The 136344-nt window shown below is 46.6% G+C and overlaps 4 protein-coding genes and 1 long non-coding RNA gene across 20 annotated transcripts; 3 read left to right on the forward strand and 2 right to left on the reverse strand.

Annotated features, from left to right (window-relative positions):
• Positions 1-28924: 28924 nt before the first annotated feature.
• On the reverse strand, positions 28925-52584 carry tbc1d4 (TBC1 domain family, member 4). Of its 6 annotated transcripts, none has more exons than XM_034562192.1 (24): positions 51875-52273; positions 46415-46543; positions 46088-46316; positions 45635-45879; positions 44430-44519; positions 42593-42697; positions 42358-42490; positions 42153-42244; positions 41869-41979; positions 41047-41169; positions 40489-40548; positions 38285-38526; positions 37728-37880; positions 35657-35814; positions 35071-35268; positions 33894-33896; positions 33333-33494; positions 33080-33238; positions 32891-32991; positions 32631-32774; positions 31105-31264; positions 30803-30972; positions 29695-29871; positions 28925-29170 (listed from the first exon to the last, which is right to left on the reverse strand). In XM_034562192.1, exons 1-24 carry the CDS (start codon positions 52271-52273, stop codon positions 28940-28942), a joined length of 3774 nt encoding a protein of 1257 aa, XP_034418083.1. In that variant the 3' UTR covers positions 28925-28939. The 6 variants fall into 6 exon arrangements, with proteins under 6 accessions (XP_034418083.1, XP_034418087.1, XP_034418085.1 ...); XM_034562196.1 differs by lacking the exon at positions 51875-52273 and adding an exon at positions 50860-50958; XM_034562194.1 differs by lacking the exon at positions 37728-37880 and having other exon boundaries at positions 51875-52584.
• Positions 29083-37674, forward strand: LOC117750819. Its single transcript, XR_004611824.1, has 3 exons — positions 29083-29197; positions 29755-29925; positions 36829-37674. It is a non-coding gene; the product is annotated as an uncharacterized LOC117750819 (long non-coding RNA).
• An 884-nt stretch (positions 52585-53468) lies between the features above and the next one.
• commd6 (COMM domain containing 6) lies at positions 53469-58585 on the reverse strand. Its single transcript, XM_034562198.1, has 7 exons — positions 58368-58585; positions 56855-56913; positions 55492-55557; positions 55309-55385; positions 54877-55045; positions 54559-54711; positions 53469-54449 (listed from the first exon to the last, which is right to left on the reverse strand). Exons 1-7 carry the CDS (start codon positions 58390-58392, stop codon positions 54399-54401), a joined length of 600 nt encoding a protein of 199 aa, XP_034418089.1. The 5' UTR covers positions 58393-58585; the 3' UTR covers positions 53469-54398.
• Positions 58586-59996: 1411 nt separating this feature from the next.
• Positions 59997-64378, forward strand: uchl3 (ubiquitin carboxyl-terminal esterase L3 (ubiquitin thiolesterase)). The gene is made up of 9 exons (XM_034562453.1): positions 59997-60142; positions 60333-60344; positions 61157-61285; positions 61448-61604; positions 63069-63154; positions 63266-63313; positions 63424-63499; positions 63597-63655; positions 63741-64378. The coding sequence occupies exons 1-9, from the start codon at positions 60101-60103 to the stop codon at positions 63828-63830; spliced, it is 699 nt and encodes a 232-aa protein (XP_034418344.1). The 5' UTR covers positions 59997-60100; the 3' UTR covers positions 63831-64378.
• A 1288-nt stretch (positions 64379-65666) lies between these two features.
• On the forward strand, positions 65667-112390 carry lmo7a (LIM domain 7a). 11 transcript variants are annotated; one of them, XM_034561126.1, is made up of 30 exons: positions 65667-66149; positions 70846-70916; positions 73367-73436; positions 79075-79181; positions 87443-87473; positions 89032-89145; positions 90023-90227; positions 90913-91162; positions 95676-95705; positions 96449-96563; positions 97406-97542; positions 98007-98676; positions 99140-99442; positions 99788-99902; positions 101218-101379; positions 102371-102555; positions 102677-102740; positions 103007-103063; positions 104143-104168; positions 104416-104523; positions 105464-105550; positions 105969-106348; positions 107431-107478; positions 108798-108853; positions 109018-109176; positions 109548-109734; positions 109979-110308; positions 110895-111003; positions 111489-111591; positions 111671-112390. In XM_034561126.1, exons 1-30 carry the CDS (start codon positions 65880-65882, stop codon positions 111691-111693), a joined length of 4572 nt encoding a protein of 1523 aa, XP_034417017.1. In that variant the 5' UTR covers positions 65667-65879; the 3' UTR covers positions 111694-112390. The 11 variants fall into 11 exon arrangements, 9 of the variants coding, with proteins under 9 accessions (XP_034417017.1, XP_034417019.1, XP_034417023.1 ...); XM_034561128.1 differs by having other exon boundaries at positions 107440-107478; XM_034561132.1 differs by having other exon boundaries at positions 102455-102555.
• The last annotated feature ends 23954 nt before the right edge of the window (positions 112391-136344 follow it).

Here is a 136344-nt window from a genome sequence, read left to right on the forward strand (position 1 = left end):
AGATGGCTATGGTGTCAATTGTAATGGTATATCATTGTAGACTACAAAACATCAGCACTGCAGGGATGGTTACATATTTCTTTAAATGTGTTGTTTTTAGGCATTTTGATAAAGAGTTGTGCGAGTGTATTTTGAGTTTGTTGGACTATATGTTTGGACTATGTGTTTGAAAAGCTATATTTTACTAGTATAAATGTTTTTCAGTTCCATCCCTATTTCTATTTCTATTGTATTTGTATTATTCATTTCGGTGAAAAAAAGGCTTTTAAACAATTTCTATCAGTGTCAGTAAATCTTTTTGTATGTGTTTCCATGACACCCACTATACCCATAAGCGCAGCCACCTACCGGCCAATCACACCATAGGCACAAGCTCCTAGGGGGAAGACAGCACCATAACAGACGCACTTGCACAGAATTGAACTGCTGTTGAACACACTGCTAAATGCTGTTGTTGTTTTAGTCGGAGTGCTTCAATGGTCAGTGCACAAATCCTTTCACGGCAAGACGATACTCAGTCTTTCTCTCAGGCGTCAGCAGGAATGTGTTGCAGACAAGAGAGATGACCCATAAACATGGGGCGAATGTGTGGAGTGACAAAAAGCGACATTTTGCTGACTCACAGAAGGGCACTTGAAGCCAAAGCAACGTGCAGTTTCAGTTGCAAAACACCACCAAACTTCTCTTCTCTGCATAATCTGACATGTCGAATTACCCGTTGTTTCAAGCAGTCAGTGATACCACACAATGCTGCGCACTCTTCATTTTACCGACATGTGGTCACTCATCTCGTGGTCTTGAGTGCGCTGACACACGAGAGCGGTCAATTGCCGATTAATACGGCATTACCAATCTCGGAGTAACGTTTTGACTTGCGTGATGAGAGGCCTGGCCAGTTTGAAGGCCCTGTGTGTGATGGAACAGTAATGTAACATCAGCCGTAGGGCCCGGTGATGATCCTTATAATGACGTCCTGAGGAGCTCTTTCAAATGAAACCCTCGCTGTGTGACTGGTGCCCCAGGAGGCCTGAAGCAAGGCAGGCAGATTGGAGCACAAACAGGCGCTCCGAGGGAGGAGTGAGGAGCGGAAAAAGAGGGTTGGAAAGTGAGGGGGTGATGGGAGATTGTCTGAGGGACATCGGGGGGGGGGGAGGGATCCTAAAGGTGGCGTCACGGCACTGGAGTCCGAGCTTCCTCCTGGTGCACCTACTGGGGCTTACTAAAGACACAAGCGGCCGATGCCGAAGGCTACGCCCACCTCCGCGCAGAGGTTTGCCGATGCGTCACCCAGGGGTGGGAGCGGTTCAAAAACGGGCGTGGGTGTCTGGGGGCATCATTTTGTGGAGCGCCACGATAAGCCGCGAGACACCATCAAGAGCATTATCGTTGCACACTTCTCCCTTGCATCATCTGAATCCAATCTCATCAAATTATTGTAACACCGCTCATCGTTTGGTCACACGCTCCAACATTTTCGACACCGAGGGGGCGAGTATCCATACTGTGCAAAGGAAGCCTGTATTTGTCTGAGGAAAGATGGTAACAAATACTAGTGTGTGTGTGTGTGTGTGTGTGTGTGTGTGTGTGCGCGTGCGTGCATGTGTGTGTGTGTGTGCGTTGTGAGCGATGTGATGCTCCCTTCCTGTTGTCTCTGGCTGAACTTCAGAGTCCGGACAGAAAGAACAGACACACCAGACGAGGAAATAGGGAGCAGAGAAGCTAAACACAACCTGTTACTGCTTAGGCTGGGAGGAAGGGAGGGAGGGAGGGAGGGAGTGGGAACAGGGGGGGGGAGAGAAAGAGAGAAAAAAACATTCATGAAACGGAAGACATTCTTTTGAGTTCGAGGATGTCACAACAATCAATACATATCCAATAAAACACGTGCTTTCCTTTCCTTTCCTTTTTGAAGACGAGGACACCGCGTGGAATGGGATTCACAGCTCACTTTTAAATATTTTGCACACAGGCTTTGAATAGAGTAACGAAAGAGTAAGAAGATTGACAGGATGTGAGAAAAGAAGAAAAAAAAGGAGAGAAAAAAGGGAATTGTCTGTGAGAAAAACCTCGAGAAGAATCAACGTGAAACCTTGAAAGTAGCATAGAAAAGGATCTATTCACACTGCCAGAAAGCCCTGGGTTGTATGAAATGCTCACCTCTGGAGCTTCAGTTTCACACACACACACACACACACATACACACAAAAAGAAGTACAATGGATTGGCTCCGCTCGTCCGTCTGCCCACCTGTCTTGCGCAATACCTTTGTCGGTTTTTGACAAAACCTGGACTCATGATGCATGTCGTGACTCTCTTTCCGTGTGCTTAAAAAATGACACAGGTCTGCCAAAGGAGGGGACCGCTGCAGTACACATGACGCAACGTGTTTTATGGAAGGCTCCTTTCTGGCTCTTGACATTCGTCAAAATCACACATTTGTAACAAAGCCAATGCTGCATCTCGCGGCTGCGTATAAAATAAGTATTTCAACTTTTTGTTAATTTTTGCAAAGGCACAGGTCCCTCAGTATGAAAACATTTAAGTGTTCCACGTGCTACAGTGAGAGATGTTCAGCACCCTTTATAATAAGCATGTACGAAAGCTTGTATCAAAAATAATAATAAAAAGAATTTGGGAAAAAACACCTTAGTTTTGACTGGAGACAGTGTGATTGTTTGATTATCTCTAAAATATACAATAATTCCCTCTGGCAACTACTAAAAGTTAAAGTCAAGGGTAGAGTGAAATCTGAGATTTGTTTCTAAAGACATTACACGTGTCAGTGAGCAGGTGCTGAAAGCATGTGAAAAGACCTGTCACCATCTACCAGTGTTTAGGATTTAGCGTAACCCTTCGCCGTAACACTTTATACCAACTAGAGCGCATAGCGTCAGCCGTTCTGCAGTTGTAATGGTGAGTTACATCACTCCTCCACCCCGCGTGTCATTGACGGGCCTTCTCCGTGTGCCTGTCGCTCACATGGGAGCTCGCGGCGCGTTCCAGTTCAAACGCGGCCTGTCGTGGTTTGGCTGTTAAATGGTGGATGGTGTTACCACGTGTCTCCTAAACTCTTAGAGCACGTGCTGGCCTGAAGCGTTCATGTTTCCAAATCACATTTGTGTAAGTGGTATCGTGAACCACAAATGGCTTTCAAGTTGTGATGTCATGAAATCCACAAAAGTCTCTTTGAAACTCAGATTTAAGGGGCAGGCCGCCCCCAAAATGATCAAATATAATGGTGGAATATATGGCACGTTGTTGTGTTGGGTTGTGGTGTGAAAAGCGACAAAAAATACCCATACGAAAAACTCCACAGCAAAGGATGAACCTGTTTCACAAGATAATCCACAGACCTCAGCTCCATTACGTTGGAGAGAAGGCAGACATCCCTCCTGCACTCTCACCAAAACAATCTAGTTTGATAAATAGCACCACAGGTAAGAGGAAGAATATATATTTTCATACTACTCTTGTCTGACATGTCATTGCCGTGACTTTATATCAATTCATAATGTGTCTTCAAAGCTTTATTAACAGGAAATTAACTGTATAAACATGTGTATGCAGCATACTTTATATGATTGAGAATGATGTCCTTTTATTTACCGATGAAGTCGCACAATCCAAACATGTCTGGGTTTTATTCAGTCGCCTTCTTCCTTTTCTTCACGTTTCATGTCCGTTGAACCACTTTCCAAGCGATTGCAAAGTTTTCAGTGAGGGTTTTGGATGTGGAAGTGGATGCAGCGCATGCAGCATAACTCTCCTGTGCAACATCAGTGTGTGGCTCATCTTAAGTACATACCTCCACTGGTACCTCCACGCATCCACCTTCCCAGATGTATTGCTCTTTTAAGTCACGCAGTATTCTGAATTACTGATTCATATGTATATTTATACATCTATTTATTCATGTGCATCTGCCATCAACTGGATTCCGAGCACGCGGCGCTGTGTAATCTGTGACATTGGCTGCTTTGTTAAACTGACAGAAATGACAAACAGAAATAGCTGAAATGATGCGTAACGATAAAAACACACCAATAAAAGTGTGATTGAGCCACGTTTCTATTTCCATGGCGATTTTCCACCTTGTACCACGGCGGTGAGAAGCCAGTGAAACAGTAAGACAAACGAAAAGGAGATACATCACATTACATTACATTACATGTCATTTAGCTGACGCTTTTATCCAAAGCGACTTACAATAAGTGCATTAAACCATGAGTCCAAACTCAGAACAACAAGAATCGAGCAAGTACAATTTCTTCAATAACGTTAAACTACAGAGTACTATCCGTAAGTGCCATTTAAGTGCTACGAGATAGAAGGAGAGCCAGCCATGAGTGAAGCAATCAAACGGACAATGAAACGGAGGGATCTTGAGAAATCCAGAAGAAACGTAGAGAGAGAGAAATGGAGTGTTAGGACATCTGCTCACCCAAGGGGCCTCCCCTGGTCTAGTCTATGTGTGTGTGTGTGTGTGTGTGTGTGTGTGTGTGTGTGTGTGTGCGCGCGCCTGTGTTTGTCCAGGCGTCAGTACACCTGCACAGACTGAGTGGGTTGGCTCAGTGGGCTGGCGTGGAGCTCTGTGGATCCCCCTCCAGGCCAGCTCTCTCTCAGGCCCTGACAAGGTCAGCCTCCTACCGGGGGGGGGGGGGGGGGGGGGGGGGGAGGACTGTGTGAGGGCGACGCTTCAGCATGACCACCGGGGCCTTAGCTGCGGCTTGCACGCAAAAACACACACAATCGCGAGTGCAGACTCCCCAGAATGAACTTTAACACCGATACGTAATAAGTCGCTAACTAGCACGCGCTGATGGACACAGCATGTGTGTAGCAGGCCTTTACTCTGCAAAGAAGATAAGAAAACTAAAAAAATAGAGATGGAAATAGTTTGGATTAGCTGACAAAGAAACTTCAGCTCCCGGGCTTAAGAGGATGAAGGGCTAGCTCGGAAAGAAACAAGGAGACCTGTGTGCTTGTTTCAACTGCTAGCTCCGTAGGATGTCCACTCCGTAGCTATCCATGACCGGGGTCTGCTTACCCGGGTGGCGAGGCCCAGGGTGGAGAAAATACACGCGTCGCGCATGTGTACGCACGCGGGAAGCGCAGCAGGGAATACCGCTAAAAATAAATAAAATAAGGTTGCAAATGTAAATTTCAGCGCGAAAAAGAACAACAAAATAATGCAACACCTTGACAAGTGCAAAGGTGGCGGCCGCTTGAAGCGAAACCTGAGATGATGAGAATATCAATCTTCTGCTTCACTCTGAGTTTCTACAGGCAGACGCAGCGAGCAGTGGACGAGAGATAAGCCTGCACGCCCGGCAGTGGAGACACCTGAAATGTACTGGAGCAATTATCCACTGCCACTCCTCCGCCATTCCCCATCTCCACCCACTGCTGTCACGCCTGTCATCAACACTGGTGTGTGTGTGTGTGTGTGTGTGTGCGTGTGTGGAGCAGAGGCTGATCAGCCACCAGAGCCCACAGTGTTGCTCTTTTGTTGCTCTTTTCCAAGCCGGCAGCCCCTTTTGGTTTCCTCGCGACAAGACCTTGTGTTGCCCCCCCCCCCCCCCCCCCCCCCCCCCCCCCCAGCCTCTCCCCTCACCTCCTTTCTCCCTTCCACCTCCCTCCCTCCCAGGCGCTGGGTGGAGAGGGAACAGTCAGTGCTCTCCAAACACAAGGACAGAAGCTGCCAGCAGGTAGCCATGGCAACAGCTTCTCTCTCACCCGCCACTTCCCCGCTCGGTAAAAAAAAAGGAGAAAAAAAGGGAGTGTGGAAAATCGCAGGGCCCCTCTTCTCCTCTCGGCGCTCTCACACAGTCCAAATTAGACGGGTCACAGTGTTTTCCTGGCACCCGTTTAAATAATCACAGAGATGGATGTGCGCGCGGAGGGAGAGGGAGGAAGAAAGGGAGGTGAGGCGGGGGCACGGCGAGGAAGCAGAATGGGGGTGTTAATCAAAAAGAAGAAGAAAAAAGACTCACATCGCAGCACAACAAATGATTTCTTCTCCCAGACATAAGGCTGTGGTGGGTGGAGACGAGGATGCTTGAGATATACGCGAGCCTTATTCTGTGCACGACAACTTATCTCGCTCCTGTGGAGAGCTCGGAGGGAGGGCTCGGAATCATTTCGATTGCCACGAGGAGGCGAACGTCTGGGAGGCGAATCAATTCCTTGTTTCCGAGCTGAGGGTCCACTGCGGCTTGTCGCTGTGTGTCTGAACACATATCGGGGCAGAGGACACCAACAGTAGCGCTCCTCCAGACCTTTACAACTCTTGCACGCTCATACTTCGCAGCCGGCTGATCTACTGTACAGAACACTTCTTATGGTGCACATGTTTCCTAAATTTCGACAGCAAGCTGTTGCTAAGCTCTCGGTGTCCTCCCGATGGGTTATGTGTCTATGCAGAGGTGCTGATATTGAGAACAAGGAACTGTGAGATGGAAAACCCAGAAGTGTTTTCTTTTCGCGAGCCGTGCTTCCAAGGGCCCGCTCCGGCTTAATAAGCATGCTAGCTTTTGAAAATAATTCCAGCCCGCTTATTTTCTACTTGATTTAACCCGCGCAAGCCTTCCCCTCATCAGGCCAGGGTTTTTGATAGTGAGCCAAAGTAAATCAGTTTCCCTTTTTCTTTTGCAGCAGTATGTTGAGCCTGCACCGGCAGCAGAGAGACAACTTTAAAATACAGCCACGGGATTACATCACGGCCAAACAATGTCTATTTTTAACACTGGCTGAAGTTTTTCTTACTTCCAGGAATTTCCAAAACAGGAGAAATCTGAGCGGAATTAAAGTGCAGTCATACAAGCAGGGTCAAGGGATTAAATAGACCGTCCAGGGGTGTTTTGAATTGTGATCTACGGGGGTTAGGAGTCCATGTAAAGTTAACGAGTCCCTGGTTTAATCTTTTCTAATAATAATCAGATTTATGAATATACGTCATTGCCTTTTATAATGAACTGGCTTGAAATGCAGTTTAGTTTGGTCCCTTTGTAATATCCTTTCAGAGAACCCTCCTACATGTGCTCAGCGCATCGGAGTTGAACGGTGTCAATGGTGACACGGTGTCTCACTACTGGGACTCTCTGAATATGTGAGGGCCATGACACCATGTTCAGGTGCTCCCCCGAATCTCTTAGAGACACTAAATCATGTCGGCTGTGTGTGTGTGTGTGTGTTTGTGTGTTTGTGTGTGAATGTCTGTGCTCTCTCACAAGCTTGCTTGACTTCCCCACATTGATACCAGATGGCCCTTCCCATCACGGCCAATGGAGGAATTCAGCTGGCAGGACCCCTTCTTGTTCATGGTCAGTGTGTCCATGTGTGTGTGTGTGTGTGTGTGTGTGTGTGTGTGTGTGTGTGTCCTACCCCGTGCTCTTCCTCTCCCACCACACACTGACCTATTTGTATTCTGGGCACAGCAGATGAGGCTCCAGGCCCGCTGCCCTTGCTCCCCTCAAGCCCGTCCCCCTCGGGAGGGCATCTGTGGGTCTGCGCCGGGCAGATAGGGCAGACCCATCATGGCACCGCTTTAAAGACCACCTCAGTGGTCCGCGGAGAGAGAGAGGGAGGGAGAGAGAGATAGAGAACGTGCCTGGATTTGGAAGCACGGGACCTCTGTGTTGGCCCCGCCGAGATGTCCCTCCTTCCATTTCTTTGTCTCGAGCCGTGTTGTTTACTGTCCCGAACCGGTTGTCTGCAGACAAAAGAAATCACCTGATCCCGTTGCGAGTCCACCGAACCCACTGAAAGCCAGTGAGAGTTGTCGAGACTCTCCATCTCACACCGATTAGAACTTATCGCGTGGGCGTGGCCTCTCCAAGACCATGCGTGGTCAGTCCACATGTGAGGTGTGAGCGTATGTCAACTCAAACTGGGCCCATTTGGAAAGCACCCAAGCGTCTCTGATGGAGCCCTATTTCCAACCCCAGGCGCATCCATTCACCCTACAAACACTGTCGACTTGCACACACTCGCGCACTGCAAGAGTGTGCGTGTATGGAAGTCCAAGCACCCACCCACACACACACACACACACACACACAATATCGTGCACGCAGACAGAGGGTGCCGAGCCATAAAGGAATGCAGAGCGGTATAATCACAGCATCATCAGCTCTGTCCTCTGAGAGAGCGGGGCCAATAATGCCTCTCTAATTGAATAACTTATCCACAGCTATTTCCCAGGGGGCCGAGCTGCAAGGCTCAGTCGTGGAGAGAGAGAGAGAGAAAGAAAGAGAGAAAGGGAGGGGCTGGGGGGGCGAACGAAGCAGATCAGCATCCTTCAGAGCACCACAATGAAAGGTGGAGATAGACAAACACGCATAATATTCTCCCGCACGGGCGGCAACTTTTTGTTGTCCTCTTTAACCCTCATAACGCATTCCCAACAACTGAGAAATAAACCGACACAAAATACTTAAAGTCAGAACTGTCGTATCTGATGATTAACCGAACTTCACCTTCTATTAAAACTGAAAGCTCCGTCTTTGTTTCCCTTTTTTTTACAGCATTGTCGAATCTCTCTGTGTGTGTGTGTGTGTGTGTGTGTGTGTGTGTGTGTGTGTGTGTGTGTGTGTGTGTGTGTGTGTGTGTGTGGACGAAAGCCCCTTTCTTATGTGAGGCTGAAAAGCCTCCTGCTGCATTCCCGGGCCTGAGGGCTAGGATAATTCCCCTTAAGACTCACACACACACACACACACGCCTCCACACACACACACACACACTCACACACACACACACACACACACACACACACACACATTCTGGCTCCCAGTTCAGCCACCCTGGGGGTCACTCCGGGGGGGTAACTATACATTCTGTTTTCCTTTCCTCCCATCAGACGGCACACCCGCCCTGGGAGAGAACACACACATGCTGCACATGGATCACGACGTCTCCAGGCGGACGGGCAACGCGTCGGCCGATGCCGCAGCGCTGCAACCTCACAGTGTCCGCGTAGGTTGAGCTGAGCTCAGTGTTTGTTTGTTTGCAGGGCTAACCAGCCGAAGACCTCTCCCGGTGAGCTGCACCACCTCATCAGCACGCATGAAATCTACCCAGGTCGATACCTTTATGCCCACGAGCACAGTTGAAGTCAATGGAATTTTTATTAGGAAACAATAATGGGAGGAGGGGGCGCGAGGTGGAGAAAAAGGAGAGAGGAGGCAAGGTGTAGGGAGAGGTAGTACATTGATTTACCCTTCATAGTTCGTTGCACTACATTTACCCAGCAGAGTGCTCAAATTAGTGCCCTCCAGCTCTCTCCCAATTAGTTTCCACAGAGACGAGGTGTAAAGCCAGTCACTGGCCTCATTACCTCTCCTCTCGCTCCCTCTCTCTCTCTCTCTCTCTCTCTCTTTCGCTGAGTAAAACCACCCTCCAACTCTTCTTTCGTTTCCCTCGCGCTCTCTCTCTGTATCCACTTCAGAATCTCTCATGTCCTCCACTTTTTTTTTTTCCCATTTCACTCCTACCCAGCCTTTATTTGTGCTCTCTGTGTTGGTCTCTCCGGTTCAACATGTGTGTGTGTGTGTGTGTGTGTGTGTGTGTGTGTGTGTGTGTGTGTGTGTGTGTGTGTGCGTGTGTGTGTGTGTGTGTGTGTGTGTGTGTGTTGTTTTTCATCTTCTTTTCTTTCTCCCCCCCTCGTGTTTAAAGTGCGCAGCAGACTGAGCAGAGCAGCATTCATCTCCAGGCACATGAAGTGGGCTGCCAGAGACTCAACTATACCTGATGAAGAATAGATGATGTTTTCCTTTTGTCGCCGTGACTCTGACGTCTGCGGGGTTCTGTAGCTCGGCACATTGGAAGTGAAATGTTGTGGCTAATACAGTAGAGAAATCCTTTCAGTGTCTCCTTTTAATCATGTCCACTCCCTTTACTGGAAGCTGCTCTTCAGCATACAATGCCTGTTTGTGAGTCGCGATCAACAATGAAGCATGTAAAGGGATTCTTACAGTTTACATAGACGTGTTGCTTGTTTTGACAGCCTCTTTATGCATATGCCTTTTAAGAAGTTTTTTTTCCCCTGTGTTTTTTTAATATTCTGACGTGTTTAAATATACTGTATATAGTTGGCATTCTTCTTGTTGTCTCTGGCTGGAATATAAATGCAGACACTTTTCCTGGGGACTCAGACTTCCTCGAGTGCTGACAATCATGTTCGACTAATATGACCAATTTATTTTCTAATAAACCCCACTAACAAAACAATATTGACTGACGTTTTTTTTTTTTTTACACTCCGCATAATTGTCATTTTCTGTCATCACTGCCAGGAGTACAATCACACACCGGTGGGTTATTATGCGTCTATAAAATGCATTAAATTGATTGTTTTTCATAAAGTTTTTTTTCTTTAAGGCAACAAGACACACTCTATAAGGTACACAGAGACTATGTAGAACTTGGGAGCCAATAGGGGCTGCAGCTCATTCTTGCCCTGGAGCCCCCTTGAAGGTTACTCCAGCCCTGGTCTGTTCCAACATAAGGGCTATCGTTGTTTACTCCGGCTACTCAACCTCATACTTCCTGCATTTTTGGCCGTCGCCATCTTGTTTTTTGTGGCAGGTGAATGTCGGAGCCAAGTTCACTTGAATGCTCGACAAAATACAAGGCGACCAAAACGTTACGATTATACTTTCACAAACTGAAAACACACTGTGAAAGGGTCCTGTTGACCTGTCAATCACTTTGTAGCGCCGCCCTAAAGCATACTCTGCTTTATGGTCTGTTTGACTCTAAATCACCATAATCTACTAAATTAACATCATGCTGTATTGAAGAAGACTTGAAACTAGAGATTGAGACCATAAACTCATGTTTACAATGTTTACTGAGGGAATAAATCAGGCGAGAAGTAGAGTCATTTATATAGACTTCTATACAACCAGAGGAGTCGCCCCCTGATGGACATTAGAGAGAATGCAGGTTTGGCCTCCCTTTCTCACGTTTCAGTAGTTGATGATCTGACTCTTTGCCGAGCACCAACATAAAGGCTCACATTTGTAACACTGCAAACTAAGATTGTGAACTGGGCAAACACGATTCCAGCTAAACATCAGCACGTTAGCATCATTATTGTGAGCATGCTATCGTGCTTCCGTTAGCATGTAGCTCAAAGCACCGCCGTGCCTAAACTCAGCCTCAGAGCTGCTACGACATCATGGACAAAGAACATATAGATTCCTCTCTAAAAATAGAACCCAATTTCTTCCAAATACTACGGCTCGAGCACTCTATGCAAAATATACCCTTGGCCTCGGAGCAGGCAAATCTTGCCTGCAGAAAAGCAAACACCTTTACCCAACGATCGCACTCCCCCAGCAATTTCTCCTCCCTCTCCCTCCCCTCATGTATAAACCCAGAGTGAATCTGGGTGAGGTGTCAGCCCAATGCACTGACTGCAACAACAACAACAAAACACACACCCTGTCCACCCCAGACCCAGATGTTCCTTATTGATCCCCCTGTGGATTTGGCTGAATGTAACCGCTCTCTCTCTCTCTCTCTCTCTCTCTCTCTCTCTCTCTCTCTCTCTCTCTCTCTCTCTCTCTCTCTCTCTCTCTCTGCTCACGCTGTTTGCATATATGCATTGCTCTGTGCTTATATGCATGGTCATGCACGGTCATGTTTCCCCCTCTGGGGGTTTATAACGCAACAACCAGCAGCATTTCAGGACCAGTAAACCCCCCCGATTCTCCTCCTCTCTCACTCCCTCGCCCGTGTCCACACAACGCCAACCTCGACAGCCCCTCTTGGTTAATAATGTAGCGTGCCTCGCCGTCTGATGTTGCGTTGGGTTGCTGTGGCACCGCAGAGAGGCTGTCTACCTTTCCAGGAGACGCTGCAACTGGTTGCCAAGGAATTGGTTTCAAGGAGGAGGCGAGGGAGGAGGGGGAGTGTAAAGTAGAGGTCTGGCAGAGACGGAGCAAGAGAAAAACGGCAAAGACAAAGAGAGTGAGACGAAACAGACGGGGAGTGAGAGGGGGAGAAGAAAGAGAGTACAGAGCACAGGAGTTGAGTGAGCCAGCCCAGACTTAGCTCATACTAAACTGTTGCACATCATGCTCAAATCTTTATACATAACAATAACAAAAATACAACAACAAAACCAGACAAAGCAGGTGGGATACTTTGTAGAGCGCGAGAAATACAAGACTTTCTGGTGGTGTTTGTCAAATGTCCTTTGGTGGACTGTGGGTGTTACTGTGGAGTTGATAGGCTCACTGTGTGGATTACACAGACGGCAGAAGGGAACAAAAAAATGAAAACTGGGCACAGCTGAACCAGGAAGAATAAAATGCCCCTCGAATTCTCCAAAAGACATGTTCAGGTTCGTATATCAGCTTTTTTTGGCGAATCCTCATGTCCTCCCATAAGAAAAGACACACCATAAAGTATAAAAACACGCAGTCTGCAGACTGCATTGTGGGTGGATCGTGTCATTCACTGGCTTCACGGCGTGTATTTATGGCATTACAAGCGCAGACATGGTTCCTCAAGGAATTGATGGATTGAGCCGCTTGTCACTGTTTCACTTAACGGTCTTTGCCTACAAACACCAGGTTTATGGCCGCGCGCACACACACACACACACACACACACACACATATCCGCATGCACAGATCCACCATAACTGCTTGATATGTATGGAAGGAGCTGACTCTACGCCTTCGAGCCTCAGCACAATATTTTCTTTTGCGGTGGTTAATCTGATTCTGTAGCAAGGGTAACGCAAGCAGGGTTGTGTCAGAGATGTCTCTTTTTTAACCAGTGAGCTGCTCCTACATCAATGAGATTGTCTTTATCTGCCTGCTTGCAGCTTGGGCTCCGATTTCTGCCCTGTGTATACGGGCGCTGGGTCGTGGGAGGCATGTGGGCGAAGGTGCGTGGCATCCGGCCTAATGCACAGCCTGGAGAGAAATACTAACACTTCACATTCACTGTGACTTCGACACTGCCACAGTTGAGGCTCTCACATTTTGGATAAAGATTCTTTTTTTTCTTTTTTTCCTCAGTGAATGAGTCACAGGTTTGAAAGATATTGCACGGGACATGGTCTTCTAATTTAGTTGTGATGTGAAATGAAAAGAGTGGAATGAAAACCCGATTGCGAGGCATCCATGTGGCGCTGTCAAGCCGCACAATGGGTTGGTGTGCCGGGGTGTCATCTGTCTTAAAATACATTTGAAAAAAAAGAGGCTGTTTATGAAAGTCTTACCACAAAAAAATTTAGAAAAAACCCTGCTCCTCCTCAGACCCCAGGACTGCCTCGTGTTTGACTCAGGATATTCCCCGCTGCACCACATTCCACTCCTGTGCCGTTATTCTGGACCGGGTCCTACCCTCTTCCTGCCAAGAACGCTCCCATAAACACACATCCAACCCTCGAAGTCCTCGCTCTGCAGGGGGCATTCCAGAAGCGTTAGTCCTCTTGAGCCTTTTCTGCACATATAGAGACGCACATATACCGTGCATGCAGACACACTGTACTGGGCTGTTACATTTGCCCTAAAATACAAGAAGAAGAAGAAGAAGAAGAAGAAGAAGAAGAAGAAGAAGAAGAAGACGACCTCATATGTTTTCTCAAGCGCGTAGCCGACCATACAACAGGAATCATGGACTCTCCGGCTGCGTGGTGCCAATCAGTAACAGCGTGCGTTTCTTGCTTTAAGGGGTCACACGTGTCCGTTTTGTCAAATGGGGATCGACTATCAAAGTGTCCATGATCTTTTATAGCCCGCAAACTGTCGAAACAAAAAAACCAAAAAGTGACCGTTCACGTGTTCTTTGACATCACGTTTGCCCTTGACTTCGTAAATCAAGCGTGTTTCCTCGACTCAGTGCAGCACTTTTATGGAGAACATTTGTGAGACGGCTTTTGACTTCATAAAAAGGGGGAGAGACTGTGTTGAAGCCTTTATTCGCTTCATGTTGCTGCCTCATGTTACTTGGCTGTCGTACGCTGCCACCTCCCATTATCCGCGAGGTAATGGAAGGCGCCCCCAGCAACTTGTTGCCCCATTAGAGGAGCCCATTTGAGGCACTTGGCGTCTCTTCTCAGTCGGTGCGGCGTAATGATTTCACTCCCTAATTTGCTGTTTACATTTATTTACTGTATACTCTAATCTGATGCCTGTAGCAATTTGATATTTATTAACCAGTAACATTTTATAATGAACCGACCTCTGTTTCAATGTGCATATAAGGTACAGTAAATCTGGACATAAATGCCTATGGCACTTTCTTAACTCGTACCCCATTGTAGCATTTCTCTCCAGAAATCTGTAGTGCACATATACGGTGGTCAGTGTGTTCAGACAAACTCTTGAGGTGTTCCCGAGTGAACCCTGCACATCAATTATTCAGTTCGATCACCCAGCCGGCTCGCTTGTCTCCGTCTCAGTCTTCCTTCTCGCTGTAGAGGGACCTGCTCTGCCGTACAGGCAGGGAGCAGACGGGGAGGATGAGGGCAGCCCTGTAGATAGCTTGACTGGAGCCGGAAGAGGGCTGGAACAGGAGTGTTCATTAAAGTCGCCCCCAAGAGCACAGGACTAGGAGAAGGATAACAAGACCCTAGGGTGGCTGGCGTGGGCCCTCACTCCTCAAAAACCATAAATGTATTCCCCTTCATCCAGACAAATCCACAGCCTACTGTGTCAGCAAAAATATATATACACACACACACACACACACACGAGCGTATGTGTGTGTGTGTCCACATCCACCTTTGTTGGACTTCTCACTTTTACTTTTTTCCTTATACTTTAGTCATGACTTGAAATATAAGATAGGGAAATATTTTGCCGCAAGCCTGGTTGTTATTTTTTTTTGGGCTACCAATATGAAACGGCAACAATTTACTCTGGAACTATTTTACTCTGCCAAACTTTTGTAGGGCAACCAAGTAAGTAATCATACCAGAATATTATCCAAAACACGTATCACAAACCTTTATTTTAAACTTTATAAAAAAAGAACGTGGGGCACTGACCAACCGTCAGAGTTGGGACTGAGACCAGGTAGACTGGGCAGCATCTATTAAACTTACAAATACATTATATCTTTCTTGATTAGTGTAAAAATGACAACTCAGCTAAAGAAACAGGGCAGATTTGTTATAAATATGACCTTTGAACAGAGCCAGACTAGCTGTTTGCATTTCTTTGGGGCTCCGGCGGTTCAGTAGTAATCAACAGCAAATATGCAAAGCAGTGTTTCCCACACAGACTTTACTCTGGCAGAATGTTTCCATTCTTTATGCTAAGCTAAGCTACTTTAAACAGCTACTGGCTCCAGTTGCAAAGTTATTGTACGGAGTGCTTTCCGCATGGACACAAATAAGCATATTTTCAAATATGTTGAACTATTCCTTTAAGTTACTCTTTAATGCTGTAAGTGAAAAACACTGAATGTCACTTTTTACTTTCATTTTGTGTGGATTTTGGCGGCCCCTGAGGACAACAGTGATTTTGTGTGTTTTTTCTGAGAACCAGGATCCCTTTTCCTGCTGCAGGCGTGTGACACCGCTCGCAGTGCTGGTCCTGGTTCTCCCTGTGCCTCCCTTCCCTCCAGCTGGCCCAGCAATGCGGCCTTGGTCTCTAGCAGCGTGGTGCCGGTATCGGCTCCCAGCCGGGACCTGCAGAGCATTAATGAAAAGCTCTACTCCTGGCTGGAGGAGGAGACACTGTTGGGCATGGAGCTCTCCACCTCCCGCCGGAGCTTCCGACTGCAGGTTTCAGGCGGTAGGGAAGCCAGATCTGGGTCTGTCTGCCCGTCGCTGGCGGAGCCCCCACTAGAGTCTTAACTGGAGGGTTTTGATTTCCAATTTTTGCACTGAATCCGACCCAGGTGGCACCAGCGACAAGCATTTACAATAACTATATGGAAATAGCCAGTCTTCTCTCTGATGGTCTTTACTTGTGTGGGTCACATAGAGGCATCTGCTTTACACTGGGACTATTTCATAACCAGTGACAAGTTCCTTACAATATCTTGTAAACTTGCAAAGCTACTTCCTGATTTATCTTTGACCTTATAGTGAATTTTCAAGAAGTGAAACTACAATTTACTTGGAATGCAGCATGGGATTACGACAGATGTCTTCTGTGTAGTCACTTTCCTTTTTGATTCGACTTGGTTAAAAAAGAAGATTTCACTGCATCCCCGTGTCCCTGCAAAAAAATGTAATGACTAAAATGTAGATGATTGGAATGATGGCCATAGTTAAAACAGGAAGAGGAGGCGAGTGTTCCTTTCAGGTACATTACCTATAAGTCATTTTTAGCTGTAATACAGCAGAACAGGGCAACCAAAATGTGTCGTATGACAAAAGGTTATACACTCAATAGACTCCAAAGATATTTCATACTTTTTCATCCAGATGTTGACTATTGGCCTCCCAATAACTCTCTCCTCTGTGTATCAAGCAGAGGTCAAGCGCAGCATTTAAAAGAGCACAAACTAACCAAACGGCTCCTGAGGGAGGCCCCTCTGACTGACGTATGTGTCTCTGGGGTCCCTGAGATCTAACTGCACAGGGGCCATTGTTCTCCACCTCCCCTGCCTGCCTGCCTGGCCTGTCGGGCCCCTTTCCAGAAAGACCCCCAAGCGACGCCTCATTCGGCCAGGCTGAGCAGTAAGCTGAAATTAAAGCTGTTTCACTGCGGTTAGTTAAATAGTTGGACAGTGAGAGCATGAGGTGGCCCAGAGTCAAGGCTAAGGCTGTCTGGGCTAGTGAGTGGAAATCTCAAAAAAAAAAAAAAAAAGGGCTCAGGTTTGGGGAGGGGAGCGAGGGAAACATGAAAAGTAAAGGATTAGAAGGAACTCTCACAGTGACCTGGTTTGAAGGTTTTCTGAGGTTTTTGGTGTGGAAATGGATGTGGGTGTATTCTGCAAATCTACTAAATGTACTGTCACTGCTCCTTCGCCTGCTTGTACAGCAGCACGCTGGGGAAGGAATGCATTACATAAGATGCTAAGGTATTGGCTCAAGAGGACAAACAGAGAGTTAGCATGTTCAGGATTAAAAGGAAACAGCAGAGGCTGAATGTATTTGTTAATGTTGTACGAATAAATATATACCTTCTGTTCTATGCTCTCCAGCTGCCATACAAAAACATGTCATCCATCAATTCAATTCAATTAATTTCATTTTGTATAGCCCAAAATCACAAATAACAAATTAGCCTCAGAGGGCTTTACAATCTGTACACATACGACATCCCTGTCCCAGGACCTCACATCGAATCAGGAAAAACTCCCCAAAAATAACCTTTCACACGGAAAAAAGGGAAGAAACCTTCAGGAGAGCAACAGAGGAGGATCCCTCTCCCCGGATGGACAGAAGCAATAGATGTCATGTGTACAGAATGAACAGCATTAGAGAGTTACAACACATTCAATGAATATGACAGAAATGTATGAATAATTGTGGTTATCTGGATCGTGGTCCATGCCAGACCACGATCCAGATAACCACAATCCATGAAACAGAGGGAGTAGAGAGGAGGGGGGGGGGGGGGGGGGGGGGGGGGGGGGCACGGAGGTAGGAGTCCGGACCATTATGCAGGAGGCATCGCGAAGGAGCCAATGAGGCATGAGGTCAGGCCCTTGAGGCAGGAGGCACAACAAAGGAGGCAGGGCCAATGAGGAAGGAGGCCAGGCCCAGGCCAGGGGCAGGATGCAGAAAGCAGGGGCAAAGAGTCAGGGGGCAGGGCCCAGGAGCAAGGACCGGATCCAGACAGATAGATAGATATAATTGAGTATCATCTGCATAACAATGAAAGTTTATGGAGTGTTTCCTGATAATGTTGCCCAAAGGAAGCATATATAAGGTAAATAAAAATGGTCCAAGCACAGAACCTTGTGGAACTCCGTGATTAACGTTGGTGGTCATTGAAGCTTCATGGTTTACAAATACAAATTGAGATCGATCTGATAAATAGGATTTAAACCAACTTAGTGCGGTACCTGAAATGCCAATTGACTGATCCAGTCTCTGTAATAGGATGTCATGGTCAATGGTGTCGAACGCAGCACTAAGGTCTAACAAGACCAGTACGGAGATGAGTCCTTTATCCGATGCAATTAGGAGGTCATTTGTAATTTTCACCAGTGCTGTCTCTGTGCTGTGGTGTTTTCTAAATCCTGACTGAAACTCCTCAAATAAACTATTCTGATGTAGAAAGTCGCACAACTGATTTGCGACTACTTTCTCAAGGATCTTAGAGAGGAAGGGAAGGTTAGAGATCGGTCTGTAGTTAGCCAACACCTCTGGATTAAGAGTGGGCTTCTTCAGGAGAGGTTTAATGACAGCTACTTTGAAGGAATGTGGTACATAGCAAAGACACATTAATATTATCCCACAGAGAGGTCATCACCCAACATGTAATAATTGCTGGGTTGTTGTTGTTTTTGTTCAATAATTAGTTGGTAAAAAAAATCTTGAAATGCTGATCATGTTGTCTGAGGGTGAGGTGGCTTGTGGCTGGACTTCAGCCGCAGGGTCGGCAGTGTTTATTGAATTATATAACTGCTTGGTATAAATCTGGGCTAAGGAGCAAGGGGTGGATCCACAAGGTCCCTCGATGCCCCCCATCACGACTAGCTGGGGTTTTGACCACAAGTCCGGCCCACATTCTTTAGCCTCCGCTGGCTGCGTTTGGAAGGGGTTCTGTGCACTTTTCACGGGGGCCGGGCTCTGAAAGGGGGCACAGCACAGTCAAAAAATTATAAAAAACTGAATATAACCACATCAAATTTGTCAGCAGCACGTTTCCCTCACAGATGATTTCATCTCCCTGGGCCCCCGTTGCCTCATCCAAGAGCGCACACTGCAAGCATCATGCATGATTGTAATCCCAGCATCGCTTTTATTTCTCTCTTTTTATGCACACTGGCCGCCGTACAAGAGAAACATTTACCTTAATGTTTCCAGGCCACAGTTACTTGGCCACACGCTACCGAGTGGAATGGAGGAGAGAGAATTCCCAAGCTGAGGTTCCTTTAAATCCATAAGGGGTTCACGCAACGTATATATGGCTCAGTCTTGGGAGAGGAATAGGAGCCAAGACATCTGTGTGACTAGCAAGGACTGCCCCCCCCCCCATCCCTCCCTTTTCCAGAACACTGGGAATGGGGAAACCGAGGATTATCTGGTCACATTGCATATCACGGGCATATATTCTCTGCACAATAGCACATGCCCCTCCTCTCTCCCCCACCCCATTAAGTGCTCTGTGTCAAATGTATTTGGAATAACACATCCCAGTTAGCATGTACTGCTAAATGTGCGCACATATTTGGGAGGTGGAAATCTTGCGTGGACAAGCATTTATAATCGTATCTGGGAATTGTGTAGCAGAGAGAGAAACACTGAGTGAGGGTGTATCTCTCCCCCTACACTAATCTCCTGTGTGTGGATGGGTTTTTCTCTTTTTTTCATTATCAACTATCCACTGTGTTCCTGTTCAGTGGGGTTCTCTGTGCCCAGTTAAGAGTCCCACTAGCCCCAGGGTGAAAGGATGGTAATGGGGATGACAGTGGGTGGGGGAGCGGGGCTTACCCATTTCCTTGCATTATGTTTCGGCACTTGCAATAATGCAGTAAAAGTACAAGATTATTTCATCACCAATTGTGATTTTCACCATGCTTGAAATTTTGACTTTGCAGGGTGAGTAAAAGCAGAGGGATATTTTTGCGGGGGGGGGGGGGTTGCAACGGTGGATTGGGAGATACAGTGAATTCAGCCTGCAACTATGACATCAAGCAGCGCTGCGCTATTGATTTAGAGCCTCGCAGAGATGTGGTCGGTGGACACGAAGGCTTCATCTGATGTTTTCAGAGCATCCATTGTGAAGTGCACGTGCACGCGACAAGAGTCTCTGCTTCTTTTTGCACGCGCACATGGAGCGTACAGGAATGGAAGCTTGTGTTCTCACAATATGTGACCTCCTGTGTCCTAGAATGTTGCCTCCACCCAGCCACACCCCCCTGGTGCACCCACGCACCCACACACACACACACACACACACACACACACACACACACACACGCGTATTCCGCCCTAGACAGGCCAGGTTGCCAGAGCTACACAAACTCCCACCCATTAGCGGCAGGATTCCAGGATAACCATGGCAACCAGTCTCTCACCCCCGGGGAGACGAGCAGTAGAACTGAAAGGCTCCATTCAATTTCCACATCCCAGTACAGCACACACAAAAGGACACACACGCACGCTTTTTTTTTTTTTCTCACGCACACACGCCCCAACACACACTCACTGGACAAGCACACCCGCGCTCACCACACAGACACGGACACGTCCAACGCAAACCCACTTGCTCTAACAGCCTCGCAGTCACTCCAGCCTTCCCTTCGCCTGCCTCCACCGGGGTGAGTGGGAGCTTGTTAGAGAGAGACCGCACACACTACATCCTCTCACCCACGGTACTGGACAAGCACACACACACACACACACACACACAGCGCTACAACCAGCGAAGCATTAATTACACCTCACTCATTGTGATGAGACACACTTTCAGAGCAAAGTCGACAGGCTCTTTATTCCGTGCACAAAGATTTACCTTTTAGTTTTATTTTTCCTCCCTCGTCGAGGCTCTGCACTCGTAAGGGTCACGACTGCGTCCACGGTGGCGGATATATGTGCATGTGCATTCATGTCTTGCAAGGGGTGTTATGTCACATGCAGAGACAAGGGAGGGGAGATTGCTATCAGGTATGGTGTGACACCTCTAGATACACCAACATCATGCAACATCGGTGGCGGGTAAGGATGGTGAAAGCCCACATCCCACTCGAGTGAACGCAGCATGCTCCCTGAGTCTCCTGTGTCTCGACCAGCCGAAAGTGTTCTCCAAGACGAGAGACAGAGAGAGAGAGAGAGAGAGAGAGAGAGAAAGGTTAATGACGCACAGTGGCATATCAACCTCTGGGTATCACAGATGAGTATCACAAGGAATGTGATGGAGAGGTGTATAAAGGGTGTGGGTGAGAATAGAAGTCGGGTCTTGTTGAAAAAAGGATGCAGGTGATGAGATCCTGAGAGGCAATACGCAGGTACGGGCAGAAAGAAAAAGTCATGGAGATACAAAGTGATTGACAAACAGAGCTCAGAAGCGCCATGGCTGTTTTATCATCTGCTGTTCACATCAGAGCCCACACAGGCCATTAGACGCGAGCCCGGCATGAATCAATTTGGAGATGATCTATTCAAGAAAAATCTTGAGAGGGCGAGCGCACAGCACTCAGCCTTTTACCAGCAGTGAATGCTGTTTTTGCCTTGTGTTCTTTTTGTGTGTGTGTGTGTGTCACCTTGGTGGCAGATAGCACGGGGGGGGGGGGGGGGGGGGCGCAGTGTCTTGTTGAGATGGAGGGGGGGGGGGGGTGGGTACTGGGCATGAATTGGGTCAGAGAATAGCGCAAAAGGGTGCGGTGCTGATTGGGCAACAATGTGTGGAGGAGGAAAGGCAGAGAGTGAGAGAGATCTGGAACGAGTGAGGGGATGGAGGAAGAGTGGAGTGAGGCTGGCACTAATGACGGGTGCGCCCAGGGCCGCGCAAGTACAGCTGTCTCCCCTCCTCCCCCCTTCCCCATCCCAGAGTCAAACACAGTCAAACCCAGTGTGTCGGTCCGCGCTCACAGGAACAGCTGGGTGGCTCTGGGTGGAAAGAAAAACAAAGTATAGGAGGACTGCGCATCGCCAAATCGTCATCTCATGCCCAGCAGCTCGGAGAGTTTCTCAAGCACGACCCGGGGATGCTCCGGGGAGACTGGCGGTTCAGAAGAGGAGCCGGAGAGGGTGGCGGACACTTGAACCCTCGGCTCAGACAAATCCCTTTACTTTTCATCGAGTTTTCCAGAGGCTGACGTCAGACTGCGACCAGAGCGCGCCTGAGTCACACCACACACACACACACACACACACACACACACACCACTGCTTCTTTGTGCCCCTTGGTGGCCTCGTGGAAAAAAGATGTGTGTATACACACACACACACATGCTACATGATGTCAGAAGTACTTCTCCAACCTCACCTCACACCCAGAGTCCCTTATCGCTGACATCATACACCCAGGTCTGACGGGGCTTAACCCCGAGCACACAAACAGATAAAGTCAGCTCAAAGACATGTCATTTGCACTTTTATTGGATGGGCCTCCATGTATGAGGATATCTGCCCGTCTGACTCACTCCTTGTCTGTCTGACCACCCCCTCCTTCCAGCCTGCCAGCACTCCTTGTGTCTCTCGCCGTCTCTTTCTCCTCCTTCTCTTCTCGCCTGTGTTTGTCTTTGAATCATTGCTGGGACGTCGTGGTCCAGGCCCAGGCCAGAGATAATGTGATTATAAGGGGTCCCCGGGTGCAAAGTCTCCACTCAGATCCCCAAAGTCCGGGGGACTTTGATCACCACTTCACCGGGGATCTCCAGGTTGGAGAAGGGGGAAAGATCTTCTTGTTACTTGTTTGGGCATTACCTCACATTTTTATTTTAAAGCGTCAGAATGTGTGCACCGGCCCCGCCACGAGATGACTGTGAGCAACGCTCAGGGAGCATTATAGGCCAGGGGGGAATAGAGGATATAGGGCTGTGGCGGTTTAAAGAGCGTGTGTGTGTGTGTGAGACACACATGTACATCAGTAATCCCCACATGTGTGCGTCTAAGGATGCTGTGTATTTTCCCAGGCCTCCAGAGGCCACACAGATGAATGAAGCGTCAGATCTGGTAAGCCGGGCGATGCTACCCAACATGTGCTGCAGCAGCATGGCCCCCATAAAGATTTATTTTTTTATTTTTTTGGAGCGGTATGTCTGCCAGACCGCTGGGAAGTGTATCGGGGGTGTCGGGTGTGTGTGGGGTGAGGAGAGGAAGTGTGTCTCTCGTCAGGAAAAAAAAAAGATGAAGAGGGTTCAGACATGACAAGCGTGTCATTAATCACAAGATCCTCCAGGCGGTGTTCGTGGATCTACCTGCTCTCGATGGAGGGGGAACCCAAAGGACCGGACTGGATGAGAACAGGAAGAGTGTGTGTGTGTGCACGTGTGTGTGTGTTTAGTTTTGTGTTTCTTCCCGCGGATTCATTACTGCAAAATCCTCTATTCCTTCAGCCTTGTGCTCATGGTCATTTACCATGAGTCCTCTGGCAGCTCCATTCATGACAGGTACAGAGAGAGAAAAGCACTCTGTAGGAAGCAAATCGGTCACCATGCGAACTAAAACATGTCAGTGTGGCAGTGCCGTTTGTGTGTGTGTGTGTGTGTGTGTGTGTGTGTGTGTCTGTGTGTGTGTGTGTGTGTGTGTGTGTGTGTGTATGTGTGTGTTCCTGGCCTCTGGGGAGCCAGCTCCTCTCTCTGTATGAGCCCGAGCCCACCTGAGTCCTCCCCCTCTCCAGCTGTGTCCCCTCTCCATCTCCAAACTCCCGCCCGCCCCATCACCCTTATTTCCATACTCCAAATTCAGTAATTCACAAATGTCTGTCTGCAAACCCACAAACCTCCGGTGCCACTCAGATGGGGCCCTGCTCACTGCACAGGACTGTGTGCTCGTGTAAACTTCTTGCGTTTTTTGTTGCTTTTCTCCTTAACACCACACTATCAATTTGAACCTGAAAAGTGGAGCCGTTGCCTGTAGATATTCTGCGACCTGTGATACTTTGTACTGACGGCTGTAGCCCAGCGTTCTCCACTGAAGCAACTCCAGCTTTTAGACTGCGCCACAGCAGCATGAATTCCCATATAAGGCAGGAGGACCCTTTCTAACCTTCTCCCCCCTCCTCCTCCTCCTCCTCCTCCTCCTCCTACTCCTTTACCCCTTCACTCCAGCAACTCACACTCACTCTTCCCTTTCTGCTAACACCGTGCTCTAATGCCCTTAAGACACACACACACACACACACACACACACACACACACACACATAATATCTAATACAGGGCTGCCTGACAGCAACAGTCCTGTGTCAAACACTGGCGGTTTTATCACTTTGAGTGCTGATATTTGTCATTTTGCGTTCTCAAGTCTGTCATTCATACCTGTCTTCTTGCGATGCTACATTTTCTTCCATAGGGTACACAATACAGCAAATATCACAGCTAAGCCTCAGATCAAGCCTCACAATTCCAATGGGAGGGATGAGGAGAGCGGGGAGCAGAGTGGGAGGTTGGGATGGATTGAAAGACGGAGAGAAAGAGAAAGAAAAACACAAACAGAGCTGATAAGACCTTCGGCGGAGGAAGTGTCATTCTCAGCGAATCCCCAGTGGACTCCCATGTATCCTACTCCCCCCCCCCCCTGCAGGATGTGTCCTCGTGTGGGAATACGCAAGGAATGTGGCCCCTTTTGTTTAGTGCGCGATAGGCTCCTGGTTGGCGGCCGCTTGTGTGCGTCTTTACTGTATGCGTGATGAGCTCCAGGCCTGGCAGAGGCTGATCGGAGAGCAACACTCAACAGACCTTTCTGGGCAAGGCCCCCCTTAGGAAAAACAATGACTGGTCTTACGTCTGCTATCTTTCAAAGCTCCTCCTTGGCTGGCAGAGCTGTTGCTGGGCTCTCGCCGTGGTTCATATTCAGAGACTACAGGTTAGACAAAGGGCTAAGGATGCAACAGTGGTTCCCAACCATTTGTATCTGATGTACTCCTAAAGCCCTGTCAGATGAAACTTGCTATTTTAAGCATTTCTTTCATTAGTTTCAGATTTTTTCAACATATTTCCATCAGGCTATCATTCTCATGTTACTATTTCAACTGTTTATTGACAGCCCTAGCTTTTTCACCATTTATCCAGTAGTTTCAACTGTTTATCCAGTAGCCAACTCATCCATTTTAACCATATATCCATTAGGCTACTGTAAACTCTTTCACCATTTATCCAGTAGAAAAGACATTTGTACACTTCCCTTCATAACGGACAGACTACTTGAAATACACTAGTCATCTTTGGATATGAGAGACATATACAGTATGTTATAATACACTTGATACATATGTTCACTAAGGACAAGTAAATCTGTGTTAATATTTGTGAGGCAACTCATTGTATCTTAAATGTAAAAAAGCACATAATCATTTTATATATATATATAAATACATATATGTATATATGTACAATTCTGATGTGTTGTATAATTTGTGTACAGTATATATATATATATATATATATATATATATATATATATATATATATATATAATATTATTGATGAGCTGCTATATTCAAACATTAAAATTTAGTTAACTTCATAGACTGAATAAGAAGTGGACTTAGTCATCATGACGTCACCCGTTTGTTGACTGCTGTTTTGAACCCTTGAGTTTGCCATTTTTGCCGTCGCCATCTTGAATTACGGCCGTGGCCAATAATTTACTAAATTAACATCATGCTGTATTGAAGAAGACTTGCAACTAGAGAGATTGATAAACTCATGTTTACTGAGGGAATAAATACCGGGGGTTTATGTTGATCTGTAACCAATGATCTAGAGATAAAACTGATTGTTTAATTTTGCAGTCATCTAAGCTTCAGACAGCAGAGAGAGGATCCGACTTGAGCATGTGCAGTTAGTCGCCAAGCTAGCTTATTTGCGATTTTTGGAATCGAGTGTGTCACAATTGTCGCCGTTCTCCCCCTACTTTGAGCCTTTTCACATTACTAAATCTAGTAGGGGACACTTTTAAGGGTAGCTAGCGGTTTAACTGTTTATCAATTACTCATACTGTACATTTTAAGAATTCCCCTATTACAATTGCTTACCTATTTCAACAGTTGCTGCGATTTCATCCATATACGGTTAACTACTGTTGTCAACCATTTGTTAATTCATTTAGCTAACTTTCAACTAGCTAACTCCCTCGCTAGCTCATTTTCACGACACTCTCAAAAGCACAACTGGTTGGGAACCACAACATCAAACATACTCCTTCAGTGAACTCAGGAGTATTCATTCCATTCACAATGTGGCTAATTCAGAAATGTACAGTCGGTTGAATGTTTCAGACGCTCTGTAAAAAAGGTACAATTTCACAGAAGATTTTTTAATAATTATTTTTCCCCCAATGGAGACCTGTAGTTCTCTTCGCTCGAGGCGTTAACAAAAATAAAACTCTTGAAAAAAGGTCTTTATATAGACTCATACTGTCGAAGCACACCTTGGCCTTTTTCTTTTTTTTAAACGCAATACTACGTCACTACACGGATACCATTTCAGCTTGAGGCTACGTCCTACACTTGAAGTGCTACCTTGTAGAGCAGGAAAGGAACATGATTTCTTTATGAGAGCTTTTTCTGAGCAGGGAAGCCATTCATACATGAGTAGACAGAAAACAAGACAAGGTGAAGTTTATTGAAGAATTCATGACATTGTCTTTGTTTTTTGCGTAGCCCTCGTGTTGACAGAAAAAAATAAAATAAAAATGGAATCCATCTATTATTAAGTGTCTTTCCTTACAACACAGCGATACTTAGTAGTCAGGATCGGCGCACCTGATGTAAAATAAACACACCCTTCGCTGACCACATTGGATATTGATGAAATGGTCTCATATCTCCGATTAATGGAGATTAAAGGCCATCATTTATTTTGGCACAAAGGAATACAGTGAGGAAACAAGTCGGCCAACTGTCTTATTTTTTTCCTTTTCAAGTTTTTACTGATAATATTTGGAATCTTTTCAAGATTTTGTCTTAATACATACCAGAAGAAAGCTGCAACAGTGTAGTGAAATAGAAAAGAAAAAAAAAGAGGATTACAAATAAACATACATAATGCACCACAGCATTTAGGATGAAATCATACATTTTTCATTCATTCATTTTTTTTTTTTTTTAAAGCAACCACATCTTTGGTTCAAAGGGTCAAGTTATATTCTCAAACAGACACGGTGAAGGGTAGCCGTGTCGGGCTGCGTCCTACGTATCCCTCCCACAGATTTAAAAACTAGTTGTTTGACTGTTCAGAGGTGACTGTTTCTCTATTATTTATTGGTGCGGACCTCAACTGCGTCACCTCGATCCCCAGAAGAAACATTTCACCGTGACGGAGAACGTCAGGGGGACTCTATCACCACGTCAAGCTTTTCATGTGAGTCACTGCAGCTCGGCATCAGATGTATAGGCAAGTGCTCTGGGGGCACACACACACACACACACACACACACACACACACACACACACACACACACACACACACACACACACACACACACACACACACACACACACACACACACACACACACACACACACACACACACACACACGATTGCTCAACACAAAGTTTGCCAATAAAAACTTTACACGGACACTAAAATGCGTCACCACGACATGCCACCCAGGACAGGAAGACTGATGGACCCCGTTGGTAAGTGCTTTTTCCCCACGATAATAAGACATCACCTTGGTTGTTAATGTAAGGGTGTTATTGTTATTTTTTTATGAAAGCGGAGTGAAGCCCAGGCCTGTTTTGCTTTCAATCAGAACCAGTGATGGTGAGTCAGACGTGGAGGTGGGATGAAAACTAAACTGAGGCGGGAGCCCGAGGACGGGCTTTGAACTCATCTGAACCGTATGCCCATGTAGTCAGACAGTGCATATGTGTGTGTGTGTGTGTGTGTGTGTGCTGTATACATTACCCATCATCGAGAGAGACTGGACCACATTTAAAAAGAGGAACTGAATTGAAGTTCCTCTTGTTTCCTTTGCGGTCTCTCTACTCAAAACACTTGAGTTTGGCTGCAAACATCAAATCGTCTGTGACCAAAAATGCAAAAGCAACTGCAATCTAGCAGCCCCACCTTCAAGAACTACAGGAAGAGAGGGCGTGGCCAGTGTTGTCAGACTTCGTAGGACAAAATAAAAAAGTAATTTGTGTGTGATGTACATTCAGATCATTCCTCCACCTCAGTCTGTGTTCTTTTTCTTCGCCTCCTGGAGGAGCGTGAGCCTCCGGCCCTCGGCATCTGAACAGCAGCGCTAAAACGAGGCGACACCGCGGTCACTCACACAGGAAACAGGCGGCCTCACATCCTGCCCTTGAGATTTGGAGGAAAACATTTTCTCCTCCTCGCAAAGTGCACGTATTAAAAAGATCTCTTGCTTCACGTGAAGGCAGTGGTTCGGTGCCGAGCACCCAGATAGATACACGTATGTGTGTCGGATGTTAAAACGCCTAATATGGCGAAAAGTGTGCACTCAGGTGTGTGGGAAAACAATAACAACAACAACAACAACTGAACTAAATTGAGATCTTTGGAGGGAAATTACACTGACAAGGAAATGACAACAAAGCACTCTGAGGCAGGGTTTCCATCACAGACACAAGTTAAAAAACAATGGCTCACACACACACACACACACACACACACACACACAATGGCTATAGGCTGAACCTGAGGTCCAAAGGAGTGTTTGCCAACAGGCAACTTCTTTTAACTGCTTTTGTGGTGCTACAGAGAGCGACTGCAAGTACATGAAGGTGGCGCTCACAAAAGGTTCGCAGAGGCAGACACGTTCCTCATTTCTGTCAAACTAGAACCCCCCCCCCCCCTCCCGCTCCCCCTCCCCCCGTGATTAATACAAAAAAAAACTGAATAGGGAGGATGTTGCGCAGCTTGATTTCACCTTTCAAACTGGCAGTGAAACGGACGAGAGAGGCAGCGCTTGACGCACCCGATTGGAACAGTGTGTTGCGCTAACGTACGCCCGAAACCGTCCTCCTACTGCTGCTGACGGATGCGCGCAGAGACTTTCCCGTACAAAGTCCACGCGTCACACGCTTACAAGAGCCTGCTACTATTGTGCAGCTGTACAACAAATATAGCCTCGGTGCTCGCCGGCTTCGCCGTCTCCGTTGTGTTCACTTCACCTCACTCCCCCCACCCTGCCTCCCCACCCTGGTCGCCATCAGGGCTTTTTGGCTGCAGTTTTGGCTTTCCCGTTGGGTCCCGTCTTGATCTGGGTCATCTCCACATCTGTCAGGGCGTCCGGGGGTAGGCACGAGCGCATGCGTTCGATGGTCTTCTGGTGAGCTGCCCTCTCCTGCTCCAGAGTGCGAATCATGTGCTTCATTTTGCTCTCCTGAGACAGGAAGCGCTCCACGCTCGTCTCCAGCGTCTGGATCTTATGCCGCGCAGCCTGGAGGAACAGAGATGTCGCGCCTCAGTGAGTACAGGGGTGCGGTACAAAGACAGAGGAGGGGGCTAAACAAACAACAAGCACAGAAACTACGGAGCCTGAGAACTCCCGCTAGAAGTCGGCATGTAGTTCATGCAGAATCCAGCCTTATAGCATAATTCAGCAAGAGCCCACTATTTGTTCTTAGTCACAGCAGATACGAGAGCAGCTTAATACCTCTTTGACCCTCATTGACATGAGGAACACCTGGTGTGAGCTCACCGGTCCCTCTGCAAAGATTCACAAACAACTCATAGAGAATGTCAGCAGCATTCAAGTGTTTGAGCTCTTTGTCTTGCCATCAATTTCATAGTTTTTAAACTTGTGTTTTAGTGCCATCTACTGGCAGTCTGAGGCATTACCAGCGGCATCAGTGTGGCTCAATGATCAGTCATTAAACCTAACAATATGCTTACAAATTATACAGCCAGCATTTGCTGCCGCTTCCCAAACAAACACCTTCCAACTCCTCCGCTTTTCCCGACCTGAAGTTTCTCCAGCAGTTCCATGTTCTGTTTCTTCAGCTGCACGTTGGTCTTTTCCAGTTTGTCGAGCCGGTCGGAGTCATCGGGCAGCGGCCCGGCTTCCAACATCTCATCCTGCAGGACGTGGTACTCCACCTCGTAAGCGTGCAGCTGCTTGGAGATGTCCATCTCCACCACCTGGCAAACACCGGGTCACAACAGTCATCGGTCTGTCGACACGGTTAACAAGAGGTAACTGGAAGGAGTCTACATAGAGAGTTTAGAAAGGGTGGTCGGTGACTGGTAAGCTTTACATCTTCAGTAGGAACAAATGGACGTGGGGTTGAGACACACTTCGTCTGGGACGGGATAGCACATTGTTGGTTAAAATAGACTAAAATAGAAATATACAATACTGGTAACCTCTACTGTTATTCTGCAGGACCATAATGGCACAGTTTACTCAGTCAGTGAGTTCTTCAAAAAGTAAACTATTGTGTTAGGACTTTGCACATGACGAACAGCAGCCAGGAGATATGTAACAGAACACGTGCATCCCCAACTAAGAATCTACATAGTCGTATCTGATTGGTCAATGATTTCCTCCTATTTAAAAAGGGACAGTTCACCCCAAAACCAAAAACACATACTTCTCATACCTTTAGTGCCATTTATCAATCTAGATTGTTTTGGGGACATATCTCTCTTTTGAAAAGCTCAACAGCAATGTCTCTGTCCAGACATCATGACCATTACTCCAGATGATCCACAGACCTCGTTGTGAACAGTTTCATGGAGGATTTACGGTTGAAAGAAAAATAAGTCTGTGGCTCATGATCAAGAAGTTGCGTTAGAGTTGTTGTTTTTTGTGGCATATTGTGCCCTTATGTTGGAGAGAAGGCAGACGTCTCTACGGCCGATACCTCAAACACTGGGCAGCTCACATCAAAACAATCCAGATGGATAAATAGCACTACAGGTAAGATGACAGTTATGTATTTTGGGGTATATGGGGTACTGTCGCTTTAAGATATATGTATATATGGGCGGGGGGAAGATGTGGCCACTCGTGCAGAAGTAGTATCACAATCGCATGCGTCATTGTGCCAGTCATCTTCCCACTCTGTACCTTGGCAATGGTCTGCTCCATCTGGGCCTGAGTGAGGGTGGGAAGTGTAGTTTTCAGATAGTCCACGATGCTCTCGAAGCTGTCACACTCCACTATCGCCCCCTCATGGCTGCTCAGCAGACAGAGAGCCACTTTGAAGATCACCCCGGTCCCTTCGACAAATACGAAATCTGAAAAACACGCACACAAATAAAAACACCAAAACGTTTAACACACTTATCCCCGCTGCCATTTCTCACGGGGCTGGACGAGGCATTTGTGTGCGAGCGAAACCCAGAGAGCCGTTATTCCCGGGAACACACCGAAGACGCGGGACACGAAGTTGAGCGGGAACTGTGAGGCGAAGAGGGTGAGGAACCACGGCGCCGCGTACAGGCTGGGCCCGATCTCGTGCTCCTCCAAGTGATTGTACAGGTCGCGGTGGTAGTCGTGCAGCAGTCTGGAGAGCTGGTACATCTGAACCTGGGAGAAGACGCAGAGGCAAGTGTGAAATTACTGGAACATCTGGATCTGCGTCCGGAGAAGGATTAGCTCATCATTCAGCCTGGCTGGGAGCTGCTTCAGCATCACCGGTCACATCAAGGCCGAGCATGAGAGGGGCTGCGCTAGCTCTCCGACAATGTGCTACACTGATCCTGCGTGCAACGCCACAGGCGACCGGAAGAGAGAAGCAGAAGTTAGCCCGGGCTAAAATTAGACCGTTATCAGTCTTACAATCTCCTGACGGTTACAAAGAAGACAAGTCACACTTTTACCTCCCCGGAACTCAGCCCGCTGCACAAACGGGTTGCTCCTCGCTTTGGGCAAACCTCTGGAATTAGTCCTCAGGAGAGCAGAGCCGCTCGGCCGAACGCTTACCTGAGAGATTACACATTACCACGCCCCGCGGTCGAGGTCAGCTGATGTTTAACAGAAGCCAACAGAGCAGGTGTGGTTTGAATAAGAGGTGGAGACACTGGCTGCTGTTTGCTGTTGCTAACTAACTGCCTTTTACAGCGGGCCGATGAACATTAAAGTCCAGTGGGGTTGTCACTCCCGTGCACTAGAACATTTAAAGTTAAAGTTTTTATTGGATTAGGGCTCTTTTATTATTACGAAAATGAAATGCTCATATTATTCGATATCTTTTATTGAGTGAAAACTAAAGCATTCTTCTCCGTTTGCGTCCCTTCTATTCAAAGTGGCTTTAATGTTGGGAGCAGTTCCCTTTCTGCTGAGTGGGCACCGCTTTATTATTCAACAGTCCAGTTGAAGCTGTGATTTCTTTACGCAGCACAGGAGCTGGATTCTCATGACCACATATTACACGAGCATCCATCTGGTCAGGCTCCAAGTGCGTTTGTTATGATTATGCATATTTCAATGTGTCTGGGCAGTTTGTTCTAAACAACGATGGCGGCTGCTACAGAAGCTAGCGTAGATGCTGCAGTAGAATCCCTTCTATTAGAACTGGAGAGTATTTCTCCATTGAAAGAAGAGCAATGAACGCCACTGGAGGATTTTATTCCCCTGATGGAAAATATGGTTTTCTCTCTTCTCCAAACTGGCCTTGGGAAGAGTTTGATTGACGGATGGTTCATCCAATCACCTGCAACGTACCTTTTGAAAAGTGCCTGTCCTTTTCCAAACAGTTTCCATGGACACAGATGGTTCTTCGTAACAAACTATCTGGAGGGTCGAGCTAGTAATTTGGCTCGAATTTGACCCTTTTGACTAGTATTCACGTCTGATGCCCATCCCTAAATGATCTCACAGACGACTCTGGAGCTGAAAATGATCCCTTATAGTCGCACAGTCCAGCGGACCGGCCCTCCGTTCGGGTACCCACCTGCAGGGAGACCATGTCGGGTCTGAACTGCTGCCGGATGCCGAGGTCGTACATGAGGAACTTCAGCATGTCAAAGGCCTGGTCCTCGCTCATGTGCAGCAGCAGCACTCCGGCCAGGAAGCTGATGCCCTGGCAGTAGCCGACCTGACACACACACACACACACACACACACACACACACACACAATGTACTTCTACAACAAATGTCATAATATTCACCACACTACGGCAGGGAAAATAAACCGGATTACAGTGTGTACCTCTGTATCCAGCAGAGAATAGGCTTTCAGGAGGTTGTAGAGGGAGAGCTGCCCTGCGCCCAGCTGGGCCGAGAAGTACTGGATGGTGGGAAAGGTCCGGCCTGAGCGAGGAGGACAAAGATAACATTTACATCTGAACATTTACACAAATAGATGGAGGAGGACCTGTTTATACAACCGTGTGCCCACCTAGATCCACCAGAATGGAATGCTGCTGCGCGGTGAGCTGCTTCAGCAGGTCTTGGTAGGGGGTGTCCGGGGCTTGCTGGCGCTGGGGCAGCCTGTGACGCAGCCGGTGCTGGTGGGAAAGGAGGAGCCAGACCTCCCCGCGCCTGCTCTTGGGAACGCCTGCACACCAACCACTCAGTCAATATTCACAGACGCACCAAATGCACGAGCACGTGTCCACGAGCGCTCTTAAAAACAAACGTCCGTCTCTCACCCTGGCTGAGAGCGCGATACACCTCCTCTTTGTCCTGCGGGACCGTCGTTCTGCCCGGGGCCGTCAGCTTTCTCTCCCACAATGCTTGCACCTCTTTGGAGCACTGACCCACTTCCAGGTAGTGCAGCTTCATCTTGCGGGTGTGCAGCTCATCCCTGCTCGCTGCAACACAATAGCCGGCGCAAGAAGAAAAAGGTTGTGTCAATTAAGGGTCTCTTGATCGCAGCGGAAGATCAAGACCAGAGGGTACACAAAAGGAGGGCTGTGCCTAGGGAACTTTTGTAAAACGGGCTGGTTAAAAGACGGCAGATTTGAGAGAGTGCCTCGCACGGTTTGTCACCAGTTGCCATGGAAAGCCTGCCGTGTAAACACAAAAGCCACAATAACACCAAAGGCTACATCAAGGTAGTGGGATAGAGGTACAACAAACCATGAACGCACCATCGGCCCTCACATGCAAACAGAGGAAGCCGGAATTGAAGGAATATAATAAACTAACACCCGAAACCATGCAAAACATCCATCTGCCGTGATCCCAAGGGCTGCTTTTATATCGCTTACCTTCTATTGAAAAGGGTTATTCTCAGTTAGGTCCTCAGACCAGCATTGGTGTCATGATAACAAACAAAAGGAAAGAGATGTGTTGGTATAGAATAGAATATCGTATATTCTAATATAGTATATTGTAGTAATATAATATAAAATAGTATAGTAATATAAAATAAATTATAGTAATATAATCTAAAATATTATAGTAATATAATATAAAATAGTATAGTAATATAAAATAAATTATTATAGTAATATAAAATAGTATGGTAATATAATATTGTGTGGTAATATAAAACAACATAGTTTAATAATTTAATATAAAAGGCCATGTACTCCTTCTCTGAGAGCAAGGCTTTAATGCATAAATCTGACACCCATTATGGTCTGAGACTTTATGCCACATTTACAATGTGTGCTTTCCTTCACTTCACATTGAAGATGAATGTTTTGATAATGCAGTAGCTAATGAAGTGTCCCAAATGGCCTCTGCTTCCTCTCCTCCTCTCCTCTTGCACACTAACTTCCTGTTTATAGACGAGTGCTTGTGAGGGGAAAAAAAACGAAAAAAACAGTGCTAAAATTCCTTTTGGGAAACTCCCTTAATAACTCGGGCCATTAAAGGGCAATATTTACAAATGCTTTTTCAACTATCACTGTAGTTTTGTCTTCATACGCGCCCTAAAACCCACTGAGCGCTCGCGTGCGATTGCATATCTGCATGTGTTCATAACTGCGTGCATATGCAACAGTGAAACTAAATATAGCCCCCGCTGCAGAATCTCCGACCGAGATGGCAACATTCGACCTCTCAAAATAAACAGAGACGACAGCGCGAGGAGGAGCAACAGACCGCGGGTGTGAGAGCGTGCGGTGAGGGCTGAGTGTAAAACTTTCATGATGGGGGGGGGGGGGGGGGGGGAGAGAGAGAATAGGACGGGAGTGGAGGTTACCCACTGTAATAAATATCTTAACAATAAGGCCCAGTGTGAGGTTTCAACATGAACGGCCCTGTGACATTTCTTAAGTACCACCAGTGTTTGCAGAGAAACAAATGCACTGAAGATTCCTCATATGTTCTTCATATTTGGGAGATATTTGTCCCTCATGTGACCAAAGGAAGGATTCGTCCCGGTGGGTTGGGGCTCATCATACTTCATGCGCACAGCAGCAACAATCAACAACTCACCCTCCAGTCTCTGGTTCTCCTTCTCCATGCGCAGCAGCAGGATCTGCTGGTGGATAGCGGTCTTCCAGAGGGCCCGGTAGTCGGGCCCTGTCATCTTAGGCTTCTCCCCAGAAAAGGGGTCGCCTGCCGGGGGCAGCAGACGCCCCAGAGGATCCAGGCAAGGGGAGAGGGGCAACAGCTCCCTGCCGTCAGGGTGGTCTGAAACAGAAAGCACGTGGAGAAAATATATATCTCCCTTTTCTTGTCGCAATATTTTCATGTGAATCCAATGACGACGTGTGCTCTCCGACTTTGTGAGGCTAAGATGTTGTTAACGCCCTGGATCTGGAGATAATGGGCCGGCTACGTGTTTCAGCTCCATGAGAACAGGTAGGAGGCTCACGAGCTCCGTTATCACCGCTTATCTGACCAGGAGCACGGAGTGGGCAAATGCCTCTTTCCTCTCGGCCCTTACCGCTTTCCCCAGAGACGCTTGTAAATGTCAGAGGTGTCCGAATCTTTCCACAACAATCAAATGTCCTCATTTTCTATGCGCGTGTGGATTACTCAGAAGCCGGGAGTGCGTGGAGGGATTGTGTTACCGGACCTGGACGCTGCATCGAGGCGGGCGGCTTGTTCATGGGCGAGGCGACCCTCAGGAAGATCTTCTGTCTCCAGGAGACCCTGCGTGGGGTCGCAGGGGGGCCCCCGCTCACAGAGTCGCCGCTGCAGACGGACTGGGTCCTCTTCCTGCCTTCCCCATTGCTACGAGAGAGGAGAGAGGAGAACGTCACGGACGCCCGGTGAACGAGTCAGGTGTCGCCTTGCACCGACACTCTTTCAGCAACTTCTTATAAACATGTGGACACACACACACACACGCACACACACACACACACACACACACACACACACACACACACAAACACACACACACGCACGCCTTTCAGCACACATCTAACCTTACACAAGGTTCCCATCAGGAAACTCTGAGCTGATGATAAATGGTCAAACATACTAATGGAAAACATGCACGGGGCATCGACTGAGTCCCAAAGTCCATGTTATTGGGGCAGAAGGTAGTGCTGTTAGGTGCGATGGCATCAGCCACACAGGCGGCCCACAGCTGAGGCGCATGCGTTGCCCGTCGGGGGTTTTCTGGAAAAATACTGTTTGTTAGTGGAGAAGAACGAACAGCTGGTTACTGAGCTGCTGAACAGCTTCACGTTGGCCGTTTCAAGTTATTTATGTTTCACATTTATCGGAGACGTAAATTCCTGCCTGCCAACAACCAGACAAAAGAGGACTTTGTCTGCACGGGGAACTTGGCAGGTTACAAAAAAGAAAGAAAAAGAAGGTCCCATTCAATGGCGTTATTGCGTAACAACTCAAATAAAGTGCATACTCGTATGCGGAAAGTTCACTTTCGAGCATGGAATGTGCATAAAAGAAGTGGGCGGCATCATGATACATGATGCAATTACCCACACAACAGGTTTAGTCCAACAGCAGCAGAATGGAAGAAAATGTCTACATTAGTTTGGGTTGTTTTACCGCTTTCAACTGCTATACACACACACACACACACACACACGTCACATTAATGTGAAATAAAGGAATATTGTGCGTCGCAGTTTCTGAGCACCGGCGAAATGACATGTTACACATTTAATAGAGTGGGTTTTTTTTGCGAGTGGACGTTCAGATTGAAGGTGTATAGTTGAAATTAAAAAACGTGAAAAAACTGAAGCAACAAATGGCATTTCTCCTCCGTTACAGCGCCAGGCTTTTCCCGTCACTCGGAAGGAGCGCTCCACAGCTCCAGCAGATAATACGCATGGTCAGCACGGCGGGCGCCCGGCTCATCACAGCGGAAAAACAGGAAGTGCCCTTTGCTGGGGAAAATGTCACCGAGACCATGTTGTTTACTCTCACAGCTGTTCTGCACATACGGGGTTATAATCCCTCACTTGACACCTCTTATTACGTTTCCCTGCTCGTGAAAAAGTCGTGAAGTAAAAGAGAAGGCTCTGGGGTTAAGTCATTCGGACGGAGCAACCTGGGACTATGTCGGCATATTCACATGGAAATACTCTGCAGGTCGAGGCTTTTTTTCCAAAAAGGTGTGTTAACGAAAAAGCTCAGAGGGTTGGACGGTCGGTCGGAGGAAAAACATCCTGTGAAAATGCCATTTTACAATGGCCGCTCCACTGGATCTCATTCAGAATGCAAATGTTGACCTTTACATTCTGCCGTGCAGACACCTGGTAGACCGTGTCAGACCTTTCAAAGTAAACACATTGCCGAACTGAGTCGGGCAATGATGCTTCGGAGTTCCCGAGGCATTATGGGTAGCGCTGGTCAGGAAAAAAGGTGACGTGCGGTTAAATACAGGTTAAATTCAGGTTAAATACAGTTTTGCCGTGCAAAAGAAAGCCTAAAATACACATGCAAATACAACAAGAGGTGTATCAGCATCCCCTTGTCTTTCTGAGAGAAACAGGAAGAGGGCCGGAATAAAGAGAAATAAAAAAGGTTGATGTGGATAAAAAAAAGAACCAAGATACAGGGACAGAAAAAGCGGTGTGTTAAAAGGTTTGTGACAGCCAACATTTACACGGCTGTTTACACGGGGGGGGGGGGGGGGGGGGTCTGGTCTGGTGCACCCCCTCTCTCACCTCTTGAGGCTCCCACTGTCTGCCAGGGAGCTCAGGGAGCCCAGCGAGCCCTGGTAAATGCTTTTCAGGAAAGTGGGGGCGGAGAAGGAGGAGGGAAGGCCGAAGGTGGACTCGCTCTCCGAGACGCTGCGCGTTCTCGAGTAGGCCGCGGGACTGGGCCCACAAATACAGAAACAGAACAAACATTACACAAAAAGGACTGAGCCTCTGGTGGGAGCAGAGAAACACGCGGGGGAACACATGTGGGGATCAAAACAGTGGCAGGAAACCCCGCGACGCCAGAGACGGAGCACTGCAAATAGATTACATTGTCTGCGCGTACATAACAAGGTTAACTCAATATTTAGTCGCCGCTGAACTGATTCAAAGAAAAGCAATGGGTTCAAATTTCTCTGGGGCGGGGTGGAACGTTAGCATTAGACGCAAAGAAGCTCTTATTTATTTGTAGTACAATTCAAAACTTCCACTCCTGCAACATCACTAAGGGATGCCCATCGTCCACCGATCGCTCCTCTCTCCCAAACTGTCAAGGCCGTGACTGACGAGTGTGAAGCTACCTGCTCTGCAGCAGCTCGGGGTTGACAGACTGCTGTCTGCGCAGCGGAGCCTGTCTGCTCTGGCCGGCCGGCTGGCCCTCGAAGGAGATGCGCTTCTTCACAGGTGGATGGCTGAAGGTGTGGGCGCGGCGGCGGAACTGCAGGCCGGCTTCCGGGTTGCCGCCGCCGCCGTCGCCGTCGTCGTCGTCGGGGAAAGCGGGAGGGGAGCCCGGAGGGGAGTGACCGGGAGACTCCTCATCCTGCTGAAAGGGGGACAGAATGCAAAAGGGATGTCAGCGCACCGCTGAAAAGCTTTCACAGTAATGTACATGATGAGACTTTCTATCTCTGAAGCATGGTTGGACGGCTGGATGACAGAGTCAAACTGTGACACGATGGTGCGTGATAACAAATCCCTCTAAGATATTCTGCATAGCTACGCAGCTCAATAACCTAGGCTGAAGCAGCAACGTGTAATAAATCACATTCAATACCTTTGGAAGTCAAACCACACACGGCTCGTAACCCTTTTCCATATAAAAACACCACCTAAATTACTCAGGTTACAAGCACTCACCGAAAGCCAGACAGCGTTCCAGGTTGAACTCTCCACTCAACACTCGTGGACTCAGAGTTGCCTCCCGCCTGGCAGCGCAACACCCGTATCTATTGTATTCTAATGGGCAGCGTCCCGTGACTCACGGCATCACACGCCGATTGGTGGGGAGGAGCCGACGGGCTCAAACTCCACATTAAAAACCCTCCAACCTCCCTCCCTGCTCTTACGGACCTCCCCCTCTAAGATCTGACACGGCAGGAGATATTCATAGAAAACAAACTGCAGGGCCGTACAGAGATACTGCCCCTGTCTCCAAGGTCTCTGGATGGAAAAGGTCCGTCAGGCCAGCTGAACGCGTGCAAATCGTGGTCAGCTGGCTACTTTTTTATTTGTAGATAAGATGAAGTGACTCAGCAGTTCAGGCTAAAGAGAGGGGTTGTGGGGGGGAAGCAGAAGCACAACTGGACATCCTGACTTGAGTTTCCTGCCCGACGTCGGAATACCGACACGATCCCCGAATCGCAGGGCAAACCTCACTCTTCTGACCGCCAATGTCACACAGAGGGGCGCAGACGCCAGGTTCTCCTTGCACATGCAGGATATGCACGTCATTTAGCAAAACAAACAACACACAACTCATAAGAAGGGCCGTCTGTGTCGTTGGGAGCACAACCGATTGAACAGCCGGTATTGGTGGATTTGGTCGCATGCGGAAGGTCTATATTTACAGTTCTTGTTGAGTACTGATTGAAATGTGAAAAAAAAGTGGTGTAAAGCCTGTTGTGGCTTCAGTAAGTTTAAGAATGAAATTTAAAAAATTTAGGGATGTGGAATAACCCCGCCCTGAAGCATACTCTTTATGGTTTATTTACTAAATGAACATCACGCTGTACTGGAAACTAGATATTTACACCATAAACTCATGATTACTGAGGGAATAAATCAAGAGAGTAGAGTCATTTTCTCATAGACTTCTATACAATCAGAGGAGTCGACCCCCTGGTGGTCAGGAGAGAGAATGCAGGCTTCAGGGACTTCCGCATTGGCTTCACTCTTCAGAACCGGAGATGGCCACTGGTTGTCAACCAGTAAAGTAATTTACATCCATGTCTGTCCAAAATGTCTAGCACGAGTTATGCCTAAAGTAACCTTGACCTTTGACCTCCAACTTCTAATCAGTTCATCCTTGAGTCCGGGTGCCAAACAAGAAGAAATTCCCGACACTCGTTCCTGAGATATCGCCTTCAGGAGAATGGGACGGACGGATGCGTTGTCTCTCATTCTGTCCACTGTGAGTCTGACAAGGTCCCAGGTGTGCGACGCTAACATCGATGGAGTAACCCCGTCACGACTGATGGGGAGTCAGAGGGACTACATCGCACACGCGCTCTACATTCTGCACAGTGGAGCCGACGGCCCCCCGAGTGGTCCGCCGACAGCTCTGCAGAATAATGAGGCACAGAATCATGTTCTCCACGTGAGAGAAGCAATGCTGGCCGCCTTCAGCTACGCACACTGACGAAAGTGAAAGCCTATCATGCAGGACGGAGATGGAATATGACGAGCTTATCAAATTAAATAAAATCCCCTGGGTCAAAAGTGAGAATTCCCAGAGGCCCTCAAGTGAGGTTCTGGGAATTCTCGTGTTAACCCCTTGAGGACTTACCCTTTCAAAACTGCTGATGCTTCCCATGCTTCCCAAACGGCCCCGCATCCGGCTGGCACCCTGGGGACAGAGGATGGTTGCACAAAGTTAAACTGGATGGATGAAAATGTGTTCAATCCTTTTTCAAAAGTTGGCAGTTGGTATCACTAGAAGGTAGTAAAACGTTGATTCATCCCAAAAAAAAAATGTGCATAGAGAACTAACATTTCCAGAATTGACTACATTAACATGTCACTGCTGAGCCAAGACTGAGTCAATAACAGATGGCAGCAGAGGTCTTAGATCGCCTGGATCCGTCTACTAAGGAATTATTGGGCTGTGTGCCAGATATGGGTCAATCCAAATCCCCTGGATGACAATGACACAGAAACTGGTACAAAGAGGGAGAGAGAACAGGGGCTACGTTCTGTCTGGAGCAGGGAATTAAGATTCAGAGATTAAACCCAAAAACCACGATGCCTCAAGGCCACGGCTATTGCCGGCGAGGAGGCATAACAAAATTATAGATGAAATAATTAAAAAAGGTGGAGGCAGGGCCGTGTCCAGGCTGTGACCCACCCTCGCGAAGATGTTCTCCAGGGAGCTGGTGAGCGAGGAGCGAGCCTTGTTCTTGAGGATGTCGAGTTTGAAGCGACTGCTGGTGGCCGCGCCGTCTCCTGCCGACGAGCTGTTGGCTGCGTTCTGTGGCAGGAAACACAGAAATAAAACCAATGAAAACATGGGACTGTCACGACTCTGTGAGACGGACCGTAGCAAAACCACAATACTGGATCTGATGCTGGTGGTCTGCCATTTGAATGGTCCCATTACACATACAGGCCCTCAGCCTACATCATGCTAAAGTAATAATCCACTAACCTTTCATACTCCAATGGCAACGCTTTCATCGCAGAAACTTACTGAATGTAACCGCCAGTCAATTGATAACCAGCTTAGTTCTTTGGAGGCTCATTATACTGCGGTGACCTTAACGTTTAAGGTGGAGGCCGAGAGCTGAGCCTTTGGACTCAAAAGCAGCCATCGGAAGTATCCGAACACTTACTATCACTCACAGATAGAAAACCCAGTTGGCCTTCTGTGTTGGAATTAAAGGACTCAAACTGTCTCGTACAATCTTTTCTGTGGCCTTCCATTTAAAACTGCAGCTATATCCACACAAAAAAAGAAAACCGTAGCATAATAACTACTTCCAGAGGGCTGAGGGACTTGACATTCTTCGCTATTCTGCAAATAAAACCAACTCATTTTCATTAAACTGACTTTTCGCAAATTTCAAGGCTGTTAAAAGGCCCTTGGACTACTACATCATGTTGTATCTTCAGTTCTCTAGCAAAGTTGAAGAAATCAAATGTCTCAGCGGGTGCAGGGTTAGGCCTCTACCTGCGGGGCCTCTCCGATGTGGAGGTGGGACTTCTGCTTGCTTCCACAGAGCTGCCTCAGATGGAGAACCACCAGCTCGTTCTCCTCTTGGTCCGACCCGGGCTTCAGTCTCTGCAGACATGGATACACAAACACTCAAAACACAAGATTGAGAAGAAAAAAAACGAAAAAACACCGCTTTGAAGCAGATGCAAAAAAACGAATTAATTTAATTAAAAATCACAAAAATACTGTCAATATGTCACACAGTCTTCAGATAATAAAGCGGGCAGAGATAACCTTACCTGAACTCGCTCAAAAATGTCAGCCTGCTCATTGTCCATCAGCTGGGAGAGATATTTTTGGATCGCCAGCTTTGCTCTGGGTGGGTAGAGACCTGGAAACGGAAGAGGAACTGAGGATCAGACCCCCTTTCATGTGGTGTGAAGTCGCACTCCGACACCGTCATGAGTCAGGCCGGAGGGGGCGCCTGAGCTCACGGGGGCTCACCTTCGATCCGCTCGCAGAGCTTGTGCAGGTCGTGCATGGGGCAGGCTTCGCAGAGCTGGATCTGGGTCTTGTTGCTCTGCAAGGCCGCCGCTGTCGTGAAGGCCTGCTTCAGGGTCAGCATCACCTCGTCCACCTGAAGGGACGAGGCGGCACGGATTAAAAACACAAGTGTCGGGTTTTGTTTTTTGGGGAGGGGGGGGGGGGGGGGGAGAGAGTAATGCTCTGCGTGACTCACCAGCGACTCGCTGGCACACTGGAAAACGTAGCAGCCGTACTGGCTGGGGCCGTCCTCGGCTCGGTCGCGGCAGATGAACCCAAAATGGTCGGACTGCTTGACACCCTGAGTCACATGATGAATCACAGTAAGGGGAGACCATACTTTTCAGAACTGAATGAACACACTATGTCACCGACAACCATAATGGCTCTTTACAGCCTCCGTTTCCATTAAGTTAGTGAAATGACCACTTTGCACAGGCGAAATAGTGCATTATCTTTATGCCGGATGTCTATTTAAAGAAATGAGCTCACATTGCGCAGTAAAAAAAACAATCGCTGATAAAGACGCCAGAATCAAATGAAAATAAAAAGGCCTGCTCTGCTGCAGTAATGCATTAAGTTTTAATTCTTTTAGACCTTAGTGCAGCTTTTGATACTGTAGATGACGCCATTTTAATAGATCGCCTCAAAACCTGGGTTGGCATCAAGGACACTGCACTTGGCTGGTTTTATTTTTACCTTTTATAAAGATCGTACTCGGTCACCATAAGTAATCACTCGTCTTCCACGACTCACATTACCTGTGGTGTACCACAAGGTTCAATTTTAGGTCCACTTTTATTTTCTATCTACATGCTTCCACTTGGCCAAATCCTCCAGCGACACAACGTATCTTTTCATTGCTATGCAGACGACACACAGATATACCTTCCACTGAGACCTGGTGACCCAGAGAGCCTGGCTGCTGTCTTAGATTGTCTCTCTGACGTTAACTGCTGGATGGCTCAAAATCAGAAGTCATATTATTCAGTTCCCCAAACAATAACACCAGTCTCATCAAGAGTCAACTTGGTCCCCTGGCTGCTTATTTAAAACCTGTTGCCAGAAATGTGGGTGTAATGTTTGACTCAATTAAATTTTGAATCACAGATCAAAAAAATTGTCCAGTCCTGCTTCTTTCAATTAAGAATAATCTCAAAAATCAAACCCATATTGTCACGCTCAGATGCACTCATTTTCTCCCGACTCGACTACTGCAACTCCCTCCTTTCCGGCATAAATCAAAAATCCATCTCCCGCCTCCAACTAGTCCAGAATGCAGCAGCTCGGCTTCTGACTGGTTCTAACAGACGGCATCACATGACTCCAGTCCTGGACTCTCTCCACGGGCTCCCTGTTAGTTTTAGAATTGATTTGAAGATTTTGCTGCTCACTTTTAAAGCACGCCTGGGTCTGGCCCCAAGCTACATCATTGAAATGTTAGCCCCATATGAGCCAGCTCGCAGCCTTAGATCCTCCGGTGGGGCCCTTTAAGGCCTTTCAAGGGCCTTCAAGACCCTTCAAGGCCCTTCTGGCCGTTCCAAAGTCAAGGCTTAAATCAAAGGGTGACCGTACTTTTGCCATCAGAGCCCCTCGACTTTGGAACGACCTACCTCAGGGGATAAGACTAGCAGAATCAGTAACTTCTTTTAAATCACTTCTTAAAACCCATTTTTATAGAACTGCTTTTAAGTGATGTCGTCCTTTTATGCAGTTTCCCCTTGTTTCCCCTATTTTAGTTTGTCTGTTCTGCTTTATTTTGTATTTGTAATTTTCTATTCCTCTATTGTGTTCATTGCCTCATGTATTTTCTGAAAATGTTTACTTGTATTGATGTTATGTTTTTACCTTGCTTATATGTAGAGCACTTTGTAAACTCTGTTTTTAAAAGGTGCTATATAAATAAATGTATTATTATATTATTATCAAATATCCAGAGGAAAGACATGCTTAAAATCAGCCCGAGCTTATCTTACTGCGAGGACGGCAGCAGAGACGTTTAGTGTAAACACAGAGAGTAAAAATAAACCAACCTGACAGCACGACGAGATGTCTTTGAAGGTCTTCTCCAGCACCACTGTTTTACTGTCCGGACTTATGAGATTCACTTCAAAACGCCCGACCTGCGAAAAACACAAAATTATATCAGGGTCAGACGTTCATGAGAGACCACATACGGACACATTAATAGAGCACGGACACCAAACAATAACTGGTTCTACTTAAGGCAAACTATTCAGAGACCCGTTCAATGACACGCATAAAAGCGCGCTGTCAAAATCCAGGTCAACAAGTCTGCGCCAACGATTTCCCCCCACAATTGACTGATATGTGGAGTATCATATTGAACCTGTGCTCTACTTTTTTTTCTTTTTTTTTTTTTAAATTAGCAAAAGGACATGGCGTGTGAGGAATGGCAGCTGGCTCGCTCCGCGGGCCCCTCACAAAGCGGGGGCCTCGCGTTCACCAGAGCCGCACCGGAGGGCCACGTGCACAGATACAATTACTCGCAGCTGCTCAGAGCTCAGAACTAACTGCATAGAGGGTTTCAAAAGCAACGGTGGCATTAGGGAGGCGGGCATTAGGGTTTACTGGTGTCACAGATAGAATGACACAAATTAGAATTAAAACAGCCAAGATGCCGTTCACATCCACGTCTGTCCAAAAAGCCATCCCTTCATCATCTTATCATGTTAGCGGTTGTGTGAAATTGTCATAATTAGCATATGAATTCTTTGACAGTTGTGGACAAATACGTGTGTTTTGGGAGGTCACGGTGTTCCTGAGATGACGGACATCCTGAAAACATTATTATTTCCATTCACGGCACGGAGGCATAAAAAAACCTCCATCCATCTCATTGACGAAGGGAGTATCTTTAGAGTCCAATAAACCTAACGTCCACTGCAATTTTGGAGTGAATCCAAAGAGTATGAAATATTACTACAGCTCAGTACTAATGTCCATCTATACTGTAATTCAAATATAATAGACCCCTGGGTCCTGGCCAGGCACTCATGTGCAAACTAGGCACTCAACAACAAAGCTGCTCTCTTATAATGAGAGTACATTGCCGTTAGGATAACGCTCCTCAGTGCTGAGTTCTACCAGCCCCAGATATCTGGACTCAGAGATAAGAACCGCCCCCCCCCCCCTCCCCCCATCCCATGCACCCAACCTGAAACCAAGACATCTTAAGAGCAGCGCATCATTACTTCTCCTGGAGGCCCCCCTCTACCTGGAAGAGCATGGTGCGGTTCTTGTCCGAGTCAGAGGGCTGAACGTGGTTCGGGGCGCTGGAGTGTCTGCGGCGCGCGGGGGCCAGGAGGACGCCCTCCCCCGGCTTCCTCTGCAGGCTCCCGGCCAGGCTGCTGCAGCGCGTGCGGAACTCCTGAGGCTCCTCGAAGCCGGAGTCCTCCAGGATGCACTCGGGGAACGCTCCTCGCAGGCTGCTCTGACTGGCGCTGTTGGACAGGCTTTTACCTGAAAACACACATGGCCGTTTATTTACATTTACAATATTTTGGTTGCCATTCTTATTGGAAGGGAATACATCAACAGAGAAGCAGAGGTATTTTCTCATAGACTTCAATACAACCAGAGGAGTCGCCCCCTGCTGGTCATCAGACATTAGACATGACAGGCGTAGCTACTTTGACCGATTGAACAGCCCCAATGCTAATCCCCTCACCTCCAGTCATGACCTCCACTCCGGGGCCTTCTGTGTCTTCGCTCTTGTTCAGAGCAGAGGAGAGGGGGTCTCCTTCTGCCCCAATGAGGAACTCCACAGGGGCACTCTCTGTGGACCCCCGCTGGCCGCTGAGCAGTCGCAGGCGCTTGCGCTCGACCTCATGCAGACGGAACTTGTCGATGCAGTCATCGATGAGGGTGGCTGGGGCCTTTTTGAGCAGAACTGTCACCTGGATTTTTTTGGGGGGGGAAATTCAGATGCATTAATACAAGTTGCCGAAATCAAATGAAAAAACACTTCATACGTAAGGAGCACTTTCACTTCTACCTTGCCACAGTAAAGCACTTCAAACTTCTGGGAGTTGTAGAAGGCCTCGTCGGCTTCCTGTTTGGGCTTGGCGTCATCCTTTAAGGCTGATTTGGACACTTGGCGAATGCTGCTGATGACCTCGGGGACCTGGAATAAAAGAGAGGGCACCGAGAGGGGATATGACAAAGAGGAAGACATTAACGAGGGAAAAACGTAACGAAGGAGGAAAGGGAAGCAAACTGGGAGGCGTTTCTCTGCAGCGCTTCCTACACAACTCCACAGAGGAGAATAACACAACTCAACACTACTGAGACACGGACACAATAACAGCTTTTGCAAAAACCCTGTTCACTCAAAAGAGCAGTCAAAACAGAACAAGCAAAACTATGTTTGGATGACACGAGCAGTTCACACGAGAACTTGTTTTGATCAAGAAATACCATGTCACGGCTTCATGTTGCGACTTTAAATACCTCAAGGCTAGAAAATAGAAGTGGCATAATATTTTAATTAACTACGGATAGTCAACAGACAGACCAAACACTACGCCAGTAACAGAAGTGGGTTAGGAGACAGGAAACACCCGCACTCTATTAGACAGAGGACACAACTAAGAGCTGGAAGGCATCAGAGACCTGAAGGTCTGTGTGTGTGTGTGTGTGTGTGTGTGTGTGTGTGTGTGTGTGTGTGTGTGCATCTAGGGAAGAACGGCCAAACAAGTCACGACAGAAAGTGCACGTCTTTCAAAGCGCACTCTTAAGCAATACTTGGGAATGTAAAAAGGCAGTCCGTCGTTCAGTCATGAGGCCCTTTCAGTCGACTGTTCCTTCATTTTGGAGACACAATGGGACCGACAGTCCCCGAGCTCCGGCTCGCTGAAAAGTGAGAACAAGGGCCCCGGTCAAGGTCGGTCAAATACCCTGGTTAAGACAACAATGAGTGCTAAAACAAACAGCGGCTATCTGACAAGGGTTGCCAACTGACTGTTGAGCAAATATATTTATTATGTGGACTGAGGGAAGTTATGTAACAAAATCAGTCCTACTGCAGAGGTGTGACCAGAACAACAGGATAGAAGCGCGAGGGCAGGCAGGAACAGGAAAGGACCGATTGTAAATAAAATACACACATCCTGCTTTTTAATGGGGGCCAGTTTGAGACACTAGAGGGATGAAATATGCCGCACTGCTGCTGTGGATGCACGAGCTATTTTAGAAGTCCTGTTCTTTCCAAGTGCCTGCCTTCCCAAGGGGAAGAAATGTGACAGAGGGCTGCATTGAGATGAGGAAGACGGGCAGGTGGCGGGTGGTTGTTCATACACACTCTGCCATCTGTTCACTCGAACAAAACTGACCCGTGTAATTGTCATCATACCCGTGAGTGTGAGTGAGTGAGTGAGTGTGCACCTCTGTGTCCGTCCACGGCTAATCTGGCATTCTGCTGCAGCGAACCGCTAAATATTTTTGAGTGCCCAGTTATGGCTGCGATCAAGGACCTCTCCTTGTTGCAGAGCAGCGACTCAAAGTTTCACCTTTTTACTGCCAGTTTTTTTACAATGCGGTTGACTGCCTGCCGACTCCTCACTCGCTCTCCTTATTATCGCTATAACAGGGCCGTGCAACGAGATGCATTAAAAAAATAATAAAAATACGCACAACAATTCAATTTCTAAAAATATATTGCATACTGGAGGGTGGGGGGTGGGGGGTGGGTGGGGTGGGGGGGGGGGGGGATGAATTTGAAAGATGCTGCTCTGGAGTCTGGTCTCCAAAAACACATCTGACACTACGAGGTCATGGTAATGCAGAGGCCTTGGTCACTGGGAATCACAGTTGCAGGGAAAACAAATTAACGGCAGCATTTTAACTTTTTAGGGCACTGCTGGATTATACATGAGTGTAAGATGACGCCACAGCACCATTAGATATGATGAATTATTTGTAGTCAACCTAATACAGAGCCAGTAAAGGTGCTCAATGCTTGGGTGGAAACAGGCACAGGCACGCAAAGAGCTGTCCGGAATTAGAGGAAAGCCATGTTTTTTTTCTCTCTCTCTCTCTCCTCTCTCCTCTCTCCTCCCCCCCCCACACACACACACACACACACACACACACACACACACACACACACACACACACACACACACACACACACACACACACACACACACACACACAGGAAATCTATTCAAACATAGCCTCCCACTCCAACGCTTCTTTAAACTGTTTTTTACATCCAACCTTCACCCATCATTGCCCGGCTTTATCAAATATGAGCTGTGATCCAAAGCTATGCAAACAGCAGCCGCTTTAGAGCTTTGGAGAAAACCAACACGAGGATCGTCCCCTCTGAACTGGTGGAGTCCTCGGGCACTCTCACTGCATGGCGTCAAACCAACAATCGGTCTTAATAATATCTTGTCAAACAGTAGCTGGCCACATAGTTCCGTTGCCCTCAATGGCACCATTAGACCAAACCACGCTGGTGGCCCCAACACACTCGCACACACCATCCGCCATTAAGCCTACTTAGACTTCTCTTAGAGACACACGGGTTATCATTGTGTCTATATAGGATACGGATGGAAGCAGGCGGAGACCTGGGAGGTGCATGTCAGAAATTAAGCAATTCCAAGATGACGTGCGTTTCTCTTTTTACATTAAAAGTAATAATTGTTCTTGCAAAGTTACTCCAAAATTTTAAAAAAAAAAAAAAAAAAAAAAAAACGAACAAGAAAATCCAATTACAGCTATTTGTCCAAACTCCAAATGTAAACTTTTAACTGCTCAAACAAGCCAAAAAGAAATATAGGCATCTACTGTTCAAACATAGCAGCCTTTGTGTGGCTGGAGCTCTCCAAGGATTGGTTCCAAAAAGGCACCTTACTGTTTTCAACATAGCCATGACGTCCTCCTCCCAGCGCTTTTCCATCGGCCTAAACACAAACTGGGCACTGTAGTGTAATAAAGTTCATGTCCCAACTCAACACAAAGCAACACGAAGGCCCTTATGCCACCTTGACAAACATTAATATTTCAATGTTTCAAGACAGCAGAGAAATTAACTGTACAACACACTCGTTGTTTTTTTTTCTCTAGTCAGAACCAGACCAATTATATTTGAGTTATTAAATGATCTGGGCCCCCACATTGTGCATACAATCAAACAGTTGCATCATGTGATTTGTAAACCAAAGTATTTTACAGCTAAAAATGTACTGCACCGAAATGAACATAATGCATCCTCACTTTGATGGAACTTTTGTTCCATCCAATGAATAAAGTAAATTACACTTTCTCATCAATCATGACAACCACATAAGAAAATAATGTCTTATTGCGTCAGAAACGTGACCATGATTGTGGCAACCTGAGCCGCCCTGGCTAACCAAAGCGAGTACAGGTGTGACTCAACAAGTTTATCAACACCTCTCAACAGCAAAGAATGGGGAATTCTTATTATTTAAACAAGCAGATGAAAATACAGAAGGAAAGTTTCCTTATGCTGATTTAGACTTCTATAGGGAAGTCCTGTAAGTCCCTCTTGTGTCCCTCCAGCGCACTGTGTCGCTGAATGACGACCAGCCCCCACCAGATCACAGTGAGAGATTTCCCCTTTGGTCCAGGTCCAAGTGGGAGCAGATCTGGAAAACACACGGTGGTTTACACCGAGCAGGCTCTGGCTGTCTGTTGCTGCCTCGAGTTGAGAGTTAAATGTGAGCACGCTGTCATGATCGTCTCACTCGGGACGTAGAGCAGTGTTCCAACCGCTGAGCCGAGTAAAATGCTGCACTCAAGCTCTGACTGCAAAATGTTTACGTGGAGCCTGTTGTCATGAATCAAGAGTCTGGAGATGACCGAGCGGTGCCTTAAATGCCAGAACGACTGCACCTTGTGCTTAACCGCTTACGACGGGATGAAGCACATTTATAAAACAGACGAGGACCGAAGTTGTATTTCAAGCCGAGGACGTTTTCAGACAAAAAGGAAAGCGTACAATGAGACATTCCATGTGTATCTATAGAGAGACTGGGCTTTGTCTGCAATTGTTCTTGTTAAAACTTAAATTTCTTTCTCCCAACCAAGCGTCGCTCCTCTTCATTTTTAACCTTTCACCTCATATTGCTAGATGCCAGGGGTCTTTCCTCAGGCCTCATGCTACGAATAGATATTACAAATAAAGAAACATGCCTGCCACTCGGAAACAAGGCAAAGAGTAAGAATGTCTTCAAACTCTGTTGGGACACACAGAAAATCCAACAACTCCCAATGAGAACTAGTATATGTATTCTAAAAGATAATAATAACACCTGGGAAATAATCAAATCATTATGAGTGCAACAGGGTGTTGCACGTGGCGGTGCATTCCACATGGTCCACCTTGCACATTCGCCAGCTGCCAAACCAGTTTTGTTGTTGTTGCGTAATAATAATGCCGACTGAGGTATGTTCAAGGCGCCTCACCCTGGGAACTGCTGCAAGCATTCGGCTGGCAGCGCAGAGTGTGTCTGCCTCTGAACGCGCGTCCTCTTCCGCTCTCGGCTTTCACCAGCAAAACCCAACGGCCTGCACATACCACAGGAAACGTGATACAGCGCAGGCGGATTGGAGATCGATGCAGAACGTGAGCATCCCTGGAGGTCGGCGAGGGGACGTCGTCTTGGTTCGGGGAGACAGGACTAACGTGGACGGGGATGTAAGACTCCAGCTTATTTTACAGCAGGTGAATGAAAGGTGGCACAAACTCCAGACCCCTACGATTCATGCATTAAAAACATGCAAACTCACACCACAGACCTTTCAGCAAAGACCACAACAACAAGAAACATGACTGCACGCTTATTATTATTTTTTTTTTTTAAAGCACCGACTCCCACGTTCTTGATTTGTTTTTTTTGGGGCTGCTTACCACATTTCGTTCATTACTCGAGTGGCATGCTGTAAATGTGCTGACTCGATATTGTGCCTGTACAGTTGATGTCACACTACAGCCACCAGAAGGATGTCTGATCCTCCTAAAAAGAGGAGAAATGGATTAACTTTGCCAACAACAACAACAAAATCCAGGGTTGCTCCGTTTATCATTCCCACCGACTGACCGGTGGCCTAAATACTTAATGCCAAAGCAAACATGGTTGGACCCATTGACTAATCTACTATGTGTTTGAGATTAAATGACATAGCTGTCACCTAGAAGGAGATTTCTTTTCAGGCCTTTCCAGGACACGGGCTTTAGTCTTGTGTTTACACTTGGAGCTCGATTCAGTCCATAAGAACATATAAACAGGTGGACCTCACTGCAAATCATGACATCACATTTACAGACAAGGACCCTTAGGACTTGTTTGGAATATCAGGAAAAGATTGGTATTGTTTGAGCTGTAGTTTTAAGCAGTAGGATGTCACAAAAAACGAAATTCTTAAGTGCAATAATCCAGACGTTACATAGCCTACTGGGGAGGGGGGGGGGGGGGGCTACCTGGTTGGGGTCGCAGGCCCTGAAGACGTGACAGGACATCTCGGACTCGGGGTTGTCGGGCTGGCACCGCGTGAGATAGGCGAAGTAGGTGAGGTCGTTGCTGTTGTGGATGAAGCGCGAGACGAGCTGCGCCTTGTGCTCGAATATGAACACCGACGAGCTGCTGCTGTTGGACGGGACGCACCGGACGAACGGCGGGTTGAGCACCAGCTGGACCTCCCTCGGCTGCACCGCCGGGCCGCAGTCGCCCCTCTCGCTCCTCCTGCGGATCTCCGCCACCAGCCACGGCAGCATGGGCAGGGTGGTCCGCCTGTCGAGCGAGGACCAGCCGACGTAGGTCAGGGCGAACCTCCTCTCCGACTTCGGGGGACTGGTCTCCCTCTCATCCGGACTCTCCATGTCGACGTTGACGACTTTAAAAACGATACAAATACAACAAATAAAAAAGATCCAGGCTTATTAGCATCCCTCGCAACGGAGGCCGGACGGAATTAGTTTGCAACAGTTTCCATGTCCGCGTCCCAGGGCGAAAAAAGTTGCACACAACCGAGCGATCTGCTACACGTGCTCGCCCCGTCGCTCAGCTGCATGTCATCCAAGTACCACGGCGCTGGTTTCCACGTAAACTCACTGATACGGCCGGGTGTCTCTCTCTCTCTCTCTCTCTGATCCTCCGCAGCGTTCATGGGCAACGACCCAAAAGCTCTAAAAACAGCCCCCGCACCGTCCCGGCCGAGCTGGCCTCCTGAACGTGGTCCGGACGGCTCCTGTAAACACAAGTCTCCCGGACGAATCGCGTTGCACGGACCCAACCCCGGAATCCTATTACACCGAAACGCTCAGCCGGCGTGCTCGCTATTTATTTGTGTATGTTTTTTTTATTTTTATTGATGCATCTTCTAAAATACATGCATACATCGCATTGCCTCCAGACTGTGATCCTTTCTTCCACAAGTAAGGCGGAGCGGCTGTGTGCGCGTGGACGACCCGCCCAACCATCCCATGTGCTGCGGGGAGTGGGCAGGTTCAGAGCCGCCGTGTGAAACGTGACAAGCGAGAGGCTCCACCTTCTCCATGCACAACAAACTGGAACGCCTCGTCCCCGGCGGCGTGGATTTGGGTTTGCGGGGGAGCCCCCCTCATGGCTCTGGTCCTGCGGGCACATGCACATCTTTCACCGACCGACTTCACCTGGTTTAAAGAGACCGGACTCGGCTTCACAATATGCAAGAGTTCACAACCAAGTGTTTACAAGTAGGCGGCGCTGGTTCATGGTCTCGACTAGTTGTAATCTAATCTGATGCATTAGAGGGGTTCCCGTCTAATTCCGAGCACTCCTAACACCCCCACCCAAGTATAAATAGTATCCGTGCCATATTTAACCTCATCATTGAGGCGCTCTGCACTAAACCCCACTCTACTGGTGAGATTTATACTACCAGCTGGCCCCAGACCCCCCATTTAATGAAATAACATGGTTCTAGTTTTGTTCTTTTTTAAAAAAATGTGTGTGCGTGTGTGTGCATAATCTACACATGGAAGTGTTTTTACTTTGCTCCGAGTTGGGATGAAATAACCATGCACCACTGCAAGGTTTACATTGAAATCATAGTTTATTGCATCATTGTTGGGAAGGCATCAAAGCGACGACGGCACAAAGAGTAACAAACAAGAAAACCTCTCTGTATAATGTGATGCAGTTTAACAGCACCTATAGAGCAGGTTGTTTGTTTGTAACAAAATTAATAAAAAGGGTACAATATGTGTTCAGACACAAAAATAATTCCTCTCAAATCACTATAGGCTATGACCCGCTGTCGTCTGCCTGGATTTTCTCTTTCCTTCTGCTTTTGCTGTGTTCAAAGGCCAATAAGAGCACGGAGGGTGTGCCGCATGTCCGGTCATCAAACACCAACGTTTTTCCACGCCGCTCGCCATCTGATGCCGAGGCACCAGTCCCCTTTAGCTCTGTCAGATATACACAGCGGCCGTAGTTCACCGGTGTGGATGAGAACAGGTTGTTACATGGTTGTGTCTGTGTCCTGTGTCTGTCCCCCCCCCCCCCAGCTGTGTGCAGTGTGAATGCATGTGTGTGATCCCATGTGCACACGCCCCCTGGCAGCATTGGTTGCCAAATCAGGAAACGTCTTCCCACAGGCTTGTGTTCGAGGTGTGGGGGTGTTGTATTTGTGCCTTGGACCGTAAGCGGCGTGAAACAATCAGAACATATTGTTGCGTTTCTTCAATTCTTGCTTTTGTTCTCACTAATGCATCAGGAGGAATCTGGTGCTCTGGAACACTACCACTTTTGTCCACAGGGACCGCCAAAATCAACACAAAATTCCCTTGTCGTAACTTGATATTTATAGCTTAATTACACTGACGCAATCTGGAAAAATGGAAGTGCAAAGCAGACAGCTGACATGTGCAGTAATTTGTTTCCACATTCTGAGACAGACAGACAGACAGACAGACATGTGTCAAGCTGTTCTTCTGTTGGTTACATGTAAACTGAGGTGGATTTTCACACAGTCTCCATGACAGCTGCCATCTCCTTGAACTGCTTGTGAAAGTTCTGCAGGGGACCAAAAAAGAAATGTTTACAAATAAAAGAAATCACAAAAATCCATCCATGATAACAAAATTGCACCAAGAACATTACATTCACATCAACAAACACAGACCTGGAACTGTGGAATGGTCATCTCAAAAGACCTGTGACGAATCTGCCCAGAGGGCTCGACGACCTTCAGCAGCAGAGACACATATGGGGAGTTGAGCGATCGGCAGGTGTCGGAGCTCACCGCCATGCCGAGCTTCCACTGCATGTCCACTAACTAGGAAGCAAACAAACAAAGTCCCATCAGCCTCGAATAGAGTCTAGCTTTGTGTACAGGGCATCAAGAAATATATATATATATATATATATATATATATATTTATAAATAAATAAATAAATATATATATATTTATTTATATATTGTCCTCAGATTTGAGCATACCTGGCCGATGCTGAGCGTGGCCTGGACCTCTTGCTGAGCGTGGACCGATGCGCCGTGTTCACTCCACAGCCTGTGCATCACCTGAAGGGAACCCTTTGGCCACTTGCGGTGGCCTTCTTCCAGCCTCGACACGAGGCCATCCCCAGAGAGGCTGCTCTTCCCAGCGGACCTGATGATACAAATGTAACCGTATACTGCAATAAAGTACATGCAAAGATTTTGCCCTTTTTGCCAGGCGCATAAGCCAGAGTAAAAGCTGTTTAAAGCTCCATTACGCAGTTGGAGCCAATGCTACAGGCATGTTCTTATGAAGGGGAGGTGGAATCAACACATCAATAATATACGGAACAAACGTGGGCTGACGCATTCACTAGCGATCACATTTTTAAAACACATTCAGAGGCGGAAAAAAAAAAAAAGGACTCAAGATACCTGAATGTTAACAGGAGAAGTCTGATCATGTTCTGCAGAGCTTCATGGTCAAGTCTGACTCCAGCTCTCTGAAATCTCTGTCCAGAACAGCAGAAGAAAAGAACAAAACAAGTAATGAAAGAGGAACTTGGAAAGATGGGTTACTAGAAGTTAAAAAGATATTCTCTGGAAATATTGACTCACGTCAGAAATTTCAGCTGAATCAACTCCTCTAGTTTGCCCTTGAAGATAAATCAGAATGTGCTGACACTGTGGAGATTAGAAGATTAGTTACCAGAACTGCAGCATAACCTCCATGGCAACGACGCCACATCCTGTGCAACTCGTGCGGAGCGTTGGCTGCCAATAGCCCGACAATGGACACCATTACAATTATATTGTATTCAACATCCCATTGTTAATCCCACTGAGAGGTTTGCTCCACTACAACTGCACACTGTGGCAAATCTCATGAGATGAACTGTAAAGTAGGGCTGCAACGAACGATTATTTTAATAAATCGATCAATCTGTCGATTATTTTTTCGATGAATCAGATAATTTTTTTAAAATGATTAATTTCTAATCCTTTATTCAAAAACAGAACTGACAGTGCTTTACTCGCCGGACTATTTGTGGTTTATTCACATCATTCTCGCCTTACAGGGGGCGTGGCTTATCTCCGTGGCTTTACTCTGTGGAAACAGTTCATTTCCATCATCCACCAGGGAAGAAATAACCACTAGTTCTGCTTTATACTTGTTGGGGACATCCCACAAACGTCGGAACATCTAACGCCCTGGCGTTTGGGTTCATAACATCAACAGTGGGCTCCACACAGCTCGGTGAATTTCACCGACTACGTCTGAATGACTTCGGCTTCAAGCGCTGCTAGAGTAGTAGCAGCAGCCAGTTAGATTCACCAAAAGCACGATCTCAGTGATGACTGGCGGAGCGTCTCCACGCTGATTGGCTTTCGCAACTCAGCGTTGGGCACGTCATTCGCGCCTGCGCATTGACTTTGCATGGCATCTACTCGCGCAAAACATTCGCAGCGCTTTTAGTGTGAACGCAGCATGAGGTCTGATTTCTCAGCCTCCGCCATGTGTTTCAGAACAACTTTACGGGTCTCTCCGATGGGCTCTCCTCTACTTCTGCTCTGCTTTTTTTTTTTTTGTTGCTCCGCTCTGCGCTCAACTCAACTTTTATTTTATATACTCAAACATCTCCGCGACTTATTGAGTGGCGTAATAATCGCGCGACACAACAAATCGATAATGAAATGTGTTGCCAACTCTTTTAATAATCGAATGTTATCGATTCGTTGTTGGAGCCCTAGTGTAAAGGGAGATATTGGTTTACATTTTTTTGTCAAAGCATATTTATTTGGTGGCAGGACCAACAACAACAACAACAACACGATGTGTGACGTCCCTCTTCTTAGCACTTCTATATATCGCTCACTTAAGGACTATGCTGTACAGTATGCCTAGTTCTTATCTTCTTTTTAATTCACCCGTTTCAAGCCTGCATGGGAAAATGCACAAAGAAAGATCAAATATACTCACTGCTTCAGTCAACAGATCTGGAGAAAGCTGACAGATGTTGTCCACAACTTTATTGACACCTGAGGTACAGAAGGGAAACAAGTCACAGTGTCATTAGTCTGTTAATCATGGTAACTGCTGCCTTTTAAAAGGCACACAAGCAAATTCAACTACAAAAGCATCATGCAAATTATTCACCCATGATGAAACTATTGCAAATATGTCAGTGGGACGTTAATGGTCTTTGACCAAGAAAATCTCAGTCAATTCAATTCAAGGTATTGCAATACAAATGTTACATTACAAAATAGACAATACTCTGAAATAATGTTACATTATTGCTCAGTTATGCAGAATCCGTCCCAAAAAGTGTCTACTGGCAAAGAGCTTTTATTTGAAAATGGGTGGTATGGATCTGGTCCAGTTCTCTTTATACATCCATGGTGTGGACCGGTCCGGTTCTCTTCATACATCCATGGTATGGTCCGGTTCTCTTCATACATCCATGGTATGGACCAGTCCGGTTCTCTTCATACATCCATGGTGTGGTCCTGTCCAGTTCTCTTCATACATCCATGGTGTGGTCCTGTCCAGTTCTCTTCATACATCCATGGTATGGTCCTGTCCAGTTCTCTTCATACATCCATGGTATGGTCCGGTCCGGTTCTCTTTATACATCCATGGTGTGGTCCTGTCCGGTTCTCTTCATACATCCATGGTATGGACCAGTCCGGTTCTCTTCATACATCCATGGTATGGACCGGTCCGGTTCTCTTCATCCATGGTATGGACCAGTCCGATTCTCTTCATACATCCATGGTATGGTCCGGTCCGGTTCTCTTCATCCATGGTGTTGTCCTGTCCGGTTCTCTTCATACATCCATGGTATGGACCGGTCCGGTTCTCTTCATCCATGGTATGGACCGGTCCGGTTCTCTTCATCCATGGTGTTGTCCTGTCCGGTTCTCTTCATACATCCATGGTATGGTCCGGTCCGGTTCTCTTCATACATCCATGGTGTTGTCCTGTCCGGTTCTCTTCATACATCCATGGTATGGACCGGTCCGGTTCTCTTCATACATCCATGGTATGGACCGGTCCGGTTCTCTTCATACATCCATGGTATGGACCGGTCCGGCCAAGATGTGCCTCTCAAAATCAAGACAAAGATGGCTGCCCGCTGAATACCTGAATGGGATATCGAGCCGCGATTTGGGAAACGGATTAAAAACTTTTTTTTTTACATAGCGCAGCTCCAAAAATATATATTCCATGTAGGGGGTTATAGAAAGTCAGACCAGCGGCAAGTGTCATAGTTAAGCGTGGCATTGGTCCCGTTGTACCGGTGAGGGTACAGTCGGGTACAGTTGGGTTCAGCTACTGATGCTACGGGTAGCCAGAGGAAACAAACTAGCCACCGAGTGGAGCTAACGCGACTAACCCTAACCCACGGGTGAGAGACGCAGACACGTCTCTCCGGGCCAACTGCATTCTACTGAAAACACCAAGTAACACGATAGAAATGGAAACTCACCAGACGAGTCCTCTGCTGCTGGCATCCTCTCTCTCGCTGACGAGCTCCACGTATCACCGCCGTGTATGTTGACAACTTTGCGACTTTCTCGCTTAAGATAAGTATCCTTAAAAAACCAGCAGACAGAGCAGAGCTACTTTTAGTGCAGAGAAAAGTCCTCTCATTCAAGATAATCGGTAATACTGCTCCTCTTCTTCCTACTCGGCGTTTATGGCAAAGAGTGCATACCGCCACCTAGCGCATTGGAGTGTCATCGTCTACTTTGAGGTTTGGGTTTTTACACTTACAGAAGCTTTTTTCTTCATGGAGGAGACCAGCTGATCGGCTCTGAAGCTCCGAGCTATGAGAACCAAAGAGACGGCCGGATAAAGAGCGAGAGTAATTAGTAGAGGAAGAGAATGGAAAGTGAGACTAAGAAACAGACATAGCTGCTCTATCTCTGCATGCACAAACTAGACTTTGTTAACTGACTGAATCTCTCTGTTTCCTGAAACAGAAACTCTCCTCTGGTCTGGAAACATTATTTGGGATATTGTATGATCCATGTGGGGGGCTTTGTATTCCTATTTGTGGTACTGCTTATTAATGTTTAGGAAAGTGTTTTGTCTCTGAAATTAATGTGAATCACACACAGACATATTGTTGTTGATGTCATTATTATGTTATTATTATGTCTCCATGCAATATTTGTGTCTTTTTTAAAAAAAAGTGTACAAACAGTTATTAGCCAATAAGTACAGCATGTGCCTTAAAGGTAATACAAGTTTTATTTTAAATTGTACTTTGGTAAATAGCCATCAGAAAGACAAGATGGATAAGCAAAGATGGAGTAAACCAAGGAAAACAAGCTTAACAATAAAGATATTGTTTTAAATTGGATGTGACGCAACCACATGCCGGTTGATGACCAACCACTACATTTATTGTCTTACTGCGGAGGGTTTGCAAGACAACTACAAGAGGTCTTGGTGAAACATAGCCATTGTGGGCATGGTGTTGCTCTTCACACACTGAACCTCATAGTGAGTATACTGACAAATGAAAGTCTCTTTTTGAATAATAAACATGACAATCCCTCTGAAATCCACTCACAAAAGCCATATATCTGACTTGAAGTTTCTATATTGGAGACAGTTTGAATGAAGAATATTCAGGGAATAATCTGAAGGATGTTTAGAGCAGTATAATGGGTGACTAAACTAATGCAGCATAACAGCGCCACCAAGAGGCGACGGCGATATGTACAGCTACACACTTTGAATCAAACCGGTACCCTCATTTAGGAGATTTTTTTTAATGGCAAAAGTATCAGTAAAAACGATGAGGAACACGGCCATCGTCCATAAAGCGGAAGAAATGTTGCACTGTGTCAAAAAGAACGCGAGTGGGCAACCACGACCACTGGGAAGTGGAACGATCCACTGCTGGGCGGGACGGGAAGCACAGTCAAACATGCTTTTTTATTGCAGACAAAGAACTATGACACAGTTATCCACGGTACAAGAACATAACATAACTAGGCCTAAAACACATGTAACGTGTTGTTACATGTGTTTTAAATATTGGGTGGGAATGTATTTACGGTTTACGAAGAAACAAATACCCCTGCATATTATATAAATGCCAGGGTGCACTCTCCTGACGCGGAAGCGAATTTGAGCTGTCAAACAGATTCTGGTCAATCACTTTCAGCTCTCGGTAGACAGGAAAGTAGCAGTCGACGTTACTTTAAGATGGACAGTCCACGCTGGTTGCCCCTGGAGTCAAATCCAGAAGTATGTGTCGTTGATACTTTTTCAAACTTTATTGTTTTTATCGAAGCCATTCATTCACAAGCATGTGAGGGCTAGCTAACTTGTTTAGCTAGCAGTTAGAACAAAAGCGGAAAGCCGGTGCGGTGCGGCTGCTTCGCCAAATCCAAAAGCAATTCGCTTAATCGTTTGTGTTTGTGTGGTTCCATTTCAGGTCATGACCAAGGTGAGAATCTTCTTCAGATTTAAATGTAACACCAGGTGGGTCTCAATAATCGGCGACATATGGTACTTGCAGAGGGACAAGGCCTACCCGCAACGATGCTACATCCCAAAGTAACGTGATAAGTAAAGAGTTAAGTTTAGTAACATCTACCGAAAAAATGTACCCTCTGGCCTGCGGGAGAGATTTCAAAACCCGCTGAGTAAAGTTGTCGACGTTCCCCCGGATTAATCACACAGTCCACGTTTAACAAGGGGACGCGGCTGGACGTCCCAGTGTGTGCCAGTTCATCAGGGTCACGTGGTAAAGATCATACCTCACAGTTTAACGAGGACCGATGGTGTATTCACGAGGGGAGACGGAGACTGTTACATTGGTACATTTCCAGTTGATTCATTGCAAGCGTAACCAGTCGACACGCATCATGTCGGCCGTACATGGTAAAGGAGATCTTTAGCCCCACTTTCAATTGCGCATATGGCAATTAAGTTTCCAATAAAAGATGGGTTTGATTACAAACGTGTCTTTTTTGGTCAATTGGTATTTTTCCCTATAATTGGTACCAGAAATGCATTATTTATAGAAAACAATCTAACACAACTTTAACATGCTGTCATGCAGTGAATATTACTTTTGAGTGTAATTGACTTTTTTATTTTATTATATTCCAGACAGTACAAGAATATGTATATCCCGAGCCATCTATTACATACAACCTATCTTTTGAGTTCAACTCGTCTACCTTGCTGAGATATCATCAGGTTAGCTGTAGTCTCTGTATGCGTACAAATGAACTCTCAGCTTTTTTTTGGTAGTTCGTCAACTGCTTGGGAATGAGACCAACCTGGCAATTTGGAGATGTCTACGGATTGGATCCAGAGCTTCTCGGTATGGTGCCAAGACCAGTGTGTGCCGTGCTGCTTCTTTTCCCAATGACGGATAAGGTACTTAAATATGTTAACCGCATGGTCACATCGGCCATATTGGAGGTCACCACATTACGCATGCATGCTGTGGCTTAACAATTTCTACACATGTTGTGAAGGATCATGTCCATGTAATAAAAATCAATGTTCAGAGTTTTGGCTTCTCATCCTCCTGTCCAGTATGAGGCTTTCAAGCAAGAAGAGGAAGAGAAACTCAAGGGAGAGCGACAGGAGGTCTCTCCTGACGTCTACTTCATAAAGCAAACTATTGGAAACGCCTGTGGAACGATAGGATTAATTCATGCCGTGGCGAACAACCAGGCCCGCCTGGAATTCGGTGAGTGTTTATTCTGCCTGCGTCATGTTCGATAGTCGAGATGAGAAAGAATCCAAAATTGAAATGGGTTGACATTACTGTAAATTGATGATGTAAGCTATTACATTTTGATTTTATTACATTTTGAGAAAAGTGTTTCTAAAAGCAAAACAATGATATCATTTTTCTCAGCTCACCGCTTTGTATTACTTTGCAAATACCAGGAACGGATTTATTTATCTACCTTACAAATACCTAATCTCACATTACAATATAATTTGTTGAAACTAGATGTCGATTGATAGGGAATTTCTATACCCCTTGTTAGGTTGTAGTGGATTTTATATATATTTGCACATGTAGATAAGAGAAGTTTATGTTTTAAATTAATACATAAAGAAAGATATGATAATTAATTTGGGATATTATGAGGAATATTCTGGAGGAATGTATTATGAAACATAAGAGAGGATCACTGTTTTATTATTCTGTTTTAATGACAAATGTAATGATTAACTGTATGATGCATGAGAATGAATGAATGTTTTATTGTTTAGACAATAGTTAAAATGGATGCCGATTGAAACCTAATGTGTTGCTTTTATTCGGAAGGCAGGATAATAGGGTTTTATTGTGAAGGGGAACTTCCTGTCCTTGACCGGAAGAGTGAGCTTTGACCTCGCCTGTTTACTAATTGGCGTAGCGAGTAGAACTGCGGCATCCTTTGAACTGACCAATGGAACTAACCTTTAGGTGTGAATTCATTTGCATGACCAGACTAATAGCCGAGCATTTGTTCTGGGGACATGGTTCTACTGGACTGGAGACTCGAGACAGCCCCGGTCTGTGGCTCCTTGGGAGCTGCACTCCGTCTGTGGAGAGTTCCTCCTTTCTGGCCCCACGATCGTGAACGCTACATGAGTATTATCTTTGCCATTAAATATTGTTAAACTTTAACTCGAATCCTGAATTTCCTGCGGCCACGGGACCCGGAGCTTTGAACACGAATCTTACACCCTACACATTTTAGGAGTGTTTATGTCCTGGAGTACTGCTTTCTGAAAGAAGAAAAAAAAAAAAAAAAGTCTACATGGAAAGAATTTAGTCTGTCAGGCATTTCTATCTGGAGCCCCCTGAGTGACGCTCCACCCGGCTCTAGGCCTGCCACTAACAACTGATTAGTCCATCGACAATTTTACAAATTAATAAACGATCAGTTTCACTTCAAAGAATCTAATTCAACATTCCATTTAAGTTTCTTTCATTTTGGAAAAACTGAAGGTGACGTCATTGTATAAGATGTGCTGCAAACAGCAGGCAGATGACGTTATGGATTTATGAATGTATACTAGCAGCTTCAAGTACAAAAGATTACAGATAAAACAATGCATACGTTTCTAATATTGATGAATATTATTATCAATGTTTTTTTAAAAGGGGGACGGTTTTCTATAGATCTTACTGCATGTTGTCCTTTTGTCGCAGAGCCCGATTCTCCTCTGCAGAAGTTCATTGAACAAAGCTCTAAAATGAGCTCAGAAGAAAAGGCAGCCTTCCTGGAAAAAGACGAGGTAAGGAAACGCAGGCGTGCTTTTGTAGGAGATTGGTCAAATTACCATAATTACAATAGCATAACACCACCGCCTACGCTCATTGTCTCTTTTCCCTCCCGTCTGTTTCAGAGTATACGCGTTACACATGAATCCAGTGCACAGGAGGGACAAACGGAGGTTTGTTTTGACTTTTAGTAGAAGGACGATGCTTCAGACGGCAAGAATATCTTTTTAGTTTTCTGTTTCTTGAGAATGTGTTTAACTTGGAATCACTTTGTCTGTTTTAGGCCCCAAGTTTAGACGAGAAAGTGAACCTGCATTTTATAGCTTTTGTGAATGTCGGAGGACAGTTATATGAACTGGGTGAGTTGACCCCTGTTCCGTCCAAAATATTGAGCAGCATTTGTCTCATTGTTGATTACTCAAATCCGCTTTATTTGACATTTTTGTATAAATTTAGATGGCCGGAAGCCTTTCCCTATCGTCCACGGAAAAACCTCAGAAGATAATTTCCTGGAGGTAAGACGGCACAGAATAACACCCGACTAATAAAATATCGTCTCTGGTTGAGTTGCAAGTCACCGTGTGTTCTATTGCCCCGCAGGACGCTGCAAAGGTTTGTAAGGTCTTCATGGCCCGCGACCCTCAGGAGCTGCGCTTCACCATCATTGCCCTCTCCAAAGATTCCTATTGAGGAAGCTCCCTTGTAAGAAAAACATTACTGCCAAACATTCTCAAAGTGCTGACTTCATTGGAATCTTTTTTTTTTCTTCTCCAAAATACTTGCAGGGAAAAAAATAATCTAAAATATCAGGGGTATCCTTCTGAAGTAATGTTCCATTTTTTTGTTATGAATCGCTTGGAATTCTAAGGGAATCGGAGTGCCGCTCTAAGCAAAAAGTATTTCCTGTTGAGATTAAAATCTTCCAGCCCCTCCCCCCCCCCCGGCTAAACCCTCAAACTGTAAAACCGATATCGGCTGCACTATCGTGACGCTGCACTTAAGTGTGTTTCCATGGTGTTTTTGGCTTTCAATCAAGAAAGAAATTAACTCTGGGTTCAATGATACATGCTTTTTTCTTTTTTATCATGTGACCAAACACATGGTCCAAACCAACTGACGGCTAGCTCCTGTAAGTGAGGCTAGCTGAAAAATGCAGACTGTACATCCACGTGGAAGGTGCCTACATTTTCGTAATATGAATTACAAATTCTGTCTAAAAATAAAATTTATGAACACTACTCTTGTTCTTCTTTGTAACACAAACATCATAGTTATGTATCCATCCATCTGTTTTTCCATCCATCTTTTGAAAAATACAGATCAAATCTGTGTTTTCTCAGAATGTACATAAACACTGACATGTTATTGGGTCATGAATTACCAAGGAAGTTTGTGGGGTTATATTTAGGTGATCTGAAGATGGAAAGATGTTGAGATGACCCAATGCCTGGTTAAAGTTCTGTTTGAGGTGACAAAGAAGGCAATGGTGCAAAGAGGATCCTCCTACTTTGAGTCGCTGTCTGGAAGGAGGAGATGTATTAAATGCAGACGTGTGTGTATGTGTGTGTGTGTACACAGAGGATTTAACAATTGGATTATATTGTGAAATGGAACAATAGACATTTAAGACCCTCTACCGAGACACCAGTGAGCAAAGACGGGGACTTCCTGTGTTGTACCTATGGCACATATATCCTTGACATGACTTCTGCGGTCACTCAAATGGCAAAATGAGATACTCTAAAATAAATAGGAACATGGCACCTGCTCTAAAAGCTGCACATTCATCCTAATTTGACTGAATATCTCATTCTATAACATCAGCAGGTTGACATGTAAGCAGAACGTAATGTTGCTGGTCACTGGAGCTAATTTGAACCACTGTACACTGGGTGTTTTAATCTATACCATGTGTTGCATTGTCACATAATCAATGGTTTTGTAGCATTTTAGTCTGCACATTGTGTTCAAATAAATGTAGCAGGGTAAAACATGCATTCCCTTCTGAAACTTAGTGTAAATATGAAGTGCAGTTGGGTACCTCAAACGGCTTTCACTGCTGCAGTACCTGCTGATTTTCGGTTAAAGTTGCAGCAACTCACTTGTTTCTAGGTCTTGCATTGCACCCGAGCCGCCGCTGGGTGGCGCTGCCGGAGAGCAGTTTGTTTGAGGAGAACGAGCCGAACTCCAAGTGGAAGAGTCCAAGGACTTCACTTTTACTTTATTTGTTTTAACATGTTATGAATCTTTTGATCCTCTTCGGCCCACAGACTTCAACATGTATACGATGTTGAGCCGATGAACTTTAGTGTGTGTGTGTGTGTGTGTGTGTGCGCACTTCGCTGTGCTCCGGACTCTACACGGTCAGCAGTGGGTGAAAAAAAAAACCAAAACCTGGGATACAAATAATCTCCCCGAGAGGGAATTAACGGGCCAACTCAAGCGTGCGTCCACCTGGAAGCCGCTCAGCAGGAAGCCCACCCCGCCCCTCCACAGCTGAAACTTAAACCAGAAGTGAAACTCTCCGGTCGGGGACGAGGTGTAAGCCGCAGTCGGGCGGTGGAGATCCCGTTTGGTGGCTGTTAGCCGAACACAAAGAGACGCGCGCGCCACAGGTGTGCCGGATGAAAGGAGCCGACGAACCGCGGCGAAGGGAATGACGCGCTGCCGGTCCAACTGGCCTTCAGGCGAGCGGCGGCGGGCCGGGTGGAAACGAACAATGGGAGGCGTTCTTCATCAATGAGTCGTGTGATTTACACGTTTTACCGGCCGCGCTCTCGATTTAGTCCAATTTTCTTTTCTTTTTTTTCTCTTTTTTTTTTCTTTTTAAAGTGCGTGCGTGTTTTGTGTCTGCTGGTTTCGACCGGCCCACATTTGATGTCCTCGGACTTTACGTGTACGAACCCATTCGGTGCAGCTTCGGGAGAACACGTTGCGGTGATGGAGTGGCGCGAGCGGTCCGCGGTCAGCTGCGACGAAGCATACGCGGAGGCGCAGAGATGGGTTGAGGTGAGTGAGAACTTGTTTTAAACTCTCTGAACACCTTTTCTTTGAACTTACTGACGGCTTTGGGAAATCACAGACGGGCTGTGATCGAATTGCTGGTATATAAATATATATATTGTGTGGATTTCTTCAGTTTAAAGACGTTTTGAAGAAGCTGTGGCTTCTTCTGACTCCAGGTGCTGAGGTTTACTTCCCAATCTCAGCTGCGGAACCACTAAAGAGTCCGGGTAAAAGTAACCTGGAACAGTATAGCTTCATGGATCCACGCGTCACCTTTGACCTCTCTGTGGTATAATAGAGTCGAGGTGTATCAGCCACTTGAACCCACTTTAAGCTACTACCAGCCTTAGCCATGTCCTCTATCCCACCTGTTCTCAGAGGACAGGTGGATTTGAGCCCATTCATCATCATCAGCATCATCATCAGCATTGTTTGCATGCTGCTTCCTCTTTTTTGGTAAGATTTTGCCTCGAACCTGCTCATCGGTGTCTTTAATATTTCCCAGGGTTTCTTTCCTCTTTAAGGTCACAGTTTAAAGCATGTGATAAAATCAGCAGAGCAATTAAAGAAACCCGTCTATGAGTGATCGTCTGGTCTCACACACCTTCTGTAAGAACAGATCCACCCAGAGTGATGACTCTTGGTCATATTATATTATAAAGCATGACTCATACATAGATAACACTTACATTGCTGCTCCATGTGTCAGTGATGAATCAGAAAGGGGAAAAGAAAGCAGTCACACTTTATGGCCTGTGTGCTTTTTATGATAAGTTCTGTAAAACATGTCATGCATATAGAGTAGAGGTTATTACAAGTTATTCATTTTCTATAGACATGCTACTTATTATGGTCATAACGTTTCTTCTTTCCTAGTACATGAAATTAAAATGCAAAACCGCTACCAACACCCCTCCACCCCCAAAGCAGCCCTTTAAAAACAAGTCCCATTTAAAATGTCAAATCATTTAAAGTTTCCACTCAACCGCCCACCAGACTTTCTTTCTTTCTTTCTTTTCTTTTTTCTTTTTTCTTTTTTTTTTACTAGCGGGTGAAATTATGTTTTCCCAATTCTCTTCCCAGCAGGGTGGCGCGGAGCCGCTGGAGGGGCTGCAACTAAACAAATATTGTTCTAATTTCACAGGGGGGGGGGGGATCTGAATTCTTCCGATGTGACATCAGTGTGTCTCTAGCGCTCGCACACTGGCCCATTGTGGCAGCTTACCTCGTGCGCCGCGGAGGGGGGGGGGGGGGGGGGGAGGCATGATCTCAGGCAGGGGGCAGGAGGATTAGAGGGGGTTGGAGGGGTTGAGCAGGAAGCAAGTTGAAAAGGTAAAAGGTGCAGGTCGGGTGTATTAACGGTGTAGGTATGAGAGGTTTTTTTTGGGGTGGGGGGGGGGGCAGCGTAATGGAAACACACAGAGACCACGTTCTGGCACAGTTGACCCTCTGAGACGGAGGTTTGTGGCTCTTGGATTGTGCCACTGAATGATTAACAAACTGCTCTGGCTTCACAGCACTTTAAACAGAGGCATGTGTGCGCGGCGAGGTTGGTGGGATTGTTATATAAAAAGTAGACTAAATGGTCTGGAGCCAGTCACATGGACACATTCCTGCATTAGCCGCTGCCATGGCTGTGAACGGAGCCGGCGCAGTGCGTCGCGTACCCACAAGCACAGGGCCCGGCAGGAATAATGTAGGGCCTTGTTAATTGAATAGGGGAGGCCGTGTGTAAGTGTTGACGAGCACAGAACAAGTGGCAGTGTTCGTGCAACAGGTCAGAAGATCATGCAGAGCACAAACCATCTAGATGTTATTATTAATATACATGTCCCGCTGCAATAATAATAATAATAATAATAATGCATTTAATTTATATAGCGCTTTTCATAATACTCAAAGACACTTCACATAATTAAAGCATCCTAAAAGCTAAAAATAAATAAATAAGAATAGCTAAAATACAGGTAAAACAAATAAATAGGGACTTTTGAGTCGCTCGGACCCTGATAAGAAAGAAAACAAAAACAAACAATCACACATTAAAAGCAGTTCTGAACAGGTGGGTTTTGATTTGCGATTTGAATGAGGAAAGATCAGTGCAGTCTCGGATGAGTTTGGGGAGAAATGGAGTCAGGCACGTCATGCCAGCTTTTCTTTTATCCACAGAGATCCATCCAGTAAGGTGTCACCCCAAATAGTTCGACTGGCTCTTTTTAATAGCAGTTGTTATTATTATTTTAGTTTGGGCTTCAATACAGCCCCAGATTTAGTTTAAGGCCCTGTAATAACCCACAGCCTATAATCTGTGTGAAATTTTTTATGTATTTTTTGCTGCTTCGAAAAGTGCCAGATTGAGTTCCTCACATCCTCTGGCACAAAGCAGCCAATCAGAGGTCCACGATGCTGTGGACGTCGGGTTCCTCGTCCCGCTGCTGTCCCGATGACGGCTCCTGCACTGGTGGACGGCTCTCAAATTCGGATCCCCTGAAATATTGGGCTGGTGTACCAGTTGCCCTCCGGCGACCCACACGCCTGTCCTCTCTAGAACAATTAGTGGATGGGGGTGCATCCGCGCTAACCCCTGAGTACTGATTTGCCTCCCTGCCCTGCATGAATAGACAATAGTTGTGGTCACGGACGCAGAGAAAATCCTCAATTCCTCTGATTGTGTGTGTTCTACCGAGACCTTACTCTTGGGTTCTTTGCAATATTAGTGACAATAATTAATTTCACGCACGCATCGGAGCACCTGAAGAGCCCAAATGGAATTCTGAAGGCCCGCATTCTTGAGGGGAGCGACGGCAAGCTGGGTTTAAAAAAAAAGAAAGGCTGGATCTAAGGGCAGTTAATACCCCTAATGATGACGATCGGAGGGAAGAAAACTGCTCCGTTACAGCCGGCTTAGTGGGTGGGGGATAATATCTTGATTAGCACATTCACTCGCTTTCTTTTCCCATCAAACACCACAAGTGTGTGTGTGTGTGTGTGTGTGTGTAGGAGGAGCAGGTGACTGGCTTGATCGCGTTGTGCAAATACACGAGCGGCTGCAGCCAATGCGTCAGAACATTAATAGTCTCTCATCGATTACTGCATGGTCTAGTTCCACTGGACTGATGGGTATTTGAGGCCATTTCAGGATATCCAGTGTGTGGTCTGAGGTGTAGCAGAAGAATGTATAGTAGTAATAGTATCCTCCAGTCAGTCTGTATTGCTCCGGTTTCTCCTCGCCGCCACCAGATGACAGCCTGTGTTTAGCTGTGCCTGTAATCGTCCCAGCTTTTGTCCCTTTCCCCTTCAAAGGGAAAAATGTCATCTCACCAAATTGTTTGTGAGACCCGTTGGACTTGTTTTGTGTGTGTGTGTGTTCGCGTGCTGTCGGTGCTGTCGGTGCTGTCGGGAATGTAAATTTAAGACTCAAAGTCAAACACATGGCAGTGTGTATAAGCTCAGTAAAATGTGTTTCACCTTTCATCAGTAGTTGTTGGGCTGGTTTGTTTGACTGGGATCATTGAGCATATTATCTCAGGAACTGGTTTCAGTGCAACGTGTTTGAAAGCCAGGCCGTGGGCCAAGTGATTAGTGTTTGGGTCGGATCCAGATCTCCAAAAAAAGATTCCACACATTGCAAAGCGTTTATGAGCCTCCTACAACGCAAAAATTGCATGCACCCATGCATACATGTCTCTGGCTTTTTATTGTTTTCATGCACATCCAGATTATTTAAAATGATGAATGTTTTTTTGACAGAATAAAATATAGAGGATCGTGCAGAATTGATAGAAGCTGACACTCTAATTGTGTTGTGTTGGATTAAGCAGCTCAGGTGCTGATTGATCAAGGCGTTGATGGTGGAAACATTCCAACTAAACACAACAGGAAGTTTGGGTTAAGGAGGGGCCATCAGCGTGAATTTGATAACCCATAACAAAGCTGCAGTGGCATTAAAACTATGTCATTATTGCCTTTTAAGGAAATGCGGTTTGCATGAAGGAAAAGCTACACTTAGCAGATGCTGAAAACAACGACGACAGTAGAGCACACAGAGCGTGTGTGTGTGTGTGTGTGTGTGTGCGTGCGTGTGTGTGTGTGTGTGTGTGTGTGTGTGTGTGTGTGTGTGTGTGTGTGTGTGTGTGTGTGTGTGTGTGTGTGTGTGTGTGTGTGTGTGTGTGTGTGTGTGTGTGTGTGTGTGTGTGTGTGTGTGTGTGTGTGTGTGTGTGTGTGTGGCTGGACGCCATGCGTGGTGCAGCGCCTGCTTAAGGACTCTTGGCGTTCCAGTGGTGGTTTGAGTTTAGGGGAAAGGCACGGGGCCACAGCACCGTGTTCCTGCAGAGCTCCAGATGCCCATTGCGCTCTTTCGGGATGGCCTGGCTCAGCGACACCTCTCCGGTTTACCGGCGACTTTCAGCGGCCAAATGAAGCCCAGGGGGGGGGGGGGGGGGGGGGGGGGGGGGGGGCGAGCCTCCCAAGAATACCTGAAGGGCTCAATTCTGTCCCAGAGACACTGAAGGAGCTCAAAGGAAATACCTCTCACTTCCTCTGCTACTGTTCTCAACATCCTACCTTTCTTCTCCAACGTCCCCACCCCATTCACACACAAACACTCACACACTAACCCCCGCCTCCTCTCCTCACCCCAACCCCTCTCGCTATTTCGCTCATTGTTTTTGTATCACTTTTTTTTTTTCTTTCTTTCCAGGCAGTAACCAAGAAGAAATTCGGGAGCGAGGACTTCCGATCAGCGCTGGAGAATGGAGTTCTGCTGTGCGAGTAAGTACCTTCCCAAGGCGCCTCTCTCTCTCTCTCTCATTCATTCATTACCGTGGAAGCCCTCTTGCTCTCCTCTAGGTTCTGCACTCCGGCGTAAGTGTTGCTGATCTTTCCCAGGCAGAGCAACCCCCCCCCCCTATCTGCTGGGTCGCTGTTTGTTTGTCATCCACATGAAGTGAGCCACACAGTGTTTCCAGACAGCACAATGGGGCTCGTATCGTGCGCTCTTTGGGTGCCTCCGGTGTCGGATCTGCCCTCTGGCGACTTGTTTGAGGATGGGGAGCGTGCTCTGTTTCAAGAGGAGTTTGTGTTTGACAGATGTTCCAGATTTGTCGAGTGCCATCACTTACTTTAATGAGGAGTGAGGGCAGAGAGTTCTGAGTTCTGTATCTTTGCCATAGTCTGTATATCAGAAGTGGACGTAGTCACCCGTTTTGGCCGTCACCATCTTGGATTTTTGCAACCAGTGAACAGAAGTCACCACATTTTGACTGCGGAGGAGTGATGTAGAGACGCCGTGTACGGCTCTGGCAGCGACCTGTCCATCACAGTAAGCCCGCCCTAAAGCATACCCTGCTTTATGGTCTATTCGACTCTGAATGGACCATCATTTACTAAATGATCATCATGCTGGATTGAAAAAAGACTTGAAACTAGAGATTGAGACCATAAACGCATGTTTACAATGTTTACTGAGGTAATACATCAATTGAGAAGTAGAGTCATTTTCTCATAGACGTCTATACAATCTGACTTCTTCTTGCAACCAGGAGTCGCCCCCTGATGGCCAGTAGAGAGAATGCAAGTTTAAGACACTTGAACCAGCATTGGCTTCACTATTCAGAACCGGAGGTTGCTGCCCGATCGACGCAGAATTGTCTTTTGCATCGATTCCCCGACTGCTCTTCAAAGACTTGTGGCTTCTCTCAGATCAGCAATGTGTTTGTTGTGTGTGTGTGTGCACGTGATAGGGTTAGCATCACGTCCCTTTTTCATACATAAGCGTGTGTGTGTGTGTGTGTGGGCCGGTGGACGGACACAGCGATGTGATTTGCACGCATCAGCGGGAAGCTGTAATTACCAGCGGCCCGTGCAGAATCTTTCTAAACCTCAATCAGCATCGTTTCGTAGGAGACGGCCCTCATTCTGCTGAGCCGGGCCTGACTCCACTGATTGTCTCGCTTTGGCTCAGCTGTCCGCGTTCCCTCAGTGCGAGGAAGAGGTGGGCCGAGATTAACATCGCTTTCACCTAGATGCTCGGCCTCCGGTCCCATTGTGTTGTGGTTATCACAGCTGCTCGGGGAGGAATGCTTAGTGCGGGTCGCACACATGATTACATCCCTCTTGGCTTACAGTGTGTGTTATCTGATGACACATCGCCGCTTTCTATTGTTTCACCGCTAAACGGCTAACTTCCAATCACATCCCTGTTGCATTCTTTCTCTGCATCTATTGTCGAGCCATACAACATACATCCCCTCCTGTGCTGAGAGAGCCGAAGACACACTTTGACGTGTGTTTTCTTTCAAAACAAGAGCAGAAAGATCTTTTCACTCTCCAATATGCAGATTGAGACATTAGATAAAAAGCTAATGCTGACATATGAAACATGTTGCATGGATTAAACCCCCCCCCAACAAATACAAAGTTGTTAATATTAGTTAACAATCCTGTTTGTGCATCTGTAACGACGAGGCGATCAATTGGCAACCGATCGGTTGTTTGAGCTGCTTTTGAAAAACCTTTGAGGGCTCCATCCTCTGAAATGGGGAAATGTGCTCCCGTTTCTTGACTTGTGTTATAGAAAATGTAATATGTTTATGTTTCGGGCTGATGATTGGACAAATTAAGACATTTGATGGCGCTGCCTTGAGTTCTAATTGTGACAAGGTATTTTTCATATTCTATAGATCAAGCGATGATCATGCCGATAATCAGCAGATTAATCTGAGTAAGTTTGGCTGCTAATTCATCTGCAATTTAACTTGTGGATGCAACCTGTAAAATATTTACATTGTGGCATTGGTTCTTTTACTTTAGTCAAATATTACATTTTTTAAAACTTTTTAATTCTTTTATTTGAGGGATTTAGTGCGTTTTTTTTGGTTTGATTTTACCTCTTGGACTTAAGAATCCCTTTCAAATTTTTTTCAATTACACCATCACCTATGGAAACCAGTAACACTTTTTCCGAGCTGGTCTGTGGTGATTTCTGGGTACGTTTCAGGAGCCGTGGACCCAGTGTGTTTACATCACGCTGCCGCACTGGCCATTTACTAAACCGCAGCCAGGTGGCCGCCATTAAACAAAGTCGTAAACACACAACACAGAGACTTTGCAACACGTTTTGTTCACTCCTTGTTGATTGGACCAGACCAGCCAATGGCCAAGTGCTTTCACTTCCCCTCTGCCTTCCCCTGATGTTCTCCCTCTCTTTCTTTTGCTCTCAGTCTGATCAACAAGATCACGCCTGGTGTCATCCGGAGGGTTAACCGGCTGCCCACACCTATCGCTGGACTGGTGAGTCTCTTCTTATTTGGCTTAAATGTGAAGCATAGGACGTTGCATGTATATTACATTTAAGTGGAGGCACTAGTGAAAAGGGTTGAATATTTAACTCCTAGATATCTCCATTAAACTGCCTTAACTAATGACTAACGTCTGCTACTGTTTAAATATGCCACGGAGGCATTATTTTAACAAATATGAGCTCATTTGCACATTTCTAGAACAGAACTCTAAAAAAGTTATTTTTCACCTTGTTGCCATATGTGAATTTACAGAAGGAATTTGAGATATCTCTTCGTATCGCACCATAAATAAGAAAACACTGCCAACAGCCATAAAAAAAAGTTTGGCCATGCTTCTAGGATTAAAAACCTTCAGAATATAGATATTGAAACTGGAAAGTTTGATGTATAGTGCTACTGAAGTGGAGATTTCTGGCTTTCTGGATCTTACAAATGCTGCACAGCAAATTAAAAATGTCTGACTTCCTGTTGGGTTTGTGGTATGGCTCCAAGAGGCTTTTTTCATAGTATGAACATGTTACATATGCCTCCCAAATTTCATAAATTTACGTGAAATTTAAAAGATGGGGCTTTTACTTTGAAAAACAGTTACATATAGGAGAATAGGGTAATAGATATCGCCATTAAACTTCCCCGATTGATTACTTACATTAGGACATCAATTATTTTTTCTGAAATGTTTTTTGCGTCTCCCCTCAAAGGATACACACATCCACATATACACACATAAACACATACACATACACAGCCACACATACACAGCCACACATACACACATACACACATAAACACATACACATACACAGCTACACGTACACACATAAACACATACACATACACAGCCACATATACACACATAAACACATACACAGCCACATATATACATACACATAAACATATACACACATAAACACATACACAGCCACACATACACACTTACACATACACATACACATAAACATATACACACATAAACACATACACAGCCACACATACACACTTACACGTACACACATACACATACACATCCACACATACACACATCCACATACACATACACGTATACACACATACAAGTACACGCATACACAGCCACACATACACATACACACATACAAGTACACACATACACAGCCACACATACACAATGCCATTTACACGTGCACATATCCTCTTCCCAGTGTCCTCCGTACCCGGCTTCGCCTCCTGTTGCTACTGTTGCACCCATCCACAAGCAGCCGTTGAGCCGACTGGCGACAGGTCTGAGGCTACTTGCTGCCAGCGAGAGAGAGAGAGAGAGAGAGAGAGAGAGAGAGAGAGAGAGAGAGAGAGAGAGAGAGAGAGAGAGAGAGAGAGAGAGAGAGAGAGAGAGAGAGAGAGAGAGAGAGAGAGAGAGAGAGAGAGAGAGAGAGAGAGAGAGAGAGAGAGAGAGAGAGAGAGAGAGAGAGAGAGAGAGAGAGAGAGAGAGGTGTTTGCCTCACTGACTTGTCGCTGCTCATATCCGTCCGCATTAATAAGTTGGGCAAATGTGGAGCTGCTTGAAGGGCTACAGACCGCATTAAAGCGCGCCCTAAATATGACGTCTGCCATGCTTGAGGCTGCGTTCAATCAAAGTCATTCCAGACAGAAACGTCTTTGTGCCGGGGAGGTTAATTAAGTCTTTGATTGAGTGACAGGAGGTCAGACGAGGGCAGAGCCCGGCTCACGTAACAACAATTGAGGCGGTGCTTCCAAACCTTTTCACCTCTTCTGAGACCCGGCGATGTCTTCAGAGGCAGCTCGTGGCACAGGCCTTTCGGGCCACAGTGGGATAAATGTTTTGGGAGTGTCTGCACACAAGTGCTCGGGAAGTAGAGGGTTGAGAACCCTACCTTAAACCCATCCCTCACAAAGCTCTCTCTTGTGGGAGTAATTGAGTCCAGCTGTCTGGAGGAATTACAGAGAGCCCCAAACTTCACCCAGCCAGTCTGAGTGCACGGCGCTGGGCTCAGGAACGCTCACCATGTTGGGCAAGACACTGACGAGCCTGCAGCAGAGGAAACAGACGCAGGCGTTCAAGCTCGATGTCAACACGGCGCTCGCGGTAACAAACACTGAGCCGTCGTTTCTGTGTTGTGACGTAAATCAAATTCACAGCCTGTTTGTTTTGGCCCGTTGGTAGCACAACTGGCTGAACACCTGCTGAGGTAACGAGGTACAGTGTCTCCTCCATCGGCAGCGGCGCTGTGGTATTTCCGAGGACTTGGACCAAAACCCCAAACCACCTGATCATAAATTCTCGTGCGAATGGGAAGGCTCCCGGTTGGCCCGCGGCGGCCAATTCCTGCCAACCACATGGAGAATAGAGGAGAGCTCTCCAAAAAACAAACATTACTCACTCTCTCTCTCTCTCTCTCTCTCTCTATCATCACCAGGAAACATCCCCAGTTATTAACTAACATTAGGACAATGATTTTCTGCTATTTTCTAGCCAATTGTCTCCACATGGTGAGGATTATTGCGTAGGGTTTGTCTTTATGTACACTGTCCATCGCCACTGTTAGAGAAGAGGAACGTGGAATGTTCTCGCACACTCTCTAAATGGCACGGGGAAGAGTAATGCGTTTGTAATGCAGACACAATATAACTTGAATTGGCTCTTTGTGTCCCACCATTATGGTCATAACTGTGGATTTAGTTTTGCTATCTGAAAGATTCAGCGCTCAAATACACATCCGGCTTCAGCTGGAGCAGAATAAAAATCCCACGGAGGGAAAAGTGGGAGGAAAGAAACCCAAAACGGAAATCTCTGGTTTTGCGGAATATTTTGCAACATTGGCTCCAGACCCGAGCCGATACCTTGGCTCCGCTTGTGTCCAGGGAAATGTTTCCCATGTTGGCACACTTCTCCTGCCCGTTGCTGAGCAGTGAGCAGCAAGCTCTGGGTTTGGGCCACGACCCCCTGGGGACCCGTGCCTCCCCCCTAACCCCCATCACGATCCCACTTTGACCGGTGCTGAAGCAGGAAGCTGATTTTTGTTGCGGTTGGGACGGCCAGCTACGTGAGCGGGGGCCCCAGATCTGAGGCCCACTGGGCTGAGTCCGGAGAGGGACGGAGTCAAAGCGGACTCCACCGGCCTCTGCCCATGTTAAGCACGCTGTAATTAGCATGTTGCTGGATGTTCCCGCGCACACCAATTCCCTGGTGAGGTGGCAGTGGGAGGAGATAAACAGACGGTTCCAATGACCCCCCAAGGGGGCCTCTAAATGTCTGTGTAATCATCCGAGCAATGACAGGCGTCCTGACCGTGTTCGGTCACTGTGTTTGTGTTGTATGGGTGAGTGTTATGTCTGGATCCGACTGCTGAGCGAACATCAGGGGGCGGGGGTCTTCTATGGGGTTTGTTTCCGAAGAGGCAACATTTCCAGTATTCCATCTCTTCTGGGTTTATTGTCACAGGACTTGGAAATGCGTAGCCTGATATTTTAACCATCGCTTTTGCTCTGCGATTGAAGCGCCGCCAAAGGGCCAGCGGAGGGTAATTGTAGAGCATGGACCTCTCGGACAAAGAATGCAGTAGAAGAAACGGAGCGACCGCAACGGGACCGGGGGGGTAGGGTGGGGGGTGGGGGGGATCCGAATGGGACACCTTGCGAGTCGAGTCTTTCCGTCTCTCGGTGCGAAAGTGCTCCAAATCCAAGGGGTTGCTCGGTTCTGCATGAGAGGATTAGGAGGCTGCTGGGTGGGTGCAGCATATTTAGCAGGATTATGTGCAGGCACAAGTCAGCATAACATTCCTTCAACATCATTATCTCTGCATGTGCTGTTGCTGGTTGCTAGGGTGGGCTTTTCAAGTGTGTTCATAATGCCCTTTGAGGTGGAATGACATTCATACCTCAGTGATATTAATGATCCTTTTGCATAGGCCTTGATTACATTGGATTATGTTGAGTCCTGGCTTCACAAGAGGAACACCAGGGCCTGGCAGCGGGACGGGCTCACTGGTCCTTAATGGCCTGCATTCTTTCAGAAAATAAAAGTTGTATCCAGAGCCAGACCAATAAATCATCCGGGCCAATATATCGGTCGCTATTAGCGTTTTATTACTGTCTCTCCATACGTGTCGGTCGATAAGTGACAAGAAATGGCTGTGCAGAAACACCAGCCACTATGTCTGTGTGTCGCAGTTGCATATGTTGTCCACCAGAGAGCACTGACAAGTGTATTGTACTGTAATCTGTAAATATTGAGGTCAGAGTTCTTTGTCCTTGGTATATGTGTAGATTATGTGAAAGAAATATAGAGTATTGGGAAGTATTCATAGTGTTATTGAGTGTTATAAACTTTAAAAAATAAATCAATGGCGCTAGCAGTCTAAAGATCCAAGTATGAGTGGGGCGTGACGGTACCTGCACTTGAATGCGGCGATGTGTACTTTGCTGTTTCCGAATGTACACGGCGTACGCATCCCACGACGAGGTCGTAAATTAGGTGTCACTGAAAAACGCGCACACGAACGATGTTGCCGGGACGCACGGTGGGAGAGATGAAGGTCGCCGCGTGCGACAAAACTCGACAGGTCGTCAGCAGTTACTCGACTACATTCTGCACCTATCTGGAAATATGCCGTTATCATGTGTAGCCAGGAGAAAGCCGAGAGAGAACATCTCTTCTGGGTTATAATGAATGAAGGGTGACCTCAGATTAGGGGTTGATCCTTGACCTGTAGGGCCCGGCAAAGTGCCGCTAAGGGACAAGCAAAGCTGTTAGCGAGGGATTCCTGCGCAGAGAGGTCAACACTGGCCCTAGCATTTGCTAATAAGTATGTTTGCCATTTAAATATAGAACTAGCTACCCCTTAATTATGCCAGCCCATGTTGGGGCCATGTGTCATTTCATGAAACCCTCTCAGTGGAAGTGCCGATTTACGAACAGGACACTTGGGATTAGAAGTGGAGAAGTCGTAACCCCCCCGCATGTGTATTTATAGAACAAAATGTCTTTTTGCCATTGTGCATCACGCTCCCACATCTATTGAAATCATGTGCACACGTATTTACGATTGTACACAATATAAAGTGATTGACACGGTGTGGGACACGCCCATGTCCTCCCATGTCCTCCCATGTCGGTTTCTATCAACAAAATACTCAACCGCCCGGCGGATTCCGCAGGTATTCTCGGGCGAAGGGTTTGGCGGGGAGGGGAGGTTTCAGGGTGTGAGGAGAAAGAGTGTGTGTGTGTGTGTGTGTGTGTGTGTGTTTTTTACACTTGCACGGCCGGTTGGGTGGGATTTGTGCAACGCTCTGATGTCATCCTTCCTGGTTTGAGGGTGTGTCCCCACCCTAACCCAGCCCACAGGTAGCTTTGCTGCTGTCAGTCAGTTCCTGTCACGAAGGCCCTCCCCTCCTCCTCTCCCCTCCCCTCCGGCATGTGCGTGAGTGTTTGTGTGTGTGTGTGTGTTCTGCACTGGGTCACTTCTTATTTGCCACACACATGCTCCTCCCCGTCCTGTCTCTGCTCTCTGGCGATGTGAACTTTGGAAGCAGTGAGTTTAGGCTGCGTCCCCTGCCAGAGAATTCTTGTGTGATTATTCTTCGCCTCCTGGAGGAGGACAACACTCATCCGCACTTTGTTCTCTTTCCAGGACAACCTCAACGTCTTCCTCAAAGCCTGCAGGAAGCTCGGACTAAAGGAAGCGCAGCTCTTTCACCCGGGAGATCTCCAGGACTTATCCACGAGAGTCACAGTCAAGTAAGTTCTGCTCCGAGGAGCTTTGTTAACATGCTAGAGACCCGTTCTTGCCATCCACAGAGTTGAGGTCCAACTCGTGGTTTTGACTCTTCCTTGATTGGACCGGCTTCTATTTGTATTTCTATGAACGTGCACAGAAAGTACAGACATGTAAGTTTCCCACATACGGCATCGATGTCTCCTCGTGTGAGGAAGAATTCAAGCTGCAGTCAAATTCTTGTGTTGAGCACCCGTTTGAGCACAGCTCTATTCAATATTCAATATTCATTTGGTTTTGTATAGCCCAGAATCACAAATTACAAATGTGCCTCAGAGTGCTTTTACAATCTGTACACATACGACATCCCTGTCCCAGGACCTCACATCGGATCAGGAAAAACTGAAACAACCCTTTCAGGGGGAAAATCAGGAGAGCAACAGAGGAGGATCCCTCTCCCCGGATGGACAGAAGCAGTAGATGTCATGTGTACAGATGAACAGCGTTAGAGAGTTACACATTCACATCAATTATTCATATAATAAGGGGTAGTAAGCAGAATAATGATGGAAAAAGGATAGTAACAACAGCAGCAGTAGATATAGTCTAATAACAATGACAACACTTCTATGAGTTTCCTTTAAAATACCATGGATGAGACCTCACAGGCTTGAAGAAGGAAGCCTGTGCTGTCCAGCATGGCTGGTGTTCTTTCCTTTTCATGGAAGTTAAAGGGGCATCGAGGAATGTTTTGTCCTGACAGTGTGAAGAGAAAGAAGCTCAGCCGGAGCAACAGCTAGCAACTCTGTTGATACTTCTTTGTTTTTCTGCTGTCATTTGCGTGCCGGTCGGATATGCCTGCGGTATGTCGCACAACCTGTTGAGTTGTTGTTGTTTTTTGACACAGGTGTGCCTCCAGGAGGGAGTGAGGTAAGGCAGCGCTCCATGCAAAGTACGTCCACAGAGACACTCACTCTGGGGAATGTGCTTGGTTCTAGTTCATACTGCGGGTTGTTTAAAGTAGATACGCGTGCAATAGCCAACACATCACTTCAGGTGTATGTTCCTGCCGTTAAGCTGTTCCCCTGTGATGTCGCCACAATGTGGTGGAACATTTTTTTCCCATGATCCACCCAAGTCATTCATCAGTAGCGCTGACAATGGTGTCGAAACCACGGCGACCATAAAACACACACACACACACAGGTACACTGGAGTATGAACTCTGAATAAACAAATCCGCCTTCCCTTTTTTTTATTTTACTTTTTATTTTATTTTTTTATCAAGACACACCCTCTCTTTCCCCACAGCAGATGACACTCTGCCCTAAGACACAGCAGTGTCATGAATACAGAGAATTATTGTAATACTTTTATGGACCTGTTGCGTTATCGCTCATTTCTCCTCTCGCGTAATCTTTCTTTCCCATGAGAGAGGCACTAAATGAGCTTTGTTTCAAAATCACGTTCACTAAGTGGGAAATTGTGTGTTCTGCGTGGAACCCGTCGACAGTCCCGGCCCACAGTCCCCGTTGGAACCGGGCGTACTCCGCTCTGTTGCAACCATGTCTGCCTGCGTGCACAGGGGTTTGGTGGGAAGGAGGTTCTATTTTTAGGCCCTGTGGGTCACTTTGACAAGCGCTTTTTATAGCACCCCCCCTTTTCCAGTACATTCATTCTCCCCTCCATGTGGTCCCGAGAGTGCACCTGGGTTAGTGTGCAAGTCTGACAATGATGGTGTCTTTTCTTCACTTTATGAGAGGAAGAAACATTCATGGTTTCCTCGTCGTTGCTGCTGTCGCTCCCTTCAAACAGTTCCAGGTTCCCTGTTTTCAGATGAACCCGCATCTGCTCCGACCGGCAGTCCCTTCTTCAACTTGATTTTCCACCTCCGTTCTGAACTGCTGCATCGTTTCATCGGGGCCCAATATGTAGAGGTATATTCGGTGGGCTCAATGTTGTCGTCCCGTCCCCCCCCCCCCCCCCCCCCCCCCCCCGCCACACTGCAGTATTTAGAGAGATGGCACACACAGAGTAACATGAGGAGGTGATCCCAAACATGGCTGTGGACCAGCACAACCAATGGTTTTAATTCACTGGCTTATCGGAGCCCGTAGGCGAGAGAGAGAGAGAGAGAGAGAGGTCTCTATCAGCTGTCTTTGGCCCTGGTGTGTGTCCAACCTCCACTCCCTTAAACCCAGTCTGACAGGTGCTTCGCTCAGCCTCCCTGTTCCCTGTTTCAGCAGCACTGAGGTTGTTACCCTGTTGCTGCTCGAGGTTTCCTCTTCCTAGCAAACATGAAGCAAGCAGCTTGTGTTCCTCCTCTTTTCTGTTGTGAACTTTTATTCATTTTTAATGTTTACATCTATTCCCCTTTTCTTGCATATCTCATAGAGAAAGTTATAGTTGCAGGCACAGTGTAAATAGTATTATATTAAATTATGAATTCATTCATTTCAATAGTAATTTATGAATAATAACAGACAAATTCTGATGTCTCAAATGTTTTGTTCTATTTTTACTGCTTGGGCTAAACCAGACACTTGGTTTTCTTTATTTTATTTGTACACATTTATTTAAAGACCAAACAAGTAATGGATTTATTGAGGAAGTAATAAAGAATCACAGTCCTAATCTTCAGTGCTACGCAACAAAAATGTATTTTAATACATTTTCACTAAAACTCACATTGACTCAGGTGAGTCTCACGCAATCTAGTTATGTAGCGTTGGCCGATATCTTACTTTTGGCGTGAAGCTTGAGTCAGAAATTAGATTAAATATGAAAGCAAGGTGTGCCGAGAACACAGTTTAATTCATACCGGGCCGCGTTGTCACGACAGCCATAAAAGATTATTGTATGTCCTTGCTGACCTTTGAGCCCTGCGGTTGCTGTATCACCAGCCTTACTGCCTCCTGGAGCACATGCTGCTCTAGTGCCTCGCGTTGTGCAACCTGCTGTCTGATAAAGACGTGTTTCAGCTACAAACACATTTAACATCAAAATATAATCTTATATATATATATATATATATATATATATAACGTGACAAACTGTTGTAATAGGGGAACAGACTGATAAGACGCTGTGCTGCTGGGGGACGTGTTCTGGCAGATGTCCTCACATCTTCCCACGCATCTCTAAACTATAACCAAGTGCTGAAAACACCCAGCGGGGTAATTGGGACCAGACCAGAATCAGACTCATCCCATATGATTCACCGGCTGCTTTAGACCAACTCTGTCCGTTCGTTTGACAGCTGGCATTGGAGGGCTTCAGGTGAGCCGTGGCGTCTGAGCGTGCTCCGTTTAACCTCAGACACTTTCAGACACTTAAGCTGCCATTTGGACATGTCAGCAGCATGGAGTCGAGGTTGGACCGGGGCCCTCAACTCTGAGTTAACCTCAAGGAAAAGGCTAAAACACACCGGGCGCACAAAAGGTCAGCTGATTGCCGTACGCGTGACCTCTGTGGATGTCTGAACACGTGCCGCTTGTCATAGAGATACTGCAGGATATCTGCCGTAGATGTTGGATATCACTGGTTATTTGCAGCCATTAGACACTGTGCTGCTGTACCTGTTGTTGCTGAGGGACTCTCATGCTTATTCAGCTCATTTCAGTGAGTGAGCTGCATGAACCTCATGTTGTCCTCATGCCTACTTTGTATCAGAGTAAGTTATAAGATGAAAATGCAGCATATCTGATCTCATACGACGTAGATGTTGCGAAACTCCTCGGACAATAAGTTGGAAAGTAACTAAGTACATTAGCTCAAGTCAGAGGTATTGGCGCTTTTGTATCTCCATGTCATGCTTTATACCTCCCAGCATCTAAGTGTGTATGCTTCATGATAACAATCTATTAATTGAGCTGAACCCACAACTATCACCTCAGTCTGCAGCTCCTCTCGCACCTTTCAGCTGTTTAACGGTCCGGATTACAACTTTACTGTTCCGCTCTCATGGTGTCGGTTTTGTCTGCAGCAGGAAGCTGTTTACAGTGCAAAAAGCTGTTAAAAACCCGCCTTAAACGACCTGCTCGGCACCAAACAGCAGGGAGACGCATTCATGGACTACCATGGACTACCATGGACTACGGCTACGAGGCCAGCGTTCGCTCCGTGACCTCCACCAACTGACAGAAAAAATCGCCCCGCTGAGAGGAGTCCAAAGTCTCACTCGTTGCCGGCGTTTGCTTATTATTTTGGCAAATTATTGACAAGATTTGACTGCTTTCTAAATTACATTACATGTCATTTAGCTGACGCTTTTATCCGAAGCGACTTACAATAAGTGCATTAAACCATGAGTCCAAACTCAGAACAACAAGAATCACGCAAGTAACAATTTCTTCAATAAAGTTAAACTCCAAAGTGCCATCAGTAAGAGACATTTAAGTGCTACTAAAGTGTTAAACTACAAAGTGCTATCAGTAAGAGACATTTAAGTGCTACCAAAGTGCTACTACGGCGCTACCTTCCCTATTCAAGGTATAGTCGAAAAAGATGCGAACCGGAAGAAAAGAAGAAAAAAATACACTGGATCGACTGGTCCATCAAAATAGTCCTTTGAAGAATATCAATGACCCTTTTCAAACAATAGATAAAGAGGAGGAGCTGCGCGGTGTGATTACACGACTCGGATTACGCAATGGCATCGTTGGCACTGGATCAAACCAAATGTTTGACCTACCTGAAGGAATGTGCCGTTTCCCAGACACATTTAGACTGACTGTTATCATAATTTACTCAATGCCGCACCTCGTGCCATGTGCACTGTTGATGTAGTTTAACGCTCCTTGTGACAAAGTCTGAATGTTTTTGTGTGCGTAATGCAAAAACAAAAGAGGGGGAAGAAGTGGCCCCCTTGTTAGCATTTGGGGTGTGGTTCACTGAGCTGGCACAGGACGTTCTGCTTTGGTGGTTTAGTATGTTGCACTGCCGTCACTTCTTGTGGCAGATTGTGAAAGCAAACAAGCGATGATGCTGAAAAGCCAATAAAGTCTGCAGATCACGGACACGGCCCTGGCTGTAAAAAAAAAAAAAAAAAAAGAACAGAAAAGGGCCCACACAAGGGTTATATCTGTGCTGCACAGAGCCTCACAGAGGCTGCAGTCTTCCCTGATGAGTACGCGGCACAATGATGCCAGACACCGTCTTCACCAGCGGCCCCTCTGCTGGAGCGCTCCCCATGAGCTTAGTCAGGACTACCCGGTGAGGGCGGCTGGGTGTGTCTTCAAAATCCAAAGTATTCAAGAGCGTGGGTGAAGGAGGTCACATGTGGCGTCGGTGAATGCTGCGGAGCGAGTGATCTCCATTGCAGAGGTATGCTTCTCGTCACGCACGCACACCCTAGTTTAGGGCTTCGGTGGCCGGGCCGGTTTGTCTTTCGGACGTTTTCGTCCTCCATCTTGTCGGTGGCTGTGCGCAGATGGAGACGCGTCCTGTGGTCTCAGCTCTTTTTTACTGTGTGGCTCATGTCATGAAGTCCAACAATCATTTAACGGGGGCTTACTATTCATCCGTTGCGTGTGTTTCTTTGGGTCTGGTTGGTTTGTGGTGGCAGAACGCACTCCTCAAACACTTCATGTAATTTAGTCGCCATACGACAAGAAAGAGGTGTAAAATATAGTAGAAGTATAAATAATAGAAGTTTGGGGCGACTATGGGTCAGTGGTTAGCATGCCCGTCTTTCAATCAAGAGGTTGGCAGTTCAATCCCCGCCCTAGTCGATGTGTCCTTGAGCAAGACACTTAACCCTGCATTGCTCCCCGTAGCTGTGTCTACGGTGTATAATGTAAAGTGTCTTTGAGTATCTTGAAAAGCACTATATAAATTAAATGGATTATTATTATTATTATTAAGTTAGACACCTGTTTTCTAGTTATTATATATATATATGCGTTGGTTAGTCTCTTAATAACTGATGCATCTGAAACTTGTGCATCTAATGTTGATTGTTGTTGTTGCTGTCGCCGTGTGGTTGTTTAGCATACGGCGAACAAGTAATGGTGTCTTGTGCCGTGGCTCCTCCTCCGGGGGTTAGAAGAAGAAGGACGTCTGTCACCCTTTGACCTCGGCGAGAGAGCGCTGAAGTGAAAGTGTGTGTGAGTGTGTGCGGAGGGTGAGGCTCCGGGCTGGTCGTCGTGTAAGTAGAGGCTCTCCTGTCAGAGCTCTGTCATCGCTGTAGAGCAGTTATAATCTATAACATATTGGCTGATGGGAGTCAGCTGGAACCCATTTTTGTCCCGCCACTGAAATGTTATATCTTATATTTTAGGAAAAAACACTAAATATAGTACAATGAGAAACTTCTGTATCTCAGAAATTGCAACGCGCACATTCAAGTATTCTGGAACTCATAATAACAATAAAATCATATGGGAGACATTGTCTAATTTTTTTCTTTGACTCTTGATAAAAGCGCGATTTTTCATGTGATCTAAAAATGGCAATGTTGTACTGACAGATACTTGCCCAAAGTGTGTCCACACCAGATGTCAAGACATTACACCAATCAGAACAAATGCTGTGGCACTTTTCCTTCTCATACTTGAGTCTTTGGGCGCAAAATGGGACCCAGACGTGTCCTGTTTTACATCCTTTTTTTTAACCTGGAACAAAACAGACACATTTAAAAAGAACATCTGACATCTTCACATTAAAGACCAAAAAAAGCTGACAGTAAAAATACTCCCTGCCTGTGCTCTCTGCTAACAACGTATGTGTTTCACACTCGGATGACGCTCTGTCGATGACTGCGCTCAATCATATGAGCGCTCAGCTGACGGCAACAGTCCCGAGGCTCCTCTGGAGGCCTGGAAATAGCCCGTTATATACTTCTTCTGTTCAGCTATCACCACTCGCCATAAATAAGCCTTACGAGAAGCAATGTGGTGGTAGTTTTGGCGTACAGCTCTTTTTTATTTTCTGGAACTGGCCAGCACCGCTATAATCTTAGGCTTTGTGACTGTTCCAAGCCACACAAGAGAGGGCTTTTTTTTTTCTTCTTCCTCTTTTTTTCCCTCCCCTCCCACTTTTTTATTGGGCCTATAAATTTGCAGTACGCCAAATTGGTAAGCGTCCATTTCAGTCTCCGCCGTTGGCCAATTAGCATTAGCACCCCTGACGGTGAGAAAGTTGATCTGCTCCCCTTCCCACTGCTTTTATCTCTACCGGCCTGTTGTATTTTATTATATAACAATCTGACATGGAACTTGTCAGCTAAATGTGGGGGAGTGAAAAATACTTTAGTGGGAATATAAAGTTACAGGACAGTATGTGCAAATACCTCAAACCTGTACTTAAGTACTGTACTGAGGACTCTATTAGGCAATCAGTACCCTGATTGAAAGAATGTACTCAATTATACGTCCTCGCTTTGTTCCCTCCGCCTGAACCTGGTCTTTAACTGACATGTCATCACAGGCGTCGACGCCACGCATGCATCGCATTCTGAGCAGGTGCATTGGTCCCACTGCATGCTGGGAAAACCCAAGTGCTCATGGGAGGAGAGAGGCACGCGTGACTATTGTGTTACCGCGTGAAACGGGGGATGTGTAGCTCCCCCTGTCACCGTGAGCGGTTTACTGACCCCTCCAAATAGACTCTACGGTCACCTTTGGCGACAGGTACACAATGTGCACGAGGAGAGAGAAAGGGGGACGCATCGGGCTGTGAGTGTTGTTTGGTTTCACAGGAGCAAGAATGAGCCGAGAGTGATTTACCGACTCGTCGGGTCGACTGTCAAAGCCCAGAAATGCGAGTGAAATGCCGTCTGAGCTGGGTAGCATGCGAGAGGCTCCAACAGTGGTGGTATTCAGAAGTGAAGTCGACAGTTATTAGTTGTATCGTTGTGTGAAATCAGAAACAAAAAACCCCTTTGTGCCCCGAAGCTTTAACTAGGTGTTTTTACAGCCGCGTGATTAGTGTAAAAATAGACACACACATGCACATGTAAAACACTTTATGGCTCACAATGATCCTTTTTTCCCAGAAATGTTTCTCTCTCGGCCTCTGTGTTGTTGTTGTTGTTGTTGTTGTTGTTGTTGTTGTTGTTGTTGTTGTGAGTGAATGAAGGCCTGGCAGTAGGTCTGGATTGTGCTCTCACTTTCCAGCCCTTTCACCGTCCAACACAGAGACCCAACAAACATGAACTCTGTTCTTTTATTATCACTTTCTCTCTCGCTCTCTCTCTCTCTCTCTCTCTCTCACTCTCTCACACAACACAAACACACACACATACACACTCACTCACCTCTGTTTTCTGCCCTTTCTCTCGCAGGCATCAAGAGACTGACAGGAGGCTGAAAAATGTGAGTAGAAAAGATTAAGCTTTTTTTATTTTATTATTATTCTATTAAATAAGAAAAGATAATTTAGCTTCAGTCCTGTTCAGATTTCACTGAGGAATAGAATCCCATTCAAGGGGAACTCTTCAAAGTCTTTTTACAGGTGTTAGTGAGTACTACCTCCACGTGTATGTAGAAAGCCTTCTGTGGCTCCAGAGAGAGCTGTGCCGACTCGAGTGATGTCACTGGGGTCGGTTGCGGCTATAAGTAAGAAAAAATATATCTATATATTCTGGAGTTGTGGAGTTTAAAAGTGAGTTTACTTGATCTCTGTAGCTCCTCATCTGTACTTGGGCCTAGCAGCTGTAGGCTATATGCATTGTGGGTAATGTAGGAGTCAGGTTTTGAGAAGGAATACGAATGTGTGGAATAAGAAATAGTATTCTTTTTAATTTGATACCTTAATAGTCCCTTAAACATGTTGTGCCAAATGTAGCTTTATTGCTTACACTCACTTTTTCGGGGGGCTTTGTAACAGGAAATGAGAGGAGAGATGGGGGATGAACAAAGATCAAATGCAAACAGACACTAAACTAATCCCAGACTTAATTTGAGATTTTAATCTTGTGAATGGGCTAAAAACCCTATACATTGCAAGTCTCCTTCAAAGAATCAATCAAAGGCATAATAATATAAAATATAAATGTCTTTATTCTACATGGTAAAATGTATAAAAGATGACCATGGCATTGCGACTGACACTGGTTTTTATCCGGCAAATTTGAGATATATTTCATGGTCTTGTTTGTACCTTTTAAAATATATTAAAGTACAATATATAGATTAGATTAGAAAACTTTATTAATCCCCAGTGGGGAAACTCATTTGTCACCAAACATTCATACAGACAACAATAGACACAGTCCACAGAGCACGTAACACACTACAAAACAAACAAAACCAGAAGATACCCCATAAAACATGACTATCAGAAAGATGCTAAGTCTAAATCTAAAAACACCTAAAGGTGTTCATTAAAAAATCGAACTGCTGCCGGAAAACAAAGGACCTTCTGAGTCGTTACAAGTGTTTAATCTGCCCCTTTTTGATGGAATATTCCTCCCATGGATGTTATTTCTTGTCATACTTTGTGCATGTGCAAGCCAGAGCGTAGTATCTCTCACCGCAGCTTCATGGCGTCGGATCAAACCCACACTATATTTACCGCATGTGGCCACGCGACACAAAACCAAAGAGCCGACGCGGCAGTTTTGAAGCGCATGGCGTAAAAACGGAACCAGCAAAGCGTTGCACTGTGGCGATCACCGTCTGCTTCAGTGCAGCACATTTACCTGCCCGGCCCGGCACACAAACAGATACAGAGTATTCTGGATGAGCCTGGAAAACAAGGGCAGCGATATCACCTGGTGTCAGTGCGGCTAACCAACACAACAATCACCTGCACAGAGCATTCGTGGCCTGGGGGTGGTAAAGAGGGAGCTATAATCTGATGTACTCTGTCCGGTAACGCTGGTTGAGTTTCCACCTTTGTGTAAGAAGCTGTTTGTTTTCTTCCCTCCAGGTGCTGATCACCATCTACTGGCTTGGTAGAAGAGCTCAGTGTGACCGTTTCTATGATGGACCCTTCCTGAATCTGAAGGCGTTCGAGGGCTTACTGGGCACAGCACTATACAAGGTAAAACAGTGGATAATCATCGAAGCGCACCTTGAGCTGTCTTATCCAGCTTAATTTTCTCACAGAAACCACATCAATCGCGAAGGAGATCCTCTTTTACATCCACTGCCCAGTCCACGTCTGTAACCTCCCCCAGTATGTACACTATGTGTGGAGGAAGGGCCGAGGGGCCTCTCAAGCCAAAGCTACCTTAAGTCATAAATGACCCGATGCTTTGACTCTGCTATTTCAAATCTTGTTTACAGCACGGTCGCACAGCCGGCTCGTATTTGCAGGTGGAAATTGTTGCTTCTTCCCCCCCCTGCTCATTCCAGTGTTGAATTTGGCACTTAGCTCCCACGTAGATTTACAGGCGATGCTGCGCATGTCCCCTATAATTTTAACTGACTGCAGGGGTTTTCAGTAATAGCAGTCGGTTAGCGCGGCGTATGTACGTTGAGCTATGATAATCCGAGTTCAGTGGTGTGGCATTAGGCCGGGTTTAGTTTGTGGACTTGTGTTGTCTGGTAGGATTCGGTGGATTACAGATCTGGACAAACCTTTTCAAGTTTTGGCTTGTTCGTCGGCGTGCTGGTTAAAGTTGCTCCGGAGCTTGCTTTTGTGTTCAAGAGCCATCCAAAGTGTCCTCAGGCAGTAAACACACGGTGCACGGCACTGTTTGTTTTGACGGAGATGGCGAATGCATCGTCTCTTGTGGAGAACGCAGCAGCGTTTCCAGTCACAGAACGAGAGGCCGGACAGGGCCGACCTCACCCTCTACCTGGGAGACCTCGAACGCACCACACACACTGCTGAGCTATATGTTGTAATTGGCAGCCCATTGTCTAACTGTCTGTGTGTGTGTGTGTGTGTGCGTGTGTGTGTGTGTCTGTGAAAGGCTCTGCAGGAATCGTCCGGTCAGAAAGGCGGCAACGTCAGAGACAGCGGTTTTGGAGACAGCTGGTGCTCAGAGCGAGAGGAGCTCTTCCAACTGAGAGAGGGAGGAGGAGGAGGAGGAGGAGGACACAGGAGAGACGACTCCCTGGACAGCTTGGACTCTTTGAGCATCTCCTCTGACTCCACTCTTAAAGGCAGCAGCGAGGGTAAGAGACGTCTTGTGCATCTCTACAGAAACAACTAGAATCAGAATCTTCTGTTCTTCACCTCTTCTTTTTTGGACTTTATGGCTTTTAAGAGGTCGCTATCTAGCTGTAGATTGTCTTTTAAGTGTTAAGACTTTCTCAAATTTCCTCTCTGGTCTTTCCAGAACTTCAAATATTTGCGAACTGGAAAACTATGCTGCGTTGGAGCCAGAAAGTTGCCTCCCATTAGTGAAAACAAACACCTATTGCCATCTAGTGGTGTGCTCGTGAAAGTGAACGTTTTCAGTGAACAAGCGGAGATGTATAACATATCGACGCCAAAAGTCCGTCTTCACTCTTGTTTCGTAACAAAAGTGTTGCTTTGAGAGGTTGAAGTAGTGGTCAGAGTGGTTGTCTGCCCCCCATGCTGCAGGACAGGGAAGTGAGACATTCCACAGCGGCTTGTAAATGAAGAGGCCTCCGGTCCCCACCCTGCACCCCTCTGTTCCTCCTTTAGAGTCCAGCCAGAACACACAACACGATCCCTCCTCACGCTTTTCTTTTCTCTCACCTCATTTGTCCTTTTTAGCTCCTTCCTTACTTCTCATCGTCTCCTTCCTTTCTTCTCCCACTTTCTTCTTTTATTTCATTATTTTCTTCCTTTTTTTTTACACCTCTTTGTCCCCCCCCCCTGTTTCTTGCCCAGGTTTTTGCAGCGACGCAGAGGCTGACTCCGTCTTCAGGATGACCGAAAACAAGAGCGGTCTCAGTTACCGCCGGTCAGTGACCCTCACGCCCAAGCCCACCTCCCAGTTTAACCAGTTCCTGCCCACCAAAGACAAATCCACGGCCTACGTGCCCGCGCCGCTGCGGAAGAAACGGGCCGAGCGCAATGAGGACAGCCGGCGCAGCTGGGCCAACCTCACGTACGCGGAGGACCAAGCCACGCTCACCAGGTACTGTGACACACGACGGGGAACTCTTTGATTGCGTTTGAAGGTGCAAGGTCTTCTTCTTATAAACAAAGTAACACCAATTGTTCGCGCCCAAAGTTCTGTGCTCCAAAGTTGACCCTGTCTCCTCTCCCATCATGTCGGTGATTGCGGTGCTGTTGTGTTGACTGGTCGTTGGTTGGACGTTGGTTGTGTACCGGTGTTGTCTTTCATTTTCCTGTGGTACGGCAACTTCAGCGAAACGAGGCTTTCCTCCGACCGCTGCGGCAGCGTCCCGGCGTCCCCGAGCGCCTCGCCCCATCTGCAGTGGGCCTACGAGAGCGGCAGCGACTCGGACGCAGACCGCCCGGACCCGGACCTCGTCCTGGACGACCTTGCCAGCAGACGCTTCCACAGCCCCTCCCCGGCTCCTCCCGCCAACTTCGCCGTGCCCGCCAGTTCCCTGGCAGCGGGAAAGGCGTCGGGGGTCAGCCCCTGGACTCCGGTCACTATGACTCCCAATGTTGCCCCTCAGCAGAGTTTGACCTGCCTCAGGTCAGAGAACCTGCAAGCGACCGTGTGCCTTTGGTGTGCCTGCCTGATGAGAGCGAACTACAGCGCTTCTCTTACCTTCAGTTTGCATGGTTGATCGTAACCATGAGCAACGCCTTTGGTTGCAGTGTGCTGCCTCTAACAGAGCTCTGTGCTCGCCTGAAAGTTGGTTTCTGTTTGACTTGTTTTGAGATTTCTTTTTTTTTTTGCGGCAGCACGTCCTTTTTTCTTCTTTTTTTTGCGCCTCCTGAATTTGATGAGCTTGGAGGAGTGATTTGGCGACATGAACTCCTCAAATCAATTGTTTGCCTCTTTTTACAGCTTGGTCTTTGAGCTTGCGTTTGGTTTGCTAATCCTCGCGCCATCTCGTTTGAGGTTGTTTTTGCAACTCTTTGCGTGACTGGCGTGCTGTGCGGCTGCCGAAAACCGTCTTGTTGACACGTGTGATTGGCCGTCTCTCTTGAGCAGCAGCAGCGGCGTCAACAGCCGGGGAGTGCGGCCCCCCCAGCAGGGCTCCGTGCGGGTGGACCACAGCCTGTTCAGGGAGATTTACGACGACTCTGAGGACGAGGACGACGACGTGGGCTACGCTGACCCCGTCCAGGATGACCTCTACTCACGCAAGTTGGGCGTCACACCCCAGCCCGTGGCCAAAGTGTCCTATGACAAGTTCTTGCCAAAGTTCTGGACGCCCGAAGAAGATACACACATACAGAAGATCAAACTGGGCTCTCAGAAGAGACCCTGGTACAAGAAGATGCAAGGCTTCAGGTGTGTGAGCAATGCAATCAAGCATGTATGTATGTATATATATATATACATACATACTTTATTATATTTGAAAGAGTAGCATTACGGATAAAATGCATTCCCTTCTTCGTGCGAAATCTATTTTTTCTTTTCTTCCAGACACAGTTATTGCATGCCAATATAACCTTTTTTAGATTTTGTCATTCACTGCATTTTCTGTACAGATTCCTCCCACTTACTTTTCCTTCCTCCTCTCCTCTCCTGCCATTGCCTCCCGTCCCCCTCCCCTTTCCTTCCCTTTTACCCTCTCTCTGCTCCTGTCCCCTTCTCTCTTCGTCCCACCCCGCCGTCCTCGGCTGTAGCTATAAGAAGTCGGGCTCTTCGTCGGACGATTCCGACTGTGACGTCAGCCCCTGGCTCTCCTCCGCCCGCTCCCTCTCCGGCCCCTCTCCCCCTCACACCCGCACGCACGAGGCCTCGGCTCACGCCAGCCTCGTGGTGGGGAAAAGGTCCATACAGCTGCATGATTGTGACAGTGACGGGATGTTCTTAGGACGTCACGATTTCATAGGAGGAATATGACCGGCTCCAGTTGATGCTGATGAGCGGCTTTCTAATATTACTAATGATAATATATACTGTCTGGAGGTTGCCCTAACACGCTTTATAGAGCAGCTGGCTTGCACTGACCTTTGTAGAAAATAGGCTGTAACTCAGCATTATGCAATTTTCATTGCAGTCTATTCCAGTGATAGCAGCTAGCATCGCAGCATCTCTTCCTCCTTTTCTTGCTCTTTGCTCCAGTTCACATGCATGCACTCATCACCTCTCTGTCCTTCTGTTTCCTTCTGCCCACCCCTGCAGTCCTCACATTCAAGCACACACTCTCCCGCAGCGCCCCGAGATACAACTCCCCTTGTTAGTGACCCCCCCTCTGACGTTTGCCCCAGTGGACCCAGCCTCGGGTCCCAGACTGGTCAAATGTGAGCGGTGGCCCCTCCTGGGGCGCCAGGACCCCCGCGAGCCCCCGGACCCCTTCGATTACGAGAGCGTTGTCCCCGACCTGGAGAACGACGACATGTTCACCAGGCGAACCCTGGCCTTCCAGTCCAACACGGACCTGTTCATGATGAAGACCCCGCTGTCGGCCCACCGCCGTCCCTACTCGTCCGAGCCGCAGCTCAACATCGTCACCCAGGGGCACGACGCCGACGGCGATGAGATCCACTACCCCGATATCGAGCAGGACGACGTGGTCTATCGCAAGGAGAAAGCCCAGCAGGCTCAGCAACAGCGGCCTCTCTCGGGAGCACCAGACAACTACGCCCCCATGGCCATCCCGGAGCCGTGGGATCTGCCTCCCGATCTCAGGGCCAGACTCCTGTGCCCCCCGTGTCCCCTGACCCACGAGGCCGCAGCAGACGAACACAATGGGGCCGGGGAGGAGGCGCGTCCTAAAACGGACGACATGCTCGTCCGGAAACTCTGTTCCGACGCGAGCCGGAGCTCACAGGGAGACGCGTGGGCCAATCAGATGACGCCCTCAGTGCCTCCTTCCTGCAGCGAAGGCGACCTGCAGAGATGGCAGGAGATCAGGGAAGCCAGTCGGCTGAGATATAAGAAGAGGCTCATGGTGGAGAGGCTGGTTGCTCTGAAGTTGTAAAGACCTGTTAGTTTCCTCCCGACTCTGTAGACTGTGAAGGGCCGTTCTAGCCTTGTTTTCTGTCAGATCGTGAATCGGTCCAGACTGCATGTCGATCCAACCTGTAAGCGACTGGTCTGAAGGCCATCTCTTTAAACTAACAGGGGCCTTCAGCAGTCACTGGGTCAGTCACACGAGCGAAGGCACGGCTACAAACGTTTCCCTGTTTTAAATGTTTTCTTTTTACCTCAAAATTGAAAGTCTTTTTCCCAGTAAACAAGAAACCGCAGTCAAAGTCCCGCTGACATTGACTGGGGGTTTCTTTTCTGCATGATGGCGGTACGGTTCATTTGACGTTAGCAACACGTGGGATGTGTACGCGCCGGGTGGATGGCGAGACGGATGTGCATGGAAACCTCCCGCTGCTGTGCTTTTTTTGATGTGTGATTTTGGAACAAAGCGACACTATCAATATTGTTTGGTACATCATGAGCACTGTTAAATCAGACCCGAGTTCTGCATTTGGTCTTTGGTTTTGTTTTCCTATCGGAAACGAGTTTGCCTGTGAATGGAAAAAAAATGAAATAAAGAAAATTAGAGACTTGATGATCTCGTGATGGATTTGCGTGGCCATTTGTTGACCTCACCTCACACCTACAGTCCAGAGTTCACTGTCTTCTTCGCGACTTTGAGCTTCACATGTCAGTGTGAAGCTCAAAGTCCAGCAGCACGAGAGTGTGGAAAGGTTCACGCCTGAGTAATGTCACCAACCGAGCGTCCCGAGCACGCCCGCAGCTCCGAGCTGGGGGCGATTAACAAATGCACTCGCGTCTGTCGAGTCGACTTGAAAAGCCTGGATGAAATTCCCCACGGCTCCGAGAGAAGATGCGACTCGAGGACTCCATGGTAACCTGAACACAAATCTGCACTGCAGCGTTTGCACATGAACAGACACATGCACGTACACACACATCCACGCACACACACACACATCCACGCACACACACACACACATGCACGCACGCACGCACGCACGCACGCACACACACACACACAGGCACGCACAAAGCAACCATTTAACCTGAGTCAAGGCCATCTGAATTTACTTCACTTCCATATGTTAAAAGCCGTGTTTCCAGTGACATCATGTTGGAGTCTGCAGAAAGGCAGCATTGTTGCGAGGGACATGCATATTTGCGCAACAACGGTACATACAAACGTAAGCCCACTATGTTCACACCTTTAAAGGGACAGGACACCCCAGAATCAAAGAGGATTCCTCTCACCTGTCGGGCAGGTATGAGGAGAAATATGAATCTTTGATTTTGTAGTGTAGGTAAGAGGAGAAATATAAATCTTTGATTTTGTAATGCAGGTAAATACTGTATCTTTGATTTTGGGGTGAACTGTCCCTTTAAACTCTTTAAATCTCTTTAAACCAGCCGAGTCATATTTTAGCTGGGGTTCACATACAGCAGCGGCCCCCACCAGCTGGTGGGGGGGGGATCTGGGCTCACCGGGCCCCTCTCACACACCAGGCTCCCTCCACAGAAATGTGACTTTGTTTGTGTGTGGCTCTCTCCGGTTCCCTAGACAGCAGCAAGTGCCAGAGAGTATCGACGGGTGAGTTGATGCGGGCTCACAGGAATGTGGCACGTTTGCGTTCGCTCTGACCCCCCCCATGCAGTCGCACCGCGCTAGACCCCCCCCCCCCCCCCCCCCCCTGCTTTTGTGCTGCTGCTCTCACTCACCGGCTGCTAAATGCTGACATACAACACATTGCATTGTGGGGCCAAGTTCAGGGGCGTGTGTGTGGGGGGTGATGGGGTGATGGGGTGATGGGGAGGGGCGGGAGTGTTGCTGCTCCACAAAGCTCTATTGACAAGGCAACAAAACGAAAAAGATGCACACAGTAGCACTACGCCGGGTCATCCACCTGAAACTCCAGGGTGTCCCGGTGAGAGTTATTATGGCTGAGCGCTGGTCCGTCCACCCCCATAGAGAGTAAGACACATGCACGTCTCAACAGGTAAGAGTGCATTTCTCTGAAGGCTGCGAGTGCTCTTTTTGCATGACGGGGGAGCGCTGCGATACATGGCAATAACCCACTGAGCTTCCATCAACTCCAAAACTGTGTTTTTGCGGTTGACCCGTGTGCTGTGTTTGCAAACTAACACCTGGTTGCAGGTTGAAGGTCTAATCCGACTTATAAACATATGGACAGGAGTTATAAGGTGGAAGATATTTTGACTATTTGAATTTTGGTGGGTTTTTCTAACAGAATTTGACAGAATTGTGTTGGATCCAAACTAACTGTCCCATCCACCTGCCCAGGGACTTTCTGAAAACTCTCTTTCTGTCCACAGGAGTAAATCAGCCAGCGATATTCAGGTGGAGCCCAACATCGACCGGCAGTCTCGCTACGAGGAGCTGCAGAAGCACCGCCAGCAGACAAAGGACACGGAGGATAAGTGGCAGGATGTGAGTAACGGTCTGGTGTCTCTATACGTCCTCGTTTTACAAATCAAGACAATCTGACTGGCAGGAAAAGGGTTTTTGTTTCCCAACACAGAAGTGAGAGGCAAACAGGAAAGCAGGTGTTGTGGTGCAGACTGTGGCCCGCAGGGTGAAAAGAGAGCCGCTCAGATCGAAGCCAGAGACGGAGGCAGATGCTGATTTGGAAACGAGGACAGTCCATAGCCAGAGGGGGCTATGGACTGTCCTCGTTTCCAAATCAGTGTTTGTGACAGGAAACACCACTTCCTGTAAACACGAACGACGATCATGCAACGATGATCGCTTTCATGATGTAATATGGACAGATGATGTAAGGCCAAGACCCTGGAATGAAAAACAACTACATTAATCCATGTAAAGCTGACTTGAGGGTGTAGGTTATTCCTGGATTTTTATAAAGAGTGGGGATGCTCCAATTTTAAACACCACGGATGCATCACAAGCGATCATTTTTGGGTTGGATGAATTAGGAGTAATAAAAACGTTATCCATGTTTGTGTGACTTGCTGTGACAGTCTGATTGGTGTCATTGGCAATGTAATGGAGTCTTAAAGCAGCATTTAGGTCACTCAGTCCCCAATACACTGGGGAGGTGAGCCGGGAGGAGCTTAACGCACACAAATAGAACACCTTCAAATGTAGCACTTTCTGTTTTCTATTCTTTCTCTCTCTCTCTCAACTTCCCACCCTTCCAGCAGTGCAGTCAGCCACGCAACACAACCACTCTGTTTTTATCCAGATCTGAGTTTGAACTGTTGCCAAAAAATGGTGCATGAGGTTAGATGGGCTTTCTTTTCTCTGTACAGGACCTGAGCAAATGGAAGAACCGGCGCAGGAGTGTCAACTCTGATATCGTGAAGAAGAAGGAGGAGAGGGAGAAGACAGAGGAGAGCACGTCCGGCAGCAGAAGGGCAAAGACCTTCAAGGAGATGCAGGAGGAGAGGTAAGAGAAAGCACACCTCCATCACTCTGTTTTGATTTTTATCATCCTGTTTTTCTTTTACCAAAAAAGCAGCGCACTGAATTTGTTCCTTTTCTACAACTTTTATTTTTTTTAAACCCCCGGAGGGAGATCCTTTGTTGAGGTAATAGAAGAGAAGTTGTGAGTGAGAGGTTTGGACGCTGTTAAACACAGAGGCGAGAGGATTGTTTGTGCAGGACTGAATGAGGTGGCTCTCTGTAATTGTGCCTTCAGTCAGTGTGAAAGTGTAATCTAATCATGGCTTGCAACCTGCCTCCCCCTTCTTTGCCCCACCCCTCTTTCCAACCCTTTTATTTTCCTCCCTGACCCTCACTCCCCTTCATCTCTCTAAATTGCCTCCCTCGTCTTTAATTTCACCCATCGCTGTCCACTTTTCTGTCCCCCCCTGTCTTCCCTCCTCATCCCATCCCCCTTCTCCTCCTCAGAGAAAATAAAGGAAAGAACAGCATCGGCGGTCGCCTTGGATCTCTGTCTTACCTGGACAACGAAGACGTATTTGACAAAGCGGTCATTTCTCCTCGGACCCGAACCCTCCCCGCCAGGAGCTACACCATTGACACTCCTTACTATTCCTCTGAATCCCCCGAGCCTCCTCTGAAAGAGGACGAACCCCGCGCCGCCTCCCCGGCGACTGGCAGGGCCGCTTTCCCTCCCACCTCACAGGGAGTTGAGACTCTGGACAGCCCTGCAGGCAGGGACACCACCACCACCTCCACTCCCACCAGCCGCAGCTTTTTCCATAGGGCCCAGTCTCCGGCACCAGCAGCAGAAGCACCTTTACCAGTCTCAGTACGCACCGGCACCGTGGAGACAGTGGAGACAGCGGCCGCCGTCTCCCTGCGAAAGGTGCCCGAGCCGAGGCGCCCATTGTTGCGCACACAGACTGAGGCGGGGGCCCCCTCCTCTGGCTCTCTGTACGAACAACAACCACAGCCCGTCTCAATGGAACCCAAGCCTCCCGGGGTGTCTCGGGTGTCCGCCTCCCTCCCCAGGAGCTACCAGAAACCGGATAGCGCCCGTCTGACCTCGATCGTAGCGCCACGGCCCTTTGGGACGCAGTCGTCCCGCCTCACCTATGTTCCCCGAGCCTTGACAGTGAGTACTTAGATCCTTCTAAATACAAAGTGGGCTGAAGGACATCGAGAGGGCGTTTGTTTAGCAGTAAGAAATCGTTTGCCTTGTCGGTCAGTGCAGTTTTATTTGTTTTGTGGGCATCAATGTTACCCAAGAGTCCGATCTGATTACGGTGTGAATAATAGATGAAGCCAGAGTTTTTATAACGCTAACTCAACTGCCAGAGCGTCTATTTCAGGCCTCCATCTCATTCATTACTGACACTTTCATCAGATCAGTTCGGGACTTTCAGGTAGAGATTCACACTCACTTAAAGAGTCGAACACAGTCCCCACTTGGTCCCCCCACCCCCATTCATCCCGTTATTTTTTCCAGAATCAGCATTTTATCAACAGCCCTGTGTTGTTCAAAGTTATTTAACATGATATTATTCTCAAAGACTCAAAGTGTGCATCCTATGACGATGTTGATTCCCCTCGGACAGGTGGACGACCCCCAGAAGCGCGTCAACGGCGACGCCGTCGCTTCCAAGAAGTCGGCGGTGCCGAGCCGCTTTCAGCAGTTCATGACCTCTGAGGACGAGCTTCAGTCTCAGTCCAGCTCGGCCCACAGCAGCGAGGACGAGGAGGAGGAGGAGGAAGAGGACAAGACCTCACCTCAGATGGTCTCCTCTTCTCAGAGCATCTCTACTCAGAGCGTCTCCTCTCCTCAGAGAATCTCACCCGTCCCTCCTCAGGTCAAGACCGGAGCCCCAGTCAGTCCGGCTCCAGCCAAAGAAACCAGCCAGGTACTCGCGTTACTTGCTGTGGATAAGACCGAGCTTAGCTTTGTGGTAAATAAGTACTGAACCCAAATACATAAGGAAATCAAATGTTTCATTTTGTTTGCTTAGAAATAAGTGACAGGCTGATGAAACCCAGAAATGAAAGAATAGCAACAGGTTGGCATTTAGTCAAAAGCCATGAATGATTAACACAAGGCGATCTTTCCAAAGCACACCTGCGTACACACAGACGACACAACCTGACACGCCGATCTCCGCAGCGATGGAAAGTCAGGAGCGCGTTTCTTTATTTGGTGTGTTTTTGAGTTTGTCTCCGCTCACCTGTGCTGCTGCGTTTGGTTTTCGTAGGAGAACTTCTGCGAGTCGCGGATCAGCCTGAACCAGAAGCCCAACAGCAGCAGAGACTTTGGCTTCCAGGCGGCCTGGGACTCGACGGGAGCTTGCGTCGCGTCCATCCAGCCAGGTAACAGCAGAGCACGTAGCTTCAAACAAACGGGATTTGGAATCATACGGGGGAAAGCTTTATTCTCCTTCCAGTGTAGTGTGAGCCAAACGTGGCAGCCTTAAACGCCAGCATACTCACACAGTACTGCAGTAATATTGGAGAACGGTGCCCAGGGGCTGATATATATATTTCAGCCAGGCCCTGCTGGATGGTTGACGGCAGGTTTTCAAGTCGATTGCCGTGGCGATGCCAGACCTATGTAGGGCAGCATCTATCTGGGTCAGATCTGCTGGGTCTGAGCCTCTCTTTCTACTGAGCTTGTTCCACCTTCGCTCGTTTCTCATTTAATTTAGTGACGTTTCACTAATACTGTGCCATCTAGCGTTGTCTCAATCTACAATGTGCTCGCCGCGAGGCATTTACATTACATGTCATTTAGCTGACGCTTTTATCCAAAGCGACTTAGAATAAGAAGGCAATAAGGCATCATTTGTTTAATTTAATTGTCTTATTTTGAAGGACAAGGCACATGAATCCCCATTGCTGTAAATGGTAACCAGCTGGCAAATGTTTTTCAGCTGCAGTCCTTTGGTGAGATGTTTCAAAATCCAATTCAGTGACAGGTTAAGAAAAAACAAACATAAAAAAGGACAACAAAAGCATGCATGAGCAGGAATATGCAACGGTAAAATGACCTCATCCAATGCTGTTATTAACCACGTCATGCACGCATGAGCCATGCAGAGCAACGTAAAGACATACAGTCAAATGGGAACAACCAATAGTATTGATCTTACTACGTTGTTAATAGAATTAGTTAATATGAGTTATATTATTAAAAATATGTCATATATATTTTAAACGGGGCTGCACGTGGTGTAGTGGCTAGCACTGTCGCCTCACGGCAAGAGGGCCCCGGGTTCGGATCCCGGTCTGGGCGGTCCTTCTGTGTGGAGTTGTTCTCCCCGTGACAGTGTGGGTTCTCTCCGGGTTCTCCGGCTTCCTCCCACAGTCCAAAGACATGCCGGTTAAATGGACTCTTAATTGCCCCGTAGGTGTGAATGTGAGTGTGAATGGTTCTCTGTCTCTCTATGAGCCGACTGGTGACCTCTCCAGGGTGAGCTGGGATCGGCTGCAGCGTCCCACGACCCTAAAAAGGATAAGCGGTTCGGATAATGGAATATTTAAAATTAGTAAACTGTCATTAAAAGTCCAAACACTTGATCATTTCTTATGAATCAAATTTAAATGAAATGACTAAAACAAAGGCTGCTTTATGCAAGAACAATATCTCTTATGAGTAACCACGTCCCTGCTCGTCTGTCCCGTGCAGGCAGCCCGGCGGAGATGTGCCAGCTTCAGGCCGGGGACGAGGTGCTGACGGTGAACGGGCACCAGGTGGCAGAAATGAGCTACCCGGACTGGAAGTCCTGCATGGAGGAGGCCCTGCAGGAGGGCAGTCTGATCATGGATATAAGGCATCATGGCAGGAACAGTGAGTCATGTGAATGCTGTGTGTCTTAGCGTGTGTGTGTGTGTGTCTGAGCATGTGTGTGTGTGTGTGTGTCTGTGGGTGCGTGCGTGTGTTTGTTTGAGATTGAATTGAACCACTTCAAGGGTCACATTCCTGGACTGACAGCGCTGCTTATGCCCCTTGCGTTGCTAAACAGTTTTGACACTTTAAATTGGTCCGTAAACTGTTGTGGAATCATCCATGAATGATGTCATGACAGCTAAGCAGGAAGGACCTGTAATGTTTTGGGTTCTTTTCCTCGACGAGGGAAGACTGTTATATTACGTTGACCTCAGTGGTTTCATTTCTACTTTGGGTTTTTTCTTCTTCTTCTTCTTCTTCTTCTTCTTCTTCTTCTTCTTCTTCTTCTTCTTCTTCTTCTTCTTCTTCTTCTTCCTTCTTCTTCTTCTTCTCCTCCTTCTTCTCCTCCTTCTTCTTCTTCTTCTTCTTCTTCTTCTTCTTCTTCTTCTTCTTCTTCTTCTTCTTCGGTGTTGTCCACGGTCCCCTGAGTGTGCTGTTTGCACAGTGTTGGTGTAACAGGCTTACATGTTGCAACTACGCCAGTGTCTCCTTCCAAAGAAAGAATACTCAACCAGCCAGAGAAGCTCACTTGAACTAACCAGTGCTCGTTGTAATGGTTTGGTGGAGCCCAGTTGTTGTGAGTCTGTTAGAAACACAGTGTGGCTTTATGAAAGCTTTAATGGGCTGCATGGCTGGGGAAGTTTTCTCTGTCACACCCTGCTGCTCTCTGTAATACCACCATAACAACAACCTTGTCCCCTGCTTCATAGCGTGCTTCATGTAAATAGACAATTATGTGTCAAATGTTGGATTTTACGTACACAAATAACAACAACTACTGCACACACACACACACACACACACACAGGAACAGAATACGTGGCTCCATGTGCAAAAACACACCTCCTATTTGTATTCCTTTTTTTTGTGCCATTGCATCGTCTGCATGCAGACTGGGACAGAGATCAACCTCCCATGCCATTTAAAATCCATAAGACCATCAATCTGACCAGTGTGGATCATCCGATACTTCTAGGTTCCCCCGACGCCAACGCCGTCAGCTCCAGCCTGGATTTCACCTCGCACGCCTCTGTGGAAAAGCTGCTGCCCAAAGAGGCGCCCGCCCACCCAGTCCTGGTAAGTGACCCGGGGTTAACCTCTTGGGTTTTGATCACGTTTTATTTCTGTATTGTGGCCCTTTTTAATTAGCGGGCGCCCCGCCATGTCTCTCCCCCCCCCCCCCCCCCCCCTCCTGCAGGACATGGCTTCAAACGGAGTTAATGGAGGTTTCCGTGAGCAGGCGGCGACCATGACGAACAAAGGTAAAGAGCAGAGCACACAATCAGAAAAGGTTATGGAATTGATCCAATGAGACGCACCGGTGGCCTTTCTGTTGAATTAGTTTTCGGGGGAAGCGTCTCTGCAAACACCCGGACTGTTGATGGACATTTACCGTGTTGTGTAACGGGGAAAAAAAAAGACGTCACATTATCTGAAACGTATGATTGTGATAGTGCTGTGAGTGTAATTCATATCTCCTCTACTGTGCCTCACGGTATCCTGTTGTTGTTTTCCATCTCTCATGTAGAGTCAGAACCCATATCTTTGACAAACTTAAAACGGAGGTCAGAGTTTTTTGAAAAAGGTAAAAAAGAAGAAGCACTGACCGAATCGGGGTGTGTGGTGGTTCTTAATGATGATAATTATAATAATGACAATAATGAATTCTTTGTGATTTGGTGGCTGGGTTCTCTGTGCTTTTGTCTCTCAGCTTCCCAAGGGATCTGTGCATGTTTCTCATCGGTCCCGGCCTCATATTCGACTGATAAGTGGTACTTATCAGTCGAATATGAGCCGTCCGGATTGAAATCGATTCCTCCGTGGCTCTGTTTGGTTGTCCGAGCCTAACGTTTTGTGCTGTTCCCCCTCCCCCTCCTTCAGGTGTCTCGGGGTCCCGTGTCAGTGCGCTGGTCTACCTCTGTGGTAAACAGGGTTGAGTGTGCAGTGACCTCCTCACCTTTGCTTGGTACAAACTGGGACTCTGGCATGCTGTTCAAACCCAGGGAGTCCGGTGCTGTTCTGGGGGTCAAATTAAGGAATCGTTTTTCTGATGATTAAGAAAAAAAGCACAACTTATTGTTTTTGGAGGGGAAAAGAGACCCGCTATGAATGAAAAGGAACATATGAAACAGTATAAAAGCAGCACCATCGGCTCCGAAGGCCGGACAGCATTGTCAGACGCTTCTCCGGCGTACCGACCACAAACGCACACCTTTTGTTTCCTGCTGTGTTTGTGGTGTTTCTGCGAACGCTCCAGGTTTAACGCGGTTCGACTTTTCTCTTTGCATGCAGATGAAAGCCTTCACGTTGCTCCCTTGCATGCATGGAGCCATACGTCAGCCTTTCAGACCGGCTGCATCCTTCAGTGTGCATGCTGCTCACACGTGTGTTTGTTTGGCCGTGTGGTCCTCACAATAGGTTTATTGATTTTCCTATTCAGAACCCATTGGGCCTGGCGTCCAATTTAAATGTCAACCAGCGGCTGATCTCGAATTGAGAGAATCAATAAGTCCTAGCGGGTGAAATGTAACCGTTGTTGCTCGGGGGGGGTGGGCGGGGGCTTGCCGTTTGACTTAGAAACTCCAGTTGAAAATGTAATAAGCCTGTCAACGTTGTGTTGCTGCAGTATATTACTGACTGGATGCTTTTTCTTTTCTTTTCAAGGAGGATCCGAGTCTGCGATGCCAGATGTGAGTCGTCTTATCAGTACAGAGAGGGCCCTTTCTTTCTCTATTGTTGTTTTTGCTTTCATAGCAGGACGACATCTTGAACATTTAATAATTACTATGACTGCAGGGAGCCTTCATGTGTTGTGTATTGTACAAACCTGCTATATTCAGCTTGACTTGACAACCACAAAGTCAGTGAGGAGGCCATGCAAGTCGTTGGCCGACGTGATGCCGTCTCATACGGCGTGCCTTTCTTCTCCGTCTGCAGATACCCGTTCCTTCCATCATCCCGTCCTCCAGCCGCTGGTCTTGGGACCCAGAAGAGGAGCGCAGAAGACAAGAGAAATGGCAGAAGGAGCAGGAGCGCCTCCTACAGGTACATAGAGGCACACTCGAGTAGCAGCGACGTTATGCATATAACATACTACTACGGCCTTGAACTTTGACCGTGTTGCTGCGTACTAAATAGTTACAAGGGGACAATGTTCAGGTTCTGTTGGATGTGTAGTAGAGAGGCGTTGATTCTGTAGTTTGTGGTGCTGTTAAATTGTATTGAAACTACACAATATTCTAATATTTGGTCCGCAACCTGCACCCGCTAGAATGACCATGAAGTTGAATCGGTTTCAACAGAAACTGAACACAATAACCTTCACGAAGGTAGGATTTACTGCAGCGCTGTTGTATTAGACTGCATCAATGTCAGCTGTGTGGGCCTAGTCCATTAATAACAGGGAAAATACCAGCCTCACAATCCATTTGATCTAAAATACTCTTCCCACCTGGGAATCAGTCTGTGTGGCCCATCTTACAATGAGAAGGGTTCAGACCAGGAAGTCTTTACAATCAAAGCAGACCGCTCCTAATGGGCTGAAGACAGAAAACCTGACACTCTGGCAGCTCAAAGTAAGGCATCAAATGTAGTGGAGTCCTTTCCCTGGGTCTATTTCTGGATGGAGATCAAAGGTGTCCAAGCAGAGCGAAGGCGTGTTGCTCCTCCAGTGTTGTTCCCTGTTGGATATACGGCCTGATTTCATGACGGGCCAGGGGGACCTGAGCAAGCTTCTCTAGGTTAGATAACATGTAGGTGAGCTTGGAATTATCTGGATACAATACAAGCTACGCTATAGTTTTTATATCAATTGCTTCCCTAATGTACTGAACACTATAATATATATATATATATATATATATATATATATATATATATATATATATATATATATATATATATATATATAATTTGTTAATATTTGCGTGTGTGTGTGTGCATTTTGGGTGACCATTGACGTCTCTCCCTGCCTTTTTTCTTCCAGGAGAAATATAAACGCGACCAGGAGAAGTTGCAGGAGGAGTGGCTGAAGGATCAGGAGGAGGTGGCCAAGAGTGTGGGCCAACAAGAGGTGACAAAAGGATTTAATTTGTACAAAGTAAAGCTTAGAACCTGAAACTGCCCCCAGGGTAATAAAAGGGACTTCTAAATGTATTCTCAGACATTTCTTTTGTGTTTGTTGATGAAATATATAAATTATTCAGCAGTTACGTGACTTGGGGCTGGTATTTCTTTTCACATAAAGGACAGGGAAAGTGAGAGCAGGACAATGTGACAGGACACACAACATGTGTGGATATGTTTCCCGTAATGGCAGAAGTCTTTCCGACTCATAGTTGTGCAACACGAACTCCCCATTGATTGAAATTTCAAAACACTGGTGTGGGATGACGCGTTGTTCAGTTCCCCCTGGAGGTCGATGAAGGTCAGACTAATGCCACCGTGCGCTGATCGCTTCCTCTTTTCCCATCCTCCCTTCTCTCTTGCAGCCGGGGAGCCTGGAGGTGAGCACAGGTGCCGGCGGCCCACTCTCGTCCCTGTCTCCCGTCGGCCAGCCCGCCACGCCTCCGTGGGAGGAGCAGGAGAGAAAACGGAAGGAGGAGCACGAGCGCCAACGGCAGGCGGAGGAGAGGAGGAAGAGGGAGGAGGAGGAGCGCGAGCTGCGGCGGCTCCAGGAGGAGAGGGAGACTAGAGACCGGCAGCAGCGGCAGGAGGAGGAGAGGAAGAGTAGGGATGAGGAGGAGCTGAGGTGGCAGAGGAGGAAGGAGGAGGAGAGGGAGGAGGAGAGGAGGCGGCGGCAGGAAGCTGAAGAGCAGCAGCGCAGGGAGCGGGAGAGAGCCTTGGCAGAGCAGCAGCAGCAGCAGCAGCGGTCAGTAGACCTCCTTCTACTCCTCACTGTGTCCTCATACGGCCATCATGGGGATAATAACACAGTTAACAAGCTGCTTTATTGTCTGCATCAACACCAGGGCAACTAACGGGTCTGCATGTGCTTTGTCCTCCACCTTTGTGCTCCACCTCTCCTCCCCAACTCTCCCACCTCTCCCCACCCTCTCCACCTCTCCTCCCCACCTCTCCCACCTCTCCTCACCACCTCCACCTCTCCTCCCCACCTCTCCCACCTCTCCTCACCACCTCCACCCCTCACACCTCTGCCACCTCTCCTCCCCTCTCCCCACCCTCTCCACCTCTCCTCCCTCTCCCCACCCTCTCCACCTCTCCTCTCCCACCTCTTCTCCCCACCTCTCCTCCCCTCCCTCTCCACCTCTCCTCCCCACCTCTCCTCTCCCACCTCTCCTCCCCTCTCCTCTCCTCCCCTCTCCACCCCTCCTCCCCACCTCTCCTCTCCACCCCCTCTCCACCTCTCCTCTCCCACCTCTCTTCCCCTCTCCTCTCCCACCTCTCTTCCCCTCTCCTCTCCCACCTCTCCACCCCCTCTCCACCTCTCCTCCCCACCTCTCCTCTCCACCTCTCCTCTCCCACCTCTCCTCCCCTCTCCTCTCCCACCTCTCCACCCCCTCTCCACCTCTCCTCCCCTCTCCACCCCCTCTCCACCTCTCCTCTCCCACCTCTCCTCCCCTCTCCTCTCCTCCCCTCTCCACCCCCTCTCCACCTCTCCTCCCCACCTCTCCTCCCCCTCTCCACCTCTCCTCTCCCACCTCTCCTCCCCTCTCCTCTCCTCCCCTCTCCACCCCCTCTCCACCTCTCCTCCCCACCTCTCCTCCCCCTCTCCACCTCTCCTCTCCCACCTCTCCTCCCCTCTCCTCTCCTCCCCACCTCTCCTCCCCCTCTCCACCTCTCCTCCCCTCTCCTCTCCTCCCCTCTCCACCCCCTCTCCACCTCTCCTCCCCACCTCTCCTCCCCCTCTCCACCTCTCCTCTCCCACCTCCCCTCCCCTCTCCTCTCCTCCCCTCTCCACCCCCTCCCCCACATGCTCCCCTGCACCTAAAGGGCCGCCAGCTTTGCCAATGTCCCGCCGTCACTGTCCTTCACAGACAGGTCAGTCCAGCAGTCACAAGATAATGCTTCTTTCTGTATGCAGATAATCACCAATAAAACCTGCTCGCTTCAGACCCAATTTGATGAGTAATAATGCTACGTATAATAGTTCAATGATTACAATTTATATTATGGTATTTTAGGATAATGAGTTGAATAGGTTGAATGAGACGCACTTTATTTAATGTCACCCCAATGAAGATTTATTACAGTATATGAACAATGAATAAATAGTTGTTAGCTGATATAGTTGTAGGCAAATACGTTAATAAACCCTGATAACTTAGTACCATTTAAAGTGCTATACAAATAAAAGGTTGTATTATTATTATGACTCCTCCCGTGAATGAAGGTCGTTATATGAACAGATAATGAATGACAATATAGGAACAAGCCGTTGTCTTCACTGGAGAAGTGTAATAAGCACTTACAACTACATTATAAGATATGATGAGGTTTATTAAATCCGAAACAAATCCTGGAAATTGTTGTGCCAGAGATTGTATAAAATGTACAACAGAAGAATAAGAAGACCATTAGAATAAAAATATAAACCTATATCAACAATAGAGTGATACATATAAAGTGTAAGTAATAACACCAGTGCATTAACACATTTATATATATATATATATATATGGTGATTTCAGGTGCAGCTAGTTGTATTTGATTTATTAAGTGCTGCTTTCACATTTTCAGCTACAAGTTCACCTTTTTTTCTGAGTGCTTTATATAATTCTCCGCACCAGGAGTCATCTTGGCAACAACATTCTGTTCTTGCCTGGATTGCACCGAAACCTGCCAAAACAGTGTCCCACGAGCACATAATCCCACACCAACACCAGTTTCCATCAATCGAGAACAATGTGTCACTCACCTGAAGACCAGGTACATGATTTGACGTCACGTGTACCGTGTTTTGTTTAGTTCTTCTTTTGTTGTATTTTCAACACATTTCTCAGTATTGAACAACGCTGGCATGTGGTCACTGGAGAGTGTCCAGGTGCCGGCTGCATCGTTCCTTGCTGGCTCCACTCGCACTGAATCATTCAAACAATCTCCCTTTATATAGACGCTCGTGAAATTGGAAGGCCTCCAGCTGAGATGGGAATTACCTGCGATTGGTCTGCAATCAGCACTTTCTTTATAGAACCTTATTTTTCACCGTTGCGTTTGACATGTCAAAATAGTTGAACTGGTACTTTCTGGAGGTAACAAAAAGGTTATAAAACATGTGGCTTCAATAAAGAGAGCCACTGTAAGTATGGCTCCTTTGCTTTTTCTCTTTTACATAACAGTTATTTTCTTTCATTTGACAGGATGAAATCTAAATCATCTCCCCAGCTGGATGAAGAGGAGAAACCTCAGAGAAAAGGTCAGTTTTTTTTTCTTTTAAATGAAGGTATTCTCCGTCATTGTGGTTTACGTACCTGTGGATGCAACAGCAGTGTGAGGTCAGGAACATTCAACTCGTGTGTGTCTTCATGCTGGTGGTTTTACTAAACGCTGCACGTGCATGTGGGCCGCGCGCTGCTGTAGGTGTGTTCGTGCAGCCGGGGGTCATGGCCCCCCGGCTGCTGGAGGAGCAGGCGAGGAGCGCCCGCGACAAGGAGGCCCGGAGTCAGCGGGCGGCTTCCGAGCTGGAGATGGAGAGGAGGAACATCCTCAACATCATGAGATACAGAGAGCCAGAGAGAGGTGGGCTCGCTCGCCCCCCCCCCCCCCCCCCCCCCCCCCCCCCTCCCAACCCGATCCGCTCTCATTTTGTGATGATCGGCAAAATCAAAAAACCCTACAGCTGTTAATCAAACAGCAGACCGATCAAACGGTGCATCAATCAATCAGCCAACCGGGAAGTGACATGCAGCAACGACAAAAAAGAACAATGAACTCATTGATTGCGGGGCGATTTCTCTCGTGTGTAATTCAGTTGCACTCCCAAACCAATGTTCTAATCCAAGCAGACTTCCTCAGAGCCTCGTTCTCTCCGTTTTGACCTCCCGGAAAGCGGTTTCATTTCGCCCCCGGCCTAATGTTGCGTTCCCCCGCCCTCTCCTCTCTGGGTGCAGTGACAGGCGGCGTGGCGGCTGAGAAGAAGGGTCAGCAGTCGGCGTCGCAGGCGGAGCAGGAGCGCCAGCAGATCCTGAACGAGATGAAGAAGAAGACCCCGCTGCTGATGGACAAAAGCTGGATCCGCCAGCAGTCCTCCACCACCTCCACCACCACCGAGGAGTCCGACGTGCCACCCATGCGCAGGTACGCGGTGAAACAATCTCCTCTCTGTTGTGTGATGGTGATGGCGGCTGGCTTTCCCCCCCCTTACTAACATCCTGTGTGAAATAGTCAAACATTTACATTTAAGTCTGGCTGCTCTGACTTTATCTTGGCAAATGTGATCGGAGCAGACATTCCAAAAGCCCACAGGTTCAGTGAGCAGCCAGACTTTGTAAATGCCTCTAGCCGGGCTAACGTGGGTGTGGCTTGGGTGTGGCTTTTGCAGAGGCGAGTCTCTCGACAACTTGGACGCCTCCTACAACTCCTGGCGCTCGTCGTGGACGCCCAGAAGCAACTCCTACGGCCAGAGCGCCGCTCGGCCTAACTCGGCGCTCTCCGGCAGCACTGCCTTCTACGGCGGCGGGTCGGCGGGGGTCCAGCGGCCCCCCTCCTCAGCCCTGCCTTCCTCCTACTCCATGGGCTCCCTACGGGCCGGGGCGGGAACCCCCTCGTCCCCTTGGTCCCGGCAGTCGCCGTCACCCTCGCCGTCCTCTCCGTCACCCACCACCTCCCCAGAGCCCACGTCTGAGGGAGGCCCCCCGCAGCAGCGGAGCAGGTAAAGGTCCACAGTGCTGCTTTCGCTTAACACGCCCAACCACTAACCTCTCACTGGTATACTGGGTCATGTTCCAGGTGGTGGTGTTAAACCATGACAGAGGGCAACTGAACCTAGTTCTGCTGTTGAACCTATTATATGATGTTGTATATGATATTGTTTTATGTGTCGTTCACTCTCTGTTTTCACAGCTTTTATTTCTTCTTTTTTTACAGATGTTTTGTTTAATCATATTTTAAGAGTTAGGCAAACATTTCTCAACATTCTTTGGGCAATTTGTTTCAAATGTATAAATGATAATTGTTCGCCCTGTGATTTATATAGGTGGCTGAACAATTAAATGAATGAAAGATACCGAAAACATGATTAAATATTTTACAGAACTTTGTGGCGCTATGGTCATGGAGGTGCTCCCGCTCCATTTTGGCAGGAGACGGGACTGGCCCGCATCTAGAAATGAAATATTTAACAAAAGGCCAATACTGGCCATTAGCAAACAAGTTTAACAGATGTATACCACAGTGAACGTGCGCCGTGCGCCGTGCGCTCGGCTCTCAAAATCACAGCTGTGCGTTCTGTAATCCAGGTCAGTGAGTGGCAGGAAAGTCTGTACGTTCTGTGACACCCCGCTGGGAAAGGGAGCGGCCATGATCATCGAGTCCCTCGGGCTCTGTTATCATTTGAGCTGCTTTAAGGTGAGAGCTGGGCCACGTGTCGCCCCCCCCCCCCTGCCACCCCCGGAGCACACCGCCAACACACCTCCCCCGATCCTCCAGCCTCCTCTTTTCTTTCACGACTAATCTGCTGAATCCCGGTGAATCTCGAGGTCCCAGCTTGAGCAAAGTTTCTGTGCCAAAACCCTGGAGACAAACTAATCGACCCCTCCCTCACTTTGTCTCTTTGGTATTTTGTTACGCGTAATTGTTGATCCTTCCCTGGAACTCTGGTCTTCACTCGAGCTTGGTGTCCTGCATCTGTACAGTGATCCATCCTGCCAATCTTGGACTCTCGTTTGTCCTTTTTTCCTCCATTTCTCTCTCTCTCTCTGTATCTGTTCATACAATCAAGGGGCCTCTCGTCTGTCCTCGTCCCTCCGCCTTCGGACACTGTCGTCTCCAGCTTTTCACCACCGGTTGAGTAGCCCTCTAACTCTTCCCTTTTTTCCCAAACCCCCCTGCAGTGCATCGAATGCAAGTCTGACCTCGGAGGGTCGGCAGCCGGCGCCGAGGTCAGAATACGGAACAAGCATCTCTACTGTAACACCTGCTACACGCGATGCAAAGGTGAGCGTGCGACCGGCGTGGCGAGCACGATGCCGTGCTGGTTCCCTGCTCTCTAACGCTGCTGTCTGTTGTCTCCCAGCTGGCCAGCCAACCACCATGTGACGTGACTGTGCTCCAGCAGATTGACGAAGAGACTACTTGTGACAACAACCCGTGAGCGTTTGACGTGGACACCGAAGCCTCTGCAAACACTGGGGGGGGGAGTTGGGGTTGGGGTTGGGGGTCCACACCTGGTTTGGACATACTTCCATTTACGGCGACAGAAATATTCCCGGTTGACTCGCTGTTGATATTCCGTTTTTATTTTTTATTTTTCAGTGTGTGATTGAGAGGGTAAGCTTGCAGAGAAGTCATCTACTTTAACCTGTTGTTATCATATTATTACGGCTGTATAAAATGTAAGGGTTCTGCATGCATCTGCACCTTTTTTTTTAATGTTTTAACTCTGAAACTAGTCAAAGCGTTAAATTGTCGATAACATAATTGGGCAGATTCTTTGAGACCATGAGCGATATTTCGAGGTTTTCAGTGTCCTCACTACTCTTCTTTCTTGTGGTATTAACATGTATTCTCATCGCGTCTATGTGCCTTTTTTCATTGGTGGGATTAGCAATTATTATAAGATTATTAGGATCCTTTCAAAGCATATTTAAAACTGTCTGCTTGGATAGCACTTATCTGGAGTTTTCACTGATGGACGGAGGAATTGTACATGAATTGTATGTGAAGAATATATATCGCACTACATGGCATCTATAGGCAAACAATAACATTTGTAAATAAAATGACTAAACGCTCATCTCCTGTGTTTTTTGTTGACTTTTTTTTCTCCCACCCCCCCACCCCCCAAGCAGTGAAATTGCATAATTCCTTGTAATTATATCCCAGTCCATGATGCAAGGCTTTTCCCTGCCTCTGTAATCAGAAACCATTACACTCCTCTTTCTCCGGCTCTCTCTGTACTGCCACATCCTAATGAGGGAATTTCAATGAGCCTTTTTGTGCAGAGGGTTAAGAGGACCTGCCTGCTCTGTGCTCTCTCAAGCCAATTTGTCATGCATATTTCATTCGGTGCACATGCATTATATTTGATTACACTTTGATACGCCATTCTCCAAATGCATTCTGTCATTTTGCCTGTTTGGTGATATCATATCTGCATAAACACATTGAATATTCATACGAGCGGGGACGCTTTTGGTTGTTAAGTCCGCGGCTTCCACGAAATGCATTTCAGCAGCGAGGTACGGAACTGTCCTCATTTCCCAACAGATGTAAATAAGCTCACTCGAAGCGTTGTGCTGTATGGAAATAAGTTGGGGCGGAGCATAAATTGCCTCTGTATTCTTCAGGATGGCACAAACAGCCCCCTGGAGGCAGGCATTTCAAATCTTTAGATTCACCCTTTTTTTTATGTCTCTTGGCTTCTCTCCTTGGAGAGAGATATTTTAATCCTTGCTTAGACAACAAGCAGGGCCTGAATGTCGCAGAGCAGAATCTAATGGATGAGAAATATCAAATCATTCAGAAGTATGCCATATATTTCCTGAGAATCCAGTGGTGTGCTCGGGCTTACAGGTATGCGGAAGAATATAATCTGTACACAGATATATATTATATATTTTTTTTTTTGCTCATTTAGAATGTGGTATAGGGTACATTTAGAGATAGGTACATGTTGCGACCTTTTTAAGAGATTGAATGAACTGCACAGGAAACCAGTTGTTGAACATCTTTCCTGAACAGTTCACTAGTTTCTTTCATTTCCTCTGTGTTAATCCGGCCTTCTATTTGGCCCAAAATCATGGATATGGATGAGAAATATCAAATCATTCAGGCTAAGTATGCCATATGTTTCCTGAGAATCCAGTGGTGTGCTCGGGCTTACAGGGATGCAGAAGAAGAGCTCAGATGTGCTTCCTCCTCCATCAAAAAAACTCATTCCCAACTCCTTCTTTTTTTTTATGGGAATTTCACACAAGAGTTCACACCGATTCTTACAGGAGATTTCCAGTCAGGCCCTCATGGAGGATTCTCCGCCCCACAACCAACACACAAGAGTGAGTCCAGTAGTCGTGCTCCAGCTCCACACCGGAGGCTTAAAGCTTAGCTGTAGCCTGGACTCGCCGGTAGGGGGCACTATGGTATAAGATTATTTTTTAAGACTGAAAGGATCCTTCAGCTGCAGCTGGATGTTAACTGTTGCTTTTTAGGGCAACTATTTCTAAGGAGAGGTCTATGTGTCCTTTTGCATTGAGCCACAGTAAGTGGAAATAGACACCTGACACTGAGTGTTGTCTCTGAGCCCTGTCGGTAGCTCTGCAGTCACACCGGGACAACCTGTGCTTCACTTTTCACTAGAAAACACTTCTTAACTCAGTGTTGACTGAGGAGAGGTGGGTTTTTTGGAAGGGGGGGGGGGGGTTGTTTTAAAGACCACCTACACACCTGCTGCCACGTGTCACCACCACGAGGAGGGAATCATCTTCACACTTAAGCAATCAGGCACTAATTCACCTGCAGCTTGAACTGATGCTGTCATTAGGGATGTGATTGCAGCCGCCGGCTCAGCAGACCTGTTGCCATGGCTTGCAGGCGCCATGTGTGTGTGGAGGAAGAGAGGGCCCTACGGAGAACGTTCTCCATTCACAGTCAGCGGAGAACCTTTACCCTGAAGAAGTGGAGACGTAATAAATCACTGGAAATGTGAACAGGGAGCGGTTTCACAGACATTCATAAACATAACAGTTGTTGTGATGCATTCATGTGAACCGTGATCATTTTGGCAATTAAAGCTCTCAAGGCTTAATGAGAACTGAGCTGGATTTAATGTCACAATGGAAAAAAATTAAAGTATTGAAGTTTATTTTTGTAAAGGTACAGTAAATTGTGTTATAGTATATTCAGTAGTGTACAGTGGTATTAGGAGGTGGATAGATTTTTGATCAGCAGTAATTCAAATCACGGTTCAGCCATTTATTTTACTTCTATGCTCAAACATTCACCTAAAAGGGTTTCCATTCAAACATATTGCATCTCTCAGGTCCTTTATGGTTTATGCGTCCTGTAGTGAATATCCTAAATAGAAGTGGAATAAGGTACAAACAGGTTGTTGCCGGTTACCTTTCCTGGTGGCACAGGTGGATGGATGTGATTGTTGATTATCAACAGGTAACCTTCTCTTCCGCAGACATGACATCTTTTCTTTCTTTTTTTTTTCCTTTCAAACTTGTACAAAAGATATTGATCTGTGACCTTTTGTTCAATGAGGAAATGATGAGGCCGGATTAGTTTTTTGACATCTCATGTTTTCAAGAGAACTGGGGACACAATCCAACAACCAGGAGAATAATTCATCCACAAGCAAGAAAGAAAAGCAAAGGAAACTAATTTGTATAGCTCCTGTTTCTTTACATGTCTTCCTGAGGACTCCAATCACGAAGGAGAACATCTGTGATTTCTCTCCGTGGCCTTAAAGAGCACTCTGGTTTATTTTTCTTCCTCCGCTTAGTGACTGAGGAAAGGAAAGGAAAAGTCTCTCCGGAAATGAGATGGAGTTTATTTTCCAGCAAAGCAGTGTGCAAAGTGTTACATGGCTCAGAATTGATAGGACTGCACAGCCACAGCTGGGGCCCCCTGATATGCTTGAGACGCATTATACCCGGGGTGACGTGGGGCCACGGGGTCTGTCCTCGTATTAATTCACCTGCTTCAGTGGCGTAGCTAGCCATGAGCTGGAATACTGATGCTCCGTTAAGCATGGCCCACCTTGTATCTGCTGCTGCTGCTGCATGTTTCAAACAGATGGACGGAGGGGCGTCGCCAGACCGAACGCCATCAGAATGCATCCACGTGCCAGATATCATAAACCCATTAATCCCATTTTCATTAATTCATTAAAGCAGCACTCGCTCACAGCCAACAGGTGGGAACTGCAACTTCATATTGAAGTTCCTCATCTTTTACCCCATTGCCCCCCCCCCCCCCGTGCCCTCACACCTTACCGGGGATTGAAGTTAATTAGAATGTTGTCAGAGGGGAACTTAAAAGAGAGGGCGACACACACACACACACACACACGCACACACACACTCTCAAATCTGCCCTTCATTTGAAGTCAGCCGGTTCCGGTGGACGTTTGAACCACCACAGAGACCGACGGGGTGGGGGGATCCAGATGTTTGTAGTCGACCTGCCAGCTGCAGCACTATCAGCCCGCATCGCCTCACTCACAACCTGCTGGTGCATAAATGTCATTTGCTACTTAATAAAGTTGTCATCAGAGGCTTTACAACGTTCACACGCAGGTGCACTGACGCCTTACTGATACCAGAAGTGACGCCCCCCGCCTGTGTCTATTGTCCATTACCTGTCCCTCATGTGTATCATACTGTTCAATAAACCCCTCCTCCAAACAGCATGTTGTGCTTCCAAAGCCAAAAACGGTCATTTACTTTAAATTCTAGAGGACAATGATGTCTCTGTCCCGGGTTCAGGATGGACTGGCCCTTCAATATGAGAACAATGCTGCTCCTTTATTTCCACGTCTTCTCCATAGCTCATCGACGGGTGAGCTCGACATCTTTTGGCCTCCTATTTGAACTTTGTATCATGAATTCTATTGACCAATAACCATGACAGCAGCTACAGGTCAGCAAGCTGTCAATCATGCCAGGTGTACACGCCCACACAGTCCTAGCACCTGTGTGGATGGAACACATGTGAGTAAAGCTGCATATCATCATGTCCAAATTTGAAAGATGATCAACTAATAATTTAGGTTCTGAGACGATCCTGAGATATTGTGTCCCGCCTCTTCACAATGAACAGAGCAATGGAAGCACACGCTGTATTTTTGTGTTTTCAAACCTTTAAAAAAGCTGCAAGAGGAAATTGGTGTAATGAATAAATGTGAAAGAGGCACGTTGGGATGTTGTGAATGAAATACTTTAACAATGCTGCTGCCTGAAGAGTGCAGCTGTAAACAAAGAAAAACAGCACGGACAAATCAAAATGTGCTCTGCGTGGAAACGGGTCAGGGATGTTTATGCTATCAAATTATTAGTTTATTTTCGTTACACTTTTTGGTCAATTGGATTGATCCATAGACACGCAGATCCTCTGAACCCTCTGCACAAAAAGGCTCATTGAAATTCCCTAATTGGGATGTGGCAGTACAGTATTTCAAATGATCTGATATTGAGTTGTGGTCAGATTGTGAGCTTCGTATCTTACATGTGCAGCAGCTCCAGGGCCCACAACCCACCTTGACGTGGAGAATCAAATTCAATTCAATTCAGTTTATTTTGTATAGCCCAATATCACAAATTACAAATTTGCCTCAGAGGGCTTTACAATCTGTACACATACGACATCCCTGTCCCAGGACCTCACATCGAATCAGGAAAAACTCCCCAAAAATAACCTTTGACATTTTTTTTTTTATGGAACCAGCTTCCACTTTCAGTCCTGGAGGCAGACACAGTCACCTCATTTAAGAACAGACTTAAGACTTTCCTCTTTAATAGTCCTTATAGTTAGGGCTGAATCAGGTTGAGCCCCTTGATATGCTGCTATAGGCTTATAGGCTGCTGGGGGATGTTTTAGGATACACTGAGCACCTATCTCCTCTTCTCTCTCTCCTTATGGATGAATTTACATCTCTCCATTGCACCTTTAACTCTGCTTCCTCCCCGGAGTCGTTGTGACTTCACGTCTCATAGGGTCCATTGGACCTGGAGGTGTCTGATGCTGGTGAGCCGGCCTCCCGCGTTGGCCCTGCTGATGCCCCGCCCCCCTCCTCTCTACCTCCTTCTGTTTCATGGATTGGAGTTCCATTCATACATTGTCATATTCATGTAATGTGTTTATGTAACTTTGTAAATGCTGTTCATTCTGTACACATGACATCTATTGCTTCTGTCCATCCGGGGAGAGGGATCCTCCTCTGTTGCTCTCCTGAAGGTTTCTTGGTGTGTGTGTGTGTGTGTGTGTGTGTGTGTGTGTGTGTGTGTGTGTGTGTGTGTGTGTGTGTGTGTGTGTGTTATGCAGACAAAAGAGAATCTGAGCTGTTAAATTAATCCCTGGCAGGACTGTGTTACACTCGATGTGCTTTAGGGAGATGTGGAGAGTGCTTGCGACTGTGCATGAGTGCTGCTCATTCACCACTGGATGTAGTGATGCCAGGACACAGCTTTGCTCCTCTCTCTCTCTCTCTCTCTCTCTCTCTCTCTCTCTCTCTGAGAAGCCATATGGGTTACTCAGTAATCCTCTGGATAGCCTAAAGCCAACCTGAGGCCGAAACAGCCCGATTAACACACACACACATAGACACACACACACATACACACACACACACATGCTGACAGCAAAACCCTTTACTCTTTGTTTCAAATGACTATGAATCATGACATCGATTGAAGCGTATATATATATATATATATATTTATTTATTTATTTGCTCATTTAGAATGTGATAGGGTACATTTAGAGATAGGTACTTTTTGCAACATTTTAAGAGATTGAATGAACAGCACAGGAAACAAGTTGTTGAACATCTTTCCTGAACAGTTCACTAGTTTTTTTAATTTGCTCTGTGTTAATCGTCCTTCTATTTGGCCCAAAATGATGCCTAAAATAGGATGTTTTTGTACACTCAGCCCCCAAAAAGCAGACGGACACAGATAGCGCCTAGCTGATTCGGCTATAGATTTAGATATTTCCCTCAGGAGTTAGCAGGGACCAACTGAGAGACCTCCGCCAAGTGCGTCTGCAAGCATCACTTCTGTGATTTGTGATTGAATAAATATAAACAATAATTGCCTCCCCACCGTCCAGCCTCTCTCATGCAACAGACATTTGAATCTAAACCGTTGTCTGCACCAGCTCTGTGCAGCTAAACTGTTCACTATGCATCTCTTCATGTTGCCCGTTTAGTCCATCCTCTTAACACAAGTGGCTGTGTGAGTCCTGCTGTGTGTTCAGTTCCATTAGCTGTTAGCTCACCATGGATGTATGAAGAGATACAGCCTCAGAAATGTGCTCAGTGGCAAAAATGAAGCAAAAGAAGTTCAACTTCCGAGTATAAAATTGTGAATAAAATGACCCAGAACTTTGAGTGTCCGTAGAGCAACTAGCTTTTTATGTGTTGGGACTCCTAAGAAAAAAAGTATGGGCTGATTTTTTGATGCCTCTTTCCCATTTGTAAGTCTTGACTGGCTTGGACTTACTTGATTGACAGATCAAGTTCATCCAAATCACCTGCCAAGAATATTTGGAAAGCGCCGGCCCTTTTCCGAACAGTTTTCCAAAGGCGGCTTCTCAGATGGTTCCTTGTGAAAACCTTCTGGGGGGGTCAGGTTAGCTGCATCCGAAACACGACTCCAAATAAATGATAACTCTGCTTCCATAACTGCTGGTTGTGTGATGAAGCAATTCTGCTGTCACGCTATTCAGATTCAAGTGCAATATATCAATGTGTTCACAGATGGTTTCCACTGACCCCAAGTGGCCAAAAAAAATCCCACATTCAGTCACACATCCCCAACTTACTCTCCTAAATGTGCCTCTCTGTTTTCTTTTTACTGCTTCAATAAAAATATGTTGAATGCAGGTGGCTGCCCATTCCACCTAAAAAGAAAAGCCTCCATCATGAGTCTGATGCCTTTATTTCAACAGCTCAGTAAGACCTGCTCTTAGGATTATCCTTCCAGCTACACTCAGTAAAAGATAATGCAGTACAACGGATGAAATAAAGCAAAATACAGGGCTTTATTTCTTTATTTTTTAGGATTTGCTGCTGGAAATAGATCAGATTGTATTTCTTCCTTTCTCTGGCAGAGTGACGCGGTTCTCTCCGTGGGATCAAGTTGTCCCACGTCGGGATCGGAAGGAAGTTTTTGGGATTTTTTTACATGTTTTAAAGCTTCTGGTTTGTGTGAGACGTCCCTTTGATGATGTGTAGAGAGCAAACTCCTCAAACACATCAGTGTGAGGCATATTTGTGTCAGAGCGTCTTTTTCAGCGCTGCACACGTCACTTATATATAAAGCGCCACTTTATGTGCCTGGCAGTGTCTGTGCTTCCTGACACAGGCGGGTTGTTGTCACCGTGTGTGTGTGTGCGTGCGTGCGTGTGTGTGTGTGTGTGTGTGTGTGTGTGTGTGTGTGTGTGTGTGTGTGTGTGTGTGTGTGTGTGTGTGTGTGTGTGTGTGTGTGTGTGTGTGTGTGTGTGTGTGTGTGGAGTTCAAGCGGCGACTGATGTCAGGCCCTTTGGTCTCAGACATTCAAAACACACATAGATGCTCTCAAAGTGCATCTTTTGACCCATGACCTATGGCGTGTCATTGTTGGGCTTTTTTAAGCTACATCTGTTGATGCCCTCCTCGGTCAAAGAGTTTTCTTGCTGTGGCAAATTCTCTTTTGTTTTCATGCGGGCTGTCTCTCTTGTGGGAAGAGCCAACCACCAAATACAGGAAACACTTAATTATGGTTTTCCTGTGTGTTTATCGTTGTTGTCCTCATAATCTCAGTGCATGGGAATCAGGGATTTCTGATCTCGACATGAAGAATTGCTGTAATAAGTCCAGTTTGAAGTTTGAACATAACCTCCTTTGCCATTGTGTGATGAAAACAAGTTGTATCGACATTTGTATTGAATTGGGTAAAAGATGTCGTAGTGCAGGTAATATGGGTAGACAATGCCCTGGGCTGTGTCTCCAGGAGACTGTGGAGTGAATAGACAGGCCAGTCGAAATGGGACGTTGTTGTCGCCACGGCAGCAAGCGAGCAATATTTCATCTGAAAAGCACCACGAGAACGTGAAGCTGGAAGTCCAGTCTTTTGTTTGTGGTCCATTCAACATCATTATCTCCCTCGCAGAGCTGTAATTACTGTACGGTGAATAGCTTTTCCAGAACCCATCATTTCCTGCACTGTAAGCTTCTTGTTTTGTTCGCGCTACAACAGAGGAGCCGAGCTATTGTCACCATATTGATATTTACCATTTTCATGACAGCAACGCTGCAGACGCCTTTGTCCCCGTGCCACGTGTATACAAAGAATGAAAATGGACATCAATAAGAGCTTCGGGGATGGAATAGCCCTGACAGTCTCTGACATATTGAAGAATTGACATTGTGGAGGGGAGACAGTAAGGCACCGATGGGTAAGCCTTCACCCTTGCTTTGAAACAATTTCCATCTCAGATTCTTTAAAGTCGAACTTCCAGTGATTTCATTTGTATTTTAAGGCTGCAAACGGGTGAGTTTGACTTTCTAAAGGCGTGTGCCCTGAAGTCCCAGGCGTACGAGGCGTTGATACGACAGCTGCTATCTTCTTCATACTTGACTGCAGGTCTGCGGGGCTGAAGCTGGAGCTGGAACAGGGCGGCCCTCAGGGATCCTAAATCACCGTTCAACAATTAGTTTGTTTGAGGATGAACGCTCACCATTCATATATATTCACGTTCTGGAGGCTCTCTGTGAAGATAACCAAAACTCTAATTTCCTCAGATTTTAAATAATTAAAAAGAAAAACGTTGCCGGCGTACCAATGACCACAAATGACCCCCCCCCCCCCCCCCCTTGTCTGTTTGCAATCCAGCCATTACCTCAGTTCATCATTAAACCATGCGAGTGCTCCGGAGACCCACACAAGCCAAAGAGAAGAAGCTGAGCTTATTAGAGTGTTTGGCTAGTTAACTTGCTAATGGCCTGGGTGTTTGCTCGAGGTCATCATGAAGAACATCGCTTACGCCCATTCGTCTTTAAACTCAATTTCATGCTCCCACGAGCTGATACTTTATGTCCTCAGGAGGAGAAGATGCAAAGCGGTTCGAGCAGAGCGGATCATCATGTGTCACGCACATGTGCCTATGCGGTGTTGTGAGGAAAAAAAACTATTGGGGGAGAAAGATCTAGACCGATGGAAATGTCACTGTCAGGGTTTTAAGACTTGAGAGCTGCTGTGGTACCGACTCCACTCCTTCCACTTGTATCGTTAACAGTTTGAGCTGAATATAGTGAGGCGGCAGGTTATATTTAGAAAAGATGGCAGCGTTGTGCACATCCCGCGCTGTAACTCTCTCTTGCCCACTTACTCAAATGGGAATTTAAGTGGAGATCGATACAAATTAGCTTCAGAGCCATTCTACGTCTTCGATGTTTATTTTGTATTGATTTGTATAGCTCCAGTTTCATTACACTATTTGTTGATTTGATGAGCTGATCTCCCCATTAAGGCTCGGATAGAGTAATTAATACACAGACATGTTAGTCTACCGGCTTGCGTTTCAGAAACAAATGCCATATATTTTGCTGACATTATACTCACATTTGATGATTGAGGTATTGATGAATGTATTGGATTCCCATCTTCACCTTCTGCATTGATTTCACACGTTTGCCTCATCGCTGACAGATTCCTCATTACCGGCCTCGACAGCAGCACATAGTTATCGTTTTCAGTCCGCGTGAGTCACAAAAGTGTTCAGGTGTGTAGTTGACATCCAAATGAAGGCAGAGTGAGAAGATGGGTGTGGCCCGAGCAAGGGTGCTCGGGCCACACCAGATCCCAAATCTGATCCCACACCAGATCCCAAATCTGGCACAATTTGGGATCAAGTCTTTAGTCATGAAAATGTGGTTTGGTGAAGGTTCTGCTTTTCATTACAGGTATCTAACATAACTTATTCCCCCCACACTATTGCCAAGGTTACCATAGATACAATGTTCCAGTCTCAGAAGCCTCTTTGATTTTCCATCTTTTGTCAGATATTAACAGAGCCCCCCCCCCCCCCCCCACTGTTTAAATTATTTTGGAGAATAATCCCTTTTCTTAATTAACAACGCCACTAAGCCGGCAGTTTTTGGATAAACACCCGCTTCTCATTGTAATGCCACTTGAGGACGTCAGACTGAGCATCTCTGAGTTACTCTTAACCGATTTCCAAGAGCTTTGGCTCGCAGACCATTTCTTGGCTGGGTACAGTGACGTCATGAATTCATCGGTGGTTGTCTGGCAACCTCACGGTGACAACAAGACCGCAGGAACTCAATCAAGAACATAATTACCCTGTAAATCACAAAGCTGCTGCTTTTAAGGGCCTTTCACTCAGAACGCGGCAGCGCTTTGCTCTGAAATCTGAAACCTCATTAGCAAGCCACAACAGCTTTCCGCTGCATCGTGCAACGCCACTTCCTGTGTAAAATCAACCACGTCCTGTGTAAAAGACACTTTAGACTTTGATTTCCTTTGATACAAGATAAAAAGCGCTAACTACCGAGCTTTAGAAGCTCAGTTTAATCTTAAACAGTTTAATCTTAAACCACCAAAAAGCTGAATCTCCTTCAGACGATACTCAATGGGTTCCCAGATTGCATTTTGCCCGACGCGTTCTGGTTCTTACACTAGCTATGCCACCATGTTCTAACTTATTTTTGATAGGCATATTGTTCAAGTGGCATTTTCTTCACTTTTGACAAGCTCTTGCGCAATAGGCACTGTTTTGTCTTATATGTAGAAATAAATCTGTCGAGCACCAGAATGGATTTATGAAAGAAGCAAGAAGGCATTTTCCCAAAAAATGTCAAGCTATTCCTATCAGACACTGAAAGTAATGCAAAGCTGTACTCGTCACATACTTGACAGGTTTGTTATATTTACACTGACTATAATTCCAGTAAGAACGGATCCTTTTTCTCCCCTAAGCAGCACACGCAACGTTCAAGTTGCATTGTTGTGTTTGTATGTTGTTTCATGGCACATCTTTTTTCAGCTCATTAATCCTCCTGTGCCCTTTTGTAATCTCTCCCAGGCAGCCTGATTTCCTGACTGTGGAGTGGCAGCTGTTGACCTCTGCTATGGCGGCAGATTTCCTTTTTTTTTGTTTCCAACAGTAGGCCACGCAGCTTTGCTGCTGTCGGCTGAGTTTCCTCCAAAAAACCACCCGCTGTCTTCCCGACAAACCCTCTCCAATCCAATAGTTAATCAATAGCACTTATATGCTTCCCCAGCTGGCCTCCTCCTGCCCACAGAATGTCTTGCATTGGGTCAATGGCTGCCCAGGTAGGGGGAGATTACCGGCTAAGTGAGCAGGATGAGGCAGGAGATCATCCCTGGGTGATGTTGGTTGCTTACCTCCGTCCTGTAAAGGAGCTGGTGGGAGGAAAAACCTTCTTCTACCCTTAGAGAGCAGCCTGCAGCTGGGGTTTGACAGACACATGCTCTCTGGTAAGAGTGGGTAAAAGGGAATGAAATCAGCATGAATAGATCCACTTTTACCCACAAGTGGGATTTCTTTCATTCTGCTGCACCAGCAAAAATGTTTTCTTTTTCAAAAACAATTGTCTTTCCTCGTAATGAAGTCCATCGGTCATGTTTAAAAGAGGATATGTAAATCAATCAAGCTCTATTTAAAACTCTGATAAGAGTGGCAATTGCTTTTTTAATGGCACTGTCATTACACCATTACATCATTTCTTTATTTTATAATTGTTCTCGCTCTCTAATAGGCACACAGGAGAGGGAGCAGAGCTGCCCAGAACCAGTCGGCTCTCATTATACCTGTGATTTAAATCACCATGAATGTCCCGTCATGACCCAATGAGAAGGGTTACTGTGGCGCACATGGCACCGTGGCACATTACTGATAATGATGCTGCAGCGGGACGATGAATCACTTCATCATTTCTTAATTTCATCATTTCAAAGTCATATCTGTGACTTAACACTGCCGTTTTTTCTATCAATGTTTCATGGCTGAAGGATGAAGGATCAAGACTTTCTCCGGTTGAAAGATTCCCAGCAACAAGCCAAAGGATATCCTTTGAGTTCAAAGGAGTCCAAATAGAAGAAAAGTGGTTTTCCCTTTCATAATACAAGAGCTCTTGCATAAGAAACTGTCTGAGTTTCACAAGATGAGTTATTGAAAAATAGGCATGTGCAGGACTGCTAAACTGACTTTGAAAAATAGCATCAATGCGAACAAAACATGGCTGGTAACAGTCATATTTTAGGGCTGAAATATGACCCCAATATAGCAATTTGTAAAAAAAAAAGAGGAAATGAAATATGATTGCCCACAATACTCGGAAACAGAGACCGGTAATTAGGTCCCTCTAAATTGAATTGACTTCCTCACCAATTCTAGACAAGAATTAATTGTACAGTGACGTTTGAACTGTGTCGCACATGGGTCAGTCCGTTAGAAGTAGATATTAATTAAGTTGAAAGACCGACTGTCTCTTCCGGTTAAGCACATTCCAGTGCCAGACGGACGACACACAGGGTTGACCAGAGAGTGCTCAGCACCAAAGAGGCTTGGGCCTCACACACACACACACGCACACACACGCACGCACACGCACACGTAGACATATGAACCAAAATGAAAAGGCATGAATGTAAAACAATAGTCCCGTCAAACGAGTACTAACCTGGTGAGAGTTTATCTCAAAACGTGTAGAGGGTCATGCATGAAAAAATTTACTTAAAATATCAGTTTCCTGGTATTAATATTATTATGTTTTCGGAAAACCACTTATCTGATTTCTTGGCGGGGGTTTGATGTGAGCCAACTGCTACAGTCAAGAGACAGGTTAGCTTAGCTTAGCATTAACACTGAAAGCAGTGGGAAACTAGCATGGCTCTGTCCAAAACTTTTTTACACTGTGGTTTTTGAGCATTAAACAAACAAGATTAAACATAATTATTGAGGATCTTTAGAGGGTATGGTGGGAAATGTCTTCTTAATTATTTTAAGGGCCAGGCTAGCTAATATTAATAAAAAGTCATATCGATTCGGCACGTCACTCACAATATTTTACGGTTTCTAATCTTTTTCTAGAATTAGCACTTATAGTCCCAGTTGGGCAGAGTTTTTCAGTTGGATAAACAGGAAGTAGGATGTTGCCATGCTAACTTTACATGTTTGTTTTTAGCCTGTATTTGCTATGATGGTAAATAGTCACCATGCCAAAATAGATATAAGCAGTTTCTGTCTGCAGTGTATCTGGATGCAGAGAATGCTCTCACAATATCACTTCATTCCTGAAGAAAAGTTGAAAACATGGGGATTCTTTTGGATTCTAGTGTCTTTGTTTTCTCTATGATTTATTTACCGACGTATGAACGTTTATTCACAACAGGGTGTAAGATAATGAGTGTGTGTACCATGTCTGTGTTTTCAGATTTGATCCGGGAAGGAACACGACTTTAACCTGTGGGCGGGCTCGACACAGCTGAATTAGTGGCTACTTAAGCAGTGCGACAACAACAAGCTCTCCAGTGCATCTGAGCTGTGTGTCCACTGACTTCTGGGACTTCCTGTATCTTGCTGAGTATATTCTTTAAAGAGGTTTCTCTGCTTTATTACTACTGTATCTGCTGTATTTAGTTATATTAGAATGCTAGTCTGTACTGTCTTTCTAATTTGAACACTTTGAACTGCGATTTGTTGCTTTTTTACACAAGTGTCTGAAAAGTCAACCAAACCAGCTAGGATTTCAGTATTTGCTCTGTAATCCAAATCTACTAGGGACTAAACTTTATTCTACTTTTTACCTTGAGGTAAACTGATCTTTGTCCTTAATCAGTTTGGCAAGAATTTCACATTCTAGCAAACTGAGACTTCACTGTTAGCAAGGATCACCTGCTTACCAGTATCGATCACTGAGTGGGCAATTCCTTCAACGACCTGTGGGCGGGCTCGACACAGCTGTAACCAATTACCGCCAACTCGGGCGTATAACCAGGTTGGGGCTTGTAGCGTCAGCTAAAGCGTCAGGGAAGACTCCTCGTATGAAGACTCGGAGGATAAAGACCTAGGAGTCTTTCGTTGGAGTCAAGACTCGGAGGATAAAGACCTAGGAGTCTTTCGTTGGAGTCAAGACTCGGAGGATAAAGACCTAGGAGTCTTTCGTTGGAGTCAAGACTCGGAGGATAAAGACCTAGGAGTCTTTCGTTGGAGTCAAGACTCGGAGGATAAAGACCTAGGAGTCTTTCGTTGGAGTCAAGACTCGGAGGATAAAGACCTAGGAGTCTTTCGTTGGAGTCAAGACTCGGAGGATAAAGACCTAGGAGTCTTTCGTTGGAGTCAAGACTCGGAGGATAAAGACCTAGGAGTCTTTCGTTGGAGTCAAGACTCGGAGGATAAAGACCTAGGAGTCTTTCGTTGGAGTCTTCGGTGGTGGCTGAGGGTGGCTGAGTATATACATTTCCCTGTGATAATGTGTTTTCTCTTCATACCTGTGTGCACATCTACTCGTAGATATTATAGACCGCGGACTCGGTCACACATGCACCAAAATCCTTCCTCTCTTATTTATCCCACCGCTCTACACAGACCCAGCACCTCGTCACTGGGGGCCTCTGGAACTGCCAGTCAGCTAACCGCAAGGCGGACTTCATCTCTGGCTTCGCTATCAAGCAATCGCTGGACTTCCTTGCTCTCACTGAGACCTGGATCACACCAGACAACACATCAACCCCCGCTGCTCTCTCCTCGGCCTTCTCCTTCAGCCACACACCCAGACCCTCTGGTCGGGGTGGTGGCACAGGTCTACTCATCTCACCCAAATGGAGTTTTGCTCTCTACCCGCTTCCATTTACCCCACTGTCTTTTGAGTTTCATGCAGTGACGGTTACTCATCCGGTTCATCTAACCATTGTCGTTCTCTACCGTCCTCCTGGTTCCTTTGGAGACTTCTTGGAAGAACTAGATGTCCTCCTTTCAAACTTCCCAGAAAATGGACCCCCGCTCATCCTTCTGGGTGACTTTAACATCCAGACTGAGAAGTCATGTGACCTGCTACTCTTACTGCCTTCCTTTGCTCTCTCTCTCAGTCCTTCCCCTCCTACTCACAAAGCTGGCAACCACCTTGACTATATTTTCACCAGAAACTGCTCTACATCTAACCTCACTGTAACTCCACTTCATGTTTCTGACCATTTCTTCATCTCTTACTCTCTCCCACTCTTTGGAACTGACAACCCTCCCACAACGGACTCTGCACCTGTCCGTCGCAACATCCGCACCCTTTCACCCTCCTCTCTGGCCTCCTCTGTTCTGTCAGCCCTCCCCTCAATCGATTCCTTCGCACTTATGCAGCCTAACTTCACCACTGACACTCTTCTCTCTACGCTGTCGTCCTCTCTTGATTCTCTCTGTCCTCTTACGACTCAAAAGGTCCGCAAGTCCTCTCCGGCTCCGTGGCTGTCCGAACCAGTGTGCGCCAAGAGAGCCACAATGCGAGCAGCGGAAAGGAAATGGCGAAAATCCAAACACGCCAGCGACCTGCTTGCCTATCAATCTCTTCTCTCCTCCTTCTCTGCGTCCATCACTGCAGCCAAAAGTTTGTTCTATCAATCCAGAATCGAATCCTCTTTATCTAACCCTAAAAAGCTCTTCTCAATTTGTTTCAACCTCCTTGACCCCCCTGTTCCCCCCCTCCCTCCACCCTTCTACCAAGCCACTTTGTTGACTACTTTACAAAAAAGATAGACGTCATACGCTCTTCATTTACTAATCCATCTTCCTCAACTACACCTCCAGTAACTTCACCTTCTTCCCCCTTGTTTTCCTCTGTTATCCCCCTGTCTCCTAATCAAGTTCTTACCTTGGTAACCTCTGCCCGCCCAACCACCTGCCCCCTTGACCCCATCCCTTCTCACCTTCTCCAGTCCATTGCTCCGGACCTTCTTCCCTTTCTCACCCATCTCATTAACACCTCCCTCTCAACCGGCTGTTTCCCCAACTCTCTGAAGGAGGCAAGAGTCAACCCTCTCCTGAAGAAACCCACTCTCGACCCATCTGAAGTCAACAACTACAGACCTGTCTCTCTCCTCCCCTTCCTCTCCAAAACTCTAGAGTGAGCTATCTTTAACCAAGTCTCCTCCTTTCTTCACTGTAACAACCTTCTAGACCCCCAACAGTCTGGATTCAAGACAGGCCACTCAACAGAGACTGCCCTCCTTGCTGTCTCTGAGCAGCTTCACACTGCTAGAGCAGCCTCTCTCTCCTCTGTCCTCATCCTTCTAGACCTTTCCGCTGCCTTTGACACAGTGAACCACCAGATCCTTATTTCCTCCCTCCAGGACCTGGGTATCTCTGGCACTGCGCTCTCACTCTTCTCATCCTACCTCACCGACCGCTCTTATCGGGTAACCTGGAGAGGATCTGTGTCTGAGCCGTGTCCTCTGGCTACTGGGGTCCCTCAGGGTTCAGTCCTTGGTCCTCTTCTCTTCTCTCTGTACACCAACTCTCTTGGCTCTGTCATTCGCTCGCATGGCTTCACCTACCACAGCTATGCTGATGACACCCAACTGATCCTCTCATTTCCCCAATCTGAAACACGGGTAGCAGCACGAATCTCTGCCTGTCTGACCGACATCTCTCAGTGGATGTCCGCACACCACCTGAAAATTAACCCGGACAAGACTGAACTTCTCCTCCTTCCAGGAAAAGGCTCTCCCACCCACGACCTTACTATTAACTTCAACAACTCAGTGCTGGTTCCGACTCCGACTCCGACTGCCAGGAACCTCGGAGTGACGCTCGACAGTCAACTCTCCCTGACTGCCAACATTGCCGCAATAACACGCTCCTGTAGGTACATGCTGTACAACATCAGGAGAATACGACCCCTTCTCACTCAGAAGGCGGCACAGGTTCTGGTCCAGGCTCTGGTCATCTCACGGCTGGACTATTGCAACTCCCTCTTGTCAGGTCTACCTGCTAATGCCATTCGACCTCTACAGCTCATCCAGAATGCAGCTGCTCGACTGGTCTTCAACCGACCGAAATTTACCCACACTACTCCGCTCCTCCGCGACCTTCACTGGTTACCAGTGGCCGCCCGCATCCGCTTCAAAACATTGGTACTTGCGTACCGTGCTGCGAACAGATCGGGTCCGGTCTACATCCAGGACATGGTCAAACCGTACACCCCAGCCCGTTCACTTCGCTCGGCTTCTGCCAATCTGCTTGTAGCTCCTTCACTTCGAGCTAAATCACGACTGTTTGCTGTGCTGGCTCCTCATTGGTGGAACAAGCTTCCCATTGACATCAGGACAGCAGAAAGTCTCTACATCTTCCGGCGCAAACTAAAAACACATCTTTTTCGACTATACCTTGAATAGGTAGCACTTAAATGCCGTAGTAGCACTTAAATGTCCCTTACCGATAGCACTTTAGTAGCACTTAAATGGCACTTACGGATAGTACTTTGTAGTTTAACTTTATTGAAGAAATTGTACTTGCTTGATTCTTGTTGTTCTGAGTTTGGACTCACGGTTTAATGCACTTATTGTAAGTCGCTTTGGATAAAAGCGTCAGCTAAATGACATGTAATGTAATGTAATGTAATGCAAATTGTGGAAATCCGGCTCTAATTGCCACCATGCTGCTGCTGACAGTGCTGATCATGGTCACAGTACAATAGCTAACCCCCTGTTGCTCCTGTTGCATACACCTGTCTCCTCCACCCCACGCTCCCCTAACCCCACAATGGTCTGTCCATCACGAAGAATAAAATGTAGGAGGGTGAAATCACACCCTTTAAGGCTCCACTTGGGTGAGTGCAGAACATCAAAGGCCGGAGTCAAGGCCAGATAAGTGGAATAATGAAGAAAAGAACATGGTTGCGTCGGAAGATTTGTCTTCGGGAGGCCCACAGTCTCGAACTGGTGTAGAAATATAAGAACCTGGTCCAGTAGGTTTGGACCTTTAAAACAGTGGCAGCTGACAGACATAATATCCAGTAGGGCAGGGGTCACTAATAGGTGGGCCGCGGTCCGAGTCCGGACCCAGGCGCTGTTGTATTCGGACCTGGACCTAAAACCGATAAATGATTTAGAATTAGACAATTTAACCAGCGCAGCTTTTCTAGCCTTTACGGCCCCCGTTCAGCGGTCCAGAAAAAACAATGGCTAATTACATGCGTTGTAAATCAGCTCACGTGATGCTACTTAGCCAATCACATTTGTGTATTCCGATAACATTCCAAATTCTAGGAACATTTACATACACTGGGTCGTCGGGGCGTCTCCAAGAGGAGAAAAGTGGTCTTCTTAACTCGAGCCGTTAACCAAGAATGGCCAAACTGCTCAATGTTCATTCTTCCCACGGGCAGTTCATAACCAGTGTGTCTCGTATGTTCAGAGAACATGGGGATTATTATAAGCAACATTGTGAAGTGTCCCTACGAGACCAAGCACAACTCTTTTGAACAAACGTGCCAACACATTTATTTCTCTTATTGATAAACAATAAACTGAATTTGAAGATGCAGGGCAAAAACAATTAAGTTCATTTAATTCTTCTTTGTACTATATTTTAAGATAAACATATTTCAAAAGCTTTCTGTTTTGTAACTTATTTTTAAATGCATCTCTTATTGTTATTGAAACGAGAGAATAACTTTTATTTAAATTGAACTTTCTTTATTTGAAACGACAGTAAGTATTTGACTTCATACACACAGACGTTAGACATTATTACCTTTGAATGAGGAAATTCTCCCTCATGGACCTCCTTGAATTTGAATAGAAAACCACTGCAGTAGAGGTTTAAGCACATAGAGAATAGCTGACCCCTCTTCTTGTCTACTTAGGGCCCCTTGTCACAGGTGGCATACGGGGCCCCAAAACTCACAAAAGGCAACAGAAAGTGATCACAACAGTTGGTGAAATAAGGAACATAAGGCTTTGCTCCTTTACTTTACCTCCAATAAGTTAATAAAATAATCTATGTTTTACTTGCTCGTATTATTTTTCAGCTCATTCGTTGTTGTTGGGGTCTGGACACACATATGTAATCATGCGTCTCTTTCCTGTTTTCTTCACATTCTCCCATGTTCCCATGTTCCTATATGAGAGGAACATTCGTGGGAACCTTCGCCAGCAGGCTAACGCTAACACTAGCTAACGTAGCGACACAGCCTCACAGCAGTTCAGGAAATAGTCACAGGGAGAATCTATTGGTTTACGATCACAACAACCTATTTTTTCGCGACAATGTAAACAAAAGTTAGGTTTAGGCAACAAAACCACAGAGTTAGGACAGGGAAAAACACGATAACTACGTACAGGTTTAGGCAGCATAACACAAAGACTTAGGGTTTAGGCAACAAAACTCAAATAAAAGCACAACGTGGTGACGAACACCGGTGGAGAGTTCTGTTTGTTGGACCTATACACCTTTTTTTTCTTCCTGACTGTGTCAATCACTATTCGATTAATAGGATGTTTCTCAGTGGAACTAGAATAACTTAAACTCAAAATCAAGTCAGGAGTCAGGTTACCACTATCCATCCCCCCGAATAAACGAGCAGCTGGCATATTGTTGGTATATTCTGTCGCCCTGGCACGGTGTGACCTTTACATCCCCTGAAGAATGCCCCTGAACGACTGCAGCGTTAGTTTAAATGTCACCTGTCTCAGTGGGATCTGTGCTTCGCGGAAGAAAAGGAATGCACTGAGACCACCTGTTGCACTGTCGTCATCAGCCACAGCGGGAGAGACAAATATCTACAGCTAGGCAACATCTTCACGGGTCGTCTGCCGCTCATGCCATTAAACCTGGACTCAAGATAATTAGTGCACTGAGCGAACAAAATTCTGTTCCAAACAAGAGTCAACAAGCACATTAATAAATAACAGAATTTAGCACGGCTCGCCGAACAGCAGCCCCTTAACGAAAGAGTGAAATCCAGATTGGCAAACGTATTCTCGGTGCTCTTAAATCTTTCACATCCCACCCTCTCATCTGATCCACCACTTGAATGTGATCCAGTTGAAAGGATGAAGGAGACGCTGCCACATCACACTCAGCCCTCCAACCCCAGTGCCCTCTGCACAGAGGCGTTATGTCTTTAGCAGTCTCAGAGAAGATGTCCTACCTGCTCCCACTTCACATGATAATGAGCGTCTTAGCAGAGATTAAAGCTGTGGTGCTACAGTTTTGGCTGCTGGTAAAACACAGGCGTGCATTAGAGAGGACTTCAGTCGGGCTTTAGTCGTAGTAGTCAGGTCTCTCTCCCACCAGCGGACAGGACCGAGCTGCTTTTCGGAGGCCCTGTCGGAGTCAATACACAATTAGATTACTTACAAGCAGGAAAGGCTCAAATTAAAGATTTGCAATCCCTATAATGAAAATCAATCAAAAGAATGTGTCTATTCAAAGAAGATTTTTTATTTTATTTTTCATATTTCAAACAAAAATTCTACAAGACAACATTGACGGTAACAGTAAATAGGGCCAATCTGGTCACTTTGATCAAATAAAATAAATATCCAAATAAAAACGAAACATACAACTATTAAAGAAGTGGTAGAGACCAAGCCTCATATATTATATTACATAAGTATACCTCACAGAAGTATAAAATTTAGATCTAAAAGTTCCAATTTGAGTGTTTCAGTCATTTCCTAAAACAAATGCTCTTCAAACAAGACTAAACACACGCACACACGTCGTGCACTAAAGAGTATTTGCAGCAGGAGGGCAGTGTATCTATGACTGTTCATCATAATGAAAGATAATGCTACCAGTACAACAATTTGCCATATTTATGTGTTTTTAATAGTCAGAGAGCTCCTTTGGTCCGAGAGAGCTCCACAATGTAAATACATATGCAGTATAGTGTATATACTGTGTATATTTATATATATATATATATATATATATATATATATATATATATGCACAGTCAGGTTGCACAATCAGGTTCCATTGAAAAACATGCATTGACATGCCAAGTCAATGTTCGCCATTTGTGTAATTAATGGAAACATTACATAAATACTTGTGAGACTCTTTGTGTATCTGGTGATGTCCTTGAAGGAAGTGGCAGGAAGATTGCCTCTTTTCTCAGACTCCTCCGCTGGCCTGTTTGCAGATGGAATTATCGCATGAAGCACACTTGGAATCTCTGTTGAGTTGTAGTGTTCCTGGTCACCATTCACAGGCCCGGGCGCCTGTCTTTCACGGTGCGACGCCACACGCAAAAGGTATGCATGCCTTTTGCAGGATTGTGGCAGCAGTTTCATGTTACATGCCTCCGAAATACATTTAAAAAAGTTGCCCACTGGTACGATGCCTAAGCTCTGCCTCAAGGTTGCAGCTCCGCTGGCGCAATATGTTTTCAAACACTTTCTGCATCTGCATCGACAAACACGCGCTGATGAGCCTACAACAATGTAAAGGCACAAGATATGCCTTCACATCTTCATCCGTATCCTTGGTAACCAATGTAAGCCGTGTCATATATGTTAATTGTCCAAACAAAAGGAGACTCCTGTGTGCCCTTGTATGTGTGCCATGTGAAAGAATTAAATGCTGTCTGGGGTAAAGGAGGTTTATTCGACCTAGTTATCCAATCAAGCTGGAACCTGTAAACATGTCCCGCAGAGGAGGCGGACATCTGTCGGAAAGGAGTCAGGCAGATGTTAGATATCCCGTGATTAAGCCAGTATCTCTACAGCTACATCATCGCTTCACTGTGCATATTCCCAAACAAGGGAACAACAGTCAGAGTGTGGCTCCTCAGAGTGAACTGTTCTTTGTCTCGTCATATAAGCACAAAACTGAAAACACAATGCACCTGTATGGCGTCAGCTGGTATTGATTCAGCGCGTGTTACATAATATCGACAAGGGCTTCCATCAACTCCGCCGTTGTTTTTTTAATGTTCCTTCACCAAATGGAGGATTGTCAGGCAGCCAGTGTGCAGATGAGCCGTGCAGCAAAGCTCAAGCTGGATGAAATCACCTGTGAAGAGTGTTTTTTTTTATTGTTTTTTTCTCCACCATGCAGTTCTTGCTTTGAATCGGATATGACAGATACAGACATTTATTCCTTTTTATCTGAACACCACAGCTGTCTCTGCGGAGCTCGTATCAGCCTCTGAGAGGGCTGAGAGCCTCATATCCTCTCACTGTTTCCTCATGTTTATCTATTATTGTTGGCAGAACACGCAAAAGCCTTACGTGCTTTTGTTTCAAGTCTACACTAATGCAAATTCTAGATGACTTTAGAGCGACATCAGAAACTGATGAGATGTTCTTAATTGGTCTACCCCTTCAACTATGTGTTTAATATTTCTCTTGTTTTCCTCCAGAATCACGATGGCAATCAATGACAAACAAGAGAGAAGAGCACAAAGCGTTGTACAGATATAAAAGGGATGCACTGAGAGAAAAGTGACAGATACAAATTGTTCACTGGGTTTCGATGTGACTCAACAATGCTGTTTTGAATGTCATGAATGACAACTCTCTTGCGGCTATGTGGTTTGAGTGTTTTTATTGGACAGGTCACTGATCACAGCACTCCCATTGAACTTTATCCTCATATACTCTCTTTGTGCTTTTCTTTACACGGTAGACGTTACATGTGCAAATACAACTAACGTCCTCTGGGTATGTGAGACCAAACTATAAGCATTTATCTCAGGCCGCAAATAATATGTTTGAATCCGTTGGTTTTTTTAGGGAATTTCCATGCTCAGCATTTTGCCTGAAAGAAATGTGCACACTCAAACAAAACCAGCAAAATGGTAGCTCTTCATCACTTAATGACAACGTGCTTCAGAGTGCATCCTTTGCATGAAAACCAAGCCAGCTTTTGAAAATCAGTCGGACTTTCAGAGGAATTAGTAAGACTTTGGCTGCGTAACATGATGAAAAGTATTTGCAATCAATGCCAACTTTAATTATCTTTAATTTGAGGATCTCCCAACATTACAGCATTGGCATGAAATCATCTCTAAATGTCTTTGTGTATCCTTTGATCTGAGTCATTGTAAAAGACTTTGCAGTGTGAGAGTGTGAGCTCAACATGGATCAGATTTAGCTCCAGTAAACCTTATTCCTTCCTATCAGTTGGATTGAATGCAAAGAGAGGGATACAGCTGGCTCAGTCCAGAATAGAGAGATTCCCACACACCTGATCTGAGTACTGATCTCTCAGTAACATGTTAACGTGCAGCCTCAATTTAGTCAAATAGGACCACAGCGAAGTACAGTCAGTTTAAAAAGTAGTGCAAACAAAGTAAATAAATCTTTGAATAAATAACAAAAGAATCCTTCATTAAATTTACTGGTACTGGTGGGATTTTCCAGTGTAAAATATGGCTGACATTTTGTTAGCCGTGGCTAACGTTACTCTTCGCTAGCACCTGCACGATGGTTACTGCCCATGTGCAGCGATAACAGAAGTAGCCAATGAGTGAACTAGTTCACTTCTTTATCGCCTCTGTGGACACTTCAGATCGGGTACCAATTCAATTCAATTCAGTTTATATAGCCCAATATCACAAATTACAAATTTGCCTCAGAGGGCTTTACAATCTGTACACATACGACATCCCTGAACTTTGACCTCACATCGGATCAGGAAAAACTCCCCAAAAATAACCTTTGACAGGGAAAAAAGGGAAGAAACCTTCAGGAGAGCAACAGAGGAGGATCCCTCTCCCCGGATGGACAGAAGCAATAGATGTCATGTGTACAGAATGAACAGCATTTACAAAGTTACATAAACACATTACATGAATATGACAATGAATGAATGGAACTCCAATCCATGAAACAGAAGGAGGTAGAGAGGAGGGGGGCGGGGCGCATCAGCAGGGCCAACGCGTGAGGCCGGCTCACCAGGCATCAGACACCTCCAGGTCCAATGGACCCTATGAGACGTGAAGTCACAATGACTCCGGGGAGGAAGCAGAGTTAAAGGTGCAATGGAGAGATGTAA

Source organism: Cyclopterus lumpus, chromosome 21, assembly GCF_009769545.1.
Source record: "Cyclopterus lumpus isolate fCycLum1 chromosome 21, fCycLum1.pri, whole genome shotgun sequence".
Classification (NCBI taxonomy): Eukaryota; Metazoa; Chordata; class Actinopteri; order Perciformes; family Cyclopteridae; genus Cyclopterus; species Cyclopterus lumpus.

Bases quoted from the DNA above. Each gene is read 5' to 3' on its own strand.
- uchl3 (XM_034562453.1), top strand. From the start codon at position 60,101: ATGGACAGTCCACGCTGGTTGCCCCTGGAGTCAAATCCAGAA. The intron at 61,605-63,068 runs GTGAGTGTTTAT...CTTTTGTCGCAG, and splicing joins CCAGGCCCGCCTGGAATTCG to AGCCCGATTCTCCTCTGCAG. The intron at 63,656-63,740 runs GTAAGACGGCAC...ATTGCCCCGCAG, and splicing joins CAGAAGATAATTTCCTGGAG to GACGCTGCAAAGGTTTGTAA.
- commd6 (XM_034562198.1), bottom strand. From the start codon at position 58,392: ATGCCAGCAGCAGAGGACTCGTCTG. The intron at 54,712-54,876 runs GTATGCTCAAAT...TTTGCTTCCTAG, and splicing joins CCACGCTCAGCATCGGCCAG to TTAGTGGACATGCAGTGGAA. The intron at 54,450-54,558 runs GTCTGTGTTTGT...GGTCCCCTGCAG, and splicing joins TGACCATTCCACAGTTCCAG to AACTTTCACAAGCAGTTCAA.
- tbc1d4 (XM_034562192.1), bottom strand. From the start codon at position 52,273: ATGGAGAGTCCGGATGAGAGGGAGACCAGTCCCCCGAAGTCGGAGAGG. The intron at 38,527-40,488 runs GTAAGTCCTCAA...TCCCCCTTTCAG, and splicing joins GCATCAGCAGTTTTGAAAGG to CAGGATGAGGAGTCTCCCGG. The intron at 35,815-37,727 runs GTGAGAGAGGGG...CCTCTCTCGTAG, and splicing joins GACAGTGGGAGCCTCAAGAG to CAATGGGGAAGGCAGGAAGA.
- lmo7a (XM_034561126.1), top strand. From the start codon at position 65,880: ATGAGTCGTGTGATTTACACGTTTTACCGGCCGCGCTCTCGATTTAGT. The intron at 97,543-98,006 runs GTAAGAGAAAGC...TCTCCTCCTCAG, and splicing joins AAGGAGATGCAGGAGGAGAG to AGAAAATAAAGGAAAGAACA. The intron at 99,443-99,787 runs GTACTCGCGTTA...TGGTTTTCGTAG, and splicing joins CAGCCAAAGAAACCAGCCAG to GAGAACTTCTGCGAGTCGCG.